A 143331-nucleotide genomic window follows, 5' to 3' on the forward strand; every position below is an offset into this window, starting at 1 on the left:
GGGGCGGCCAGCGCGGGAGGGAGGCAGGCGGAGAGGTGGCACGCCGGGGGGCGCCGAGGGATCGTTGCGCCATGGCGGCCGATCCCTTTAAGACTCCCCTGTTTGGAGTAAACCCACACTCCCAAATATAGTGGGACTTATGGCGGGATCCCATAGGCACATAACCTAGGAGTGCATCCCATCAAACTCCATGGCATTCCCTTCTGAGCAGACATGTATAGGAGTAGTTCACTGCTCGTGAGTAAGCCTGCATAAACGCAGACTGTATATATAATAAAAGGACTCTGATTACAAGTACTTATAAGGGAGTAATGGCTTTCCCAACCGATTCTTTCGTATGAGTCAAAGCCATCGAGCCAGCCCCCGCTGTTCTTGTCAATTTGAACGGCATCTAGCCAGAAAATTTCTTTCCAAGGATTAAGTTAAAACCATCTGTTTTGAAGCTTGGAAAGGCGCTGTCTTTTTGCAGGAAGGTTGAGCAGTGAATCGGGCAGCCCCCCCCCCCAATAAAACGCTGCCTTTATTGCCACAAGCGCATAGTGGGGGCCTTAGGTAAGACATTAAACTTTCCACCTTCTGCTCTAACCCTCACATATCTGCCATCAACGAACAATCTTCCTGGCTTCTTGCAAGGATCCTGAATCTTTGCACACCCTGGATTTGTATAAATGCTAAATATTAAAGAAACTGTCTTGTAACTTTTCTTTTTTTTTTTTTACTTTTGACGCTACATTTATTTTTTAAAGTTGCTTAAGAAGACACTGCGTGCCGCTTGCCACCTCCAGCCCTGTAGGAGCTGAGTGCAGATCACTGCACAGATTCTTGGAGAGGGGTAATTCCCACCTCCCCTCCCTCTTCCCGTCACCCAATTAACACCCATCTCTGCAAATTATTGCATAGACTCTCCGGGGCCCTGTCTCCTCTGACATCACTGGGGGCTGCCCCTGGGTTTCAGGTTTGGGCCCTGAAATCTCAGGGGCTGGGATGCTCCTGACCTGGCAACCCTACTGTGTGTGTGCATGCGCAGATTGATCCTGCCTGCAGGGCGCATGCTGCAGAGACACTTGTGTGCCTGGCTGTGGAATTGATCTGTTTCCGTTGCATCTCCTCTCAGTAAAGAGCCTATCTGGATCATAAACGAACCAGAGTAAATTTCCCTTTTTAAGAATGTTTGATGGCATGTTTCTTCACTCTTGCTTTTGTTCCGGCCGTACTTTCTATAGAACACTTTCTATAAGCATTCGGCGATGTTTATGAACCTGCTTCAGAAGCCAGCATGCAGCAGAAAGAAAAGAGCATTTCATAATGTGGGTGTCTCTCCGTGGATCTGTTTGAGGGCCAAAGCTGATGGGAGATCAGTGGGGTGGTCTCGGGACACCTCAGTCAGATGCCCCGGATGAGTTGAACGGGCAAAGTGGTGGTGGGGAGCCCCTTCGCAGTTCGCAGTGCCTCTGTGTGTGTGACATAGCTGTCAAGTTTCGGATTTGAAAATAAGGGATCAGCACCCTCACCTGTCCTGGGGACAGTCTACAGTTCTCAGGGACAGTCCACGCCGTGGTAATCCCACCCCCCAAGGCAACAAATTAATTTACACCAGGAAAGAGCTCCCAGGAAAGAGAAATCAGGGCAGAGAAAAGAAAGCACTTATTCACGCAGCACACGGTTAACCTCTGGAACTCCCTGCCACAGGGAGCAGCGATGGCCACCAACTTGGATGGCTTTAGAAAAGGATTAGGCAAATTCGTGCAGGAGGGGAGGACCACTGATGGCTTCTGGCCAGGTTGGCTCTGCCCTGCCTCCAGTTAGGGGCAGCAATGCTTAATCTGAGAACCTGTTGCCGAGAAACATTCGTCTATTTTATCTTCTTTATATATCTGTCTGTCTGTTTGTTATTAGGTATTTATATTCCACCTTTTTCTCCAAGGAGCTCCCTGGTCCTAGTCCTCATTTAATCCCCACAACAGTCCTGTGAGGTAGGTAGGCAGGCAGGCAGGGCTGAGAAAGGCAGGGACCCAAGGAGTCCCCGGACTCCAACTCTCTTTCCCGGAAATAAGGGAAATTTAAGGGTTATCAACAATAAGGAATAGCTGCGGGAAACGGCTTGGAATAAGGGAGTTTCCCGCAAAAAAAGGGAGACTTGACAGCTATGGTGTGTGAAACTTGGTGCGGCAGGGTTTAACCCTCTCCCCATATCCTTTTCCCAATTTAAATCGCTCCTACCATTAGAACTGGTTTCCACATCACAGCTTGCTGGGCATGTTGCACAGGGCCGGATTTAGGTTTGATGATGCCCAAAGGTACTGAAGGTAATGGGGCCCTTTATATGTCCAGCTGTCCTTTGTCAACAACAAATTCCTGCTGTTTTTGTGTTGAATATATGCTATATGGTAATTTATGGACCTAATAGGTATATTGCGGGACGTGGGTGGTGCTGTGGTCTAAACCACAGAGCCTAGGGCTTGCCGATCAGTAGGTTGGCGGTTCAAATCCCCGCGTCGGGGTGAGCTTCCGTTGTTTGGTCCCAGCTCCAGCCCACCTAGCAGTTCAAAAGCACATCAAGTGCAAGTAGATAAATAGGTACTGCTCTGGCGGGAAGGTAAACGGCGTTTCCGTGCGCTGCTCTGGTTCTCCAGAAGCGGCTTAGTCATGCTGGCCACATGACCCAGAAGCTGTACACCGGCTCCCTCGGCCAGTAAAGTGAGATGAGTGCCGCAACCCCAGAGCCGTCTGCGGCTGGGCCTAATGGTCAGGGGTACCTTTACTTTTACCTTTTAATAGGTATCTCAAGCTACTTCCACATGCTGCCATGTAACTAGTCCATGCAGAATGTAGGCACCCTATATATAGAAAGGAGCAAACCAGTGATATTTGAGGGAGCAGGCTAGCAGGCAGGGCCCATGACTTACATCATAGGAGCCTACACAACACAAAACACTGCTGCTGTATGTAGGTTTGTTTTCTTTGTTTTTTTATCTTATATTTTGGAAATGTACATCGATGTTTTTTCCCCTTTAATTTTTTTGGGGGGCCTAAGCTATAGCTTGTTTAGCTTATACGTAAATCCAGCACTGAAGTTGCATCTCCCATGATCTATATTGGGCTCTAGGAGGCTTATTTGGTCAGAATCGAGTATACACTTCCAGAGTTAACACTAAATGACACTAAATGAAAAGCAATGACAGACCTAGACAGCATCTTAAAAAGCAAAGACATCACCTTGCCGACAAAGGTCCGTATAGTTAAAGCTATGGTTTTCCCAGTAGTAATGTACGGAAGTGAGAGCTGGACCATCAAGAAGGCTGATCGCCGAAGAATTGATGCTTTTGAATTATGGTGCTGGAGGAGACTCTTGAGAGTCCCATGGACTGCAAAAAGATCAAACCTATCCATTCTCAAAGAAATCAGCCCTGGGTGCTCACTAGAAGGACAGATCCTGAAGTTGAGGCTCCAGTACTTTGGCCACCTCATGAGAAGAGAAGACTCCCTGGAAAAGACCCTGATGTTGGGAAAGATGGAGGGCACAAGGAGAAGGGGACGACAGAGGATGAGATGGTTGGACAGTGTTCTCGAAGCTACTAACATGAGTTTGGCCAAACTGCGAGAGGCAGTGAAGGATAGGCGTGCCTGGCGTGCTCTGGTCCATGGGGTCACGAAGAGTCGGACACGACTGAACGACTGAACAACAACAACAACAAACATCAGTTCTGGTAAATGAGCCACCATAGCTGCAAGGGGGCCTTGAAAATTTGTGTCCCGGGCTTTTGGGACTAGTCTACCCCTGTACCATCCATCTGAAGCTGCTGTGAGAACAGGATGCTGGGCTAGATATCCCATTGGCCTGATCCAGCAGCTCTTCAGGTGTTCTTATTAGTGGTGAGTAAAATGTCTTGAAGCAGAAGGTTAACGGGATCTTAATCTGGACGCAATAGCAGGGAGGAGGAGGAGGAGGAGGGGGAGTTTAAAGTTTGGAGCTGTATCTGCAAGATTCCCGTGACTTTAACTTCCAATGCTATTCCATTAAAGCAGAGCTAAAAAGGGCTTGGTGGTGCAGCGTGCAGCTGGAAGCATACACCAAATGTTACAATCTCTACTCCAAACAGGAGTCTAAATGCACTGTCCGAAAGGAGCTGAAACAGACTGTGCTTATGGTTTAGCTCAAGCCAGGGCCCGATCCTCACAACTTGCATTGGTGCCAAGGCTGAAACATGTCAAAGAAGCAGGCGCGTCAATGGCGCTATGTAAACAGTAACTGCAGAGTGTTTGAAGTTGGATCTTGGTGCACATTCTTCCTCCTTTGGACTGGGGGCTGTTACTCGTCATCCAGCAGTTGCCAGCATGCCTGCGGATTAAACCTCTTCCTCCTCCCACCCCCCATGGGCATTTAAAGCAGCATCACACCATCCTGCAAATTGTGGGGCCAGATTAAGCTGACCTTGGGGTGCCTCTGAGCCAGTGGATTCAGCTGCCTTTTAGAAGACATCTGAAGGCAGCCCTGTATCAGGAAGTTTTTAATGTATGATATTTTACTCTGTTTTATATATGCTGTAAACTGCCCAGAGTGGCAGTTTAATAATAATAATAATAATAATAATAATAATAATAATAATAATAATAATAGACATTTATTATTATTACATTTATTATCTAAAGAATCATTGTAAACAATTAAACACATTAGCAGGATTAATATAAAATCAAGCAGTTAAAATGTGACTTAAAAAAACCTCTTATCTACTTTTTTTCCAAGTTCAAGGGGCAGGTGCAGTTTAATTAAACGATGAGTCCCGCAACCCCAGAGTCATCAGCGACTGGACCTAATGGCCAGGGGTCCCTTTACCCTTTACCTTTACCTATTGATATCAGGCACCTACCTACCCAGATTTTTAGAAAGCGGATGGGAGTTTGGATCTGGTTTTAGTCTATTCTTCTATCTTTCTGAAAGTTTCATATTATTGCTATTTTATCTTATTGATACTTTTATTGTTTTATCTTTTTTTGTAAACTGCTTTGAGGGTTCTTTTTTTACAATTGAGCGGTGTATAAATTTTGTGATATAAACTAAAATAAAAACAGATGTGCAGATTATTTGAAAGAGCACCTTCAGGGGCAGAAAGCACATGTGTGTATGGATTTCTGGCAGAAAATGGGCAGAATCCCAACTCAGATTGGGAATTTGCTCCAGATGAATAGTCTCGAAGACAGCTATGGTGCTAGCTGGCATTGCTAATAGCCATCTTCAGCCCCATCCTTCCGTTAACTAAACAGAATTCCTGTGTTGGTGGCTACAGAGTTGTACCATTTCAAAAAGACAAATGGAGTATGGCATTGTGGCTTGTCGGACAATGGTACCCATTGAGACTGGTAGGGACCGGGGAAGATGGAGACCAACAGAAGGTGAAGCCAGAGTCAACAGCAGGCCACTCCATCTATTAAAAATGGAAGCAGGCAAGTGAGGGCAGGCTGTTAGTAGGAACAGTGTCCTATTTGCCCTAATGGAACAGCCTCCACCCTCATCAGATGATTATCTCTGTATGTTTCTTGCTGCTGGCCGTTGGGCATCTGAATAGTTTGAGCAGCACTATCTTCTGAAAAGGGACCCAGGTGGCGCTGTGGGTTAAACCACAGAGTCTAGGGCTTGCTGATCAGAAGGTCGGCAGTTCAAATCCCTGCCACGGGGTGAGCTCCCGTTGCTCGGTCCCAGCTCCTGCCCACCTAGCAGTTCGAAAGCACATTAAAGTGCAAGTAGATAAATAGGGACCGCTCCAGCGGGAAGGTAAACGGCATTTCCGTGCGCTGCTCTGGTTCGCCAGAAGCGGCTTTGTCATGCTGGCCACATGACCCAGAAGCTGTCTGCGGACAAACGCCGGCTCCCTTGGCCTATAGAGCGAGATGAGCGCCGCAACCCCAGAGTCGGACACGACTGGACCTGATGGTCAGGGGTCCCTTTACCTTTACCTTTACCTTCTGAAAGCATCTTATGAAAACAGCTTTAAAATAATAATAATAATAATAATAATAATAATAATAATAATAATAATAATAATAATTTTATTTATACCCCGCCCTTCCCAGCCAAGAACCGGGCTCAGGGCGGCTAAAACACAAGCCCTGCCTGTCACCCGAGATTTTAAAATGTTACAAATTTCTAAGCTGCCCCGCATCCATCCTCTAAAGTTCTCCGCAAGAGCTTTAAGTGGCAAAAGAACTTGTCTTCCAGCACAAAAGAAGTGGAGGGAAGAACGCTAACCGACTTGATCCAAAGAGCAAAATCATACAATCGTAGAGTTGGAAGGGACCACAAGGGTCATCAAGTCCAACCCCCTGCAATGAACTAAAGCATCCATGACAGGTGGCCATCCAACTGCTGCTTGAAAACATCCAAGGAAGGAGAGTCCATCACCTCCCAAGGGACTGGGAGACCGTCCCACTGTTGAACAGCTCTTACAGTCAGAAAGTTCTTTCTGATATTTACCAGTCAACAGTGTTCCAGATTCATGCCCTCCACATGATCACAAATCTCCAGCGCTCTGAAGGAAAATGATTCTGCAAACTCCCAGCTATTTCTGAAGGGTTGAGTGAGATTAAATTACTTGCAGTCGGTCTTCACTAATATTTGAAAGGAGTTATGGATTGGGCTAATAAGGTAATACTAATAATAATATTTATTATTTGTACCCCGCCCATCTGGCTGGATTTCCCCAGCCACTCTGGGCGGCTTCCAACAAAAATCAAAAATATCACACATTAAAAGCTTCCCTAAACAGGCCTGCCTTCAGATGTCCTCTAAATGTCTGGTAGTTGTCTATCTCTTTGACATCTGAAGGGAGGGAGTTCCACAGGGCGGGTGCCACTACCAAGAAGGCCCTCTGCCTGGTTCCCTGGTATGAGCCAGTGCCTTGGTAGAGAGATGAAAGGAAAGGAACATGGATGTCTCAGATTAGGAGAAATTGTTCCTTAAGGACCTAAGACGAACCATGTTAGATCAAGAGGAGGACTGTAGCTCAGTTTGCATGCAGACACACTCAGGTTCAATTCTTGGCCTCTCCAGGAAGGGCTGGGAGAGTTGTCTGTCCTGACACCCTGGGAAGCTGGCTCAGTATTTGTCTGTTTCCTACTTCTTGTACACACCCAGTAATACCTTCAACGGTAGAGACAAATATGAGCTACAGACAGCACTTTGGGGGCTCCTTGAGGCTGCATATGCAAATGTTTACAGTGGGGAAATGGGAAATATTAGCTGGTAAGAGGGTTAAGTCAGCCAAACATGTCAACCCAGTACAAGATTGCAACGGAGCTTCTTTGCAGAAATGTGTTATGAGAAGTTAGAATGGCCCTGTGTGCATGCCAAGCAATAAACAAAACTCATTAGCATTGGTACAGAGATTCTAAACTGTACACTTTGGCTTAAAATAACTGAACCAGTCAAAACTGCTTTGCACCAGATGACATTCATTTACTGCTTCCCCCCTCCACTCCTTGCCCTTTTGTGGAGAAATGAAACCAGAGTCAGGTGGTTCTTTTCCAAGGCTGCTCACTCCAGCAAGAGAGATTTGCTCCAGTACCTGAAAGGAGCCTTCAGACTTTGGCCAGACATGTAACACATGGGGGGTGGAGTAGGTGAAAAATGCAGAAACTGAGCATGAGGCAGTTCTAAAGACCACCTTACCAGCCCTCCTCCAAAGAAAGGGGTATTCTGTACCAACTGCAGACCTGACACAGGCCTGGCTCACAGGTGATGGGGGTGGGTGGGGGGCAGACCATAGCTCCATAGTGAGAGAGGGTTGTGGGAGAAACTTGATTCACAGCCATCCTCCAAAATTCACACTTTTTGGCAGTTCTCCAGCCAAGTCATGTGTACTAAGATGCACACAGCAGGGTAAAGTGTGAGTACAAATGCATATGTTAGGGGAAATTGCTTGGCAAAAAAAAAAAAAAATGTTAGGCAAAATTGGATTTTGGGACTTAAAAAACAAATAAATCGTCAACCGGTGTGCAGATGTGGAGAACCGAATCTAAGCAGCGCCAGTTCTGCAGATCCCAAGTGGTCAAGAAGGCATATTATGGGCTAAAGCGAACTTTCAGGTAAACTGGTCCCAAGTTATCAAGAGCTGTATGTTAAGTTGTGGGTAAACACAGCAGAGGACACAGTGATTTCCAAGCAGCTCTTGTTTATTCTCAGGCTGGAACAGAAGTGAGCTGAAGGGTTCAGCAGCCTGCTTATATAGAACTCAGCTACAATGCAACAGTAACAACTTTCTGTAGTTAACCAATCCCTGAATGTCACTTTTCAATCCTTCATTTGCATGTGCGGACCTGAGTGAAAACTGCAGCAGAATGAACTATATACACACACCCCTAGTGGCCTAGGGTGAGAACTTCAATGCATAACACCGTATATGCTAATAGTAACACCTTGAACACTGCAGATCTCCGAGCACTGCTTATATGCTGACAATAGATGCAATATATAATATTGCATGCAACAGGAGAACTATGTACACCACCTTGAACTCATTGGAGTAGAGGTGAAATATAAATGCATTAATTAACTAACAAAATAAACTTGTCAGCAAGTTTATCCTAGCAAAAATTTCCCCGGACCAGCATTCATTTCTTGTTGTTGTTGTTCAGTCGTTCAGTCGTGTCCGACTCTTCGTGACCCCATGGACCAGAGTACGCCAGGCACGCCTATCCTTCACTGCCTCTCGCAGTTTGGCCAAACTCATGTTAGTAGCTTCAAGAACACTGTCCAACCATCTCATCCTCTGTCGTCCCCTTCTCCTTGTGCCCTCCATCTTTCCCAACATCAGGGTCTTTTCTAGGGATTCTTCTCTTCTCATGAGGTGGCCAAAGTACTGGAGCCTCAACTTCAGGATCTGTCCTTCTAGTGAGTACTCAGGGCTGATTTCTTTGAGAATGGATAGGTTTGATCTTCTTGCAGTCCACGGGACTCTCAAGAGTCTCCTCCAGCACCATAATTCAAAAGCATCAATTCTATGGCGATCAGCCTTCTTTATGGTCCAGCTCTCACTTCCGTACATTACTACTGGGAAAACCATAGCTTTAACTATACGGACCTTTGTCGGCAAGGTGATGTCTTTGCTTTTTAAGATGCTGTCTAGGTTTGTCATTGCTTTTCTTCCAAGAAGCAGGCGTCTTCTGATTTCGTGACTGCTGTCACCATCTGCAGTGATCATGGAACCCAAGAAAGTGAAATCTCTCACTGCCTCCATTTCTTCCCCTTCTATTTGCCAGGAGGTGATGGGACCAGTGGCCATGATCTTAGTTTTTTTGATGTTGAGCTTCAGACCATATTTTGCGCTCTCTTCTTTCACCCTCATTAAAAGGTTCTTCAATTCTTCCTCACTTTCTGCCATCAAGGTAGTATCATCAGCATATCTGAGGTTGTTGATATTTTTTCCGGCAATCTTAATTCCGGTTGGGGATTCATCCAGTCCAGCCTTTCACATGATGTATTCTGCATATAAGTTAAATAAGCAGGGAGACAATATACAGCCTTGTCGTACTCCTTTCCCAATTTTGAACCAATCAGTTGTTCCATATCCAGTTCTAACTGTAGCTTCTTGTCCCACATAGAGATTTCTCAGGAGGCAAATGAGGTGATCCGGCACTCCCATTTCTTTAAGAGCTTGCCATAGTTTGCTGTGGTCGACACAGTCAAATGCTTTTGCATAATCAATGAAGCAGAAGTAGATGTTTTTCTGGAACTCTCTGGCTTTCTCCATAATCCAGCGCATGTTTGCAATTTGGTCTCTGGTTCCTCTGCCCCTTCGAAATCCAGCTTGCACTTCTGGGAGTTCTCGGTCCACATACTGCTTAAGCCTGCCTTGTAGAATTTTAAGCATAACCTTGCTAGCATGTGAAATGAGTGCAATTGTGCGGTAGTTGGAGCATTCTTTGGCACTGCCCTTCTTTGGGATTGGGATGTAGACTGATCTTCTCCAATCCTCTGGCCACTGCTGAGTTTTCCAAACTTGCTGGCATATTGAGTGCAGCACCTTAACAGCATCCTCTTTTAAAATTTTAAATAGTTCAGCTGGAATATCATCACTTCCACTGGCCTTGTTGTTAGCAAGGCTTTCTAAGGCCCATTTGACTTCACTCTCCAGGATGTCTGGCTCAAGGTCAGCAACCACATTACCTGGGGTGTATGAGACCTCCATATCTTTCTGATTCATTTCTTAGCTTTGAGTAATTCTATATCTTTTAGAGACACCTGAAGGAAGCTGCCTGGAGTGGCTGGGGTAACGCAGCCAGATGGGTGGGGTACAAACAAATTATAATTATAATTATAATTATTATTACCAGTATTATTAGAGTAAACTGGACGCTAGTGGAGATCGAAACCATGGATGCTGCCATAATGGGAGCTGAAATTTCAAATGTTATTTTATGAAATATAGAAATATAGTCTTTTTCATGTTTTTAGCTGTGTTCTGGTCTTTTATCTGTAAGCCGCCTTGAGTCCCTGCCAGGCTTGCACAAGTAACTACATAATACAGTCCATGGGTGGCCAACTCCCAAGAGACTGCGATCTACTCACAGAGTTAAAAACTGGCAGTGATCTACCCCCTTTTGGGGGGGGGTTCAGGTCAAAGTTGTTGAACTTTTTTTTAGGAAGGAGGAAGGCACATTTTTGGGGTGTTCGGGTCAAAGTTATTGAGTTTTTTCAGGGAGGAGGTAAAATGCTGAGCTTTTTTAAAGGGAGCCACAGTTGTTCACCTTCTTTGGGGGGAGCCAGTGATCTACCAGTGATCTACTGCAGACGTCCAGTGATCTACCGGTAGATCACGATCTACCTGTTGGACATGCCTGTAATACACCATTTTGTTGTTGTTGTTCAGTCGTTCAGTCGTGTCCAACTCTTCGTGACCCCATGGACCAGAGCACGCCAGGCACGCCTATCCTTCACTGCCTCTCGCAGTTTGGCCAAACTCATGTTAGTAGCTTCGAGAACACTGTCCAACCATCTCATCCTCTGTCGTCCCCTTCTCCTTGTGCCCTCCATCTTTCCCAACATCAGGGTCTTTTCTAGGGAGTCTTCTCTTCTCATGAGGTGGCCAAAGTCTTGGAGCCTCAGCTTCAGGATCTGTCCTTCCAGTGAGCACTCAGGGCTGATTTCTTCTTCATGGTCCAGCTCTCACTTCCATCCATCACTACTGGGAAAACCATAGCTTTAACTATACAGACCTTTGTTGGCAAGGTGATGTCTTTGCTTTTTAAGATGCTGTCTAGGTTTGTCATTGCTTTTCTCCCAAGAAGCAGGCGTCTTCTAATTTCGTGACTGCTGTCACCATCTGCAGTGATCATGGAACCCAAGAAAGTGAAATCTCTCACTGCCTCCATTTCTTCCCCTTCTATTTGCCAGGAGGTGATGGGACCAGTGGCCATGATCTTAGTTTTTTGATGTTGAGCTTCAGACCATATTTTGCGCTCTCCTCTTTCATCCTCATTAACAGGTTCTTTAATTCCTCCTCACTTTCTGCCATCAAGGTAGTATCATCAGCATATCTGAGTAATACAGCATACTCAGGAGCAGACCCACTGAAACCCGTAGGAAGCCGCGACTTTAACTCAGCTCCCTTCATTTCTCGAGCCCTAATCCTACTCCTTTCACGTTCCCGGAGACGAGGCGATACGAGGAAGTGTGTGTGTGTGGGGGGGGGGGAGAACCACCCTCATTCTTTTGAAAAAATAAATAACCCCCAAAACGAAGAAGGCCTCAGGACTGACAGCTAGGCCTCTTCCCCACTCGCACCCCGCGCCGTCTCCTAGCAACCGGCCGTCGGCGGCGCTGATTGGCCGGCGCGGCTCCCGCCGCCATTTTCAAACGGCTTTTTCTGCCGAGGCGGCCGGGCGGCCCTCCTCCCTCAGCCGCCGCCATTAACCATTCTTGTCCCGGGCTTAAGCGGAGGCGAGTCTGGTCTCGCCCGGCATGGAGAGCGGCCCCTTGGCTGAGAAGCCCCCTCTGAGGAGGAAGGGGAGGCGGCGGCAGCAGCAGCAGCAAGCGGCGAGGCCCGCCGCCGCCTCGGGGGGAGCGCCTGTGAGGCGCAGCGACGGAGGCGCGCTTCTCTTCGAGACCCCCGGAGAGGCCCGGCAGGCCTCCTCCTCCTCCACCGCCTCCTCCTGCGGGCGGTAAGTGCCCCCTCCCACCCCCGCCATGGGTCCTTAGGGTGAGGGGCGGGTGACGAATAAATTCATGGTAGTAATAGGAATAATAGTAATCGACGATGGGCGGGCGGTATGAGGTGCTGGGGGTGTTGACCCCCTCCCCAATATTATTCGTAAGAGCCTTTAGCCCCCTTCACGTCACAGGGACGATCCGATTGTATCACCACCACCACCATTATTGATTATTGAACCCCAGGCCCAGATTTCCACATGAAAAGGGGATGGAGGGGGTCTGAGAGAAAGCTGAGAACCTGCAGAGTGGCCCCCCTCCCCCACGGCACACCTGTTAAAGGGATGAGTCCAGTACAATCTGTTCACATTGCTGTATGCCATTATTATTATTATTATTATTATTGATAGTAGTAGTAGTAGTAATGTTATTGATGCCCAGCCCCAGCTTTCCACCTGAAAGGGGGATGGAGGGGGGTCTGAGCGTGAGAACCTGCAGCCCCCCCACCTGTTAAAGGGATGAGCCCCTATTTGTATTATATCCTTGTATCATCATGAGTCGAGTGCAAACTATTCGTGTTGTATTGTTATTATCACCCTCCCCTCCGCCCTCATCTAAATGGATTTCGAGCCACCTCTGCATTCAAATAAAAGAAAATGAACGGCGGGTGAAGAAGCAGAGCAAATACGACAGTCCCCTATTGCACCACCCGTAGCAGTATGGGAAAAATCCTAAAATCAGAGTGACGCAGCCAGCCAGCTCTTTTGTATATTTCATACGGATTTTTGAAGTGGGCACTTGATGTGTGATGTGTGTGGTTTAAAAATAATAATGACACAGCAAGCATCCACAAGAACACAAGAGCGCTACTGGATTACAGCAGAAATCCATCTCATTCTGCATCCTGTCACCCACAAAAGCCAGCCAGATTTGTCCCACCCCACCCCTGGGAAGGTCAGAAAGAGGGCATAAACACAATAGTATTGCTCCCCAGCAACTGGCAAAACTGCATGTTTTAGATTAATGCCCAGTGGACCTTTCTTGATGACACAGAAGCTGTCTAGACCTTATGGAGTGTGTTCAAGGTGCAAGTCTTTTCCCTGCCGCTCAAGATGTGTGCCCAGTGAGGGATAGCTAATGCTGCAGAAGACAGAACTGGGATTCAAGATGACCTTAGCAGATTGCAGAACTGGGCCCAAGCTAACAAAATGAATTTCAATAGGGACAAATGTAAGGCTCTACACTTAAGCCAGTGTGGTGTAGTGGTTAAGAGCGGTAGACTCGTAATCTGGGGGACGGGGTTCGCGCCTCTGCTCCTCCACATGCAGCTGCTGGGTGACCTTGGGCTAGTCACACTTCTTTGAAGTCTCTCAGCCCCACTCACCTCACAACAGTGTGTGTTGTGGGGGAGGAAGGGAAAGGAGCCACTTTGAGACTCCTTTGGGTAGTGATAAAGCGGGATATCAAATCCAAACTCCTCCTCCTCTTAAGCAGGAAGAGCCAGCTGCACAAATATAAGATAGGGGACATCTGGATTACCAGTACTATTGTTTTTATTACTATTAATTCAATTTATATACCCCCCTTTATCAAAAGATCAGGGTGGTGTACAACATTAGAAACATATTACACAATATCAATGATAAAATCATAATAAAAAGTAAAATAATAATCATGACGAGTCCTATCCCCAACACTTTTGCAGGCCATAGATTATTTAATAACCACAGGCCTGGGTAAAGAAGAATGCTTTTGCCTGGTGTCTAAAGACATGTAATGATGCACCAGGCAAGCCTCTCTGGGGAGAGCATTCCACAGATGGTGAGCCATCACAGAAAAGGCCTGTTTTCTTGTTGCCACCCTCTGAACCTCTCTGGGAGAGGGGACATAGAGAAGGGCCTCAGATGATGATTGCAGGGTATGGGTTGGTTTGTATGGGTAGAGGTGGTCCTTACGGTATTGAGGTCCTGAGCTGTGTAAGTACATTTATATGTGAAAAGGATATGGGGATCTTAGTGGACCATAAGCTTAATGTGAGTCAACAGAGTCATGCAGCATCACAAAAAGTGAATGCTATTCTAGGCTGCATCAACAGAAGTACACTGTCTAGATCAAGGGAAGTTATAGTACCACTCTATTCTGCCTTGGTCAGACCACACTTGGAATACTGTATCCAGTTCTGGGTGCCACAATTTAAGAAGGATATTGACAAGCTGGAATGTGTGCAGCGGAGGGCGATCAAGATGATCAAGGGTCTGGAAACCGAGCCTTATGAGGAAGAGTTGGGAGTATTTAGCCTGAAAAAGAAGAGACAGAGGTGACATGAGAGCCAAGGGCTGTCACATGGAAGATGGAGTGAAGTTGTTTTCAGTTGCTCCAGAGAGTCGAACTCAAACAAATGACTTCAGATGACAAGAAAGGAGAGTCTGACAACCATCAGGAATAACATTCTGACAGTAAGAGCTGTTTGACAGTGGAACGGACTACCTTGGAAGGCTGTGGACTCTGCTTCCTTGGAGGTTTTTAAACGGAGGTTGGTTAGCCTTCTGTCAGGGATTCCTTAGCTGTGATTCCTGCATTGCAGGGGGTTGGACTAGATGACCCTTGGGGGTCTCTAATAATAATAATAATAATAATAATAATAATAATAATAATAATTTATTATTTGTACCCCGCCCATCTGGCTGGGTCTCCCCAGCCACTCTGGGCGGCTTCCACCAAACATTAAAATACATTTAAAATATCATAGTTTAAAAACTTCCCTAAACAGGGCTGCCTTCAGGTGTTTTCTGAATGTCAGGTAGTTGTTTATTCCCTTGACTTCTGATGGGAGGGCGTTCCACAGGGCGGGCGCCACTACCGAGAAGGTCCTCTGCCTGGTTCCCTGTAGTTTTGCTTCTCGCAGTGAGGGAACCGACAGAAGGCCCTCGGCACTGGATCTCAGTGTCCGGGCTGATTGATGGGGGTGGAGACGCTCCTTCAGGTATACAGGACCGAGGCCGTTTAGGGCTTTAAAGGTCAGCACCAACACTTTGAATTGTGCTCGGAAACGTACTGGGAGCCAATGTAGATCTCTCAGGACTGGTGTTATGTGGTCCCAGCGGCCACTCCCAGTCACCAGTCTAGCTGCCGCATTCTGGATTAATTGCAGCTTCCGGGTCACCTTCAAAGGTAGCCCCACATAGAGCGCCTCTTCCATCTCTGCAGTTCTGTGATTCTATCAATGACCCAGGCAAGCGTCACTCACATTCCATTCAAAACAGTTCATTTTTCATTTTTTGGATTTATATACTGCTTTTCTGCCCAGGCACGTCAGGCAGTTTTCAGGTTTAGCACTAAAATGGCTGCATTATATAAAACAAAGTTTGACATATTCCTCTCATGCTAACTGGGAGCTGATAGAATTTGTGCTTGCTGCCCTGGGCTCCTTCTCTTCTCAGTTTAGGGAAGCTAGTTGTGTGGAATGATGCACGGGATAAGTTTTTCTTGTAAACCTGATATTATGTCTAAATCCGACCTTAGGTCTGGTCTACCTATGCAGCAGAATGAGGTGGCAGAATCATGATAGGATAAAATAGACTGTGTAACTGCAGATGAGGGAGAAATCAAATAACAAGCAAACACACTAGCACACTAAGGAGAAAAGTTCTAACCCAGCCTTCTCCCTGCTGTTGTGCTAGTTGTCTGCTAGTGGGGTGGAGTTTTTTAATTTTTAAAACCAGGTCACATTCAAAATCTAAACACAAAGTCTTGTAAGTGGGAACGGTCGCATGAAAGGATTCTTCACATAGCTATATGTGGGTCATACGTGAGTAGTGGTTGCAGATGAGCACCTCCTCACCGTCCCTCAGCGAAAGTAGTACAATCAAGAATATAAGATCTTCACAGGCACATGACTTTGCGCTTCCAGTAGAGAACTATCTGCAGAACGATTTGCTTGTTTCACTGTGCTATGACACTATTATTATATACGTTATTGGCAGAGTTGTGCCACTAGTTGACTGTTTGTCTATAAGTATCTCCAGGCTTTGACATGCACGTTGCACTTTAGTGTGTTTAACTAAGTAAAATTGTCCTTTATATTTGCAAGCCGGTTTGGTGTTTTGGTTTTGTTGTATTATAATCGTTATAACACCTGATACTTTGTACACATTCAAAATCTGACAACCACCCCCTCCCCGCAGCCTAAAGTTGTGCAGTACATTCTACCACTGCTAACCTTGACCTCATAATGCTGCAACATCTGCAGATGAAGCCTTCAACATGCAACATTTCCTTTATTGCTAGATGGCCTTCTAGCCTTTTATTGTAACTCCAATTAAAATTCAGCATCCAGCAACAAACTTTTACTTATTTCAAGTAGGTCAAGTTTTCTTGAGGCATACAAGGACAAACAGGGTTGTTTTAAAGCATTTCTGCCCTGTCCAAGATTGCTCCCATTGCACAGTACTTTATACCAATAGCTGGCTTAATGGAGGGTAAAAATTGAATTGGTAGAGTTGGTCTCCATTATTGGAGCCAGTGATGGCTATGGCATCCTTTGTCTTGAATTCTTATGTACCTTTTCAGAGGTCCTGGGAAATTTCAGGTGCTGCCTCTAAGGTGAAGGAAGGTGCCCTCATTCCTGCCATTCCTATTGAATGATTCCATGATGTAATAATAAAGGTTAGCTGCCACTTATGCAAGGATATTCTCAACTTCACATAATATTTGGCCCCAATCAAGTAGGCAGCCAGTTGACTCTGTGGATGGAGTGCCAACTGGCAATGTTGAAATGGGATGAAACATTTGTCATTACTAAAAGGTAGGTCAAAGCTGGTATAAAGTTATTTTACACAAATTCTGTATTAGCATTTATGGGTCGCAGTGCTTGTGTCCTCTTTGTGTAAGCTAGGAGAACATTAAAACCACTCATCCATTTTATAGCAAAACTATTCTAGGGTGAGAGAAAGTGACAAAACAGGTTTACCATTCTGCCAGCCACTTTTGGAGCAATCCTGTACAAGTTTACTAATGGCAGAATGTTTAAAAGTGGCTCAGATATGTGTACCACATGTGCTTTACTTTCCAAATACGCAGTATTGGGATTTTGAGTATCAGTCTGTGGAACCCTCAAAAATATGCATGCTTGAGTCTGCATCTTACCCATTTTTCTGAATCCCAGGTTTAAAGCAAGTCAATATTAAGTTTAAAATGAGGCTGGTTAGTTGGTTATTGAAACATTGTAAGATGAAGCACTGTTCCAATGTCATATGGAAGAGAGTTGCCAGTGTCCAACCACTGCCCAGAACTCCACAATACAAATTCTATAATAATATTTTGGAGAGATTCAAACCAGTTGTAGACCTCTTTGTAAATACACTTTGGGTATATGTTAAGAAATCAGCCCATCCCTTCAATTGCATTTTGAAATATTCAACTTGCTTCTTCTTTTGTTTATTCCAACTGAATGAATGTCTGTTGTAATGATGCAGAGAGGGTTTTTTTTTAATACACTCAGGCTCTCACATTGGGGCACTTCTTACAACCTCAAGCTCAAGGGCACAAAACTCCTTACAGAAATTAGCAGGTGATTGGGTGCAATCATTCCCTTAAGGACATTTCATGCAACACAATATGAGGCATGCTTAGTTGGAAGTATATGTCCCACAGTATTCATTGGGGATTAGTCCCAGGAGCCTTAATTAGGGTGTAAAATTACAAAATACAGCTCTATTTAGCCCCTAAGTGCTCTGGATGATTGTTTCAGCATAACCAATTTTGTTCTTATAGTCTGGACTTCCTTAGCTATTCAGTCTCTCCTACCTAATGTAAGGTGTATGGTGTCAAAATGTCTTCCAACAGGAAAGCATGGGGTGCAAGTTGTTCTTTTTAGACCTAGGAAATGAGGCCTGACAAGCAGACCTATGCTTCATAGGCTTAGATTTAACTAATCCTTGTGAGACACGTAACAGTGCCAGCCTATCTGTAGAGTGTTGACTGTAAGTCAGCTCCTGTCCACTAGATGCCAGTAGATGATAGTGATAATTATAGAGACTAAAAATTAGCTGTTACATTAGCAGCCCCTGCCTGCAGTTTGCAGTGTAAACTAGGTAAGGCAGACATGGTTTAGGAAGGCTGGATGCAGAACAAAGCAAAATTGGGTACTGAACTCCTAAAGGATTGGGAACTTGGGCCTTTTAAAAGGCTGTAGGATTCCCAAATCTGTCACCCCTTACCATTCACCATGCTGCCTAGGAATGAGGGAGCCCAACAACACCTTGAGGGCCACAGGTTTCCCACCTCTTGGCTAGTAAAAGCAAAGGAGAGAAAATATACTAAAAAACAAAAATTATTACAAGGAAAATACCACGGTGTATGTCTTCTGATATTAAGACTCCTGGGTACCTGTGGCCCGAACCACCAAGAACTATGATTCTTCCTTTAAAGTGTTGACAGCATTTCCCAGAAATGCAAGCTGTAATTTGAGTGTCAAAGATTAGATGAGGGAAATACACTCAGATCACTCACAGAAAATATCATCAAACAGGTGTTCACACATGTTTGTGGGTTTCAAAGGGAAATTCTGCTCTTTCCCCCAGCTAGCAATAATAGTTTTGGGTGACCATCTGTCCTAGGTTCTTTAGCTGAGATTCTTCCATGCTGTGGGTTGGACTGGATGACCCTCAGGATCCCTTCCAAGTCTACAATTCTATGATTCTAACTGTGAGAACAACATAACTATATATTGGGTTTGGTGTTTCTTGGTATTCTTGAGGTTGAATGCTTCCCCCTTGGTACACAATAAAAAACGATCCCTTCACTTTGGTTTTGGCCTGTAGTGAGATAGTGTCCTACCTCCTTTCTTGGGAGAGAAGAATAAACAGATAATTGGGAAAAGGCTTCAACTCAGAGGCAAAGTACATACTTTGCTTATAAAATGGCTATGGCTATGACTGATGATGCAAGTGGGGAACGAAGAGCAAGCTCTATGCTTTCCAGGAAGCCATGTGGACTTCATGAATACAAATGATGATTCCAAACAGTGCATCAGATTTTACCATTGATGCCTGATTTTGTAATATTCCCCACCCCTTGTCCCAAAAGCTTGTCATTGCTTGAAAAGCCAACCATCCATTGCTTGGGGGCAAACTATATTTGGTTCTATCTTAGTCTGAAAGGATGTGTTTTGTTGTTGCTGTTTCTTTCCCCTTCTTATCAGAAAAGGCCCCATCTTTTTAGTTACTGGCATCAGAATTAATTGCTTAAACACGTCATTTTATATTGCACATCTTTTTCCAGTTCTTAAAGAGAATGCTACTAAAGCAGATTATGGCATGTATCTTAACATGCTGCATATGCATGAGCACAAGGTGGCGCAAATGATGCTGCTTTTGTATTTTGACCAACTTGGTTCTTGTATGGAGCTGCTTTTGGACAGTGTTGTGGAAAACAGCATATTTTGTTCTGTATGGAAAGTCTTTCAGTTTTCAGTAGCTAGAACAATGTGAGTGTTTGCAAAGGTTGTTCTGTGTCTGGCTGTACAATATTTTTTCTTCCTGACCACAGGCCATTTCCCTCTTGAATAGAAAAAATGTGCATTCTTCCCTTCCCAGCTTCTCCCCTATAGTAAAAGTTGCTTGGCATGTTATTCGGAAGCATTCTTGAAGCTTCAACCTAAGCTACACCAAACAGGTTGTGCTGCAGCAATATTTCTGCATCTGTTTCAGAACAGAAAAGTTTTTATAGTGCAATCTTATGTATGGTTACCTGGAAATGAATCCCACTGTGTTAAGTGGTGATTATTCTCTGATAGTGTGCTTGGGTTGCAGCCACAGAATACTTGAATTGTTCACTCTCACAACAATCTATTGTTGAGGACTGTTATTTTAGTAGACTTACAAGTAACATGAAAACAGTGAATTATGCAGATGGTTATGCTGTGGTTGTGTTTAACTGGATTGTGGTGGCTTAATAAACCTGGGGGTATGGTGGTGGGTGGGAAGCACCCTGCACTCTTAATGTATTGGAAAACTGCAAGCCATTTTCTGTAATGTGTTCAGATGGAAATAAATGCCCTTCTTCATTCTCTTCTAATCTCAAAGTGTTTGGAAGACACTTTGCACATCAACAGAATTCAGGATACCTCAATCAGTAGAATTCATCTAAGGGTCATGGGTTTGAGCCCCACGTTGGGCAAAAGATTCCTATATTTCAGGGGGCTGGACTAGATGTCCATTGCAGTCCCTTCCGATTCTACAATTCTGTGGTTCCAAGTGCATGGAAAACAGCTCCTTCACAACTGACTTAATAAGCAGTGTTCTTGCGCACTACAGATGGTAGGTTCATCTTGTCCTTGATCTGAACACAGTGTAGAAACAGGGATTACTATTCCTTGGGAAGACCACAATACCAGCAGCTTGGTGTTTACATGAAAATGCAATCTGGCTGCTTGGTCAGAGAATAACACATCTCTGTGTAGATTAACTCAAAACCGGAGGTCTGCTTTTCCCATTTGTGTTGTCTTTAATTAATAAAATGCACACACAAACTTTTTTGCTTATGGCCATACCAAAAGGCCACCACAAATGGATAGAATGTGACACCCAATGTATATGTGAATATGAAAGGGAATATGCTACAACGTTGACTTGAAACAGTGTTGACCTGCAGGTTCTCTCACTTCCCCCCCCTAAGAACAACATAACTTCTTGGATATACACATCTAATATACTACATATCAAATAGTAAAACAAACCTTTCTGAATGTGCACAATTACACCTGTGCATCTATCCTTTCACCAGAGATTTTGATGTGGTATGAAAAAGGGAATGAAGGAAGAGACAGAAATAGCTAGGCTTATGCAAGTTCAGAAACTACCCTTTTCTCTCACAGAAGGAAATTAGGAAGCTGGCTATGGCGAAAGGGTGGCTATGCCTCACACCAGCTCTTAAAATGTTAAAGGGGAGGGGCTGTGGTAATGAAGCAGGATGGGTGGGGAAATGGGATGTGGTTGCTAGCTTTTCAGTCATCTCATGTAGCTATGTGTTTTACAAGCAAGGTGATATGCAGGAATTAGAAGGAGGAGCTATGCATGGCAAAGAGACCTACTGGTACATTATCACTTGCTAGGTGCTCCACAGTAAACTGCATCTAAAGACTTGCTTATTTATTTAGCAGAGAATTGACGCCCTGCATTTCCTCATTTGGGTCCCAAAGTGGCCTGCAGTTGAGACAGGAACTGGAATAAGGGAAGACTATTACCAGCTCTTCATGCTATTCAGTTTCAAAATGAGCTACTGGAGATGAGGCACAGAACTTCCTCATCTTTGGCTTTGGCTGCCCCCTTTCAAACTTTTATCTTCAAACAGACAAATTTTGTGTCTCATGCCACACTTAACTCTTGATCTTACAGCTCTGTTGTCCCAGGCATTTTAATTTTCCATTGTCTCTTGTTACCATAAGCTGCAGTTTAACATTAAAGTTTCTTCATGGTCCTAATACGGTTGTTTGGTAAAAAGGAAAAAAAATATTTCTGACTCAACCTGTCAGTGGCTGAGGAGGGTATCTGCACAAAGGTCAGTGGCAAAATGCCAGATATGAGAAAAGACTGTTGGGCAAGGGGATAAATTAGGTGCTGAACATTTGGCTTTTTTACTGCTCCATTTAAAAAGATAGCTTGTTTGAAATTTGATAGCCAATTCAGCACACCTGTTTACTTGACCACAAATCCTTGTGCAGACCAAAAGTTGCGGGCTTTGTGTCTCTAGCAATTTGCAAACTACTTGGTTGTTGGTTAAGAAGAGAGGGTGGAGACATAACAGTAGACCTTTCTGACTATCGGTTGAATAAAGCAGTGTTTTTCAACCTTTTTTGGGCAAAGGCACACTTGTTTCATGAAAAAAATCACGAGGCACACCACCATTAGAAAATGTTAAAAATTTTAACTCTGTGCCTATATTGACTATATATAAAGTAATTCTCTTAAATTAAGATAAATTCAACCGTGCAAATAAGTTTTTACTGATGTAATAATGGAAAGCTGAATGGTTTAGTAAGTTTATATAAAATATGCAGGGATTTATGTTGTGCAAAATGAACCACAGAAAGAGAGGAGGTGAAGTCACTGACATTTTAAGGTGAATATTCTAAAATGTAAAACAGAAATTTAATTTTAAAAAATTCATTCTTGCATCGTGATCACAACTTGCGTCGTACTTCTCCGTGCTTCGGGTTGCAATACCGCAGCAGGTTAACTCAACCAGAGGCTGACTTCTAAGTATGCCATGCTTGGGAGCGCGCTGTTAAAGCGAGAGCTTTGGGCATTTCCCTCCCGGGTAGGCAAGACAGAAGCCGTTCCAACTCCAACTAAAGCCGTTCCAGCTCCCAACTAAATCACTGCATCTCCGAGCAGGCAGAGGGCAACAGCACAGCAGAAGCCATCCGATTTCGCGGGCTCACACCTTCCACCTCTTACAGCAGGCAGAAATCCAACAGGTGCATGCCATCCCTTCTCCCGCTGTGCTGGCGGAGGGGGAAGCTGTCCCGGCTGAATCTCTGCCCGTCCCAAGGAAATCGGCATATACAAACAGACAGACAGATAGACAAACAAACAAACAAACAAACAAACAAAGGGACAAGGAGCAACCAGGTCGTGTCCGGCGGCTCTCCAAGGAGTTCGGATCCTTGGAGTGGCCACCCTCCCGCTAGAAGCAGGGCTTGGAGGAGGCCGGAGAGCCCGCGGCCCCCTCTGGGGAAGGCGGGCCTGCAACCCCGGACCCATCGGGATGCACCACTCAGCGCCCTCACAGGCACGGCTGGGCAGGAGGCGGTGGCAAACACCGCCAAAGGACTACGATGTGCCCTCAGCACCTTCTTCATCCCCTCGGCCGCCGGCGGCGGGGACGGCGGCCCGTGATGGAGCCCCGGAGCCGGGCTTGTTGTGTCGGCTGAGAGGCCGGCTTGCGCGCTGTGCGCCCTGGCCGTGCCACGGCTTCTCCTACCCGGGGGTGCCGGGGCTGAAGCGGCGTCTGCTGGCGGTCGGGCTGTCCTGCTGCACCGTGCTGGCCTTCTACGCTGCCAGCAGCCTACAGGAGCTGCCGCCCGCGTGGGGCCGCGGCAACGATGAGGGCGACGAGCCGGTGACCGTCCTCATGCGGTGGGAGCCCTTTGGGCGCAGCCGGCCTTTGGGCGGCTGCGAGCGCCGCTTCGGCATCCGCGCCTGCAACCTTTTCAATTTTCCCCACGGCACACCAGGCAACATCTCGCGGCACACTAGTGTGCCGCGGAACAGTGGTTGAAAAACACTGGAATAAAGGATTTGTATGTATGTACATAACAGTAGACATAGATATGGCTGTTCTTTTATAAGCACTGTGGACCTTTAAAATGAAGGATCCATGAACATAGCTTGGCCACCCCCACACAATGATTTTTTTGTTTTGTTTTGTTTTCTTTAAGGTTTTCTAAATGATATAGGCATTACTCCTAGCAGACCCAGCCCAGTTGTGTTCATCCTCCAAGCTGCCTGTCTCTGCTGCCTCAGCCTTTTCCCGGAAGACTCCTTTTGCTCTTGTAGTTCCCACTTATCTCTTCTAAATGTCTTGCTACTGCTTTTCTCCTCTGTCCCACTCAGATCTGAATTACATGTGAAATTATTTCTCTTCTCTGACCTGAAAGTTTATTTCTTGGCTATTCCAATATGCCAGTAAATGGTAAAAAAAAAGGTAAAGGACCCCTGGATGGTTAAGACCAGTCCAAGGCGACTATGGGGTGCTTTAAAGGCTTGAGCAGCTTCTATTTGCCCTCTTTCTTTCAGGCCTGTACATTCTGCATCCAAGATATATTTTAGGCTCATGTGCTTGAACTCATTGTCTACAGATCATCATATGAGGCTTTTCTACCAGACTTTTAGAAGACACCTGAAGGCAGCCCTGTTTAGGGAAGCTTTTAATGTTTGATGGATTACTCTATTTTAATATTTTGTTGGAAGCAAGCCGCCCAGAGTGGCTGGGGAAGCGCAGCCAGATGGGCGGGGTATAATAAATAAATAAATAAATAAATGAATAAATAAGAATTATTATTATTATATTCTTCATGTGCCTCCCTCCTCAAGAGGTCTGGACAGTGGAAACATGAGAAAATGCTTTTTCTGCGGTGGCTCCCTGTTTATGGACTGCTCTCCCCATGGAGGCTCGCCTGGTGCCTTCATTACATATCTTTAGCTGTTAGATGAAAGTGTTTCTCTATAACTAGGCCCTTTAGCTGATTAAAAGTTCTAGTTTGGGGGGCTGCTATGGTGTTCTCATTCTGCATTTTTATGTTGTAAACCACCCTGTGATCTTCAGGGTGGTATACTACTACTACTACTACTACTAATTCATTAATTTGCTCTTTGTTTCTAACCTCTCAGTCTTCCCCTCTCTCCCACCTGCTTGCCCTGAGCACAAGCTCTTTCTATTTCTCTGTGGGGCTTTTCCCAGTCAAACACAACTGCTTCCCCCAACTGCCTCCTTTTAAGTATGCAAACTGGTTGTGACTATCCTTTTGATGGTCAGCTTCCATCTCATCACTCCATATGAGTGAACACTCGATAACTTTCCAGTGTCTAGAAAGGATTAGCAATATGTTCCTACCAACAGTGGACAAAGTTCAGCCTATTATGTATGGATTTATTTCCCAAAGATAAAAATATGGAAACTTGTTTACTGTACAGAATACAGTTGACCTCTGTGCATCCATCCGCTATATATTCCAGTAACTAAACGTATAGCCGAAATCTTGCTGCTATTCATTGAAAATACTGCTTGAAACTAAAGGAATACTTGTCTCATAAACAAGGTGATCATCTAAAATAAGTAGCTAATGGAAAACAGTGTCTTAATCATGGGAAATGTGTTTTGTGACAAATCTCATGCCATGACTTCTGTTGATCCTAGTTGGGCATAATTTACCACAAGAACTTAAAATGTCTCTTGAACTTCACCCTCACACCACAACTGGTAATTCTTTTGAGCCGGCATGATCTGCGAGTGGGGTTTTTGCTCATGGATTTGGCACGGTGCCTTTATTTGATCGTTGCTGTTCGTCTGTGGGAGCACTTGAAATAGGTAGGAAAAAATGTGCATCAAGTTCAGCTAGCCTTAGAATTGGCCTCTTGCCTGCTAACTGGAAACATGCTATTAGTCTGGAATTCTATTCTAGTCTATTAAGTAAGCTGGAAAGCTTACTTAAAAAGGAGGTAGAGCAAATCCCAAGGGGCCGGTGGATGGCAGCAAGGAATCGTGGGCTGTGCCACGGTCCACGTGGAAACAACCTGGTGTGCGTCTTTCTACAGGAATGAGTACAGCACAATCTGCCCTTTCCCATCAACGCTGCTGTTTGCTGTTCTGCTTTGGAATTAGAGTTCACTTTTTTCCTTGAGCATTGGCCATATATTAATCCTATTTATTGCTGAGGCTGTAACAGCTGCTTAGTGCTAGGTCTTGGGTTTTGTTGGTCCTAACTGTCTACCTTCATTTTTCAGTTGTGTGCCCAGGCTTGCTTGCTTGCTTTTTATTTTTTTTAAGAGTAGGAGGCAAGAGATAACATGTCCTAACTGATAAGCTAGCACCAACAGAGTGGGTTGGACTTGGACCTGTGAAGTATTGTGGTGTGTTCTGCTGTTGACTCACTAGATGCCTTTGATTCCGTTGCAGTTTCTCTGCTTGCTTCCCTGTTTGTAAAATGGGGATAACTGGGAGCAGAGCCAGGAATGTTTTTGGACTCTTGGAGATTTAATGCAGGCTACAATAAAGCGAGATGAGCGCTGCAACCCCAGAGTCATCCACAACTGGACCTAATGGTCAGGGGTCCCTTTACCTTTTACCTTTACAAAGTATCTGAGGATGCGGGTGGTGCTGTGGTCTAAACCACAGAGCCTAGGGCTTGCTGATCAGAAGGTCGGCGGTTCGAATCCTATTGCTTGGTCCCTGCTCCTGCCAGCCTAGCAGTTAGAAAGCACGTCAAAGTGCAAATAGATAAATAGGTACACTCTGGCGGGAAGGTAAACGGCATTTCCGTGCGCTGCTGTGGTTCACCAGAAGTGGCTTAGTCATTCTGGCCACATGACCCGGAATCTGTCTGGACAAATGCCGGCTCCCTCTGCCAGTAAAGTGAGATGAGCGCCGCAACCCCAGAGTCGTCTGTGACTGGACTTAATGGTCAGGGGTCCTTTTACCTTTACCTTCACAAAGTATCTGATATTTCTCCCAAACTTGGTTTGTTTTCCTATCTGGTTTAGAGGTATCACTGTGAGAGGTATTCAGCACAATACTACTCAGAGTAATCCTACTGAGGTTAATGGGCATGGCTAACTTTGGGGGGAGTGGCGCCTGTGGGCACTGCCCTCATGCCACAATATATGCATGGTAGGCATGTGCATATACCACACATCTACTCATGTGCTCCATTTACTACTCATACCCATGTGCCACAATTAGGTTTGAATAAAGCTGCCTTTGACTCAGATAGAAAGGTCCTTTGAAGTCTAATTTCAGTGCATGGGGTGGGTGCAGCTGGGAGACAGGATGGGACCCTGAAGGACCAGGGAAATCTTTTGTGTGTACTCAGAATTAAGTCTTGCAGAGGTCACACCATCATAACACTTTGCTCAGAATATCTTTTGAGTACATTTTGTGGTTTGAAATAGTATGCTGGACTCTGGCACTGTGAGAACCTTAAGCCACGGAAGCAGACATCCCCAAGCAAGTGCCTGCTTACAGTTGTCTGAGCAGGACTGTAACATTGCTGCTCTGCAAATAAAGCCATAAGGTGCAGGCTTTCCTACCTGTAGGTGGCTCATATTCTACCCAGAGATCCAAATGAGTGACTCTTTGCAAGCTTGGAATTCTGTCCAGAATTAATTTCCTTTGCAGAGTAGCTTGGCCTGAACCTATTACAGGTTGCTAGGCATTTGACTTGGACCAGAAGTCCCATGGGAGGAAAATCCGGAGAGAACATGAAAGGAAGGTCCTTTGCCAATATAGGAAGTCTGCTGTTGGGAGATAGTGGAGGAGTTAAATGGTGAGTTCGGGGTTGATGCATGCATGCTGCCATGATGATGTGGGAAGCATGCCAGATCACCACTGCCCATCATATAAATTACTCGTGGATAATGACACTTTGTTAATATTCTCTGATTAGCTCAACTCTGTTGCTTCACCTTTTCAAGCTGGACAAAGAAGTTGAGGGCAAATGTTCTTGGAAGTCTGTCCCGCTGTGCCATGGGACTTGTTCAAAAGCTGGTGTGTTTATGATTACAGCTATTGTTTTTGCTATTTAAAAGGAGGTGGGGGAGCACAGGCACAGTATTGCTGAAACCTGTCTGAGGTGCCTAAAGCCCCTTCCCCCAGAAACCCCAAAGGATATAAAAAGATCAAAGTAGTGGCTGCTGTAGACTGTATGAAAAGTACAAGAAGTCCTGAAATCAACAGTAGCAGTCTGTGTCCTGTCTACTTTGTTTCGGTGGTCAGATTTTGTTTTGCACACGGACCCACCCACCAATTGCTATTTAACCTTTTCCACCCAGTTGTGCCACTTTCATAGTTTTGCTGTATTAGAAGCAGCCACTAGAATTGCTAATTGATTCAGAGTTGCAAATTGCCAAATAGTGGCTCAGCCAGTGTTTGAGCAGTTGCTTCTCTGGGAGGGTAGAATTCCCCCTTAGATTTGAGATTTCTACCTTTCCCACTCCTAACAATTTAAGAATTTTAACATTATGTTTTATGGTGTGTGTGTGTGTGTGTGTGTGTGTGTGTGTGTGTGTTAAGAAACAACAAAAGTAGGGTAAAAGTATAAGCTGTGTGCAGTGGGGCTTACATTTTAGTAAACATGTAGAATTGTGGTCTTAAAAGTTGCAAACTAGATACAAATACATTGGGCTGAAATAACTCCCTTTCCAACCTGGGAGTAAAAACTGCTTACTCAATTTCTGCCTTGTTTACAACTGTTAGTTAGAGGGTGCTGAAGGTTATTTCCTTGTTGTAATTGTAAATTGTCATTAGCATAATCTAGCTGCCTGAAAATGCATTAATCAATATGCATTTAATATCATTGAATAGAGCTGTGCGCCAGTGTTTTAAAACTGGAAAAACAAAGCTGGTTAGAAGCCAAAGAGGAAGGAAATAGAGAATTGCTACCCAATTTATTTTGGACATTGAAGGGTGTTTTAAGGTTAACAGGGCTACCAGGTTAAACTCTCTGGACAAACCCTCAAGCAGAACAGCTACCAAAGTTTGGTTGAATATGCTGATGGAAGCTTTTGAGACTTGCAGTAATTTAGGTGACTTGGAGGAGAAGCTGGACTGGAAGATAGACTGCTACCTAAGGGGAGTATCCATCTCTCTCATCTAATAGTGTTAGGTACCCAGGCTGTAATGTTCAGGTTGAATGGACCAATGTGTGTTGCTCAAGTAGGGAATGAAGAAGAAAACTTTGTTCTGTTGAATTATAAGGCATTCATATTTAGTTTTTAGTAATATGCAGATTTATTAAAGTTGATCCATCTGTTTCAAAGGCAGATGACTGATTAACTAAAAATGTTTTGAATACCTGACAGCTCTGCTATTTTTTTTTACATCTGCGGCTTTTGTGACCTTCAAAGGGTCCTCTTATCTATATTTTGGGAAGAATCCAAGCTTATTGTTCTGTTTGATGTTCCCAGCATGCTTCCTCCACAACAATAGATTGACAAGATATGCATATAGTGGGGATGGGTAGCAGGCTTTCCTTTGAGTTAAGCAGGCAGAACAGGAAACCTACCACAAGGGTCCAGTATATTTGGCTGAAGGGAAACACTCTTGTTTTTCCTTCTTCAGTTTACCTCCCTTGGTGCAGATTAATTCTGGAAGGGGAGAGGGTGGGGAAGGTTAAACAAACAAGCTGAGCTTCCAGCCAGGCAGCCAAAAGGAACTTGCTGTCAAAGCATCTTTGGAGAGGCAAAGCAGAAATTAGAAAAAGAACCAGATGGCATAAACATTGAGATATGCTGGCCAGACTCCTGGCTGCTTGCAAAGCAAAGGCACCATCCAACCTCAACAGGAGAATATCCTGTTCTGTTCTATCCAAGTGGATGGTGTGCACTGCTGCTCCATGATGGATCTGCCAATGACAGGATTCAGTTCGCTGTCTTACCCTACTTACCCATGGTCTGCTGCATAGGGAGGCCTCATACCACTGCACTTGTGCAAGTTGTGATTATGGAGCAAGACACCCACAGTTTATTAATATATTTATATTTATTTCAACAGCTTGTCTACCGCTTGATCACAGTTGTCTCTAAGTGATGTACAGGAGGCTAAAGATAAGTTGAAACAATAAAATCAGATCCCAAATAAAAGTTTGCTGGATTAAAGAAGTCTTCAGTAAGTGCCAGAAGTTCAACAGGGAAGGGGGCCTGTCTTACCTCAACTGGAAGTGAGTTCCATAAAATTGGGCCCACAATGGCTCTTGCTTGGATATAAACTGTACATCTGAGCCATTGGGGACCACTAGCAGTGACTCCCCTGAAGACAGCTGGGATTGAGCAAGGACTGTAAGGAATCAGGTGTTCCATGAGGTGTCCTAGACCCAAGTTGGTTAAGAACCTTGGAAAGACACTTGGAAAGTACTAGGGCTTCCTAGGGATGACCTAAACTTGGTAGAGAGTATGTGTTTTGTATGCAAAATGTCCCAGCTGGTAGAGATCTTTGTGGAACCCTGGAGAGCTGCTACCAATCAGTGTAAGCAGTATTGAGCTAGGCGGAGCAATAACTCGGGAAGCTGCCTTGTATTATGTTCCTAGGGATCAAAACCTGTCTCACCTCCAAATTGGAGGAGAGGCTGGGATGATGGTAACTGCAAATTATGGCTGTATTCCAGGACGGACTTAAGAACAACTCGTCTGTGAAATTGAGAGATGTAAAAGTTATCCAGTCCCTCCACACCAATTTGGAGGTCGGTGGTTCCGACTCTGGGGAAAGTGAGCAACTGACTAATTAGCATATTGATATAGACAAATGGAATGGCTCAGAAGCTTCCTGTCAAATCCCAGAGTGATTGCAGCTATTTGCTGGAGGAAGTCATGCCATTGTTCAGTCTTCCGCAAGTAAATATTTAAGAGTTTCTAGTATGCTCAAATGGCTTGTCCTTTAACACCAAAGAGCTCTGAGCATCAGTAAATACAAAGGAACAGAACTATGCCCTGGCCCTCTGAATTCTACCCAGCAGAAGTAGCAAGAGGGGAGCCATGTTCAGTAACTATCATCTTACTGGCGATGGTGAACAAATATTTTCTTCTGCATTGTAGCAGCAACATCAGTGTACATGCTAAATGGTAGATGTTTTTGTCGTCTCAGAATCGTCTCCACATCCCCCACAGATCACCCATCTATGACTTCTCTTCCCAGTTTTTAAAGATTGTACCTGCACAGGTTCCTGTATGTCTCCTGTGTAAATGATGTAGAACAGGCATGTGTTCAGATTGATTCAGCAGAGCACTGAATGAAGTTATACAGTTTATAGCATTCATAGGACTTCCTCCCACCCAGATACTATGATGTAAACTGAAGCACAGAGTGGAAACAGCCTGCTAGTTGTTGGAGCTTTATGTAAAAAAAAAAAAAAATCCATTATTTGATCAAATTAGGTGTTGTCATTGGCCAATTATATAAAACTACTCTTCTGAGATATTAAAAATCTGAGTTTTGGAGAAAAGCTGCGGTGTCCAAAATAAATGAAAAGGTCTGTGCCTCAAGCTTATTAGACAGTGAAACTTGGAAGTGAACGTATTTGCTTAAGTCTGTTCTAGTCCTGGAGAATGACTTAAGGCAGTGGATGTAACACCCTTAAAAGGTGTATGTCACACAACTGTGATATTGTGAGAAGTACTCCCTGGCAATGTTCCATCCTTGGCCTCTGAAATACTGAGACAACATTGCAGTTGGAATATTTGTCAGAAACTTGCAATTTCCATGGAACTCACTGACGTATGGCAGATGTTCAGAAGCACAGAAAGAATAACAATATTTATTTATTTTACTTTGTACCTTTATGAAAATTCAGGTAGTGATCATGCAGAGAAATAAGAGATTTTCCATCCCTTGCACTGGAAAGCCAGAAACAGCTGTTCTGTTCTGATGAGAGCAAGCATGCAGAGACCTGAGCAGAGTCAGATCTAATTTTGGAAACAAAGCACTGGTGCCGAGATGGAAGATGTTAGGAATGGAGTGTTCCCTTCTCAGTTCTTGGCCTGGAATTACTTGTGATGGCATTTTAGTAGGGTGCAGTTTCATGATATTATTATTATTATTATTATTATTATTATTATTATTACAGTCATACCTCTGGTTGCGTTCGCTGCGGGTTGTGTTCATCACGGGATACGAACACGCTGAACCCGGAAGTACCGGAACGGGTTACTTCCTGGTTCGGCACTTCGCACATGCGCAGAAGCGCTAAATTGCATTGCGCACATACACAGATTTGGCGCTTCAGGTTGCACTCTTTTCATGTTGTGAATGGGCCTCCGGAACGGATCCCGTTCGCAACCAGAGGTACCACTGTATTAAAATTTGTATACCATCCTTTATCTGAAGATCACAGGGCAGTTCACAACATAAAAATTCAAAATGAGAACACAGAATACATAATGCTGTAAAACAAAAACAAACCAGTAACCCCCTTCCCACAAAATGCCATAGAATGTTAATCAGCCAAAGGCTTGGATCTAGAGAAACATTTGTGTAACTTACCGGTCAGTTACCTATCTCCCCTTCTTGAGTAAGGTTCTTGAGTGGTGGTCAAGGACTAGATCCAGGTGTACTTGGAGGGAACTCACTTTATAGATTCATTTCAACTAGGGTTTAGGTCCGGTTTTGGAACAGAAACTGCTTTGGTCACCCTGTATGATGACCTCTGTTGGGAAAGAGACAGAGAAAATGTGTCCCTGTTAATTCTCTTCAACCCCTCACTGGCTTTCGATACCTTCAGTCATGGTATCCTTCTAGACTGGCTGTGCGAGTTAGGGGTGGGTGGCCCCACTTTGCAGTGGTTCCAGTCCTACTTGGATGGTCTTTTCCAGAGGGTGATGCTTGGGGAGTGCTCTTTGGCCCTGTGGAGCCATCAGTGTGGAGTTCCCCAGGCTTCAGTTTTATTCCCTATGCTGTTTAACATCTACATGAAACTGCTGAGTGGAATCATTTAGTTTTGGAGTAGGTTGTCAGCAATATGCTGATGACACATAACTGCTTAAAAGCTCTCTGCCTTGCATGGGGGCAAGGCTCACTTGGCACACTGGCACATGCACACATGTGTATGTATATCTTGTGCTAAATGTTCTTGATGGCAAAGTAGCCTGGAACTCTGTAGGAGCTTCAGGGTTTTCCTTGTAACCGCTGTCATAAACAAGAAAACATTTTCTGTCCACAGGTACCCTCTGCGGCGAGGAAGCTCATTCACATTTCTAACTCCTGGGCCACATTGGGATTTTACTCTGGTGAGTAAAGCAAACAGCGTATTAATTCACAATTGGAATAATGAACAAAGAAACAGTTCATGTTCTTCCTCTCTCAACTAAAAGTTTGTTCTGTGCCCAGACAGACAGCTACACTTTTTTTCCTTTTTGCATGCTGCTGCTGGTTAAACCAGCTATGCTAGCTCTCAAATGGTAGTCAGTGCACCTGATCTGCTTTGCGAGACTTACATGATGTGTAGCAGTGTATTTCCATGTGCTAGAACAACATCTGCCATTAGTTTATTCTTTCTGCATACTGTAACAGAATAATTTGACCAGCTGTGGATCGAGTAGGATTTAAACAAGACCTGCCGAAGTCAATGTGACATATACAGCACCTACAGTCAGGAACTGATTTCCCAAAAAAATCATCCAGTAAAAAGATACAGTGGTACCTCAGGTTACATACGCTTCAGGTTACATACTCTGCTAACCCAAAAATAACGCTTCAGGTTAAGAACTTTGCTTCAGGATAAGAACAGAAATCGTGCTGTGGTGGTGCAGCAGCAGTGGGAGGTCCCGTTAGCTAAAGTGGTGCTTCAGGTTAAGAACAGTTTCAGGTTAAGAATATACCTCCAGAACAAATTAAGTTCTTAACCCGAGGTACCACTGTATTTCCCATTGTGTCTTGATTTCCTTACATGTAGTAGCTACCTCCACTCCTGCGGCTCAGAAAAGCATATTGCTTTTAGCAGGAACACTGTGTAGCTAGACAGCTAAAGTAATTTTATCTTCCAATGGCACTTTCTGCTTACACATTTGTTTCTTGCCTGGGACTATTGGCATCATTGGAGAAAATAGTATATTTACCCCCATCCTGCTTATTGGAGATGGTGCATTTCAAACTTGGAACACAGAAGGTATGTTTAGGCATTTGCCTGAACATGTGAATGCTGTATCTGTGGTGGGAGGCAGGGGCGTACAAGTCTTGCCCCTAATGTCTCCATACATGTTACCCTTTATCAGGGTCCCCAGTCACATGGAAATCTATATTCATGTTCAAGCAATCACAACAAGTCCTTGCAGACGTACCCGGCTCATTAAGTAGAAGTTCATGCTGTTTATCTAGGGGGAAATGTGTTCCTCAAGGGTGACTGACTATTGTGATCTTAACTGTTGTCTCAGTTTTGATCCTGCGGTGACTAGCTAAGACTGGTCCTTCCTTCAAGGCAACAACCAAAAAAGTGATTACAAAGCTATGCTCCCTCTCTGCCTACTTGAACCTTATCTTCCCACCACTTCCATTTCTTCATGAATTGCAGAAACTAGATAGGGATGCTAAGGGTTATATCCAGCCATGCCCTACTCAGAGTATACCCACTGAACTTAAGTCAAACTAAGTTAGCCACACCCATTGAGTTCAGTGCGTCTGCTCTGAGTATGAGTAACTTTGGATGCAATTCAAATTATTTTGGATCTTGTGGAATAGAGGCCTATATACAGAGCATTGACCGGATACCAAGCTGGATCACACTCAAGTTCTTCTATTTGCTTTGAGGCATGGGGCACTTGTCCACTGGGGTTTTCATAGCTCTGCGGGAAGCAGTGGAAGACAGGAGTGCCTGGTGTGCTCTGGTCCATGGGGTCACGAACAGTCGGACACAACTAAACAACAACAACAATTCACTTTTCTCAACCAGAGCAAATACTAGGAAAGAGCTGTAGTGGTAGGACACATGGTATGCATGGATAAGGTTCCAGATTCAATCCCTGACATCTTCACCCAAAAGGTCATGAGGTACCAAGGCTAGACAGGACTGGAGAACCGCTGCCAATTAATAGAGTACTTGGTTGGACGGACTAGCGATCTGGCTGCCCCTGTACAATGAAGCCACATAAGTTCAGTTTTAAGGTTGATTGCGGTACAAGAAAATGATGATAGTACAATAAGGCCATTATTTTTTATTATTGTCCTAAAAGCAAAGGAGTGAAAGTAGATAGGAATATGGGCAGCAATATTTATTTTAATCTGTGTTTTCCCTATTTACCTATAAACTGTATATGCTTTTTTATCTTTTTATGTGAAAACATGGTTGAGGCAGGAGCAATATTTATTTTAATAAATATTGCAGGCCTTACCCTAACTTATGTAAGTTAAGATGTGCCTCCAACTCCCATCAGCTCCAGCCTGGGATATCTAATAGTCAAGGGTAATGATTGTAATTCAGCAGCTTCTGGAGTTCCATAGGTTAGCCACCGATAGTCTAAGTTTTCTCTTGCTTCATGGTACTGGTCCCGACCTTGTGCCGTGTTTCAAATGCAGCATGAGGTCATGGAAGAACTTGATTTCCCCCCTGTTTTGAGCTGGTGAGGAATTGTAAGCAAGATTTTTGAAACTTGATGAATGCACATCTGCATATGCACCCATGCAGAACACATAAAAAAGAAGTGCCAAGTCTCCCTTAAGTATGAAATCGAGAAGCAAAAGTTGGTGCCTGTCTGGTCTATTAAATTTTGCTGCTCAGTTTGCTTGTATGGGATTAGTGGAAGTGACTGAAATTAGCCATAAGGTAAATGGAGTACACTGGCTCATCCCACACTTCTGTGTATCAGAAAATCCACCTTGCCTTCAGGCTACCGATGCTGAATAATAGCTGTAACAAGTGCTATTTGACAGAAGTCTGTGCGCTATAAACCTAGAAATACTCCTTTGCTTTTAATTCCAGCCCCTTGGTAATAACTTCTCAAAATGAGACTATTTCTACACTCCTAATCTCTTGAGGAGCTGCTTTTGTATACTTTTTGCTCTGTTCATTATGTTATTAAGGCTTAGGGTAAGTAAATGTTTTTTTAATAGAGGCTAGTTCCAGTAGAAGAGGGTAACAAGATTAGATGCTATATATTACAAACCTGAAACTGTATTTATACAAGTTTAACAGACATGAATTGTCCCCAATGACATGAGGCTGCCAAGAATCCTGACCTCACCTGGGTAGTACAACTCCTAGGGTTTCCTGATTTGGGAGATTATGACAAGGTGATTTTAAGCTTGTAGCAAGATGAGCCTGTAAATCATAAAAGGGAATGATTAACCTGACCTCAGAATCTCCTGGTTCCTGGATTTATCAATGTGAGGGACTGTCAGACTTGGACCTGGGTTCAAATCCCTTCTCAACCGTGAAGCTCATTGGATGACCTTGGGCTAGACACCATTTTTCAGCCTATCTACCTCCAAATTGTGAGGACAAAATGTGGCATGTGTGTGATATGTGCACACATTTGAGTTCCAGAGAGGAGAGGCATGTTATAAAGGCTATTTTAAAATAAGATATGGTGTAGAAATAAAAAGAAGCCAACCTCACTCAAAGGAACTTTCCTTACAAATAAGAAGTCTCTTATTATCTGATACAATCTTTGAATCACCCATTTTAGAAAGATGGGTTTACTTTCTAATTAGGGTTTTTTTTTGTTTTATAAAAAGGCGATGAACACTTTTTGCTGAGTCTTTAGATGTCCTGCTTTTTTCAGTCTGGTGCACTCTCAGAAATACTTTTCCACATGAGCTGATCTCAGGAGGGTTTTGAAGTGTCATCTAGTCTGAGAAGAACGTATCAATCCGGCTAGCCCTTTGTTTCTCTGAGCCATTCAAGTGCAGTTTTTTTTAAGAGTCTGCATCTGATTTAGCAGATGTAAAACAGCTGGCTTTGCTGTCAAATGTCTGCTGTCTGTATGAATCGCAACTGGGCTGAGAAAAATGAAGGGCCCAGCCAAGGCAAGACCTATTAAAACTAGTCTAGCCAGTCTTAAAAACAAACCTCTGGACTTCCTTTAGAGTCTGGAGTTGGATGAGACTAAAGCCTATAGGTTGGCTATAAGCAGGGAGTAAAGCTAAATTGCAGAAACTAGGGTTTCTGAGTAAAAAGCACAATCTGAAATTCTTGGTAGCGTTGCAAGATTAATAAAAAGAAAACAATGTCTATTTTTATTGATATTCTGACCAAGTCTGTAAAGTTAATTTGCAAATCATTCCTTTGAATAATTTGCAGATATGTAATAGATATGGTTAGAAATACTTTAAGGTGCAAAAACACTCATTTCTATGTTCATAATATCATGGCATTATAATTTTTTTTGAACAATGTTTTAGAAAGTCATTTGGTGGAGAAAGGGGTATCTTTCAGGTTGTTCTCCTTTGCTTCTCCTGCATGCTTCACTCCGTCCACCCCCTGCCCCAACCCACAATGCATGCATGAACTGGAGACTCACACCAAAGCATTAATCTGTCAGGGAGAGAAACAGGGCCACATGCAGCCTCTGTAAGAAGAAGAAGAGTTTGGATTTGATATCCCGCTTTTCACTACCCGAAGGAGTCTCAAAGCGGCTAACATTCTCCTTTCCCTTCCTCCCCCACAACAAACACTCTGTGAGGTGAGTGGGGCTGAGAGACTTCAGAGAAGTGTGACTAGCCCAAGGTCACCCAGAAGCTGCATGTGGAGGAGCGGAGACACGAACCCGGTTCCCCAGATTACGAGACTACCGCTCTTAACCACTACACCACACAGTCCTGTGTTGTGATAGAACTGTGGGCGCAACCACAATAACACTGCCTTGTGTTAAAGAGGGCTGTGCTACAGGGATCCCACATGAGGCTAAAATATTTTTAAGTTCGGAAGGGGGAATGAGAGCCATATGTGTTGTTCTCAGAGAATGGTCCTTCATGAACACAAGACCATGCTCTGGTGGTGGGACACTTGCCTGTATTCCTCTGACAAAGGGGACTTGCCTGGTCATTGGGAGGAAATTTTACTTGCCACTACTAGAGGTGAACTGGTAAGGACATTATTATGGGATAGTTGTGGTGTATAGAACTTAGAAGTGGGAGATAGCACACATTGGCTCTTATATAATGGTAAGCATAACTGAGAAGTGTGGCATCCGAACAGGTTTCTTGTTTCATTAAGTAAATTCTTGAAAGAATTCCAGGTGTCAATAGCGACATTCATGCATGTTGCTCTCCTTCCTTTTGGAGTTTCATTGTTCTCTTTTTAATCTGTTTCTCGTAGGAGCACAAAGGAGGCAATAACTTCTAGGCGAATTGCTTGTATGTCAAGTCAAATGACGTTAATTGCCAGAATGAAATTCCTCCGGCTTGTTTACATCATAGTTGTAAAAATGAGGGCAGCTTTGGGGCACGTAACACTTGGGGAAGCTGGTTCCTTTCAAGGGTATCAAAGCCAGGCACGTAACTCATATAACCAGTGTTTTCTTTCCTTATAGAAGAGGAAGCGGAGAGAGAGAGATGATGATGTTGTCAGTATTTGTAGCCTCGATCTTAAGGTAATTAAAACATTTTTCACATGATTGTACTGATAAGCAAAGGTGCTGCATTCATTGAGATTTCTGGTCTACCTTATATTGAAGGCTTGTGGTGGGTTTGATTGTTTTCCTTCTTCTGTTGACCAACCATCCAAGGTAGTTGAGAGCATATTGCTGTTTCCATTTAACTGATGGGAAATGGCAACTGAGAGATTGCAACTTTCCAAAGGCTCCACCCACCAAGTCTCCAGCTAAGCTGGCATTTGAACTTCAGTTGCCCAGCTTCGGGCTCAGCACACCTACCTACTTGGCAGTGCTGACAAATCCCAACACTTGAAAGAACCCAAAATTATCGTCTCTGAGACCTCCAGACCTGGAGGGTGGTATCCTACTCTGTCCTCATAGTTGAAAGCGATGGATTTAGGTCCAGTGATTTCATTGAGTCTGCCCTTCGTATGGTGAGCATTGGATATCACCAGAGGCTTTACTACCTGGAGATTTTTGGTTTATTTCCAAACCTATCTCTGTGACCGTGAAGCCTAGAATGTTGCTACTTCACTTTTTTATTACAGAATTCTAACTTTATTGAGCAATTACAAGAGGCAAGAATAAACTTTGCTATAAAAATTGTTTCCCTTCAAGATATACAGTAAGATGGAAGATTCTCAATACCTGCTTTTGTGCATTCTTCTAGCAAAATGTCATAAAAGGGGGCAATTTTTTTGAATAATTATTTCTGTACCTTCCACAACTAATATAATTTATCAACAGACATCCAACTGTTCTCCCTTCAAGCTTTCCCCGACCCACCTCCAACCAATTTCTCACTGCCTGACATTAGGGAATAATATTAAACCAGGTTTTGCTTGGTCTAGACGCATAGAAATTTCTAGACCTAACCTAGTCATGTCCATCAATTTCAGTGGGTGTACTCTGAGTAAACTTAGTTGAAGACCACCTTCTGCTCCCTATTTTTCTAGCAGGGACTGTAAAATGCCAACTGTTTTCCTAGGATGGGCTTCATTTCTCTGGGCTTTTTAATGACATCCATGCTGTAGATAAGGGGTAGCCAACAGAGTGCCCTCCAGATGTTGTTGAACTACAACTTCCATCAGCCCTGACCATTAGTTCTGCTGGTGAAGCTGACGGGAGTTGTAGTACCACATTGGCTATTCCTGCTGCAGAATAATGTTTCCCTGTGAAAACCCACCAGGCTCTTCCACTGTATGTTTTTCCAGAAGATGAAGAGAATATTTTAAGACTGTTCTGCTCAAAATTGCTTCCTTTTGTTGGTTTTGTAATCTTAATTCTAATGTGTGTTACAATATTTAAAAATATATACTGGCAATTTGAAATGTATGCTGCATAGCATCCTGAGCACAAAATGGAAAGGTAACTTAGACATTTTATAAATGAAAGAACACCTCCCACTGCCAAAAGCAAGAACTTAGCAATGGTGAAATGTTTGTAATGGTGAAACTTTGCAGTGTGCTGCCCCTTGAGTGCAACTGGCATTAAGAGTATATGCAGTACTTTTCCTGTATATGGCTTTATCTTTACCTGAGCAACGTAACTGAAGTAAACACTATGAGACTGAGGCATGCTAATTCTGATTTATGGGAGGTTGATCCCCAATCATTGCCTCCTTTGTTAATTAATGATTCTATTGTTTGGTCTTTTTATCAGCCTCAGTTTTATTATTTCTCAAAAATGGATTTACTGACCTGTGGATGGCTGTAACTGTTTTTTTTATCTAAGGTTCACGTGTAGGTTCCTTCAGCTCAGAACAAGTGATTATCAAAGCAGGCTCAGACAGCACAATTGTTGCTCTCTTCAGCGATTGTCTGCTTCATATCGGATTGCACAAATCTCCCTGTTCATCGGGCTCCCCAAAACCTTGGAAGAAATGAGGCTTAGTATCAGCTCAGTAAATATACAAGTATCCAGAGATAACCACTGAAAGAAATACGTGCCTCTTCTCAGGTGGATAATAATCTACCACTTTTACCGCCTTCACCCACTGCTGCTGCTGTTGTTGTTGTACGTAGCACTCCAGCTAAAGTGTAGACACTTCAGCTAAAACTTCTCCACTGCCTGCCCTTACACTCCTAGGCTAGGTTCAAGGTTCTTGAATTGTTATGCAAAACTTTGCACAACCTGAGTCCAGGATGCCTTAAGGACCACCTGAGCACTTACATCCTAGCTTGGTCACTGAGATAGTCCTGGGGAGCATTGTTAATTGCCCCTGTCTTTCAGAAGCCTGACTGGCTTCAGCTAGAAGTTGGCTGTTTAGTGTCATGGGTCCCATGCTATATGTAGAATATTCTTCAGTGGGGATTCAGCAGGCAGCCTTGCAACTAATTTTCAGATATCTCTTAAAACCCTTTTATGCCAACAGGCCTTATTCAGTGTGAGCCAGTCATTTATTATTAGTTTGTATTTCATTTTTATGATTATTTTACATTGTTTTAATTGCATTTTATATTTTATTGCACTTATAAATGTTGTTGTCTGCCACCCTGATATATGTGGAGGGGTGGTCTATAATAATTTTTGTCAATAAAGAAATAAATTTCCCCACTCTCCTCCTCAAAACTATCCTCCTGTCACTCTGAAGGTGTGATGAATCAGGTTATAGTTAGGGGCTGTTTAGAGACCCATGGAGTTTTAAGGGTTAATGGAAGCCCCTAGTTAGAGTGACAGACACCCTTAGGAGGCGGGACATTCCGCTATTTAAAAGGAGGGAGCAGCCGTTAGGGTTGGTTGGTTGATGGTTGAGTGGGTGTGAGAGGGTTGGAGAGTGGTGACTGAAGAAGGAGGGTGTGGGGCGAGGTTAGGTTTAGGTTAGGTTAGGAACGTTAAAGATGTGCTTATGTTTATGTTGATGAAACGAAGAATATATACTGATAACAAACTAAGCTTATGAACCTATACTGAAACCGCTATGCTCTGTACTAAATAAAGATCTCTTGTTTTTGAGCCAAGTCGTCATTCTTTTGGTCCAGCAGGTTATCTAAGCTCTTGAGGAGGGGAATTCAGGTAAAGGGCAAAACTAATCTGAAAGGAGATAGTTTGTGTCTTAAGTTCCCTCAGGAGGGGCTAGTGGGCGAAAAACCTGGGATTGCCACAGAGTTGCTAAGAGGGCTTAGTCAACTGGTATAGTGAGGGGATCTAACAAAGAGAGGCCCCGAACTATAGGCAAAAGAGAGGTTAAACCCCAAAGCCCAGAGCAGTGAAAATAACCGGCCACGACCGCTGGACAGTAAAAACCCCTGTTACTAAGAAATTCCCAGTTTATTAAATAAAGGGAAAGACAGTAACAGATGGACCTCAAAGGGACAGGTGGGGTGAGTGTTAATTTAACCCAGAATACCTGAGTAAAAACGTAACTTAGTAACAAGGGGAGAGTCTGAGGTGGAGGTTCGTCGCAGAAAGCAACAAAGCCTTTGCTGAATCAGCATATTCTTACTGTACCTGTTTGCTAATTGATACTTCTCTGGCTTGTCCTCCTGCTGCTAGTCTCTGTCTTTTCACCTCTCCTGGCTTGTCCAACTGATTCAAGGATGGGGAACCCGAGGCCCTGCATATGCTGTGGTACTACAGCTCACATCATCCATAATAATTGGTCGTGCTGGCTGGGTCTGATGGGAGATGAGAGTCCAACAATATCTAAAGGACCCCCAGGTCTCCAGCCTTGGTCTAAGTGAACCATTTGTATGTTCTGCATAAGGCTTAGTGTAGTCTTAATACCAAAAGGGTAGACATCAGTATTAATTGGCTTGATAGAATCCAACAGAGTGTGCTTTTAATTCATTGAAGTGGCTTTCTGTTCTGTTGTACACAGTTAAGTGCAGTGGTACTACCAAACCAAATATATATGCTTAGTGGTTATAATTCAAAATTTGTTTTGAAAAGGTGTGGCTGTCTACATTAAGATGGCATTGTTTCATTTTGACTCGATTTAAGCAAAAATGCTGCTATTTTCAGTAGTACATATCTCATACACCCCACAGTAACTGGGTTCCATCTCTCTTGCAGCTGGTACGAATTAATGCAAAGGTCCTGTCTGAATGACATTTGCTTCTGAACATGCACAACTGTTAACATTCAAAGCCAACAAGGTGGAAGGTTAGGTCTTAGTTTTCAGCAGTTCAAGTTTGTCTTGCTGACGTCACTGTAGGATTGTAAAAATCCCTGACCTTCCTCCAGCATTCAAGCTGACACATTTGGAGAAAAAGAGAGAAACAAAGAGAGAGAAACTATTTTTATTAGAGCATGAGGTTGGTGAAGGTCTGTGCCTTGATGGCAAAATATCTTGTCTATTTTAAGCTGATGACAGTAACTTTCAAGTGTTTGCTCCCTTTGCCTTTAAGGTTAATGGGTGAAGGTTGCTTGGTGACCCATGATGGCCCTGTTGGTCCCACTACGTTTCCAGAAGTCTCATCCTGATTGGGGCTAGTATCCAGATGTGTTCTTCATTAATGCTGGTTATTAACTGGTGAATGGCCAAACAGTGAAGATCGAGAGCCTAGAATTCAATAAATGAGCGGCTGTTCTGAGCGGTGAAGAGTGAGGCTGTGGAGATAGCTGCAGCACTGCAGGTGGATTGAAGAGACAAGAATGCATGGCCATTTTAGATTCCATTGACTTCAGTTGACTTGGGAAGTTTTGAACTTCTTGTGGCGTTGTGAATTCTCCCTCAGATTGATAAAGGTGGCAAAGCATATTTGATGCAGACCCTGGTCTTGAATCTCTGAAAGGTTGGGGTACCTTCTTAGTGTCACACTTCACTCAGGGGTTCTCTCTTTATTACTAAAACTGAGAAATACAGGCTGTCTGCTTCCTAATTCTCCCCGGCTTATATGAGACAACTTTCTAGTCCTTGGTGAACTCCTCCCCAACTCATGGGCATCCCAGTCCACACTGTTTTACAAGCTTCAGTAGTCTGCCAAATTTGTAAGCATAGCTATGGTTACAGCTGCACTGTGAAAGATAAAATATATGGTTTAGAGGCTTAGCTTTCTCTTAGGAAATGTAGTTATGTGAAGCTGGCAGGAATCTTTGAAAAATTATGTACTTGAACCCATGCACGTGTATCTTTCCACGGCATTCTCATTTCACTCCTTGTTGAAGCCGGAGTTCTACTATACTTGCAGTAAAACTGCCTCTGACGTGCCATAGCCTGTCTTGCTAACATTATGGTGATAGCCACCAACTTGGATGGCTTTAAAGGAGGATTACCCAGATTCATGGAGGGCAAGGCTATCAGTGGCTACTACCCGTGATGGCTCTGTTCTGCTTCCATTTTTGGAGGCGTTGTCCCTCTAGGTGCCAGTTGCTGGGACTCCCTAATGGGCAGGGTGCTGTTGTTCTCATGTCCAGCTTGCTGGCTTCCCACAGACATCTGACCGGCCATTGCGAGAACAGGATACAGTGGAACCCTGGGTTACGCACACCCCAGGTTGCAGACGTTCGAGTTAAGAACGCCCGCAACCCGGAAGCGTTTCAGGAGCGTGCACGACCCCCGGATGCGCACTTCGCACATGCGCAGAAGCACTCAAATCGTGCTACTTCTGGTTTTCCGGGGTTTTTTGTACGTTCGGGATATGCACGCCCGCGTTACGCATAGCAACCCGGAATGGATTGCGTGCGTAACCCAGGGTTCCACTGTACTGGATTAGATGGGCCATTGGCCTGATCCAGCAAGCTTGCCTTATGTTCTTATTGTGCACTGTCATAAAACTAGGCTTCCTCTGGTTCTTTGAGGGATCTCATGAGCTAAGTGGACTGGCACTTATTAGCAACCCTATGACTTGGCATTAGATAAAGTCTTCATTGTGCATACTGTGTTACAATGCTAAGCTCTTCTATTATGTAAGTTGCAAACTAATGATTCATGCCAGGTGAAGCCTAAGGTGTATGTATGTTCAGAAGGTGTGGGCCCAATGTTTATTAGCAACAAGATTGCAGGGGCCTCGGTATCCAGCGCTGAGTCGAAGAGAAGTACAGTGCAGCTTGCAAAGGGCATGATGAAGCTATCGTTAGTAATCCCCAGTCTAGTCTGTGTTCTAGATCCTCAAAAGCCTGGTAAGGAGTACTGTAAGAATTTCTTATGTAAAAGACATAGGAATTCTGTGCCAAGAAAATTTGAGTGTGTGTGTGTGTTTGTTTTTTTATAAAAAAAAGTTTAGTACACTAAATGTAGCAAACGACATAAAAAAACGGCACTTGGAATTGAGATCACTATTATAGGAAGATACTGCCTTTTACCATGAAAGGTCAGTTAGATAGCATGAGTAATAACTGATTGACATCCTCTGTGAATTTGTTTAATCCTGCTTTAGAGCAACCTGAACCAGTAGCCCTTACCATAAACTATCCACTGTGTGAAGCACACGAAGGGCTGGAGCACCTTTATTTATTACAAGAGAAAGATAAAGCATTTTGGCTTTTTGCATTAGAACCGGGGTGGGGAACTGGATCTGGCCAATGGGCCAGATTCCTAATGCCCCCACCTTTTGTGGGCCTACTTTGATAGGTGGGTGGGATCACCTTCCTGTCAATCACTTGATGTCAAAATGATTCAGTGGGAATCACTAATCAGCTACTGTAATTGGTGCTGGAAGTGCATCTTCCAAGGGGCATGCTCCATTTGCTTGAAGCACTATTTTAGCCAAGTGATTTGAATGCAAACTACTTCAAGAAAACAGAGCAAATCTATATAAAAGTGAGCTCCCAGTATCAAAAGCTCTTTCTCAGCTTCTAAGAAAGTCCCCTTGGCCGCTCTAGGGGAACTCCTTAGTGCATCTGGTCTCAGTGAGGATTCCTGTCAGCACCTGTCAGCTGATGGGCACTGACAGGGACCCTCACTTGTAAAGGAACAATTGAGAGCACCAGGCATGGGGCATATGGGCATAATTTGTGGGGAACAGTCTCACAGGCCAAATTGGGCCTGTGCCATACCTAAATAGGTTTGCATACTAGAGACTCCCCACCACTGCTTTAGAAAAAAGGCAACATGAGAGGAGACATGAGAAATGTACTAAAGTTAGACATTGTGTGGAGAAAGTGGGCTATGATTTCCTCCCCCCCCCTTGCCCACAGTTCTAGAACTTGGGGCCATTCAAATTGATGGGCTGTAGACCTAAGGATGACAGTATTTAATGCAGCACATAATCCATTATGGAATTTGCTGATCCAAGATGTGACTACCGCAAACGTAGGCGGTTGTTTAAACCATCTGAAAGGAGTTTAGACAAATTTATGGGCAGCATCTCTTATCTATGGCTGTTAATCGTGATGGCCAAACGGGACTACAGTAGAGGGGCATTACCATCAAGCCCTGTGCCTAAACTTTCTGCAGACTTCTGTAGAAAATGAGGTGCTGGAGTAGGTGGACTTTTTTCTCTAATTGCCCCTCCCCCCTTTTTATTAAGATGACTAGATTTGTCCAGATTAAGTTATATTGCATGGTAAACTAGCATCTCGGCTGTTGCTGCTTTATGAAACTTGCAGTAGTCAAGCAAAATACAGGTGGCAACCATTTTGCACGGGAGTTCCATTCCTGACTCCTGTGTGCATCAGTGGAGCACACATTAAGTCCACCCCATTCTGCCCCCCCTTTCAGACCACTTCTAGGTTGGCAGAGACCAGCGTGTGCATGATTGTGCATCAATTGGATGAGTGTAAAATGGTCGCTGTTAGTAGTAACATAAACCAGTCCTTGGGGAGACTAAATGAACCTTTCATGGAGTTAGAGCAGTGGTTCTCAAAGGGTGTGGCAGGAAAGGATGGCAAGTGTGGCAGGAAGATTCAAAGACAATCAATGAAACTTTTAAACAATTCAGTGTAGTATAATATAGTATAGTATCAAAGTATTTTTTTGATATACAACCAGAAACAGTATCCACACCTCTCTTCAAGAGCATTGGCTATTTTTCTGCTATTCTCCTCTACATATAGTAGAAAACAGGGATTTGTCATATTTGTCAGAGTCGGAAATCCCTGCTCGCTGCATATAGCGAACAGGGAATTTTGACTCTGACAAATATGAAAGATAATAAAAGAGAAAGGTTTGTTTGTGTCAATGAGATGAGAGTTTGTCTCAAATTAGACCTAATATAAATGAGATTACCCGGCAAAAAAGCAAGCTCACACCTCTCACTGAGTTTGTATATATACTTAAAGGTAAGAGGCTCATTTATAATTATATTTTGGGAATGATTCATGTTCTTATGTAGCTGCCTTCTTTTATACTGTATGGGTGTCCCATGATCATATTATAAAGTAGTTGTGTTCTGTGTTGCAAATCAAGCACTGCTAGGAGTTGTTTCTTTTTGTTTTACAATGTATTTCTTATCGATAAAACTACCGTATTTTTCACTCCATAAGACACACTTTTTTCCTCCTGAAAAGTAAGGGGAAATATCTGTGCGTCTTATGGAGCGAATGGTGGTACCTGGAGCTGAATTGCCAAGGGGCCAAAAGCAGATTGTGCTTTTTATTTTACAAAGAGAAAAGGGGGTGTTGAAATGACCCCGCCCAGCAGCTGATCAGCAAGACATTGGGAGAGAGATAAGAGTCCCAGCTCCCTTTCGGCCTGCCCCCTTGCCTAGGCCTCCATTGTTGAATGTGCTGCAGAGGGAGGTTGTTTGTTTCCCCACCGACATGTGACTGGCTGATTAGATTATCTGTCTGGAAACAGTAGAAACGCTCCCTTTCCTTAAGATTTTTCAGAAATGTGAGTTGAACCCCATAAAAACGGGGCTTTTCCTCTTTGCTTTTCCCCCTTTGCAAAAGGAGCTTTGCTTTTCCCACTTTGCAAAAAAAGCTGCACAACTTTTAGCTGATCCTCAAAAAACAGGGATTTTCCCTTTGCAAAAAAAGCTGCAAAACTTTTAGCTGATCCTCAAAAAAACAGGGCTTTTCCCTTTGCAAAAAAGCTGCATTTTTTTGCTGATCCTCAAAAAAACAGGGCTTTTAGAGGAGGAAAACCAGAAAAATATTTTTTTTTCTTGTTTCCTCCTCTAAAAATGAGGTGTGCCCTATGGTCTGGTGCACCCTATGGAGCGAAAAATACAGTATTGGTGTGGCCATGAGCAGATTTTTTTTCTGAAAGTGTAGCCAAGAGAAAAACAGTTTTAGAACCAGTGGGTTTAGAGTATATGACTTTCTTAAAAGCATGGCCATTACTCTTATACCAGATAGATGCTGCTGTAAAAAATAGCATCCTTTCCTTTGTTGGGTACCACTTTCAGGGCCCACAATTATAGTAACCCTAGTCAGACATGGCAGCTCAAACTCACTCATTTGTCTTGGCCAGCCCTGAAAGATAAATGATTAGTTGGAAATCAGCATTTAGGATGAACGGCCAACTGGACCACCCAAGTCATGAGGAGAAAATAACTATGAGTGTATGGTTAGCATATAAGTTTAAATAAAGAATATAAAGTAGTTTCAAACTTGTAGTGTGGTGGCTGCTTTTCTCCCTTCCTTTCATGTAAATCTCAGCTTGTTTTTACATCAGGAGCTTATTGCAAAGCTCTTGTATTAACACAGGCAGAATGTGAAAGAATAAAGAGAAGGCTTTATTTGATTTTCTGTGCTTTCATCCATCTTGAATGTTGATATTTGAATGGTACTAGTGATGGTCTATACTGCTGAATTTCAGTGGGGGAATGAATTGTAGAAAAAACACATCTGTGCTGCTCCACTGTAGTTGAGCTTTTTATTTATATAGCCCATCTTAACTGCAGAGACATCCCATCAGCCTAATAAAATGCTGTGTTCCAGACTGCATGTATACATTATAGGAGCCAAGCAACCCCTTTGTCTGCTTACAAGAACACAGCTTTACATTTTTGACAGGGACATAAATATCTATTGCTGGAATGTTAAAAGCAGGTTATAGCCAAGAAGTAATGTGGTCAAGCAGGTCATATGGGCTGACTTCCTATAAGTACTCATTCAAACAAAGCTGTGTATTTTCCCGAAGAGCTAAAGCAAGCAGTAATTTTCTCAGTATATGTGCATTCTGGTCATAGCATTTGATAGATGACACCTTTGAACAAGGCAGCAGCTTAAACTAGCTGTGGTCCCCCAAACCCTACTACAAGGAAATGTAAATTCTTAAAAGTTCTACCTAGAATAAGTAGATAATGAATAAAATTGCATTTTTTTAAAGGACAGAAAGCAGAATAAAGTGGTAGAATCATGAGATGTTTGACTAGGACCTGGGAGAGCCGTGTTCAAATCCCCATTCAGCCATGAAGCTCACTGGGTGACCTTGGGCCAGTCACCATCTCTTAGCCTAACCTACCTCACAGGATTGTTGTAAGAATGAAATGGGGAGGAAGAGAACCATGTACACTACCTTGAGATCCTTAGAAGGTGGTATAACTTTAATAACCTTTAGAGTCAATCCACAAATTGCAAAATAATAATTAGGAATAAAAAGTAATAATTGGGGAGAACCTTCTAAAACTTGGTCACGACATGGACGTTTTATTTCAGCAAGCCACCAGGTTTGTTTGCCAATGCTCCCCATGCAATTTGGATGCTGTTGTGCACAAACACTATACAGTAATGTGAAGTTGTGGGTCCACCCTTAAGAGTTAACATTGTTTCTGTAGTCCCAGGCATTTGGGTCACGGAATGGTGAGAAGCAAAGAGAAGTTTAGCATATGCTGTACGCCCAAAATGCATATTCTCCAACGATTCTCTGATGAAAATATGGATGTCCCATTCCTTAATGATACTTTTACTATTTATACCCCACACACTGCCCCAGCACTCTGGGCAGCTTCCAACATATATAAAAACATAATAAAACATTAAAAAACTTCCCTATACAGGATTGCCTCAGCCTGCTCGGGGGTTAGAAGACACCATACCCTCCAACATTTCTTAGATGAAAATAGGAACATTTGCTGACTTGCTGTGTTCCATTTGATTGTTCGTCCTCTGTTTCTGAGTAAACAGGGGTCAGTGTGTGTAGTGGTTAAACTAGTGTTGGGAAATGTAGAGCCCAAAACCTACTTAAGTGATCTTGGGCTACTCAGCCCAACCTACCTACTCCATAAGTGGGGGTTGAGAGAACATGCATGCCATGCTGAACTCCTTGGGGGAATAGTCAATCAAAATGTAATAACTGCACATTGGAGCCACAGCTAGGGAGGAACAATGTATTCCCCACCCCCATGCTTGCAAGAGCCTCTTATTGCTCATGCCTGGAGATTGTTCACATGTGCTTAGTTCCATAAATGCCTTTGCAGAGAATCATCACATCCACTTACTTATACCTGCCTGTGTGTACCTTGCAGCATCAAATCATCACCTGCTGTCCCCTCCCAAGGCACTTCACAGGCTGCAAATGATTCTTCAGCGCCTCTTATACCTCCCAGGGGCAAAAGATTGTGTCACAATAGATTAGGGCTCTTTTGCAGTTCAACTAACATTGATCACGTGCTAGTTTAATTTAAGTATGAGCTTGGAGCATTTGGGTAGGTGAAAGTTGGCAGGCATTGGCGAATCCCAGGTCAGCAAAGATAGCAGGAACAGTTCTTCCCTACCAAGGCCCTTGGTAACAAGAAAACACTTCACATCCACAAAATATGCCCAAGCTTACATAATCCATTGCCAAGCATGTTTAAGAGGCAGAACATCAGTTCATTGTATTAGGTAATTAACACTAATTACTTAATGACAAGTTCCTGTGTGACTCCATGGAGCTGCTCTTCTGCTAGTAGCTCTGTCCTTTTCTTCACCACATTTACATTGCTGTGCTAGCCTTTCTGTTGGCTAGATGTTTGTGCTGCGGATATCTTTGGGACTCTCTTTAGACACTAGCTGTACAAATCTTGTGATGTGATGATCTCCTGCCCACCAGAGGATGTTTTGGCTGATGGGAAAATGTGGTAACTTCCTGAGCATCTGAAGAACCAGTACAATTAGAAAAGCTCCTTGGTGATGTCTACTTGGTCCTCTGAAGTGAGTTTTTAAAGTAATGTGCTCTTTTTAAAAACAGCTAATATTTTGAGATGGGGTAAGGAAAATACATCATATTTTATATCATAGAAAAAGGCTCCAATACAAGATATTCTACTGGTTTCCTCTACAACTGGGCCTGTTATGTGGGGCCGGGTTGGGGGGCAAGGATCTAGCAATAGGAGAACAGGCTCAATTTAGACACCATGCTAATTTGTTAAAAATGAACAGATAAGAACCTTTGTTTCATACACTCTTCACTCCCCTCCTTTTTGATGTGATGGGAAGATGCCAGACTTGAACCATAGCTTATCATTTCGTCTTCATGTGGCAAGCTTTTTGATTGATTTTGTGTCAAAGCTATGGTTTGACACAAACTTAGAAGTACAAGAGTTTAACCTCCTACCCTCATATAGAAGAAAGGAAGAAAGAAGTATGAGAGTCTAAGGCTCAGTTGTCTCATTCTCTCATCCCTATCACTAGATTGAAGTAGGTAACTTGGAACAGGGATTTATGTGGGTGTGAGGGAAGCCTAGCAAAGAAGTGTAGTGAGAGTGATGCTGGAATGAATGCTGGGGCGGTAATTGTGTTTCAGAACTGGGAACCAAGTTTGATATGGTTCCTTTCAAAAATGGTTGCATTTACAAATCCACCTTAAACAATTTTCCTTTGAAAACAAAAGCAACACCAGCACATATAGTCAATACAAGTGCACTGCACCCAAAACCTATTTACTTAGCTTTTATATTGCATTTCTTGTGATTGTTTAGAGAATATACATTACTGATAATATTTATGACTGCTCTGTGAGGTCGTTTGATATTATCCCCTTATTATATGTTCCTCCTAATTGTTACCAAAGTGTAACCCTTAAGACGGGGGAAATAACCTTACTCTTTAGGTAATGCCTTTTCTGAAGGATGTTGTTGTTGTTGTTGTTGTTGTTGTTGTTGTTGATTTTAAGCTGTTACCTTCTCTAAGCCAGAATGGCACAGATGAAAAGCTGAAATAAATGAAATTGAAATAACTCAAGAGAATGGGTTTGTTTTCTCTCATACATGTTGTCAAGCTTTCATAGTAGAAGCTGGAATTTTCATACCTAGCTTCCCAAGAGCAAGACAAATCACATGCCACACCCCTGGAGAAAGAGAAATGGCACCTGTGAGACCCTGTGTCACTTGTGAAAGCTGTGCCATTCATCTGCCCCTTGATCTCCTTGAAATATTTGAGAATATGATTGAAATGGGTTTATAGCCCCTAACACTTTGCAGCTATACAAACAATCTCAAGTTGCCCATTCCCTTTCTCAAAGCAATAGAGTCTGAGGGGTTGGCAAAGCCGAAAATGAAAAAGAAACTTAACTAAACTGGGTGCAAAATTGTGTATTGACTGCATGCTCCTACACAAATAAATAATGGGATCTGTACTGCTGGTGTGCCAATAGGATAGCATGTGATGCTGGTATAAGTATTTCCCACTATTCTTTGGTTTGAAGGTGTTCCCTTGCCTCGTTTGCTGTGGTGAAGCTGGAACAGCACAAGAAGACCCAGCTTAAGGCTCCAATCCTGTCCCTATTTAAGATGCAAGCCCTACTTTGTGGCCCCTGCCATCTTACTGCAGCGGACCACTGTCCTCTAGCCCAGTACTGTCTACTCTGACTGGCAGTGGCTCTCCCAAGGCTCCAGCACAGTTCTTTCCCATCCATGGTAGCTGAGATCCTTTTGGCTAGAAGGACCTCTACATCGGGGAAGGGCTATGGCCTCGTGGGAGAACATCTGCCTTACATGCAGGTTCAATCCATGGCATCTTCCATAGAGGCTGGGAGAGAGCCTTGTCTGAAATGTTGGGGAGCTGCTGCCAATGTAGATACAGTAATACTGAGCTAGATTGACTAAAGGTCTAACTTGGTAGTGTGCAGCTTGCTATGTTCTTTCCTGTGTCCTTATATTCTCTACAGTCCCTTCACATATACAGGTGAAACTCGAAAAATTAGAATATCGTTGAAAGGTTCATTTCTTTCAGTAATTCAACTTAAAAGGTGAAACTAATATATGAGATAGACTCATGACATGCAAAGCGAGATATGTCAAGCCTATATTTGTTATAATTGTGATGATTATGGCGTACAGCTGATGAGAACCCCAAATTAACAATTTCAACTTTGGGGTTTTCATCAGCTGTGCGCCATAATCATCACAATTATAACAAACAACGGCTTGACATAGCTCGTTTTGCATGTCGTGAGTCTATCTCATATATTAAACTCCAGTAGCTAATGAAAACAATTGTTTACATAAATGGACTTTTCCACAATATTCTAATTTTTTTGAGTTTCACCTGTAAATTCAGTGAAATTTACTTCTGGGCAAGTATGCATAGGGGTGGGCTGCAAAGTCTAATCAAGCTTCTGTCTAAATAATCCCCAAGAAAGCAATGGAGGTTTGCTTTTCTGTGATTGCATCATGTCCTCCTTATTTTAACTATAATCTAAACCCTTGCTGTCCACCACCTTTTAATTAAGCTTTAATGTGGTTTTATTTACACCTTGAAAGGGCTTGGCCTACATCTCATTACTTTGGGGAAGGCCAAAAATTGAGAACATTCATTAATTAAAAAGAGCCCAGCTGAATGCCTAGGGTGTTTCCCCTGCCTCACCCCTCTCAGTTTCACGAGAACTTCCTTCATCCTTTTAAAATACCTAAATATAGGACCAGTTCTTTGGCCCTGTTTGACACAGATTTATTAGGAACTGAATGCACTGAAGATGGGATGGGGGGTGGGAGAATTACTGGAAAACAGATGAGCTGTTATTACAGCGATGCTTGTGTGACCTTGAGATGCAAAATGAGAAAAATAATACATTCTTGAGCAGCCTTCCCCAGCCTGTGCCTTCTGGCTGTTTTTGCTGTGCTGTCTGGAGTTGATGTAGTCCAAAAACATCTGGAGGTACCCGGTTGGGGGAGCCTGTTCTAGAGCGTAGAGAGGAGGCGGAGGAGGAAGTTAGCATGTCTCATTAAACAGAATGAAGAGATATGCTTAATTCAAAAACCAAAGAAGTGCAAATGCAGTCATGTTGACTTCTAGAAGAAGAGCAGTTCCATATAAGTGGTGTCCACCCGAAAGTTCAGGAAGTGTCCCCTAAGTGTAGAAACATTCTCCCCTCTGATGCGCCCATGCTTGCCAGAGGGAGCCACTAAGATATGTTCCTTCAGTCCAGGATCAATCTAACTTCACAAGCCATGTGAAATATTTTAGGTACCTCTGGGTGTTGCCAAGAGGGTTCAGGGGGGCAGCTGCCCCTCCCAAATCAATAAAAACACTTAACTGAGGTTCTGCCCCCCAACAAAATCCTTGCTATGACCATGGGTACCATTGAAGCAGCTGCTTCATCTGAACTTTGCCCCCCTGCCTTGGGTTCCCTTTTAATGTTGCAGAGGGTGCTGAGGACCCGCCATGGGTCACTCAGCCCTAAACAATCTGAACGATGTACATTGCCACACTCTTTAAAGCAAGCAAAATGTTTGGCATTGACTCTTATTTTCAAGTAAGGGAGCAATGTGGGGGAAAGTGCTTGAAATGTGGGCATCTGCACAGAATGGCTGTAATGTTTAGCACATATCCACAATAACTGAATTTATTTCCTGCCTTGGACCATCCTAAGGTTTGGATTTTTGTAGGGTTTTTTTAATCCCTACAGCAGGCACAGTTGTTTACAGCAGAAAATAAAACAGAGGATGTTAACATATCCAGTTTGATGGCTGGCTGGGGCTGCTTTGAGAACAAAGAAGGTGGAATGCAGGATATATTAATCAGGGGTTCCAGTTTCATTAAGAAATACTGTAGCACATAATTGCTTTGCTGCAAGAGAAAATGTCTCAACATCTTAGTTGGTTTTGCCCTCTTATTCCATGTGGGTTTTGCAAATCTTGAATATTTGAACACCTAAGGAAGCTGTCTAATCTAAAACAAATAATTGTTATCTAGTTTTGAGAGAAAAGCTGAAGGTTCTAGCAGCAGAGGACAATGTCCATACAAGAAAAATCATGTTGCAAGGCTGCAGTCTAATGCACACTCATGTGTGAATAAATCCCATAGAACTTGGTGGGGTTTCCCCCTTGAATAATCATGCACAGATGTGAGCTACAGGTTGGTTGAATATTGTGAGCCCTGAGCATCTTTACTGGGCTACAAGTCCTGTTGAGATGTGAAGGGGGTTGCTTCACGTCTTTCGTTTTAAGACCTGGGTGCATAATTACTCTGGCACTGTAGAAATGGGCCAAGGCATGAGATTGGGGCCAAAACCTGTTTAATCCAACAAATTGAGGATTGGGATATGATACTACTGTATATGTATTATGCCAAGGAAAGCTTTGACTACTGCCCTTCACTTCATGGGCAGTAAAACCAAAGCCTCTGGTGCCTTTGAAATCTGGGCACTCAGGAGTCCTCAAGTTCAATTGCCTGATGTCAGGTGATCCATGCATATGTGGCTCCACAGTCTGATAAAGGTGTGGCCTGGAGCCAAAAAGGTTCTCTGCACCTGCTCTAGACACACACAGCTTGAAATCCTCACTTTCTCAGGAGTAAGCTCCGTTAACTCAGGTCATTAGAGTTGTGCTATTTAACTCAGTTTTAGCCATCACATCTGCACCTCACCTTCCTCTAAGGTGGTTGGAGCATCACCACCCACATGATTCCCCCCAGTCCGTCCCCCCAGTTTAATCCTCATATCCTGTTTAATCCTGTTAGGTTAAGTTGGGCAATTGGCCGTAGATCACATAGTGAACTTGGCGACTTTAGCAGGGATTTGAACCCATGCCTTCTTGCTTGTCAAAGTCTAGCAATATCATACTGGCTCATAAACATACCGGTATTTAGGGGCTGCTTTACCTGGGGCTGCCACATGAAAAGGAAGGCAGGGCTTGTCCCAAGGGTCAGGGTGCTGCAGAAGAGGCAATTGGTGCAGGTGCAGCTGCCCCCCCCCCCCGTGAGAAAAAAATATCAATCACCTGCTAAAATTCACACTTGGCCTTCACTATTAAAGATACAGGAAGAAGCCTTGTTGTCTTTAGCATCTGATTATCTTTCAGCCCAGCCCTATACACCAGGGGTGGGCCACCTCAGACCTGGGAAACAAATGGCCTCTTTGCCTGGTCCTTAAAACTCTCCCCAGGCCACATCCCTCTTTTCCCAGGCTGGAATGCATCCTAAACTCTGATAACGCCTCTCGCCTGCCTGGGTAGAGGACAGAGAGAGGGGTGTGTGTGTAGAAATCAGTCGTCTGGACAAAGGTAAAATTTACATTAGTTGCCTTGCCCACTTTTGCTTCTGGTCCCGCCCACCATTGGTATATGCCACACACCCCTAGTTTGCCCCCAACCTTGGTCTGAGCAGAAGCAGATCTGACATAGAGTTGTTCCCCAGTAAGTGTTCCCAAAACTGCAGCCTTAAATTTCCCCTAAGCTGCACAAGTGCTGTGCTTGAAGTTCAGTTGCTTTGGAATTAGCACTACTTGCGGAGCTCGTTGCTGCACTCTTAAAAATATTTGCACATACAGTAAATTAAAGCTCATTTTTATAGAGACGCTCTGGATTTCCAGCGATTCCCCCCCCCCCCGCAACAGTTCCGATAAAGCTGCATCAAATGTGCCACGCAAGAAAAATAGGAATAACCCAGGTGTTAAGGATGCAAAAAAGGTGGTGTTAAAAGCAAGCATTTTAGCAGGTGTCACTTGTCGCGCAGAGGTGAGAAACCTGACGCCTCCACAAATTCCTCCTGCAAAGAGCAATTTGCGAAGCTAGTTCCGCCTCCCGCAAAGTGCCACGACTCTTGTTTACTTACTTGCGAAGTCTCATTGTTTAAGCAATAAATCTTTGGCCTGAGCCTGTGCTTGTTTGCTCAGAAGCAAATCCCACAGCCACCGGTAGGGTTTACTTCCAGATACGTGCATCCTTTTGCTGCTGTGTAACTTGACTTTTGCTGGGGGTTCAGCGTGGTTTACTCTGAAGTAAACGTGTATAGGATTGCCGTCGTGCAACCCGATCGTATGCATGTTAACTCGGAAATTAACCCTCAAGTATGTGTGCAGTACATCCCGTGAAACCTACTTTGGGAGTAAAGTGCGACGGATCTTGGCGGAGCTTACTTCTGCGAAAGCATGCACTGGATCGGGTTACTCGGCCGCGATCCCGTGCATTTATTTTGCCCGTTAGGTTGCAAACCTAATTCCGTTTTCCTGGAAGTAAGCCTCACTGGATTCAATAATTTACTTATGAGTAGACACGGTTAGGCTCGCAGCCTTTGTTTTTGCGATTCACAACCCGCTGTTAAGCTCGTTTACTTGCAAGTGAGCCCCAGCGTGAGTCACTTGCTGCTCGGTAGAACATGCATGCGGTTTGCAAGCTTATTCCTCGGGATCGCGTCGACCAGTTTTAGCGAGGGGCGTTTTTGCAAAGGCTGTTACATTCGGTTCTGATCTCAGCATTTCGAGTCAGTTTCTTCCTACGTTTCCAGGGTGCGTGGATGTTATACTGACAGTTTGTTACAAGTTAGGAGAACACGCTAGCCTCCCCTTGGCGTCCTCCTGTGCAAGGCAAACGTCTGAAGAGAAGGGGAGGGGCTGTACACGCGAAGCCAGTCTCCCTTCGGACGTTTGCAGAGTACGACCGGGCGCCAAGGGGACGCGCTACTTGGTGCCGCGACGGTTCAGGATACCTCCTACAGGGGGCTCCAGCCCAGTGGTCCAGCGCCGGTTCTCCCCTGCCGTGGGGAACCTGAGACGGCTGGGCGTGCCACTTAGCCGCGGGCTAGCCAATGGCTCCCGGGCGCCAGGAAGCCCCGCCCACCATCCAGCTCGGGCGCCCCGCCCACTGCCTCTTGGACGGCTCTCCTCGGAGCTGCCGGCTCAGAGCGAGTCTGCGTGAGTCACCTGGAAGCGGGATGGAGCTGTTGCAGCCCCAGCAGAGCTCAGACCTCGGCGAAGGGCAGGTCGTGCCTGAGTAACCGCCTCGTTCGCAGTATTAGGGGTGGGGAGGGCGGATTACCGTCAGCGCAAACCACGAGGAAGCCTTGGAAAAGAAGAGGGGCTATGGTGGCGCACGATGACGCCGGGGGGCTGCTCCCCATTAAGAGGACTATTCGGGTGATAGATGCGCAGAACCAGTCTTTCAGGGAGCAAGAGGTAAGGCGTGCGTTAAAAGCGTTAAGCAATCAGAAGAACGATAAAGGGTTTTCTTAAGTGGCACGGTTCTGCATAGTTGCCCGAAGCGTTAACTAAGAAGTCCGCTCTTTTCAACGTAAGGAGGTTTACTTCAGAGTAAGCCTTCAGGGGATTACACTGCTCGTGTAAGTGGTGGAAGCGCTGGTTTGTTTGGCACCTTGCTCCTAAACGCGTCTGTTTAAAAATGACTGAAATGAAGTCACCTGTAGCAGGCGAACGTGGAAGTCCTGTATAAATGCCGTCAGCTTACTGGGAGAGATGCAAAAGAGAGTGAAAACGGTCGGAGTTTCTGGGTTGCTCTCCGTAGGCTAAGGTGTGAGTCAGTGAGTAGAGACGGATAAGTCAGTAGTACTATTTGTCCTTTTGTGTCCTGTATACTTTATTTGAAGCTGCTAGCTAAGCATGACTTAACACAGCCCTTTCAGGAAAAGCTTCTCTTACAACTAGGCGCTGTTAAGGAAAGGTATAATTGCGGCAGGCAGTCCTGAACTCCTTAATAGGGAGCCAAGTTTGTGTCTCATGCCTTTCCTGTTAAAAGGAAGCTGCTGGGGAGTGTTGAACCCCTTTGGGTATTTGTTGAGGTCTAGACATTGACCCTGCTTTATTTATTAAGAGGGAGGGACTGCTTATAGCAATGGCGTTGAGGAGCCAGGAATGTATAGTCCTAAAATACTATGCATGTTATCTAAAGTTGCACGCTGACAAAGACATGAACCATGGAAGGAGAAGGGGGGAAGTCTTTGGATATTCTAAAGTTTGTAAAATGTTTGTTTTGAAATGTAAAATTGGAAACTTAATAAAAATGATTACAAAAAAGAGAAATATGTCCCGTCCCCCCCATTAGTTTACCATTTAAGGAACCTGAAGCAACTGAGCCATTTGTCAGTGGAATTTGGTAGCTCATTCTCTCCCCTCCTCCCCCACCTTCATGGCTCGTTCCTCTTTTACATTAATTCCGTCCACCTCCCAATCTTGTGATATTGTGTGTATGTATCCTGCAACGGAGTAAGCAGACACAAATGAGTTATTTCATTGACTGCCAGTAGGGTTACTTGTTTGGGTATGCGTTTTTCAGGGGATCAAGCTCCACTGTGGGTGCTTAGTTGTACACTTTAATGGCATTTCCCTTATTGTTGAGTAAATTGGTCTCCAAGACATTCCTAAAGGATTATTGCTTGTATGGACGGTGATATGAGGCATAACGAAAGTACTTTAATCCTGCTGAAATGCATACCTCAAGGTGTCTTCTGGTAGGATGGTGGGAATTATGAGAACTCAAAAGTCAAGACAACTACAGTATAAGTGATGCCTTGTGACATACGACATCCTGTCCGGAAGCATTGTTGGTTTCTTTATGATTCAACAGTTCAGCTTTAATAAGGCAGAACTTGGAAGTTTAGAGTCTAAACATTCTGGTACGATACACGCAAGGATTTTTGGCAGCTGTGGAGGTGAAATATACCAACTGAAAGCAAACTTCAGGATATTTCTCAGTAAGCTTGCCTTAATTTGTCTGTCTGGATGTTTGTGATGTACAGGAGACTTTATTAAGTTAAGAGGACAGGGAAAGAGACGGTTTTTATGTTATCTGTCAACCTAAAGGCTCAGTATTGTGAGTCCTGACAGGTTATATACGGTAGGTCTTGAACACAGCTTGGATGTCCAACCTGAGATGGCTGAATTGAAGACAATAGGGTGTGTCTCTTTGCCATTTGTTAACCTGTCTTAATTTGGGATATTGCCATAACTTTCCTAAAGTGGATATTAATAGATGTAGTGAGCTGCTTCTGTTCTTTCTTGCTGAACAGATAATGGCCATTAGAAATGGACACAGAGGCACTTAGGATTAACATCTTGACTTGGTGAAAGAGGCTCCATAAATTAGATGTCAGTGATGTTTTGAGGAGTGGAGATTAAGTCAGATTCTTCATTGATTCACCAGTATGTATAGGGTTTGTGGCTAAGTCATACATAAATTTGTGACAGAGAAGAGTTTCTGCTTCCAGAAAAACCTTGTCGTTTCTCTATTGGGTTCAGAGATGAACAGCTTCATTATCCCAAATCCTTTGTTACCCTGGATATGGCAAAATGGTGGAGAGAAACTACTGTCACATGAGCACCTTTGGATGAGTGCTGAGGAACCACCTACATGGTTTATTCCAATGGATATCTAACTACAAACAGAAGCATATTGTGGGATCAGACTTAGAAGTGAATTTCCAGATGTGGCTATCAAGTGGCAGCTTCTTCTCCCAGGCAGCTGATATAAAACCTGTGCCTCTGAGCTCTTCAGCTCACATCTCATTTGGCATTAACTGAAAGCCTATGTTTCCCAGGTGTTCTCAGCATTTGTACTTGCTTGCCTGGGAGGCATTCAGGTTCAGTTCAAAGGCCTCATTTGAACGCGACTGATTTGTTTTCTGAAGCAAAAGAAGCCTCTGGAAGAATATTTTATATTCTCTTCTTTGCTTGCTTCTCTGCTGAAATGTGAAGGCTATTTTCTACATGAGAGCAGGCAAGGGTGTCAGATAATGCTCTCTCTTTAAAATTCACAACTTGAAAAACTGGTTCAGTCATGCTCTGCATTGATGCAACTCCGAAACTCAAAGCTTGCCTCCCGATCTCCCATCAGGAACAATGAACAAATTGGCTCAAAACACAATTAAAAAATACTTGGTGAACTATTTTGGTGTGAGAACAGTGAACTCAAAATGTATGCAGTCTGCTATTCATACAGAGGTTTCCAGAAGAGCAATAATTGTCTAAAAGAGGTGTTGTTCCTTTTTTAAGCCTAAAGAAAATAAGAAAGGGGGGGAGAGATCCTTTCCCCCCAATCTGAAGAAAACCAGTTTTGTTTCTGCCCAGTGTCTGTCTGATTTGGAATAAATTTGCCAAGATGTTGAGTGGCAACTTAAGCCTATTGGGGAGTGTGTGTGTGGAATCCTTTGTGCTCTGTAAAAAAGGGATTTTTTTTTTGCCAGCCTTGCCACATGTGTGTGCTTCATATTGGCAGTGCTGTGCTACACAGGCATCTGTGAAAACTTAATGTACACACCAACAGCATGGTGCTGTGATACATGCCTGCAACAGGCCCTTGAGAAAAGGAGCTGCCCTGCCAGTTCTTAGTTTTTCCTCTGCAGAGCTCTAGTTTCTGGTTGCTCCTCTTTTACCTTATTTTACAGTGCTGAATTCAGCATATACCCCTGTAAACCTTTTCCTTACTCTCCACTTGAAATATCATGTTGCAGCACAGCTGTGGAATGCATTGTAGTGCCTAAAGAATGTAGAAGCCACCATGAAAAACTCATTCATCACTTTTTGCTTATTTTTTTTAAAGAATTGGTGTCTAGTCCACCTTTTCAGGCCCACAAACTAAAGCACCCACTGTAATACATTCCACATTGAGCAAATGTGGGGGAATATCTGCACCTCCTCTTTTTTAGTAGTGCAAACTTAAGTTTGCTTCACCCACCTAAGCCATTAATATAGGACTTTTTGATTTACAGAGGGCTTTATATCAGCAGTACCCCCTGTCAGACAGTGGTTGCACACAACATTTACATGAGGGAGAGTGACTTGCCCAAGGCTATACAGTGAGACAAATGGGGCACTCCCAGACCCAACCCCAACCTGCTGTTCTCTGGGCTAGACATGGTGGGAGGATCTGTTCTTTAGGCTGTAGCTGAAATCTTGCATCTTGAGAAAATTAAATAGGTTAAATTCACTGTCTCCCAAGCCTCTGTTCAACATATGTGAACTGGAAATAACAGCACCCTGCTTCACATCTTTAACCACAAGAACAAATAAAACAGGAAACATGGTTATCTATCCTGAGTTTTGGTGACCTAGCAGGTCTGTATGAAAGGAGATCTGCATACACCCAGGGACATTAAAATGACATACTTTTATTTATTTCATTTGTTTATGCATTGCTTCCTATGAAACATCTCAAAGCGTTTTAAAAATAAAACCTATATATAAAACAATTTCATATACTGTAGATTTTTTTTGGTCCATTCCCCCCTCCCCCAATGAGATACTTTATGAAACTGCAAGCAAGCAACAATGGGACTTTCCTCTGTCAGAAGGGCTGTTGATGTGCATGTTCCTTCCTTCACCTTGAAAGTGGATCCTGCACTCTGCCACCACCACCACCCCTTCTGTGGAATTCATGACATCATTCCTCTGTGTTCATTGGTATCTTAATGGGAGAGCAAAGCATTGTTGCTCTCTGGGGCTGTGCTTTACTGACTCCAGCAGAGCTATTTCTGAATCGTCACTCCTGGACATGACAGTAAAGCCCGACCGACACAGTCTTTCTCCTTTTTTAGTCCTACCACTTCCTCTGGGCGGCATGTGTAAACTCCCAACCCCCAACAGCCATTACTATCTGTGCACCTAGGAATGAAGTTGGTCCCACTTTTAATCCCCATGGCAATAGCTTCCACCTTTCTGGTTTCTCTTGGGAGAAATCTCCTGGACTGAAAACATCAAACGAACTTGACCCTTTACTAGTGTGAAGCAGAGCCAGCTGACACACAGTCTTGTGATGGGGTTGCCTTCTGTTCTGGCTTCCTGTAAAATTACGGCATCCTGTCAATTCCCCATCGAAAATAAAAGTGTATAAGGCCACAGCATTTGTGGGCAACCTTTCAATGTGTCCTCTGTGCTGTACCAAAACAAAAATTATTATTATCATTATTATTATTGTTATTATTATTATTATTAATACCCTGCCCATCTGGCTTGGCTTCCCCAGCCACTCTGGGCGGCTTCCAACAAAATATTAAAATACAATAATCCATCAAACATTAAAAGCAACAGGATCCTGCCTCAAGGGCTTAAAATCCATTGGGGAAGGGAAACGGTTGGAATTGATAGACTAAATCAAAAGTACAGAAAAAAGGGAGGGAAGTTAGATGAGATCACAATTGCATTTCCAAGGGAGGGGAAATCCCTGTGTTGCAACTTCAAAGTGCAGATACTGTTTTGGGACAGACTTTTACAATAGCTTAAAGCATTATCTCTTGAAAGTCAGCCCTAGCAATGACACAGACCTCAGCTATGCAGCCCTAAGGTATTTGAGCAGCCTATTTCTCTTTAGTTCAGGCTTTTGAACATCTCCCTCTCTCCCTCTCTGCACAGTTGTGCCTTGTTTTTGCTTTGGGAATCTGAGTGTCTTTCTGAGAGAGGCATAGGAACACAAGGATGTATCCCTGCTCTCTGCCTCCAGCACATTGCCTGGCAGAGGTAGCAACACATCTGTAGTGATACACAGGAGTTAACATGCCAGTGACTGCCTAATCACACAAACCTTTCTATGTGAGCTTCTAGCAAAGTGGAGTCATCTTCCAGGGCAGAGACACTCTACCTTCTTCCACACCTCTCAGTAGATAGCTAGTCTCTTCCTTTATTCATGTACTTTGCTGTGGTGGCCTGTCTTATTAAGACACTTAAAACTGTCGTGCTAGATTTTGTTTTAGCACCCAGCATAGATTTAGGGGCAGAGTCAGAGAAAAACTCACACCTCATTGCCCCTGGGACACAGGCCAAAAAAAAAGTGGGCCCTGAAAACAACATTGTTTGTTCCAGCTATAGTGGACTTTGTTATTCTTGCTTCTTGCTAACCTGAGCAATTGGTTTGTACTATGGTTATATCTTTAGTGTTTAAACAAAATATATTTGTCTTTAGATGGGGCTTGTGTGCTTTGGGATTGGGTGCCTTGATGCTCTGTGCAGTCCTTATCCCCTTCCTCCAAGAGAGTCTGGATACTGTCAATGCGCTAAGTCTTGAGTAAACAGTCAGTACAACTTGTTCTCTCATCTATTTGCAGGAGCCTAGCAATAAGCGCGTCCGACCTCTGGCTCGGGTCACCTCCTTGGCAAACCTGATTTCTCCTGTGAGAAATGGTGCAGTGCGAAGATTTGGACAGACAATACAGGTAAGAGAGTGGATAAGCATGTGGGTTTGATGTTGCAATTTTTATTTTTATTTTTTGGTGGGGGCGACTATGGGGTAAGTATTAACCACAGTTCTGCTGTAGAAAAGATTTCTACAGCCTGCAGAACTGAGCCTCATATTCCTCTTTTTACTTTTAAAAAGGAACAAGTTTATAGTCCTCAGAGGGGGGAAATTGAAGTGGATGTTTGAGGGTATGGATGGCTTCTTTGTCTTCCTTCTCTTCTCCAGTCTTCAAGCACCTCTAGTGAAGCCACAGGGTGAGGGGGACATAGAAACTTGCTCAGTTCTTACAGTTGCAGAACTTGGACTTAGAATTTTTCCTCCCCACAAATACTTTAACTCAGGTTTTCCACATACCAACTGGCATTTTGTGTCCCAACTGCCTTATAGTCCACATTTCTGCACAAACCTATAAGCAAGTCATTGGAACAAATGAGATTTGCAAGCTTTGGGTGCAGAATTCTTTTCCCCCTGGTTACTTTTGCAGATAATTGTGTAGAGTCAAGACCTTGGTGCAGTTTTACAAGGAGCAGCCTATAAACTGAGGCCAATGTGCTGGAGGGGGGAGCATTAGATTGCCGCCTGTGCCAACACTTGATGGCTGCATGTGACATACTGCAGCATGTGCTGAAGTCTTGAGTTTACCCGGCTGTTCATAATAGAAACGTGACATCAGCAAAGCCTGTCATGGAAGATATACCATCCACCCCAACTGTGTAAATACTGCTCGCTCTGGATGCTAGTGCTGTTTCAAGCCACAAAGAGCACAGCACACATGGCTTGTTAATGTTACCAGAGCTGGGAGAGGTAGAATTACACTATTTATGTACTTGAAACCAGATTCTCAGCCAGCTTAACCCCAACCCTCTCCAGCTATCCCAAAATCTGTAGTATGGGAAGGGGAAGGTTAAGCAAAAGAGGGCATTTGCAAATTAGATCTCTCAAGGCTACACACACCCTGGTTACTGAAGCCACTAAGGGTGAAGTTTCTTAAGGCAGGCCTGCACAATTTGGAATCCACCTCCAGGGCATTGTCTCCTGCTAGGTACTTGACAACTCACCTATTTGTCACTTCCCTAACATGCAGCAAAGCCAGGTGACTTGTTGCATCCCAGTGGGCTGCCTTTGGCTCGCATGAATGGGTTTGTGACAGATTATGTGGGCCTGATCTCAAGAATATTCCCACAGGCATTCTTCGAGAGGCTGTTGCATCAACCGGGACTTGTGTTGTGTGTTTGTGCCTACCGGTATGCACACAGTTTGCTGGGCTGTGCAACATCCCTGGTTAGCATGAAATGCCTCGCAGCTGTTTTTCTGTACTGCAGTGTCTGTTAAAGTACATCTGAGTTCCTAAGGTTCATGACTGAATGCAAACCATCTCCTTCCTCTCCCTGGTGTCCTGCAGTCATTCTCTCTTCGCGGCGAGAGCAAATCTCCTGGTAGCGCGCAGAAACTCTGCAGTCGGTCAGCTGCCCCCACGCCACCAAAAAGAAGAAACAGTGTGCTTTGGTCCGAGACGTTGGATGTCAACATGAAAGAGACGCTGAGCACCAAAGAAATCAAGCGCCAAGAGGTATGCCTCCATTGGGGCAACCCCAACAGCCAGCCCCAGACAGATGGGGCTGCTAGAATTCAGCACTGAATTGGGATTTCTGAGCATCTTGGCTGTTGTTTGAGAGGGAAAACAGCAATATGTTTCTAGTCCTCATGGTCTCCGGAGGCATGTTTTGACGACCTGTCGGCAGTGTAAGGAGAAGCACCCGGTGTTCAAGAGGCAGCAATCATGTTTCCAGTCCCCCATTTATGACAGCTAGCCTCCTGCCACCACCATATCCCCAGATCTGCAGAAGGCATTACTTTTCTGCCTAGAATAAGGCAAGGAAACCGGGCAAGTGGAGACATGAAAAGAAGATTGCATAAATGGTGTGCTCTCTGGTTTTGCGTTTCTATGATGCAGCTTTTGGGGGGTTGGAGAGGACAGGAGGGGGAAGAGGCATCAGTTCAGTGTGTAAAAGATAGTGGCAGGAGTGTTTGAAGAACTGCTCTGTTCTCCAGAAAGAAGGTGCTTCTGTCCTGCCACATTCCTTAAAAAACAGATAATAAATTTCCCCTCTGAATCTTGACTGATAATATATTATCCCCCCTCCCCCCAACATGGGAGACAATATATTTCATATCGGGCGTAAAAAATGATTAATTCTGAAACTCCAGCTTTATGACTCATGCTAGCTGGTGATCCAGACCAAAGTTATGCATTAATACAAATGGCTTAAGCAGCAAATGAGAAAAAGAGGGCCAAAGTTCAGCCCTCTGGGTGAGTTCAGCACTTCACACTGAAGTCTAACGTGTCCCAATATTTGATTTGGCATGATGTCGCAGCTTCAAAGCCTCCTTTCATGACAAGGGAGTTTACTTTTCACAGCAATGATTCAAGCCATTCCCTTCCGTTTTGGCCCTTAAGCCCAGGTGGGCGGATGCAGCTCAACGGTTGAGCTTCCCCCCCTTTGGGGCTGTAGAATGGCTGGCTTCTTGATCAGAACGGTTTGGGCTATACTGGTGGGGCTTGATTGGCTGCTACTTTGCTGCTGCTTCAACATAACTGGCTGGTCGAATAGTCTGTGGTCAGCAAAAGCTCAGAAACCCGGAAGTGGTACATTTTTTGCTTCAGCTGTTATTTCTAGGGCAATAAAATGGAGACAGTTCTGATATTCCCCCCACTTTTTGTTCACAGGCGATATACGAAATGTCTCGGGGTGAGCAGGATTTGATTGAGGACCTGAAGCTTGCCAGAAAGGTCAGTATCTTTCTCTGCTTTCTTTATATTGATGACACTGCAAATCGATATATTATGTTAGCTCCCCACCCCCACTTTGCAACGGTTAAATGCACTGGATATACTGGATTAGGCCTCAGACTTTCTGGAGAGGAAAGGACTTTGCTCGTTCCATGAAAGGTCCCTGGATAAATGTATTCCCTGTGGACGTAATTGTGCTGGTTGCTCCTCTGGCAATTTCATTTTTTTCAGTGAAATAAGTCACATGGTGGCGATAATATTAATAATAATTTCATTTCTATGCCACTTAATATTTTTAAGAAAAAATCTCAAAGCAGCACCTTTGTTGGAAGGATATACCATTAATGTGTGGAAAGCTGCTTTGAGATTTTTTCTTAGAAACATAAAGTTGCATAGAAATGGTCATCTAGTCCAACCCCCTGCAATGCAGGAATTGCAGCTACAGCCTTTGGAAGGGGAGGAGATGTAAGAGGAGAGAACTCAGATATAGGCTCATCTGCCATTCCCAGCCTGACAGTCAGCAAGTGCACCAGCTTTTCTCATGGGCAGTGAATCCCGCAGACACAAAGTGCTCTGGGAGCTCTTGCTTCAACTGCCTTGAGGTCGCAATCCTGTTGCATGGAAAGTCCCATAGGAGGCTGCCCATATAACGAGTCAGGACTTCAGCCTTGTCTCCGCTTACTGGCAGTGGCTGTCTGGTGTTTGAGTCTTTCCCAGATCTCCTTGGAGACCAGTGCTGGGGACTGATCCTGGAAGCATCTGCGTTTGACGCATGTGCCTCTACCATTGAGATACGGCTTTGTCACCACCCTTTCCAAACCATGCAGCTGCACTGCAATGCCATGACAAGCTGTTATTTATTTATTTATTTTGTAATTTCCCATCCTTTCTTGTTGACAGGCTTACCATGACCCCATGCTGAAGCTGTCTATCATGTCTGAAGAAGAGCTCACTCACATCTTTGGGGACTTGGATTCCTATATCCCTTTGCATGAAGGTGAGCTTCTCCACCCCCTACTTCCAAAAACAAAACAGAAACCTCCAGCACTCTTGAATTCATCTAAACGTGCCACATTCTCTGCCCACCACATCAAAGTAGCTCAAAAAACCCGACCTATAAAATGTTAAAACCATAACGCATCTGCCACAAAATACTCACGTAAAGTTCCATGTGCAGACAGCACAGGGTTGCCTATGGCAAAAGCTTTCTGAAAGCGTTGGGTTTTTACCCGACTGTAAATTTTCCGTGGCAAGGGTTGTTTCATACACCCACCAGCAAAGGGCATGAGCGCTACTGCAGAGAGAGGGGCCGGCCAGCTTCTCCCGCAGACCTCTTCTGCGATGTGGAGCAGGGTTTCTCTGCAGATCTAAAGCCACACAAGAAGCATTCTCTATGGTACATAGGTGGAAGGCTTTGAACATCATCCCCAGCACTCTGCACTTGTGTTGATTACTGTTGTAAATGTGATTTTTTTAAAAAAAAAAAATATGTGTACAATATGTTGAGAAGAGTGTCCTGGTACCAATCTCCTTTTGTGTTTATCTTGCAGACTTTCTGGCAAGGCTGGGGGAAGCAACAAGGCCAGATGGGACAGTGGAGCAAATTGGACCCATTCTTGTGAAATGGGTGAGTAACCCTCGGATCTCTCTCCCTCTGCTCCTTACGGGAGATCAACCATCCAAAATTCATGGGAACATTTGCTTTGGAAAGTCATGAGATCCTATAATTAAGCTGATGTGTGTTGCTCTGCATTTCATTTGCATAAAGAACTTTTCAAGCCGAATTGACTTGCATTTCTGTCTGGTTGCTTGCCAGTTTATTTGAGATGAGCAGCAATAACTAACATCTGAGGCCTGCTTCTCACGTTATTCGCCTCCTCCCAGCCTCAGTTACTCATCTACAACATGAGAATGATAGTAACCTAACTTACAGGGCTGTTGTGTAAGGGTTACTGGAATAATCTATATGAAGTAACCTGGACACTTGAAATGAATGGTGCTAAAATGTGACATGTATATTAGCACTCCAGGCTGAAAAAGTGATGGCGTTCATAAGTCCTCTCATAAAGCGTTGCACTTTTGAAGATCTTCACATGAGCTTAGACGGGCTTCACTTAACCAAAAGGCAGCTATGAACTCCAGAGGAATTGGATATGGAATGTGCCCCTTGCTTTCTTCTCCCCCTGCTATATTCTTCACAGTGGGAGCTGCATAATTGGAATTCCTCACATTCATACATAACACTGTGGAGCACCTAGCAGATTGCCTGACTCATTCATAAGTGGGGAGGGGGCAGCAGTTCTGATGCAGCAGTTTACAAATGCCGTCCCATCGTCTTTCTAGCTACCAGGACTGAATGCATACAAGGCCTATTGCAGCAACCAGTTGGCAGCTAAAGCCCTCCTGGACCAGAAGAAGCAAGACCGCCGAGTCCAGGACTTCCTCCAGCGTTGCCTTGAATCTCCTTTCAGCCGCAAGCTGGACCTCTGGAGCTTTCTGGATATCCCTCGGAGCCGGTTGGTCAAGTACCCTCTCCTCCTGAAGGAAATCCTGAGGCATACACCCAACGATCACCCCGACGTTCAGATTCTGGAAGAAGCAGTAAGTGCCTGTGGATTCTCTGCACGGAGCTTCTAAAATATTATGATTGTAGAGTTGAAAGGGACCCCGAGGGTCATCTAGTCCAACCCCCTGCAATGCAGGAATCTCAGCGAAAGCATCCATGACATATGGCCATCCAATCTTTACTTAAAAACCTCCTGTGAAGGAGAGTCCACCACCTCCGTTCCACTGTCAAACAGCTCTTGCTGTCAGAAAGATAATCGGAATCTTCTTTCTTTAGTAAAGTAGCTTTTTAAAACCAAGTCCCACCCTACAAGCTGTTATCTTTCTTGCAATAAGAAGTAGCAAACGTAAATGCAGTTTGTTGAATGATGGGTCAGATTAGGTGGAAATGGCTCCTCTGAATTAGTACTAGTTGACGTTCTTTTAAATACGTTGTTAAATGTGTCAGGCCCAACACCAGGCACGAAACCAAAGGAAGAAGGAGGGAGGTCTGGCCCTTTGGGGTCCAGCTGCCAGGAAGTTCTCCTGCACAATTGAATTGTGCTGGGAGCATTGCAAGCACAAAGCAGTGCTCTTGCAAGGGCTTCTGCTCACCTCAGTGCAGTTATAGGAAACTGCTTTGTGTGTTGTACTCCACTGTGTGTTTGTGGAAGAGGTTCTGTGCTGGTTGGAGTTTCCACCCCAGCCCCAAAACGTCTTGATCAGTCCTGCTTGGCTCAAGCAATTGAACATTCTGTTTCTGTTTTGTGTTGTGGTCCTTGGTTGAATAAGGCCCTGTCCTATGTATCTTCTCGATCCATTGCCTGTATTGAGGCCTGCCTGTGCTCTCACCACCCGACTTCAGTTATCAAGCAGTATTAATTGGTGGACATTTTGCTTGTAGATCTCCATAATCCAAGGAGTCCTCTCTGACATCAACTTGAAGAAAGGGGAATCTGAATGTCAGTATTACATTGACAAGCTGGAGTACCTCGACGAGAAGCAGAGAGACCCACGAATCGAAGCGAGCAAAGTGCTGCTTTGCCACGGGGAGCTGAAGAACAAGAACGGCCATGTAAGTATCTGATTTTATAGAGGTGATGCTGCAAATGCTTCCATCTTGCAGCCACAACACCTGCCAAGGGATTGCAGAGTGAAACGGCACCACCTTAAAGCAAAGGGTGGAATGGTCCAGAACTTGGCCAGTCTCAAATTCTTGATGGCGGTGCATCTTTTAACCCTCTAGAAATAAGTGTCCAGGACCTGCCACTTTAATCTCTTTATTGGTTCTCTCTTTTTTAAAAGAGAAGACTATCTTGCTGTGACAGAATTGGCACCCCTTTCCCCCACTTTCTTTCCAGACCTTGACTTTAGTGCTGGGTCATTAAAGAACCCATTAAGAGGCATCAGGCAACACTTAGGCACCCGAAAGCAGGGCTGGCACCTGCCCACATTGCAGATGGTTGTAAAATAATTAGCATAAAGTTACTATAGAAAGCGCAGCATGCATTTTGCTGGGGGGTCAAGAGGTATTTCCTGCGTGCTCCCGGTGATGTAATGCATCCCTTAGATTCTTCCAAGTATGTAATCTTTTGGGCTTGAAGAAAACTGATGACAACTTGGAGTCTAAAGCGGCTCTCTACAAGCTTGGCCGGTGCTGCTTCTCAGAAATAGAAGCTGGAACCTGAAGGGGTTGCTTGGCCTTCCTCCCAGCTATGAGCAAAACGTCTTGTCATAGGTCAGCTCAACCTATTTTGTAGTCAAAACTATCTTGCGTCTCCCTGGCTGGCAACCCTGCATCATTAGTTGCTCTGGCAATGCTAGTCCTGTAGCATTCTCGTGGTTGTCTACCTATGGAGAGGAGATCTGGTGCTTATTTTGAGTCATGCCACTGACCCAGTTTGCTCGAGCATTTTCTCTGACTGCCAGCCCAGTCTCCTGTGCCTTGGGCAGGTCTTTCAAGCAAGGGCCCCTTGGATCCTTTCAACTGGAGAAGTGCCTAATAATTCTGCACGTAGCATGTGTGTGTGTGTTCCAATTTAAGATCTTGACCAAAGCTCTTCCTCCCCCCCCAGAAGCTCTACGTCTTCCTTTTCCAAGATATCTTGGTTCTAACTCGGCCTGTGACACGCAACGAGCGTCATTCTTACCAAGTGTACCGGCAGCCGATACCCGCTCAGGACCTGGTGCTTGAGGACTTGCAGGATGGCGACGTGAAAATGGGAGGCTCCTTTCGAGGTGCCTTTGGCAATTCCGATAAAGGTATGAAGCAAATAGGCCCGCAGTCTGTCCGAAGGCTGGCTTGTATGCAAGCTGTCTTTCCTTTAATGGGAATTTGTGAGGGTTAGTCCCCTTTCCCCTGGATTTTGGCATAAAGTTCAACACAAATCCAGATGGGGAATTGCCAGGCCCTGAAAAAATATCAGCATCGGTCCTGAATGTGACTCATGATTTGGATGTAGGTGAAACATTTGTGAAACCCTTTCAGCAAATGAAAACCGCTGGGAGGGAGACTTTGGCTGACCCAGGAATGTGTGTCAAAGTAGTCAGGCAAGCGGACTTCGATGACCATTGCTCAGTTAGCTCATGTCAATCAGCAATCTTGAAGCTGCATTCTGATGACATCTCTCCTCCCCTTGGTTTCCCCCCTCTGCAGCTAAGAACATCTTCCGGGTCCGCTTCCGAGACCCTGCCCCCGGCCAGTCCCACACACTGCAGGCCAACGACATCTTCCACAAGCAGCAGTGGTTCAACTGCATCCGGGCGGCCATTGGGCCCTACCAGCTGAGCGCTGCGCCTTGCGAGCTCAAAGAGCTGCCGGAGCTCAGCGAGGAGGCGGAGGAGAACAATCCCTCTGTGCCCAGTGCCAAAATCAAGAGGAGGCCGTCCACCCTCTCCGGCAGTCTCCACATGGAGCTGGACGAGAACAGCGTGGAGTGCAGCTCAGTCACGGACATGGCGGCAGATGAGGCCAAGAACCCCAAGCCGTACCGGATGCACTCTGGGCTCCGGAGGACGAGGGAGAGAGCCCAGCTCAGTGGCAAGCGGAAAGAGACACTCGTTTGAAGGGTTCGGAAGCCCTTCACCCCACTGTTTATTTATAAATAAAAAAGTGTACATTTTCTTTCCTGTAATGTGAGGATGGTTACTCCTTCTGAATCTAAATGTCTGTGGTCTTTTTGTTTGTGTTTTTGTTCTCCTTTTATGGCAGCTACTGGTTTTCAGCAAACACTGTTGAACTGGAGTCTGATTCTGAAAAGTAAGGACTCTGGATTTTTGGGGTTACAAAGTGGGTTTTGAAAACATTGCGTCTGTGAGGAACGTTTTGGAGCAAGCTTCAGCTGTTGCAGGATTTGTCACCAAGGAACTGTGAATTTTTGAGGCTTGATTCCCAAAGAATATAGAGCAGACCCATCTTTAAAAGTGTGTTGTTTTTTTCTCTCCACATGGAAAAATGCTCATTATTTTTTAAAATTTGAGTTTTCTTTGGCTTGCGGAGTGATTCTGATTGATGCAGTTCCCCCTAGGTTGTTAAATCTGGTTTATTCCAACCCTTACTGTAGGTGGTCTGAGACCTGCAACCCACATTTCTCAGAGGAACAGACGCCCAAGTTCAACAGGTTTCCATTTTACTGACTGGAATTCTGTACTTAATTTTTGTTTGTTTGTTGTACATTCCTCGTGTGAATTGACATGACCTGCCAAGTATTTAATCTTGTTTTGTTATTATTATTACCTGAATACATTTGTAGAGAACTTTTGTACTTTGATTTCATTGTATTTCTCAACATCCGAATTGGCGTTTTTCTTTCCTTTTTTTTTTAAGTACTTGATGGGGTGTGTGTGTGAGAGAGAGAGCATGTGTTGGTATGTTATGTATATTTAAAAGCCAGTTCAGGACTTTTCAAGGTGAAACAAAGCCATATGTTCTTGAGCCATTGGGAAAATGGGAGAACAGAGTTCCTACCCCCATCCCCAAAACTGACCTGGGGTGCCTGTGCCTTTAAAAACAGCTCTACTTAAGACGAGAGAAGGTGCTGAGTAAGCAGAATTCTGTATTTCCTTTTAAAGGTACAGGAGAACTTAGGTGGTCCGCAAATTTGGCAATCTTGGGGGGAGGGAAGATTTGAGGTCCGTTTTGATGTAGCATTTTGGGTTGGCCACACAGAGTGCCTTGTGTGCTCTGAACTACTGAAAGCAGATTGCAGTGGGCGCAGAAGGCTTAGGGAATGTCGCAGAAGGTTTAGGTAAAGAGGAGATTATACTACAGTGAGCACAGAAGGGATGAGGTCTTTAGAAGGGAGCATCAGAAAGATGCATTTGGAAGCAAAGAGGAGGTACAGTGTATGTTGTGAGATTTGGTAGGAGGTCGTGTTAGCGAGGAGAAGGAAGGAAACAGGTGAAGTCTTCACTTGCGGTTTTGAGGTCGTCCCCCCTGCTTAATTTCAAGGAAGGAGGGCAGTTTACCTTAGCGTAATGCAAATTAGCAGGAAGAAACTTTGAGCGCTTCTGGCAATGCGTCTGAAGCACTTCCATAAGTTAGCCGACTTCTGCAAGTTTTCTTTTTGAGGGGGAATTTCTGGTGCAGAAGAACCATCTGGCCAGAATGGGGATGAAATTCTGGAAACAAATGTAAATAATAAAACAACCAAAGCACAACGACTCTGTAAAAATGTGTTGTTTTTGTGTACAGTGTTAAGTGTGGTGTACAATTAAAACTTCCTGCATATTTCCTTGTCTTTCATCTTCGATGTCAGGGGTGGGTGAGAGTGGTTTATCAGGCACATCAGTCGCCAGCTCTCCAGAGAAATATCACTGTTGTTGTTGTTCAGTCGTTCAGTCGTGTCCGACTCTTCGTGACCCCATGGACCAGAACACGCCAGGCACGCCTATCCTTCATTGCCTCCCGCAGTTTGGCCAAACTCATGTTAATAGCTTCGAGAACACTATCCAACCATCTCATCCTCTGTCGTCCCCTTCTCCTTGTGCCCTCCATCTTTCCCAACATCAGGGTCTTTTCCAGGGAGTCTTCCCTTCTCATGAGGTGGCCAAAGTACTGGAGCCTCAACTTCAGGATCTGTCCTTCCAGTGAGCACTCAGGGCTGATTTCTTTAAGAATGGATAGGTTTGATCTTCTTGCAGTCCATGGGACTCTCAAGAGTCTCCTCCAGCACCATAATTCAAAAGCATCAATTCTTCGGCGATCAGCCTTCTTTATGGTCCAGCTCTCACTTCCGTACATTACTACTGGGAAAACCATAGCTTTAACTATACGGACCTTTGTCGGCAAGGTGATGTCTTTGCTTTTTAAGATGCTGTCTAGGTTTATCACTGGCATCTTTTAACTCCAGATACAGCTGTGGTTCAGATACCTGGGTTCCTATCCCAATGGGAACATCTAACCCAAACCTGTTTAATCGCCCATTCCCACCACCCTTCTGAGTAATACCCCTCCCCACCCTCTCACTATATATAAGGGTCTGGTGACTTCGGTTTCAGTGTATCTGAAGAAGTGTGCATGCACACGAAAGCTCATACCAAGAACAAACTTAGTTGGACTCAAAGGTGCTACTGGAAGAATTTTTATTTTTATTTTTTATTTTGTTTCGACTACGGCAGACCAACACGGCTACCTACCTGTAACCAAACCTGTTGGTGTGTATTGTACTATCCTTATTACTTTGATTTTTCTGAGAGGGTTCCTTTTCTGTAAGCACAGAAAGTAAAGCAAAATGGCACTTGATGTGAGCTCTGTTACACAGCTTTGAGGCTGCGTCACCTGAAAACAACACACATATTTATCTTGTGAAACGTATTCCCTTACAGTAGGCTGGATTATCGGTCTCTTTACTGAGCCCATTGGCCTCTTGTGGGCCCATAGTAGTAAAGTTCAGCAAGCTGATGGTTTTAGTTCAAAAAATATCTCCATCCATAATTAAAAGTCGAGATGAGCTTGTTACAAACTATATGGGCTTTGCTGCTGGGAAACGAACCATAGAGTTGGGAAGGGATCACAAGGGTTATTTAGCCCAAGCCCCTTGCAAGGCAGGAATCTTTTGCCCAACGTGGGTCTCGAACCCAGAGTCCTGAGATTAAGAGTCTCATGCTCTAGCCAACTGAGTGATCTGGATGTGGCAGCAATGCTTGTTGACAGTAAGGGAATGTAGGAAGCTGGCTTATGTGGAGTCAAACCAATAGTCCACCTTCCCAGTCCTACCTGCGGCTTCTGGGAATTGACCCTGGGACCTTATGCGTGCAAAGCATGATTTCTACCATTGAACTACCACCCTTCCCCAATTCCCAGCATGTTAAGAAGCTAGCATTGCATACGCAAACAGTCCGAGGGAACCTGGCTGTAAATATTTGCATTTTTAAAAATCCCTCTTGCTTGAAACTGATGGCATGATGCCTACATAATAACATAGGGATGCGCTTAATAGCCAGCACTGCATTACAGAGATGTCTGCATCAACCCCGCCGTGTGGGAATCCCTTGTAGACGACTGCGGTTGCCTGGAGACAGGCAGAAAGGTTGTGCGTCCACAGCAGTGACCAGAGGAGGAATGACCGCTGGGAGGAGCGCAGAGAGAAGAAACGCCACGGTGCATCTGCAGCAGCACAACTGGACGCCTTACTCTGCCCCAGCTGCAACAAAACATGTCTCTCCTGTATCAGTCTGCCCTGCTCCCTGACATCCCTAGAACACTCCAGGTGGCTCAACCTATCTCGGGGTGATCTGGAGCTGTCACCAGCATCCTTGGCTGAAGCATGGTTTTCCCAAACAGGCCCGATTCAGTCTGGCTTCAGCTGAATCTGGTACACAGTTCTCCCAACCACCTTTCAAAGAGAAAGCTGCCCACTGGAAAGCTGGAAATGCAGTCCCACTCCTTGACTCCATGCTGGTCTGGGCTGCCTGCACCAAGGGGAAGAGTGGGTCTCCCGGAGCAAGAGAAAGCCTCCAGACTTCTCCACCCCCAACCTTTTACGTTCAGCCGAAATGAAAGCACACGAGGCTTTGCTTCTGTTCGAAAGTGCCCTCTGAACCCGAAAGGCTCACGCAGTTATTCCCTCTGCCCAAGTTGTAATCGGCACGCTCTGTTCAAAACAGCGTCTGGCTTTTGTGTCTCGCTGTGCGTGATGTGCTTTTGGAAAACATCTGGTCCAGAAACGTTTTATTTTTTAAAAAGGGGGGGACGACACAATTGAAGCCTAATTGTTTTCAGCTGCTGAGCCGCAAGTCAGACGCCGAGCTGGTTTGTAATGAGGCTGCGGGTACCACTAGCGGCTCGTGCGCCATTCCTTCTTGAAGCTGTGCAACAGCTTTACCGACCTCCCTTTGCATCTCCCAGCTGCATCCCACCCTACCCCAGTATGGTAAAGGTGAAGGGACCCCTGACCATTAGGTCCAGTCGCAGACGACTCAGGGGTTGCGGTGCTCATCTCGCTTTACTGGCCGAGGGAGCCGGCGTCCATCTTCCGGGTCATGTGGCCAGCATGACTAAGCCGCTTCTGGCGAACTAGAGCGCACAAGGAAACACTGTTTACCTTCCCGCCGGAGCGGTACCTATTTATCTACTTGCACTTTAGACGTGCTTTCGAACTGCTAGGTTGGCAGGAGCAGGGACCGAGCAACGGGAGCTCACCCCGTTGCGGGGATTCAAACCGCCGACCTTCTGATCGACAAGCCCTAGGCTCTGTGGTTTAACACACAGCGCCACCTGCGTCCCACCCCAGTCTGGTAGCAGAGGGAAAATCCAGCACGGAACCACAGGTAGCCCAACTAGCAATGATGGCTATGTTCTCCCTCTCTCACAACGCTGGGGGGCTTGTGGACATGCCATGAAGCTGAATGCTGGAAGATTTGGGACAGATACAAGAAAAGTCCTTCACACAGCATGTAGTTCAACTATGGAACTCTCTGCCACAGGAGGTCGGAATGGCCACAATTTTGGATAGCTTCTAAAGAGGATTTGACAAATCCACAAAGGAGGAGAAGGTTATCGAGGGCTACTAACCCTGATGGCCATGTTCTCCCTCCAATTGCTGAGTCAGTAGTGTTTCTGGTTGGCCACTGTGAGAAGGGGATGCTAGGCTAGATCTCTTCTGCCTGATGCAGCAGCCAGCCTCTTCTGGTCTTCTTGTGTTCTTAACTGCAGGTGTAACCAAAGCACATTGTTTGGGCAGCTGTTTTGGCCTTTGCTGGGTGGCATCAATCACACCCCATCCCCTCCATCCATTGGCGAGGGCCTCCTTGGTGGGTCGCAGGTGGGGCTGGCTGCAACACACAAGGAGATTTGATTTGTTTATTTATTTGTTTTTTAAAAAACACAACAATCCCCTGTTTTGTGCAAGTCTGACACATCAGAAAACTTGTATCTAAAAGAAATAATAATTTAAAAAATTGGCCATGCATGTAGGTTAAAAAATACATGTTCAGACTGCGTTTCATGTTTTCAGAAATCGGAGAGGGTGGGGAAGTCCTAATCCCCCCCCCGGGGGGGGGGAGGCAGGGACAACAGCACATGAAATGCGAATACACCACCAGCAGCCACTAGTGTGGTTGGAAACACTGAGTCAGAGTTTAAGTTGAAAGCTCTTGTGTGCAAACAAACACACTGAAGTGCTCGAGGAAAAAAAATAAGTGTGCGTGTTACCAGCCTGGTGTGCGCACCACCTAATGTTGGATACCACCCTGCGTTTGTTTTGTTTTTTTAATTCTTCATTAACATAGTTTTAACATGTGCTTGGATGTGACTTGATTGCATATTTATGTCGCTTTGCAAACCGCCCAGAGAGCTTTGTTGAGTGGGCAGTGCTAAAACGCAGCATGCAAATAAACGTATCGATTTAATTTTAAAAATGCCTATGAGCACTGCAGTAGTTCCTAAGCTGCAGTCACTAAGAGGTTCCTCGCTCCATGCCCTGGATCGTGAAAACTGCAAACAGCCAACAGCTTATTGGTAAATAATTTGGGTTCCTTGGATGGAAGTCCCTGAGGCGGCATTTGAACTCAGTTCTTCTTGTCATGAGGGCGATGGCCCTGAGTTCTAATCCCAACCCAGTGACTTCCACTCCAAACCCCCCAAATATCCAAGAATGGAATCGTTCCTCTATCATTATCGCAATTATATCATGTGCCAATGTATAAGCGACATACCTGCTTGATGCTATTGTTTTTAAGCATACCAGCTGCATGAGGTCCTAGGTATAATTGAACTATATCCTAATTAATCACATGGCTAATTAAAGCAATTCGTTGACTAACCCACAATTATTTACAACGTCTGCCTGTTTTCCTCACCTATCTTTGCCCTGCTCCAAGTTCTCAATTATCACCTAGCCCAGAAACTCAACAGCAAACCCTCTCTCTCTCTCTTAGAGGCCATCTGGGATGTTGGGTTAAACTCATGACCTACCCTGCAGGGATAGAATTGATGATTTTGAATTATGGTGCTGGAGGAGACTCTTGAGAGTCCCATGGACTGCAAGAAGATCAAACCTATCCATTCTGAAGGAAATCAGCCCTGAGTGCTCACTGGAAGGACAGATCCTGAAGCTGAGGCTCCAGTACTTTGGCCACCTCCTGAGAAGAGAAGACTCCCTGGAAAAGACCCTGATGTTGGGAAAGATGGAGGGCACAAGGAGAAGGGGACGACAGAGGACGAGATGGTTGGACAGTGTTCTCGAAGTAACCAACATGAGTCTGACCAAACTGCGGGAGGCAGTGGACGACAGGAGTGCCTGGCGTGCTCTGGTCCACGGGGTCACAAAGAGTCGGACACGACTAAACCACTAAACAACACCCTGCAGGGATATAAGATGATTCACTCTCATGATACAATGGTATCTTCATTGAGAACATCCCATGAAACTGAACCCTGGAAGCTTCAGGACAGACAAAAGCCAAGTCTTATTCACACAGCCATTTCCCGTTTTAAACCTTCATTAATACACATACATTTTCCATTTCCATGTCAATTAAATCTACTATGCTTAACATGGCTTCCCTTCCAACTCTGCCATTCTAGGATTCTTTGAAATGGCAAAGCCAGTCTTTGTCATAAATCCAGGGCACAAGGGAAGAAAGGTAGTGTGAGTTTCCCCAAACAACATGTAGTAGACAACTCAGAGTTGTTGCTCTTGGCGTCTGTCTGTCTTGAGAGACAATGGAGTGCGCCTCTGGGGGTAAAGTCAAACCGCTGCGTCAGCAGCACCGAAGTGACTTCCCCGGGACACAAGCCTGGGTTGTGTGTCTGGAGGTTCTGGGCTGGCCGGACGACAAGACCTCCCTCTCGGTCTCGCTGATGTGGTCCATGGGAAAACAGACCAAGACGTTTGGCACCAGCTTGGCTGCAAGAGTTGCTGGAAGGAGGCATACAAGGCACAATCCAACTGTCTTAGGGACTCCACTCCAGATTTGTGTAGGGTTTACTTTATCTTGAGAGGCAGTGGTTGGTGCGAGGTCACCCAGTGAAGTAAAGGTAAAGGACCCCTGGGCAGTTAAGTCCAGACAAAGAGCCAGTGTGGTGTAGTGGTTAAGAGTGGTAGACTCGTAATCTGGGGAACCGGGTTCGCGTCTCCTCTCCTCCACATACAGCTGCTGGGTGACCTTGGGCTAGTCACACTTCTCTGAAGTCTCTCAGCCCCACTCACCTCACAGAGTGTTTGTTGTGGGGGAGGAAGGGAAAAGAGAATGTGAGCCGCTTTGAGACTCCTTCAGGTAGTGAAAAGCGGGATATCAAATCCAAACTCCTCCTCCTCCTCTTCTTCTTCTTCTTCTTCTTCTTCTTCTTCTTCTTCTTCTTCTTCTTCTTCTTCTTCTTCTTCTGGGTTGTGGCTCTCACCACAAAACGCCGTTTACCTTCCCGCCAGAGCGGTACCTATTTATCTACTTGCACTTTGACGTGCTTTCGAACTGCTAGGTGGGCAGGAGCAGGACTGAGCAACAGGAGCTCACCCTGTCGCAGGGATTCGAACTGCCGACCTTCTGATCGGCAAGCCCTAGGCTCTGCGATTTAACCCACAGCGCCATTCGTGTGCCAATACTTTGTTGCCTACCCATGACTTTTAACATTCTGTTTTCCCAAAGCAAGAGAGCTGCTCCATCAAGAGGGAAAGAGGGAAGGAGGGACATCCGAAGGAAAACAAAGCAGCTTTGCTCCACCCCTCTGTTACATGGGAAGAAACACTTTGGGCTGTGTGGAAATTTCCAGGGGCCAAGACCCCCCCCCCCCGTGATGCCGTGTTTTGTTTGTTTGTCTGTTTGTTTTCCCAACCCCTCCACCTAGGAGCAAGCTGCAAAGGGTTTCAGGTCAGGCGGCTCCTGAGAATCACCCGGGTTCAGGCTAAGGTTGCCAACTTTTAAATCAGCTTGGGTAGCTGCGCCTTTCACAGCAGTTTGAGCAGCAGGGATTTTACAGCACAGGTGTTAACTGTTATGGCTCTTGCCCCTGGAAAGTTGCCTGGGAGGGAACACAGCCCTCTGATAAAGTTCCTCCACCCAGCTTAAGCAACAGTGATGGATCTCTTCCTGATAAACACCATTGTGCACTCCTTCCCCCTCCTTCCCCCTCATGGCAAGCTGGGCCTGTAACTCCCTGCTTCAACAGGGCTTCACATGTTCCTGGAACAGATCCTGGCACCGGACCAGATTCCGTGGCTCAAGAACAAGCAGGGTTTCCCCTGTCTCTATGCTATTGTTTCCCATTATTACTCAGTTCTACAGTATTTCTCTCCGTAGTTCTAGTTACAGGTAGGTAGCCGTGTTGGTCTGCCATAGCCGAAACAAAATAAAAAAATTCCTTCCAGTAGCACCTTAGAGACCTACTAAGTTTGTTCTTGGTATGAGCTTTCGTGTGCATGCACACTTCTTCAGATACACTGAAACAGAAGTCACCAGACCCTTATATATAGTGAGAGAGTGAGGAGGGGTATTACTCAGAAGGGTGGTGGGAATGGGGGATTGGCTGATGGGTGTGGAAAACCTGTTGATGACTGTTAACGACTGCAATTGGTCTTACAGGAAAAGGCAAGGGATGAGATGGCTAAAAATAGGCATATGATGTCTAATGAAATAAGAATCCAATGTCTCTATTCAGACCAGGTCTCTCCATGGTTTTAAATTTGGTAAGGTAAAAGTAAAGGGACCCCTGACCATTAGGTCCAGTTGCGCACGACTCTGGGGTTGCGGCGCTCATCTCGCTTTATTGGCCGAGGGAGCCGATGTACAGCTTCCGGGTCATGTGGCCAGCATGACTAAGCCGCTTTTGGCGAACCAGAGCAGCGCACGGAAACGCCGTTTACCTTCCCGCCGGAGCGGTACCTATTTATCTACTTGCACTTTGACGTGCTTTCGAACTGCTAGGTTGGTAATAAGTTGCAATTCAGCAACTTCTCTTTCCAGTCTATTTCTGAAACTGTTTTGTAATAAGACAGCTATTTTGAGATCTTGTATAGAATGTCCTGGGAGACTGAAGTGTTCTCCTACTGGTTTCTCTGTCTTGTGATTCCTGATGTCAGATTTGTGTTCATTTAACCTATGGCGTAGGGCTTGGCCTGTTTGCCCAATATAGAGAGCTGAAGGCCACTGTTGGCATTTGATGGCATATTAGAAAATTAGAAGTGTATTTTGATCCTGAGCTGTGCTTGCAATTCCCCAGAGGGCTCTTTTTCATGAAACAAAACCAAGGTGTTGTCAGTGTCGCTGACAACCCAGGCAGAATCCAACTTTATTTCCCCGTGAAGCTGGTGCAGAAATATCACGCAAGCAGCGACTGGGTTGTTCAGTTTCACTTCTTTTCCTGCTGTTCCGAGGCACACGGAGGACGAAGATGACTCACTTCTAAACAGGATGTGACCCTTGCCAACCCACTATGCCTTCGGTTTCGAGTTCAGGCTCTCCGTTTCGTTTTGGCGCCGTGTCCAGTAAGTAGCTGGAGACGAGGACGCCGAGGTCTCCGTCGAGCTCATGCAAGCGAGGAAATGAAACCCAGAAACTGCAGCCTGGAACCCCCTCATCCTGCAGGGCTTGAGACAGGAAGTAACATACCTGCTGTCACTCAGGGCAGCGCTAGGAAGACCTCGAGCTTGCAGGATCCGCCATGCTTCTTATTTGAGCGCTAACTGGAGTCAGTTGTAAAGGCAGAAGATGTCAGGGTTGAGCCAGATGAGGAGGAGTGGTGGCAAGCCCCCCCTGGTGAGGCTGCACCCATGGAAGAACCTGGGGAAATGGAGGAGTTCATACCTGGAGAAGACTGGTGGCGGCACTCCTCGGAAGAGGAAGAGTCAGATGGAGAGGGGGAAAGACCAGAACAGGAGGAGGAGGAAGTCGAGCCAGAATCAGGCCCTTGTGAGGAGAGAAACAGGCAGGGCCCTTCCCCTCCTCCCTTCTCAGCTGTAGAGCGTATAGCTGAGAGACGCAGGGAACAATTAGAGGCAGCTGCAACTTGTAAGAGACGTGGTTGCAGGCCAGCTACTTAAGAAAGGCTGGATGCTCCCTTCACTAGCACCTGCAACTGCTATGCTGAGTGCGTGGTTGCTCTTGCTCGTTCTGTTCCTGACTCCTGGCTTGTTCCTGACCCTGGGCTTGTTCCTGACCCTGGGCTTGTTCCTGACCTTTGGCTTGTTCCTGACTCTGGGCTTGTTCCTGACTCCTGGCTTGTTCCTGACCCTGGGCTTGTTCCTGGCTCCTGGCTTTTCCCTGATTGACTTGGCTGGTTCCTGACTTGGACTGTTCTGACTTCGGCTTCTCCTGACCCCATACTGATACCTGACTTCAGCTGGCTTCTGACCCAGACTGTTCGACCTTGGCTTATCTGACTGACTGCTGCACTTCAGCACGCCAACTTGTTGGCGCCCTAACAGAAGAGGCCACACATCTTCCTAAACAGATGACCTATTTATTCACAATTCAACCTGGTTTTCTCACACAAATATCATAGCCACCAACATCTTTGGGACACACGTCTTCCTGCCCTTGCTCCTGCGTGAGTCATGGTACCTGTGCAAGATCATGGAGTCCAAAAGACATGGTTCCCCCCCCCCCAAGACCAGGCTCACATGGTGCCCAAAAACATTGACAAGCTGGAAGGTGTGCAGAAGAAAGCAACCAAGGTAATCCAGGGTCTGGAAACCAAGCCTGATGAGGAGCGGTTGAAGGAGCTGGGTATGTTTAGCCTGGAAAAGAGGAGACTGAGAGGAGATAGGACAGCCATCTTCAAATATCTCAAGGGCTGTTGTATGGAAGAGGGAACAAGCTTGTTTTCTCCTGCTCTGGAGGGTAAGACTTGAACCAACGACTTCAAATTACAAGAAAGGAGATTCTGAGAAAACATCAGGAAGAACTTTCCGACAGGAAGAGCTGTTCGTTGTTGTTTTTTAAATAATATTTATTAAGAAATTTTTAACATAACAAAATAACAAAAAACAACACAACAACTACAATAACAACAACAAAAAACACACTACAATAATTACAACTTATCATCTTAAAAAAAATGTATTTTCCTCACATCTTGGTTGGACTTCCTCCTATCTCCTCCTTCTGCGTCCCTTATGAATACCTTTTTTGTAACTTCCAAAATCTGATAATTCTATCTATTTTCTAATAACAACTTATCATTTAACATCTCTTAACCTATATTGTATCGGTATCGAAATAATTGAATCTATCTCTTATCCTAATCCTAACAGTTAAACTCAAACTTATCGAAATAATTGAATCTCTTATCCTAATCCTAACAGTTAAACTCAAACTTATCTAACTTCAACTCTACAGCCTATCCTATCCTCAGAATATATCTAATTTTCAATCTTACAATGCTCTTTTAAATACAATTTAAATTTTCCCCATTCTTTCTCCACTGCGTCGTCTCTCTGGTCACGGATTTTCCCGGTCATTTCTGCAAGCTCCATATAGTCCATCATTTTCATCTGCCAGACAGGAAGAGCTGTTCGAGGGGGGAGTGGTCTCCCTTGTGAGATTGTGGCCTCTCCTTCCTTGGAGGTTTTTAAGAAGAGGTTGGAAGGCTCTCTGTCATGGATACTTCAGCTGAGATTCCTGCATTGCAGGGGCTTGGAATAGATGGCCCCCGGGGGCCGTTCCAACTCTCCAATTCTATGATCCTAGGAACTACGGCCAGTCACAGTAACAAACTGGTGCTTTTAGCTCAAAGGAGTCCCTCTCAGCCCTTCCTGGAGATGTCAGTGGGAATTGAACCTGAGACCTTCTGCTTGCTGGGCAGATGCTTTTCTCACTGAGCTACAGCCCCTCCCTGAGGAGCACCCTCCATCTCTGGCATCAGACCACGCCTGATGAGTCTTCTATCCACCCAGCAGGTTTCTCCAGAAAGGAGCACGATCCAATGCCAGGCCTTAGGCCACGAATGAGGGTGTGGGCTGACGTCACTCTACGCCCCTACACCACGCTAGATTTTCCTGTTTTGGCAGGGATCGCGACCGAACGCTTCTCTTGCTGAGAAAGAGAGGGAGAGAGGCTGCTTGCTGCGAGATTGGAGGCAACAACATGGCTCAGCGGCTCACGGAGGAACAACTCACTGAGTACAAAGAGGCCTTCTCGCTCTTTGACAAAGATGGCCACGGGGCCATCACCACCAAGGAGCTGGGCACCGTCATACGCTCCCTGGGCCACAACCCGACCGAAGCCGAGCTGCAGGGCATGATCAACAAGGTGGACGCCAACGGCAGCGGCACGGTGGACTTTGCCGAGTTCCTCTCGCTGATGGCAAAGCAGTCGAGGGGTTCCGACAGCGAGGAGGAGATCCGGGAAGCTTTCCGGGTCTTCGACAAGGACGGGAACGGATACATCAGCACGGCAGAGCTGCGTCACGTTATGACCAACCTGGGGGAGAAGCTGACGGACGAAGAAGTGGACGAGATGATCAAGGAGGCCGACGTGGACGGAGACGGCAGAGTCAACTACGAAGAGTTCGTGCGGGTGATGATGGAGAAGTGAAGGCCCTAGGTAACAAACCGTTACAATTTTCACGACGGTACATTGCCTTGCGGTGGGGTGCAGGAGGGAGTTCCCTGCCCCAAGGTGCCTACAGTCCCAAAACTCGACTGGAGAGAGAATGAAGGGAAAGGAGGAATGGGAGAGGCCAGGGTGATACAGGGATGGGCAGGAGCAGGCCTGTGGACTTTGCTGTGGTCAACGATGACCACTAATTCGTGGAGCTCCTTGTTTAATTCACAGGGAGCTCGGCGGAGCTCTGCAAATTTCACTTTCCCTTAGTAGTCATTCACTTCTGTTCTCTGCTCTCACTTCTTCTTTCGCCTGGCCAGAAGCCTTTCTTCCTGGGAAGGTGGTGGTATTGTGGGCAGGAGAAATTTGACAAATCAAACTAGGACAAAGTACAACCTGCGCTCCGTTTCTCTGCAACCCAGCGAATTTGAGAGGCTTCACAAACGGCTGGAACCAGCAAACAATCCTTCTAAATGACATTTCCTGGAAACCACAGGAGGGGAGAGGGCTCTTTTTTATTTTATTTTTGAATCGGTTTTATTAAGATTTAGGGGGGGGGAAAGAATACAAAGTTTATGACCAAGTAATAATAATAATAATAATAATAATATTTATTATTTGTACCCCGCCCATCTGGCTGGATTTCCCCAGCCACTCTGGGCGGCTTCCAACAGAAATCAAATACAAAAATATCAAACATTAAAAACTTCCCTAAAAAGGGCTGCCTTCAGGTTTTTTCTGAATGTCAGGTAGCTGTTTATTTCCCTGACCTGTGATGGGAGGGCGTTCCACAGGGCGGGCGCCACTACCGAGAAGGCCCTCTGCCTGGTTCCCTGTAGTTTTGCTTCTCGCAGTGAGGGAACCGATAGAAGGCCCTCGGCGCTGGATCTCAGTGTCCGGGCTGAACGATGGGGGTGGAGACGCTCCTTCAGGTATACAGGACCGTAAAAACGTAAAAACACAAACCAAAGAGAGAGAGAGAGAAAATAGGGAAATAGGGGAAGGAGAAAAGGAAAAAAGAAAAAAAGAAAAAAGGGAAAGCAAGAGGAAAAGAGGGGGGAAAAGAGAACTTCCGAGAGCCAGTGTGGTGTAGTGGTTAAGAGTGGTAGACTCGTAATCTGGTGAACCGGGTTCGCTTCCCTGCTCCTCCACATGCAGCTGCTGGGTGACCTTGGGCTAGTCACATTTCTCTGAAGTCTCTCAGCCTCACTCAGCCTCACTTGTTGGGGAGGAAAGGAAAGGAGAATGTGAGCCGCTTTGAGACTCCTTCGGGTAGTGAGAAAGCAGGATATCAAATCCAAACTCTTCTTCTTCTTCTTCTTCTTCTTCTTCTTCTTCTTCTTCTTCTTCTTCTTCTTCTTCTTCTTCTTCTGTCAGTTGTATATAAAAACTATTCAACACATCCAAACAGCCAGCAAAACTACTTTCTATATGCCCACATTATCTTCAATCCTCAACCTGAAATATCACAAGTTCTTTTTCTTTTTTGTGCAAAAAAACAAACAAACGAAGATTTCCCCCCTATCTTTAGTAAATGCTGACGACGACTTTTCTCTGATTAGGCATGTCAGCTTTGCCATCTCAGATCAATCTAGTAATTTAAACAAGCATTGAAGAGGGCTCTTGTGTTCGAATCCTGCTTGCCGGTTTCCCACAGGCATCTGGTTGGCTGCTGCGTGAACAGGATGCTGCAGCAGATGGGCCACTGGCCTGATCCAGCAGGCCACTCCTCTCCTCTGGGGTGCCAGTCTTCCGCAGAGCTTTGACAGGGAGCATTGGGGAAAGTCCATAGTGGCAGAGCATCTGCTTTGAGTGCAGAAGATCACAGGTCCAATCTCCAGCATCTCCAGGCAAGGGTGGGGAGGACTGTGGCCTGAAACCCTGGAGAGCTGCTGCCAGTCAGTGTGGGCAATATCAAGCAAGATGGGCCAATGGCCGGACTCAGTTGCCTTTCTTCCTGTGGATGTTGTTGTTGTTGTTCAGTCGTTCAGTCGTGTCCGACTCTTGGTGACCCCATGGACCAGAGCACGCCAGGCACGCCTATCCTTCACTGCCTCTCGCAGTTTGGCCAAACTCATGTTAGTAGCTTCAAGAACACTGTCCAACCATCTCATCCTCTGTCGTCCCCTTCTCCTTGTGCCCTCCATCTTTCCCAACATCAGGGTCTTTTCTAGGGAGTCTTCTCTTCTCATGAGGTGGCCAAAGTACTGGAGCCTCAACTTCAGGATCTGTCCTTCTAGTGAGCATTCAGGGCTGATTTCTTTGAGAATGGATAGGTTTGATCTTCTTGCAGGCCATGGGACTCTCAAGAGTCTCCTCCAACACCAGAATTCAAAAGCATCAATTCTTCGGCGATCAGCCTTCTTGATGGTCCAGCTCTCACTTCCGTACATTACTACTGGGAAAACCATAGCTTTAACTATACGGATCTTTGTCGGCAAGGTGATGTCTTTGCTTTTTAAGATGCTGTCTATCCTGTGGATAGTATCCATCTAAGTTGCTAGCCATGGGAAACATGGAATTGTAGAGTTGGATGGGACCCCAAGCGCCGTTCTAGTCTAGCCCCCTGCAATGCAGGAATCAAATAATTTCAACAGGGCAAATCTGAGCAGGGCAAGCTCAGGATGCCACCCTATGTCCTTGTTGCTCATTCACTTACTTCCAGAGAGCTGTTGCACGCAGGTGCCACTTGTGAGCTTCCCATAAACATCTGGCTGGCCACTGGAAGAACAGGATGCTGGATGAAGGGCCACAGGCCTGATCCTGCTACAGGCATCCTCTGATGCTCTCATCTTCTGAAATCAGGGCAAAGCCCAGTGTAGTGAAATATGGAAACAAGCAGGGTGGCAACTTAAGTTGACAGAATCTGCGCTAATAATAATAATAATAATAATAATAATAATAATATATTTATACCCCGCCCATCTGGCTGGGTTTCCCCAGCCACTCTGGGCGGCTTCCAACAGAACATTAAAATGCCATAATCTATTAAACATTCAAAGCTTCCCTAAAGCTTTGTCGAGTCCATCGCAAAACTGTGAGTGAAGGATCAGCAATAGCAATGGACTAGCTGGAGAGGGAACTGCATTTTCCCTGAGAGTTGAGAAAATGTGTTGCACCTGCAGCAGAAACACTGTGTGGAGGATTCATATTTGGCCTACCTATGTAGCTCAGTGACAGACCGCATTCTTTCCACACAAGGAAAGAATGCAATTCTGCGATTCTCTGAGACGAATACCGTCGGTTGGACTCCTAAGTTCCTATGCATTTATCACACCGACACACACACACACACACACATGTGCAAAATCAACTAGGGGCATCTCAGGGCTTTGTCCTGGTGTCACGAAACCGGATGGATAATGCGATGAAAGTTGCAATGTGCGACAGTTCCACCCGATTTGCATTCCTGAACTGCTTCTGCCAACCCTATAAGAGCCCAACCTACACTGGGGCAAAGATGTTCCTCTGACTGGTTTCGCCACAAACAAGTAGATCCCTCTCCAGGCCAGGGTGTGGACCGAAGCAATCCGTCCCTTCATCTCCTCCTTCCGGCAGACGCTAGATTTTCCCATTTCAGCAGGGATAATGAGAGAGTGATTTCCTGGAGACGAGAGACAGAGAGAGAGAGAGAGAAGAGGCTGTGCTGGGCAGAGGACGGACACGCCATGGCTTACCGATTCACAGAAGCAGAACTCGACGTGGTCAAAGAGGCCTTCGCACATTTCGACACGGACGGCGATGGGGTGATCACTTCGTCGGAGATGGGAGAGGTAATGCGCTCCCTCGAGCACGTGCTGGTCAACCTGAGGGAGAGGTTCACGGACGAGAAGGTGGAGGAGATGATGAAACAGGTGGACGCCAACTCGGATGGGAAAGTCACCTACGAGGAGTTTGAGAAGCTGATGGTGGCCAGAGACCCCCGAGGCCCTCCATTCTAGGTACAGGTTAACAATCTCACATTAAATGCACAGCTGCAGGAGAGTTCTCTGCCCCGAGGAGCTTCCAGTTCAAGAGTTTGGCAGTGACGCGTGGATGAAGGAGGAGGGGAGATGTGACCAAGGGCAGGGAGCCATCTCTTAGGGACGGGGCAGGAATTCGATTCAATTCGTACCTATTTTTGAAATTTGCGCTTCTCTGAATTTTGCATTCTGCTTGTTCCCCAAATAATGTGATCTTGTGAAAATGACAAGATGCAAAGATGCATTATATTAAGAGAATTTGCTTAGCAAAACATGTATATATTAGGCATATATCTGTCAGAACTTTAGCATGGGTTTCTCTCAGAAAAAATGTGGAAATACAGAGGATGGAAAACAAAGAGAAAAGAATGTGGATGTTTTTGCCCGTTCCATATCTCCCATTCTGAGATGAAGATTGGGCAGAATCAGAAATGTGCTTCTTCCAGGCCTTCTCTCTTGCTTCTTTCCTCTGCTTTTTCTTTAATCCTCAGCTCTCAAACTACCTTTCGTTTCAAGATATCTGAGATGCACAGAATAGCTTTCAAAGAACAACCAAAACTGAGGGTGATATCATGCTCAGAGGCAGCCCTGAAATGTATGGATGTGACTAACTTTGACCTGTGAATTTTGATGCATCTACTTTGAGAAATGCTTGGCTGGCGACAATCCGAAACACGCAGTTTTTGAGGGCTCTGAGTTTGACCAGAGCAGGAGGTTTGGGGAGAGGGGAGAGGCTTAACCCCTCCCATGCCATTTTCCTGATGTAAATATCAGAGGTACAGACACAAATATCAAAGGTTGACTCGAAAAATCTTAACAAAATAATAATAAAAATTCCTTCCAGTAGCACCTTAGAGACCAACTAAGTTTGTTCTTGGTCTGAGCTTTCGTGTGCATGCACACTTCTTCAGATACACTGAAACGGAAGTCACCAGACCCTTAAATATAGTGAGGGAGTGGGGAGGGGTATTACTCAGAAGGGTGGTGGGAATGGGTGGGAATGGTGGGAATCAGCTGATCGGTGTGGAAAACCTGTAGACGACTGTTAACGACTGCAATTGGTCTTACAGGGAAAGGCAAGGGGTGAGATGGCTAAAGATAGCTTTGTCATGTATAATTTGATAAGAATCCAATGTCTTTGTTCAGACCAGGTTTCTCCATGGTTTTAAGTTTGGTGTTTAGTTGCAATTCAGCCACTTCTCTTTCCAGTCGATTTCCGAAATTCCTTTGTATTAAGACAGCTACTTTGAGATCTTTTATACACGCCTGCTCTGCTTCCCTTTCCCCCCCTCCCAGCGCTGGCATGACGCCTCCTCCTCGCTGGCCCACCCCTCGTGCCGAAAGAAGCGGCTGAAAGGGAAAAGGGGGGTAGCAAAGCGGGTGTGTTAACGGACCCGCTTTGCTTCCTTTCCACCCCCCTGTGGAGGCAGGAGCCGCCACCCAGCATCCCCAGGGGCGGGGTGTCGCACTGTGCATGTGCGTCATGACGTCATGACACATGCACACGCCGCGATGCCCAACCCCAGGGGTGCCTCTTGGCTTCCTGCCCTGGGCAGCCAAGGGGCCAGGAACGCCCCTGGCCGGTCCACTGTCCCTCAGACCATGTGGTGGGCTGGACTATATTTTTTTGGGGGGGGGGAATGAATGAATTCCTATGCCCCACAAATAAACCAGAGGTGCATTTTAAATAAAAGCACACATTCTACTCATGTAGAAAGACCAGGCAGACCCCACAAATAACCCAGAGGTGCACCTACAATAATAAAGTGCAAGTGTCTCTGCATCCAGTCCCTGTGTCCGTGGGATTGCGCTATTGCGCATGTGCCCCACGGACAGCCGTTGGGACTTGGAACGCAGAGACACTTCGGGAAAGGTCGGCGCGAGGAGAAGGTGGGAGGGAGGGAGGGAGGGAGGAAGGGCGGGCCGGCTGGCTGTCAGTAAGCGAGGAGGCGGCAAGCCAGCCAGGGAATGCCTGGACGTGAGAGCGGGAAGGGGCGGGGACGAGAGCGAGGGGGCGTGTCTGCGAGGCTGGGCGGGCGCGCGGAAGAGACCAGGCTGAGAGCGTTGACATTGCCTCCCCCTTCCAGCAACAGCGCCGCTCGCTTCTTGCAGCCCTGCCGGCGGCTCGAGATCGTGCAGCCGAGCTTGACGCGGTGTCCTAGTGCCCGTTAATTTAACGGGCATAATACCCACTAGTTTTAAATAAAAGGACACATTCTACTCATGTAAAAACACGCTGATTCCCGGACCGTCCGCAGGCTGGATTGAGAAGGCGATTGGGCCACATCTGGCCCACGGGTCTTAGGTTGCCTACCCCTGGTATAGATGCTGCCATGCTGAATTATCGAGTTATTACAAATGTGGAGGCAGGTATTTTGTGGCACCTGTGAATGGGCTAATGTGGGGCAAGGTGATCTCCTAGAATCATAGAGCTTTAAGGGACCCCAAGGGTCCTCTAGTCCAACCCCCCACAATGCAGGAATCTCAGCTAATGTATCTTGTAGCTGAGATTGAAGTTGTTAATAGGCAGCCTTACCCTAGTTGGGGTTGATGGGAGTTGGAGTCCTTAGGATTTGCGTGAGCAACGCTCTTCGGTAGAGCCTCCGGACGAGAGGATGGGGAGTCACGCTGCCTTCCTGTCTTGCTTGTGGGTTTACCTGGAAACCCCTGGTTGGCCGGCCACTTCTGGAAAAGGGATGCAGGCTGAGAGACATACTCTGCTTCGGCCCCGCAGAGCTCTCCTCACAGCCCCAGCCTTACAAACGGCTTCACCTGGACGAATCCGGGCATGAGACGGAACGTGTCTTCTTCGCATTGGCACCCGATTGTGTGCCTGCCCTTCCCGTGCAAACAGCAGCTTCAGAGGAGTCCTTTTCATCAGAATGGCAGTGGCGGTGAGGGAGGGAAAGGGTTAAACTCCTCCACTCCCCCTGCTGTGATTAAAATCATTATCGGCCTGTCCAGCAGTTGCTAGTTACACATCTCTAAAGTGCATGTTAAAGGACGTTTTTAATACAATGTCCGATTCAGTAGTATCCTTCTCATAGGATGGGAACAACAGAACAGGTGAGGGATAATGGTACAGTGTGGCCATCGGACATGGATGCTTCAGTTGAGATTCTTGCATTGCAGGGGGTTGGACTAGAGGACCCTTGGGAGTCCCTTCCAACTCCATGAGTCCTTAAACAGCTCAGGGCCGCAGTATGTCCATATGAACCTACCTGGACCCTGAGATCATCTCCTGAGGCCCTTCTTTGTGTGCCTCCTCTTCGAGAGGTCCGGAGGGTGTCAACACGAGAACAGGGCCTTCTCTGCAGTGGCTCCCCATCTGTGGAATGCTCTGCCCAGGGAAGTTCGCCTGGCACCTTCATTATACCCCTTTAGGCACCAGGCAAAAACATTCCATTTTAACTAGGCCTTTGGCTGATCCAATTTACATCCTATGTGTTTTTTGGGGGGATGGGGGGCTATTGGGTCATTGTTTGTATTTTTATTAGGTATTTTGTGGTTTTATATCTTGATTTTATTCTGTGATAATAATAATAATAATAATTTATTATTTGTACCCCGCCCATCTGGCTGAGCTTCCCCAGCAACTCTGGGCGGCTCCCAAACGAATGTTAAAACAATACAGCATTAAATATTAAAAACAGGGCTGCCTTCAGATGTCTCTTAAAAACAGGATAGCTGCTTATTTCCTTGACATCTGATGGAAGGGCCCTGAAACCCCTAGGTATAGGGCTGTATATAAATTCTATTAAATAATAACAATAATAATAATGACCCCAAGCGGGTTGACGAATGGGCCTCGCCATATTCTCTATTTTACCATTTCTTTCTTCCCTGCTTTTCTCTCTGCAGCGGAGCTGAGACTTCGGTTTACCCGCTGGCTGAAATTTGCAGAGAAATGCTATGCGTCTCGCCACCATCCCCGTCGACACTTAAGACCCCGAACTGCAACCTGAGAACTGGAGGAGCTTGCAGAGGAACATTCCCGAGCGGCTTCCTCTTCGCGGCCAGGTTGAAGGAGGCACGCCTGAGAGAAAGATCTGGGGCAGATGCTCCTTGTTGACAGTGCTGTCTCTGGCCCCAGGGGAAAATAAATTCATGGTACTCTTTTCAGTTGTGGAGTCTATTATTTGGCAGAGCTGGCTCCCCGGGAGAATACCTGGCCGTTCCATCTCTCAGCACAATCCCCAGGGAGGTTCTCCCATTCAGTTCAGCGGAGCTTGTGCAGTAGACCTCCCCAGGTTTGGGTCACATGCCTTTGTAATCCGGGGAGAGCAGGTTTTGAGAGCTTTGATCCTCCCTTGCTATTGGGTTGACCCTTTTGCCGGAAGGTCTTCCCATTCCGGTCCAAACTTTAGTCATAGGCAATTCATAGGCAATTTCATTTCCAGTGAAACTTAGGACATGGACCCATCTCAACCAGGGAGAATCATCATTATGATTTATTATATTTTTTATACTGCCCTTCATCCGAAGATCAGAGGGTGGTTTACAATATAAAAACACAAAAATACATACCATATAGTAACAAACGAAAACAACAACCCTCCCACAGGTCAGAAGGCCATGTTTAATTAGCCAAAGGCCTGGGAGAAGAGGGGTGTTTTAGCCTGGCAACTAAAGATCTGTAGTGATGGTGCCAGGTGAATCTCCCTGAGGAGAGCATTCCACAAACGGGGAGCCACCACAGAAAAGGTCCTGTTCTCAGGTTGCTGCTCTCCTGATCTCTTGTGGAAGAGGCACTTGAAGAAAGGCGGTCCAATCGCCTTCTCAGTCCAGCCAACGGATGGTCCAGGAATCAGCATGTTTTTACATGAGTAGAATGTGTGCTTTTATTTAAAGTGCATCTCTGTGTTATTTGTGTGGCATAGGAGTTTGTTCATCCCCCCCCAAAAAAATATAGTCCGTCCCCCCCCCCAAGGTCTGAGGGAAGGTGAAAAAGGTTGCTGACCCCTGCCCCAGATGATGATCACAGGGTCTGGGATATATGTGGAGAGGCAGTCCTTGAGGTATTTAGCTTCAAGGCTCCACCTCTGAGTCTTGAGATGGTGGTTTCAGAGCATCGGACAACCCCAAAGAACTTGATTCCCCGACGCATGTGAAAAATAACCCTCTCAGAGTAGTTCTGAGCCAAACACGTGTTCCCTGAGAAGGGAGGAGAAAAAGCAAATGACTCAGGTTCTGTCTGTTGTAGCGTGGGGTTAGTGATTTCAGCTTTCTGACCTAGCAGGCAGGAGACAGCTTCTTCATGTAACACTCTTTGTTCACGCAAACAAGACTGGAGACTGAGGAGAGGGAAGCTACATTTATAGGGACAGAAGACTGGCTAGAAAGGATACATTTTGGAGGGAACAAACTCAAGCAATCACAAAGCTGCCTTTTGGTGGGAACCAATAAGAGTGAGGATCCAAATACAGCAGCTTAATTGAACCAATAGTAGCTGTTCCTTCTGGAACAGAAAGGCAGTTACTTTGCCCTAATGCGAATACAGACAATAGTAATACAGATACAAAAACCACTGAATCAATACACAACACCGTCGGAGGCCTTTGGGTTCCTACGAAAAATGTCGGAGGGTGACAGATGATCCCATCTGGGGGCCAGAAACGAAAAGGACAAATGGTGGTCAGATCAGAAGGACCACGCCGAGCTACCAGATCTTTTCTCCAGACAGCCTGCTGGGAAGTGAAGCAGGGAGGGAGGAAAGGGAGGACATTAGATTCAGAGAACAGGCAGGCCGTCTTGATATACTCATGTGGATGAGGGCCCGAGGGCCGCATTCCCTGTTGGGCAGCCATCTGGGGGCCGCATGCTGGCGATGCATGGGCCAAAGACAAAAGTGCATGGAGCAATGAATGCAAATTTATCCTTGATATACTTGGTTATGTTTTCAGCGGCAGCAGCTCATCAGCTGAAGAGGAAGTACTAGGAAACTGGTCTAGGTTTGACATCATCCCGGTGGTCAGTGGCATAGCGTGGGTTGCCAGTGCCCGGGGCTTTGTGGAAGGGATGGTGGGAGGAAAGGAAATGGAGGGAGCACTGCCTCAGGGTGCCCGTGTCACCCAGGAGTCCGAAACCACAGAGATCATAAAAGAAGAGTCATTCCATTGTCTGGAGAGGTTGCTTCCTGGTTTGCAATGGAGTCAGAAGTTTGCACCTGTATTGAGGCAGCACCGGGTGTGGAAATTTTGCACCCCTAACAATTTTGTGCCTCTAGGGAAACCTCCAAGCAGGATCTGAGTGCAAGAGCAACTCTCCGTCTCCTGAAGTTTCCAGCAGCTGGTATTCAGAAGCATCACTACTTTCATCTGTGGAGGCTGAGCAAATGTCATCACGGCAATTAGCCACCCATAAATTTGCCCAATCCTTTTTTTTTTTACAGTCATCCATGTTGGTGGCCATGACAGCTTCCTGTGGGAGGGAGTTCCACAGTTTAACTCTGTGCTGTGTGGAGAAGGACTTTCTTCTGTCTGTCCCAAATCTTCCAACATTCATGTTATAAACTCCTATCATGTCATCTATTGGCGGGAAGGTGAACGGTGTTTCTGTGCGCATTGGTTTCCGTCACGGTGTCGCGTTGCGCCAGAAGCAGTTTAGTCCTGCTGGCCACATGACCTGGAAAGCTGTCTGTGGACAAATGCAGGCTCCCTTGGCCTGAAAAGCAAGATGAATGAGGCACCCCATAGTCAAATTCAACCATCCAGGGGGTCCTTAACCTTTTACCCTTTTACCTCTAGCAACCCAAGATTCTGCAAACTGCTTTTGCCCACAAATGAAGGCCTTATAAAACCACACTTTTAACTTCATGATTCCCTTTCCTCCAATTACATGAAATCTGAATAATAATAATAATAATGATGATGATGATGTTCACTACCTTCTTGCCTCTTTCATTTGCTACCCAAACGGGACTGGCAGGTTGTGTAACTTAAAAGGGTGTGGATCTTGTACCTCCCCGTGATTCAGTTGGCTCCAACAGAAGCTCAACCTGGGTGTTGCCTAACCTCTCCCCAAATTGTGGATCATCCCTGGGCAGAGGGCCAGAGAAGACACCCACAGTTCTTGGCAACTCCCAAAAAAACGGAAGAGAAGAAGTTCTTCATTGCGCCAGAGAACGCCAAGGCAGTCACAGGGCGACCGTGGAAGTTGTTGGGAGCAACGAGGAAGCCATGGCTGAACATCTCTCGGAAGAGCAGATCGCTGAGTTCAAGGAGGCCTTCCTGATCTTCGACAAAGATGGAGATGGTGCCATCACCACCAAAGAGCTGGGCACCGTCATGAGGTCTCTTGGGCAGAATCCGACCGAAGCCGAGCTCAAGGAAATGATCGATAAGCTGGACGCTGACGGGAATGGCACTGTGGACTTCCCAGAGTTCCTGTCCTTGATGGCAAGGAAGATCCAGAACTCCGATGGGGAGGAAGAAATCCGGAACGCCTTCCGGGTCTTCGACAAGGATGGGAACGGCTACGTCAGCGCCGCGGAGCTGCGCCACATCATGACCAACCTTGGCGAGAAGTTGACGGACGAAGAGGTGGAGGACATGATCAAGGAGGCTGACGTGGACGGAGATGGGCAGGTCAACTACGAGGAATTCCTGAAGATCATGTCCTGCAAGTGAAGACCGCACCTGAGGGACTTGGGTCTGTGTACCCGAGGACAGTCGGACTTCTGGCTATTTCACTGGACATGTCTTCTTCTCCTTTGCATGGCCTGGGTGAGGTGGTTTGGCTTAGCGGCTGATCAAATATGATTAAACGGATAACGAGCGGTGGGGAACAGCACTAATTTGATGGGAGAATCCGGAGTTCCAATGCACTTTTTCCTTTCGCTTTCTCTGTGGCCCAGAGGGATTTGTGGCCCGGCAAATGGGATCACGTTGCATTCTTGCTACAAAACGAATTGAGAGGAGGCTGCCAGCCACAGTCCAGAACGGAGCCAACAGATGGAAGGCAGATTATGATCTACTGGGTGGACTGTAGAAGATTGGCGAGGGGGCAACCCAGCCAGGTGGGACGGGTACAAATAATAAATTGAATATTTCTGATGCCTGGTAGTGTAACATCAGCAAGTGAAAATAAATTTTGCCGTGGCTGGTCTTGTACTAATCGCTCAACCTCATCTGCGGAATACAAGTATTATTAATTGGTTTCCTATCTGTTCTCTCCCCCCACCCCACCCCTTCCAGCACTGCTAACCAATATTAAGAGTTTGGGGCCAGATTAACCGATGAGTCGTATGTCAAATGTAGGTTTGCACTTGTAGAATGCAGGTCATTCCGGTGCACGAGTCATGGGGGCAGGTGGTAACTGGCTCCGCCCCCCCAAACCACCATTTTGCACCTGGCTCTGATAGGTGCACCTTGGAGATTTTGTTAAAAAAAACAACCCCGAAAGAATCCCGATGCCTTTGCTTCCTGTTTCTGTGAAATGGGCATAGCAGTGACTTGGAAAGTTTCGTGGGGAAGTGTTCTTACAAATGGGGAGTACCAGTGTAAGGGGCTGAGGGTTTCGCAAAACTCTTTTACCCCCCCCTCCCTCCCTAAGCAGAGTAATGTAATGAGTTAAATTTTTATTGTTTAAATGAATGAATAAATAAATCTCCCTGCGTGGGAAGGGATGGAAGGTTGGCGGCTGGCTTCTGAGTTCAGCTCCCAACTTTTCTGTCACGCTCTCAAGTGACCAAGAAACAGAGCTCAAAGTAGGTCTTTGTGGACAGATGGGATTCCTCGAGAAGAAAGAGAGGAGCTGCCTTTATGGCCGCCGTCCCTCTGGCTTCTCTGGTCCGCAGGGTTTGAACAGCCAACCAAAACATCAGGTTCGGCGAGGCTATAAAAAGAGAGCGCTGAGATATATTCAGATGAAATACAATGGAAGGGCTGTGCTATTTTAAGTGGCCTCCAAGCCTGTCGGGTTTTGTCTTTTGCGGTCTGCCCCTGAACTCTGACGGCATCAGATATTAAACACCCGTTTGCTTGCTCAAGGAAGAATAAAAGGGAAAGGAGAGAAGGAGTGCGTCACACGGACATGTTTTCCAAGTGTACATTGAAAATGCTGATGATAAAGATCGCCGACTCTGGCTCCCGACCCACAAGTGACGGGTGGGAAGTGAGTAAGCCAGAATGGCTGAAATCTGGTTCCTTTTCTGGCCGTGTTTCCGGGGCCCCCCAAATTCCTTGGAAGCTTAGCAGGCAGAGAGTCATCATCACTCAGAAGACGTCCCTTGTGATACATAGTTGTAGGAGAATCACAGAATTGTAGGGTCGGGAGGGACCCTGAGGGTCATCTAGTCCAGGGGTGGCCAACTCCCAAGATACTGCGATCTACTCACAGCAGAGTTAAAAACTGGCAGTGATCTACTCCCTTCTTTTTGGGGGGTTCAGGTCAAAGTTGTTGAGTTTTTTCAGGGAGGAGGTAAAATGTTGAGCTTTTTTTAGGGGAGCCACAGTTGTTCAGCTTCTTTGGGGGGAGCCAATGATCTACCAGTGATCTACCGCAGAGGTCCAGTGATCTACCGGTAGCTCACGATCTGCCTGTTGGCTGTGACTGATCTAGTCCAAACCTCTGCAGGAATAGGGAGCTGTCCGAAATGGGGATCGAACCTGCAACCTTGGCGTTATCAGCACCATGCTCTAACCAGCCCGGGTAGCCCAGCTGGTTTGAGTGCGGTGCTGATAAAGCCAAGGTTGCAGGTTGTAGGACAACTGCGTATTCCTGCATTGTAGGGGGTTGGACTAGATGACTCTCAGGACCCCTTCCAATTCTGTTTCTATGAACTGAGCTACCCAAGGCTAAGCCCTGGGGGTGTTCAAAGGCATTTCCAGGGGTTGCACCCTACCAAAGGGACCCATTGCCAACACACCCACCCAAAAGCCCTGACTTTGCTGTTCATTCATGTAATCCATGCTGACCATTCATGGAATCCGTGCAGATTTGTTGGCTGCAATAAGACAATCAGCACCAGAGGCTCCTCTGCCACTAGCACCATACAATGTGGATGCCAGCTCACTCAATGTCAGGGACTGGACTGAGGAGGAATGGTGGGAACCCCCCCCTCCCCAAAAAAAATCTTCCTGCACCTTCCCGAGAAGTGGAGGGCAGTATAGATTTAGAACAGCGGTTTGCAGAAGGGCATAGTTCAGAGGCTGCAGAGCGGAGAAGCTGGGAAATATTGGGAGAGAAGCAGGAAGAAGCAGAAGCAGGAGAGAGACAGCTGACCGACTCAGTGTCCTTGGGAAGCATTCCTGACCCCCCCCCCCGTCTCCCAGGACAAGGCGAGCATTAAGAGTAGTAGAACAGAAAGCTCAGAGGCAGAAAGCACAGATCAGTCATCGCAGGGATGACGTAGAATAGGAGAGATGGAGGGGGTAGGATTTTACTCGGAGCAACGGTCATTTTCTAAGAGAGACCGCATTCCTTCGTCTCTCTCTGTGAATATTGAATAAACTACTTCGGTAAGAACTCCTTCTTGTTTTGCTGCTTCCTGGCTGCCACTGTGGGAGGGATAGGATTCCCTGAGGTCTGACACTCAAGCACATTGATGCTGCCAGATTGATGTGCCACAACGCACACGTCTCAGAAGCTGCAGCTTTGACAAGTCCCAGCATCGCCTTGTGTTTTGAGCCAGGCAGGGGGCATTTATTCATGGTGTCTCCCTGAGTGGGTCCGAGAGACACGTCCGAGGCCCAAAGTCATGTGATGAAGATGGCGATATTTCTTAATATCCTGCCTTTCCTCCAGACAGGCGAAACAACACAGATAAAAGACAAAAAGCTAAAAACATATAAAATCATAGTAATAATAGATGCATAGAGTTGGAAGGGACCCCGAGGATCATTTAGTCCAACCCGCAACAATCTTTTTGCCCAATGTGGGACTCGAACCCACAACCCTGAGATTTAGAGTCTTATACTCTACCGACTGAGCTATTATCATTAACTAATGATAACAGTGTAATTAAACTCTAATAGAATTAAAACAACAATAATAGAATTAAAACAAATCCACTACTGTCATTGTGGCGGTTATGGTGGTCTCACTTCATAAGGCCCGTGGCTCTTCTGGTCAGCATCCAGTGGCCAATCAGATACTGATCAGAAGCCCATCAACGATGGCCTTATCCTCCCGGAATTGGCCTAATCCTCTTCCAAAGCCATTCAACTTGGTGGCCATCACTACTTCTTGTGGGAGTGAGTTCCACAGTTCAGCTCTGCACTGGGTGAAGAAGTACTTTCCTTTGGCTGGATCCTGCAACGTTCATCTTTGCTGGACGTCGCCAAGTTCCGCTGTTCTGCAACAGTGCGCCGGAGCCATAGGAACACAGGAAGCTGCCTTATCCCGAGTCAGACCATTGCTCCATGGAGGCGCAGGTTGCAGCCACAGCAAAGGTGGCATTTTTCCATCTCCGCCATGTTAAGCAGTTGGCCCCCTACCTCTCTCGCCCTGATCTGGCCACAGTGATCCATGCGACGGTCACCTCCAGACTTGACTATTGTAACTCGCTCTACGCGGGGCTGCCCCTAAGGCTGACCCAGAAACTCCAGCGGGTGCAGGATGCCGCGGCGAGGCTCCTTACCGGGTCTTTGCCGCGGGACCACATTCATCCAGTGCTTTACCAGCTGCACTGGCTCCTGGTGGAGTACAGGGTCAGGTTTAAGGTGCTGGTTTTGACCTTTAAAGTCCTATGCGGCTTAGGACCCTCGTACCTAAGGGACCGCCTCTCCTGGTATGTCCCGTGTAGGACCTTAAGGTGCTCAAATAATAATCTTTTGGAGGTCCCGAGCAACAAAGATGCTAGGTTGGCCTCAACTAGGGCCAGGGCCTTCTCAGTATTGGCCCCGACTTGGTGGAACAGTCTATCACAAGAGACCAGGGCCCTGCGGGATTTGGTATCTTTCCGCAGGGCCTGTAAGACGGAGCTGTTCCACCTGGCCTTTGGGTTGGCTTCTGTTTGATATTTATGCTTCATTCTTTTATTGGTGGGTTATTTGAAAATGAGACTGCAGTTTTAATATTGAATTTTTAAATTTGTATTTTAATCTGTTATTTTAAATTGATTGGGTTTATGTTTTCCTGTGATTTTAATTAGTGTTAGCCGCCCTGAGCCCGGTTTTTAGCTGGGAAGGGCAGGGTACAAATAAAAAATTATTATTATTATTATTATTATTACTAGCTCAGTATGGCCTACACTGACTGGCAGCAGCTCTCCAGGGTTTCAGGCAGGGTTCCCTGCTACCTGGAGATACCTGCAGGGTTTGAACCTGGGACCTTTATCTTGCAAGGCAGATAATCTACAAGTGAGCTACAGCCTTTCTGGGCTCTGGATCCAGGTAAATCTCCAGGCATGAAGGCGAACCACCCCCATTCCTTCCTAGAATGGCCCCCTCCCCCTGACCCCCTCCCAGCCAAACACAATGTCTTGGGAACGAGAGCCAGAAGATTCTATCCTTTTCTGGCTTCGCTTCTCCCTTTCCTTTCCCTTAAACCCTCGGAGATCCCCTCGGAATGCGTGGCCTTTGCCATCCCTCTGCGTTTGTGTTTTCGGAGCTAAACAAATAACGCCGGCCCTCCTGTTTTCTATCTGGATGCCACTGGCCTAAAAAGTTGGGCTCCTCCGGAGAGCCTCTCTTGCCCCGGGACTGGAAAAACAACAACCCCAAAACAGAAACAGATGCAGAGAAGGGGGAAAGGAAAATTGGAGACGGTTCTTCAGAGAGCAGCTCGTTGCGCCGGGATCATCTGGAGCGATTCTTGCCGTGCAAGGATGTCGGTGCAACGGCTCCTTAACCCCCGTGATCTGCGCCTGCCGGGCCTAGTTAATTGCTGCCTGGCATTCGGAGAGTCCGCCTTCGCCGCCAGTATTGTGTCCTGACAGATGGAGAGCTTCAGAGCTCTTTCTCCGCATTGCGGAGGGGGGAATCCGCAGCTCTCCTGATGTTGAAGGACTCCAGTTCTTGTCCGTCCTAGACAGCATGGCCCAGGGTCAAAGGGGTGAAAGGAGTTGTGGTCCAACAACCTTACAGGGGGGAGCACAGGTTCCTCACCCCTCCCCCCAGCTGCACATCATGCCTGGGAGACCCAACGGGATAGCTCAGTCGGTGGAGCAGGAGACTCTTAATCTCAGGGTCGTGGGTTCGAACCCCATGTTGGGCAAAAGATTCCTGCACTGCAGGGGGTTGGACTAGAGGACCCTTGGGGTCCCTTGCAACTCTACAGTTCTATGACTCTATGATTTTCCTTCATCCTTGGGCAGGGGTAGGAAACCTAAGGCCCGTGGGCCAAATGCGGCCCAATCGCCTTCTCAATCCGGCCCGCGGATAGTCCGGGAATCAGCATGTTTTTACATGAGTAGAATGTGTCCTTTTATTTAAAATGCATCTCTGGGTTATTTGTGAGGCCTGCCTGGTGTTTTTACATGAGTAGAATGTGTGCTTTTATTTAAAATGCATAGGAATCCGTTCATTCCCCCCCCCAAATATAGTCCATCCCCCCACATGGTCTGAGGGACGGTGGACTGGCCCACGGCTGAAAAAGATTGCTGACCCCTGTCCTTGGCCATGCAGGCTGGGGGGTGATGGGAGTTGGAGTCCAACAACATCTGGAGAACACCAGCCTGGATCTAGGTTGTTATAATTTCCCCTTCTTCTCCCTCTTCTTCTTCTTCTTCCTCCTCCTCCTCTTCTTCTTCTTCTTCTTCTTCTTCTTCTTCTTCTTCTTCCTCTTCCTCTTCTTCTTCCTCTTCTTCTTCTTCTTCTTCTTCTTCTTCTTCCTCCTCCTCCTCCTCCTCCTCCTCCTCCTCCTCCTCCTCCTCCTCTCTCTCCTCCTCCTTCTTCTTCTTCTCTTCTTCCTCCTTCTTCTTCTTCTTCTTCTTCTTCTTCTTCTTCTTCTTCTTCTCTTCTTCTTCTTCTTCCTCCTCCTCACTCTTTTCCCTAGCAGGGACTCAAGCCAGCATACAGATAAAAAGGGAACAGCTAAAAACATAGAAAACAACAACAGCAATATTTTTAAAACTATGTAAGTAGCTTTCTAATTATTGTCATTATTTTCTGCGTTTCTAGCTGTTCCTGTTTCATATACAGCATGTAAGATCTATTATCCATTCATCCATTTCATTTTTCCATTCGTTCATTACATTTCTCGTCTTTTTATGCTGCTTTCCACCGTGTTTCATTCGTGAATCACGAAGCGGCTCACAAGCAACAATAACATAATAGAACATCGCAAATGCAACGTAAATCATATGTAATGATTAACAAGTTCCCATTAAAACAATTACAAATCATCAGTAGAACAATGACGTTCTGAAAAACAACTAAAAGAACAAGCTAAACAGCACAATTACAATACAAACAACAACAACATTTATTAGGTTTGTGAGGTCCATGCCTTTACACAAAACACCATACAACACCATTAAAAAGTAAACAATAAAATTATTAAAATAGGTTTAAGATTTTAAAAGCCTGTGCCGCGTTGCCGCAGCAAAGGGGACAAATCCAGACCAAACAAAAAAACAAAGAGGCAAAAAATGAAACCCAACACCCCCCATACAGGAAAAAGGATTCAACAGGTTAGGAGAGCGATGGGAGGGCCTTCTCAATAAAAGTCATATTGCAAGGGTCACAAAGTACAACAGCATTCATAATCTATATTAAAAACATACAGATAATTACAATAAAAACAGAGCCAGCACTTTCATCAGTTCCCACAAGCCTGTTGGAAAAAGCAGGTCTTCTTCACCTGCCAGCAGAAAGATAGCATAGCAAGGAGGGAGCCAGTCTGGATTCTCTAGGGAGGGAATTCCAGAGTTTTCTGGGAGGAGCCATCACCGAGAAGGCCCTCCCTTGCATCCCCACCAAGCGTACCTGTGAAGGTGGCAGGACCAAGAGAAGGGCATCCCCCAAAAATCTCAGAACCCAGGCAGGTATATGGGGGGGGGGAACAGTCTTTCAGATTGTTGTTGTTGTTCAGTCGTTCAGTCGTGTCCGACTCTTCATGACCCCATGGACCAGAGCATGCCAGGCACGCCTATCCTTCACTGCCTCCTGCAGTTTGACGAAACTCATGCTAGTCGCTTCAAGAACACTGTCCAACCATCTCATCCTCTGTCATCCCCTTCTCCTTGTGCCCTCCATCTTTCCCAACATCAGGGTCTTTTCCAGGGAGTCTTCTCTTCTCATGAGGTGGCCAAAGTACTGGAGCCTCAGCTTCAGGATCTGTCCTTCCCATGAGCACTCAGGGCTGATTTCTTTAAGGATGGATAGGTTTGATCTTCTTGCACTCCATGGGACTCTCAAGAGTCTCCTCCAGCACCATAATTCAAAAGCATCAATTCTTCGGCGATCAGCCTTCTTTATGGTCCAGCTCTCACTTCCGTACATTACTACTGGGAAAACCATAGCTTTAACTATGCCTTGGATCACTGCCTTGTTGTGGCGAAGGGGCTTGAATTACTCAGGGAAGCTATGGACAGGTCAAGATGGACAGGTCATAGTGGAGAGTTTGGACCAAACGTGATCCACCTGGAGAAGGAACTGGCATGCCACTCCAGTATCCCTGCCAAGAAAACTCCATGGACAAAGACAACAGGTCTTTCAGATAGCTTGGACCTAAGTCATATTAGTATTGCTGGTTCTGACTAGCAGTGGTTCAATCAAGCAGCAGGATTGAACCTAGAACCCAGAAACCCGCTGTAGATTGAGTGAGACTCCTGGCTCATCTAGCATAGTACTACCCTGACCGGCAGCGTCTCTCCAGGGCACCTGTCATAGTGGCCTCCAGATGTTGGACTCCAATTTCCACCATCCCTGACTATTGGCTAAATGGGCAGGAACTGATGGGAGTTGGAGTCCAGCATCTCGCACCACATTAGCTAACCCTGGCATTGTGAAGAAGAAGTATTTCGATTTGATATCCCGCTTTTTCACTACCTGAAGGAGTCTCAAAGCAGCTAACATTCTCCTTCCTCCCCCACAACAAACACCCTATGAGGTGAGTGGGGCTGAGAGACTTCAGAGAAGTGTGACAAGCGCAAGGTCACCCAGCAGCTGCATATGGAGGAGCGGGGAAGCGAACCCGGTTCACCAGATTACAAGTCTGCCGTTCTTAACCACTACACCACGCTGGCTCTCAGCAATGTGAGTGAAGCCTGGACTCTACAACTTCAGACCAGGGTTGAGTAGTATTCAGTGCTAGTCCTACTCAGAGTAGACCAATTGAAATCAATGAACCTAAGGTAACCCTGTCTGCTATCTATGGTGGGTATGCTCTGAACAGGACTAGTGTTCAACAGCACCCCTATATTTTAGTTGTCCCCTAAACCACAGAGCCTAGGGCTTGCCAGTCAGAAGGTCGGCGGTTCCAATCCCAGCAACGGGGTGAGCTCTCATTGTTCGGTCCCTGCTCCTGCCCACCTAGCAGTTCGAAAGCACATCAAAGTACAAGTAGATAAATAGATACCACTCCAGCGGGAAGGTAAACGGCATTTCCGTGTGCTGCTCTGGTTCGCCAGAAGCGGCTTAGTCATGCTGGCCACATGACCCGGAAACGGTCTGCAGACAAACGTCAGCTCCCTCGGCCTATAGAGCGAGATGAGCGCCGCAACCGCAGAGTCGTCCACGACTGGACTTAACTATCAGGGGTCCCTTTACCCTTTACCTTTTTACCCATGTGAAAAAAATTCCCTGTTCACAGTAAGCTAGCACATCAGCCAGAAGCCTTTGCAAAACCTTGCACTCTCTGGTACTAGATTTCTATATGCAAAGAGGAGGATTTGTGGTTTGTTTTTTTTAAGAACAAACAAACCTGGGAGGGCATTCAGAAATGCAACCACTACCTGCAGCCTGATGCGGTGTGCGAAACTTGCATAACAAGTCTCTGACTAGCTTGCGTAACATGTCTAAGAAGTAAGAGATCAAAGACGCTGGAAGATTTAGTCCTCGACCTCCCACTTGGAGATGTTTGCAAGTCCCTTTGCTGATAGGATCTCTCACATCTTCTTGTTCCCAGAATCTGGGAACAAAGGCACACTCAACCTTTGTTGAAGTTGCTTGGAGGAGTTGCATTTTATTGCGGCTTGATGGCATTGGCAGAATTATTTTTTTTTGTGCAGTTTATTTGGAGAGAGAGAGAGAGTGAGAGAGAGATAAGGTTGCGGAGGCTTGGCAGGGGGCAGCTGGTAGCCCCCCTACCTGTACCTTCCGATTCTGCCAGCTGACCCATGTAGGACCAGCATGGATAGCTGGCTTGGGTAAATATCTGATATTTCCTCCCTTTATGGTCTTGATTTATGAGCTACTGCTAAAATGAGGATGTATTTTAAGCTGTATTTTATTTATTTATTTTTCCCAATAAATGTTATTAAGTTTTCAAAACATAAAACACCGACAATCCACATAAACATCACAATAACAAAAATTGTACAAAAATACAAAAAATAGAAAAAGAAACTAAAAAAGAAATACAAAAATACAAAAAGATTAAACACAAAAATACCTATAATAAGTAAAGTCATTCTATTCCTTAACATATTTAGTTGACTCCCTCACATCCTCTCCTTCTGCGTTCACTGTATAACATCTTTAGTAAATTCTTAACATTATACAATCATCGATAATATCTAATCTTATTCTGAATCTATTTTCCTTATCAAACTTTTAAGCTGTATTTTAAGCCGTATTTTAATTAACTGTTTGTTTGTTTGTTTGTTGTTCTTGTTTCCTATTACGTTTATTGTAATTCATATTTGGTGTTAGCCACTCTGAGCCCGGCCCCGGCCTTAGGAAGGGAGGGGTATAAATACATTATTATTATTATTATTATTATTATTATTATTATTATTATTATTATGGCCCCTGAGGTGAATGACAAAATGATGCTCTTCCTCCCCACCAGGGGGAAAGAAGCGGCGAGTGCAGATCTATATCAGGAGCAATTGGGGAATAGCGATCTGAATCAGGATCTGTTGCCTCTGCAGATCCTGCCACCCGGGGCAATTGCCTCAGCTCGCCTCATGGGTGGGCCAGCCCTGGCCGATCCCCTCTCTGGGTGCCCCTGCCTCCAAAACAGCCTGTTCCCTCAGACATGGTCCGATTGCCAGTGCTAAAATGTGGCACACCTACGATGGAGGGGGTTCGGTATGTTTAGCCGGGAGTAGAGAAGACAGTAAGAGCGGGAAGGGTCTCCCTTGTGGGGGTGTGGTCTCTCCTTCCTTGGAGGTTTTTAAGCAGAGGTTGGATGGCCACGTGTCCTGGATGCTTTAGCTGAGATTCCTGCATTACAGGGGGTTGGACTAGATGATGCTTGGGGTCCCCTTCCAACTCTATGAAGCGATGGTTCTACGATTCCAGTCCGGTTGGCTTCTGTACATGGAACCAAGGCGTTGGGGGGCTCTTGTCCTCTGCCTCAGGCAGCCACGTTTTGTAGGAACACCGCAACCAGCATGCCGATTCAAGTCGATGAGAATGAAAGGGGGCCTTCCCTTTTGCCTTCTCTTCCCTTTGCCTTCAGCCCTCCCTGAATTTCATGGAGAAAAAGAGAGCCAGCGTGGTGTAGTGGTTAAGAGCGGTAGACTCATAATCTGGTGAACCGGGTTCGCTTCCCCCTCCTCCACATGCAGCTGCTGGGTGACCTTGGGCTAGTCACACTTCTCTGAAGTCTCTCAGCCCCATTCACCTCACAGAGTGTTTGTTGTGGGGAAGGAAGGGAAAGGGAGAATGTTAGCTGCTTTGAGACTCCACCGGGTAGTGATAAAGTGGGATATCAAATCTAAACTCCTCCTCCTCCTCCTCCTCCTCCTCCTCCTCCTCCTCCTTCTTCTTCTTCTTCTTCTTCTTCTTCTTCTTCTTCTTCTTCTTCTTCTTCTTCTTCTCTTTCCTCTCCTAGCTTTCCTTCAGAGACCTTGGGCTAAAGTTTCTCTACGCTTAACCTTAATTCAGGGGAGCCGGTTAACAGCTGTTTGACTTCTTAATCGAAACCAGGTCCGAGGCCTGGTCTGTCGGGGCACATTTCTAGATCTCAGATGTGCCGGCGGGGAGACGATTGCGTAGCTGGGAATGTTCTGGCTCCACATCAAAGGGGCTTTCAGAAAACAGAGCAGAGCAGCAAACTCTGAGCTGGCTTGATCCGATCTCGCTTCCGCCTGCTCAGGTTGACTTCAAATGATCCCTGCTGCGTGCGATGGAGGAGGACGGCTGTGATCTGTTCCCACCCAGCCCGCCCCAGGCTCCTAACTGCTTCTCCCAGATCAACCTTGAGCTTGAAACATCTGCTTGAAAGGTCTTGCACCCCCTGAAGCTACAAGACTTAGAGCCTGAGGAGCAGATTCTCCCTGAAACCAGCCGGAGTTTCAAGACTCTGGTGTCAGGTGTGACAACACAAACCTTGCAGGTGAGGACAATTTGGGGGAAGGGCCATGGGTTCAATCCCTGGCATTGTCTCCAGGTAACGATAGGAGAGACCCCTGCCTGAAACCTCGAAGTGCTACTGCATTCCTTTCTTTTTTATACTTTTTATTAAATTTTCTGGGTTTTTTTTTTATTAAAGCTTTAAAAAGGTAAAGGGAATCCCTGACCATTAGGTCCAGTCGTGTCCGACTCTGGGGTTGCGGCACTCATCTTGCTTTACTGGCTAAGGGAGCCGGCGTACAGCTTCCGGGTCATGTGGCCAGCATGACAACGCCGCTTCTGGCGAACCAGAGCAGCTCACGGAAACGCCGTTTACCTTCCCACCATAGTGGTACCTATTTATCTACTTGCATTTTGATGTGCTTTCAAACCGCTAGGTGGGTAGGAGCTGGGACCGAGCAACGGGAGCTCACCCCGTCGCGGGGATTCGAACCGCCGACCTTCTGATCAGCAACACCATACCCTTATAAGAACTAAACACTAACTAACAATATATCATTTGACTTCACACACACTTTTGACTTCCGATTCACCTCATTGTACTTTTTTACACATTATTGGTCTATTCGCACTTCCTTATTTTTTAACTATTACATGTCAAAAGGAGATTTTTGCTTTTGGAATTTGCTTAGTATTCAAGGTTCAGTCTAGACCTGTCGGGAGATTTGCATTATCACAATACTTTTTAAGATATTCTTTGAATATTCCTCTTAATCTCCCAGTCATTTTCACAAGTTCTAAATATTCTATCATCTTCACCTGCCAGTCAGTTTTTTGTGGGGGCTGAGTCACCTTTCCAATTTTTAAAATTCCCGCCTTGATGCGTGCATAAAAAAGGTTCTAAAGTTTTTTTTTTTTGTATTTTGGTGGTCATAACACCTAACAGAAAGGCTTCTGGGTTTTTTTGAAGGAGAATTTTAAAATATTTTTGAGTTTGTTATATATTATGTCCCAGAATTCTCATATCTTCACGCACTCTCACCATTTTGAATTTGCTTCAGATGTTATTGAATGGTTTAGTGCAAGGTCTCCAGCTATTGTTGAAGTACAGCTGCTATTATCCCTGACCACTGGGTTCTGCTACCTAGGGAAGATGGGATATACAGGTGAAACTCGAAAAATTAGAATATCGTGGAAAGGTTCATTTCTTTCAGTAATTCAACTTAAAAGGTGAAACTAATATGTGAGATAGACTCATGACATGCAAAGCGAAATATGTCAAGCCTGTATTTGCTATAATTGTGGTGATTACGGCATACAGCTGGTGAGAACCCCAACTTAACAATTTCAACTTTGGGGTTTTCATCAGCTGGATGCCATAATCATCACAATTATAACAAACAAAGGCTTGACATATCTCGCTTTCAATGTCATGAGTCTATCTTATATATTAAACTCCAGTAGCTAATGAAAACAATTGCTTACATAAATGGACTTTTCCACGATATTCTAATTTTTCAAGTTTCACCTGTATATATATATATATATATATATATATATATATATATATATATATATGTTTTGCAATTTAGTTTACTCATTTAAACATCCTTAAAATATCAAAGACTCCCCTTCTTCTCTTTCCATGGTTCATTTTACATATCATAAATCCCTGCTTATTTTACTTAAACTAAACCATTCAGTATTCCATTATTACATCCATCCAAACTTATTTACACTGTTGAATTTATCTTTATTCTGCCAACATTTTCAAGTGTACACAATTCCCCCCCCCCCATGTATTCAATAAACGTTTTCCAAACTTCTCTAAACGTATGTTCTTCTTGTTCTCTTATTCTATATGTTACGTCTGCAAGCTGCGCATATTCCATCAGTTTAAGTTGCCATTTTTCTTTAGTTGGGACCTCGTTTGTTTTCCATTTTTGGGCTAACAGAACACAGGCCTCAGTAGTGGCATACATAAATAACCTTTTTTGACACCTGGCAATTTCTATCTGAATTATCCCCAACAAAAAGGACTCTGTTTTTTTAAAACAAGTACTGTTATGTACTGAGTTGAATAGGATCCAAAATGCAGCAGTCTGATTGGTCCCAGAACAATAGGATTGAGATTGCAGCAGTCTGATTGGTCCCAGAACAATAGGATTGAGATTCCTGCAGTCCGATTGGTCCACAGGAGCCACCCAATCCAGCTCCAGGTGGAAGTGAATCCGCACTCCGATTGGCACAGGAGTATCCCGGAATTAGCCAATCACGTGGGGCCCATTGTGTAAATAGTGTATATAAAGCAAATGTTTTGGGGGAACTGCATTCCTCACTACTATGAGCTGAATAAAGAGCATGAAATTCACACTTGGCTCCGAGTATATTTCAAGTACTTTTAAATATTTCCCCCCCTCAATTCATTATGGATTATTTCCCAATACGCTTTTACCCTTTCACAGGTCCACCACATATGAAATAATGTTCCCATTTCTTGTAACTTGAAACCATGGGTTCGGGTCCTACCTTTCGGAGCAGGAGAAAACAAGCTTGTTCCATCCTCCGTGTGACAGACCTTGAGATATTGGAAGATGGCGGCCATATCTCCTCTCAGTCTCTTCTTCCCCAGGCTAATCATGCCCAGCTCCTTCAACCGTTCCTCATCAGGCTTGGTTTCCAAACCCTTGATCATCTTGGTCGCCCTCCTCTGCACACCTTCCAGCTTGTCAACATCCTTCTTAAATTGTGGTGCCTAGAATTGGACACAGGACACAAATGGACTCCGAAAGATCTAAAATGTTCCCTGCTGGGTTTGCATACAAATAATGTGCTTGATAGCTATACCATCACTGCCATAGTGCTTTAGAAACATAGTGAATTCAGTAAAGGTAAAGGGTAAAGAGACCCCTGACCGTTAGATCCAGTTGCGGACGACTCTGGGGTTGTGCCACTCATCTCATTTACTGGCCGAGGGAGCCAGCGTCCAGCTTCCGGGTCATGTGGCCAGCATGACTAAGCCACTTCTGGCGAACCAGAGCAGCGCACAGAAACACCGTTTACCTTCCCGCCGGAGCGGTACCTATTTATCTACTTGCACTTTGACGTGCTTTCAAACAGCTAGGTTGGCAGGAGCTGGGACCGAGCAATGGGAGCTCACCCCGTCGCGGGGATTCGAACTGCCGGCCTTCTGATCGGCAAGCCCTAGGCTCTGTGGTTTAGACCACAGCGCCACCCGCGTCTCTAGTGAATTCAGTAGATTTGCCTAAATGCAAATTCAACTCACATTCCCCCCCCAACCTTTCAATTCATATGGGGAGGGGGGGACGACCACAAATTTCAGCCTCGGTGATGAGAAATATTCCAAAATCAATATGGAAAACAAAACAAACCAACAACCTTGTTTTCAGGAGTGACAAATACCTAAATTTAGAGTTTCCAAAAATATGGCATTTTTGCAGAAATTCTCCGGAGGGGAAAAGGAGAGAAAAACAAGCTCCCTTTTATTTTTAGACCTCGTTTTCCAAGCTCCTGTTCTTTCTAATTTTGGGATGTTTTATTAGCGAAGCCTTTTTGACGTGGGTTTGAGCTGGATTCTTCCAAATACATCACCATGAATGGTTCCCAGTAAACGGTTTGCTGCTTTCAATGTGGATAGCGGAAAGGGGTGGGGGGTGGGGGGTGGCCGGCGGTGGTAAGTATTATGGACTGCATCCAGAAATGACAACGTTGTTCCAAGGAATTGTTTCGTTTATTTTTTGTGGCATCAGTCCTCGTGAGTTTTGTTTGTCTGGCTGTCCTGGACAGATTAATCCCATGAGAAGCGGAGGAGCGGGAAAGAGATTTAAGGGCCACCCAGAGGGATTTTTAATTTTTTTGCATCGTCCTCCTTGGGACTGCAATTCTGGTGCCAAAGAGCATTGTGGGAAGGAAATGTATTAGATCATGGGTAGGCAACCTAAAGCCCGGGGGCTGGATGCAGCCCAATCGCCTTCTCAATCCGGCCCACAGACGGTCCAGGAATCATGGAATCATAGTATCATAGAGTTGGAAGAGACCACAAGAGCCATCCAGTCGAACCCCCTGCCAAGCAGGAAACACCATCAAAGCATTCCTGACAGATGGCTGTCAAGCCTCCGCTTAAAGACCTCCAAAGAAGGAGACTCCACCACACTCCTTGGCAGCAAATTCCACTGTCCAACAGCTCTCACTGTCAGGAAGTTCTTCCTAATGTTTAGGTGGAATCTTCTTTCTTGTAGTTTGAATCCATTGCCCCGTGTCCGCTTCTCTGGTGGAGCAGAAAACAACCTTTCACCCTCCTCTATATGACATCCTTTGATATATTTGAACATGGCTATCAGATCACCCCTTAACCTTCTCTTCTCCAGGCTAAACATACCCAGCTCCCTAAGCCGTTCCTCATAAGGCATCGTTTCCAGGCCTTTGACCATTTTGGTTGCCCTCCTCTGGACACCTTCCAGCTTGTCAGTATCCTTCTTGAACTGTGGTGCCCAGAACTGGACACAGTACTATCAGCGTGTTTTTACATGAGTAGAATGTGCCCTTTTATTTAAAATGCACCTCTGGCTTATTTGTGAGGCATAAGAATTGGTTCATTCCCCCCCCCCCAATATAGTCTGGCCCACCACATGGTCTGAGGGACGGTGGACCGGCCCACGGCTGAAAAAGGTTGCTGACCCCTGGATTAGATAGTTGCCGACTACAGCATCAGAAAGGCAAAATTACGGCACAGTGATGTCCAGGACCTGGTTAGAGCTCAAGGAGGACACAGGGATGCTGCGAGTTTGTGGTTTACAAGGGAATATTGGAAGCTGCCCTGTATCAAATCAGACCATTGGCACATCCGGCCCAGTATTTCCCACACTGATTGGCAGCAGCTCTTCAGAGTTCAGGCAGAGGACATTCCCAGCCCTACCTGCAGATACCGGGGATTGAATACGAAAGTTTCCATTTCTGGATAGCTTGGTCGGTAGAGCATGAGACTCTTAATCCCAGGGTCGTGGGTTCGAGCACCACGTTGGGTGAATGATTCCTGCACTGCAGTGGGTTGGACTAGATGACCCTCATGGCTCCTTCCAACTCTACAGTTTTTTTGATTTTGCATTTCAAGACAAATGCTCCAAGCTGCTTGGCTGGAGAATGGCGCCGAAGAATTTGGAGAAGCGTGGATTTTGACGCATGGCTGTTTGCATATCATTTCAGAAACGGCAAACCCGTTAGATTCCCCTATTTTATTTATTGGAGTTAAATCTTGCCCTTCTTCATAAGACAGGGGTGCCATATTTCAAAAAGTGAAAATTCAGATGTAAAAGTTTTTGAGCTCCTCCCCAAAACCCCCCACAAATCTCCAAAATTGAAGTTTTTGAGCTATTTGAAAAGAACCCCCCTCCCAACCCCCCCCCCCCACTTCCAACATGGGTTGCCATATGCCTGGTTTTCCCTGGACATTATTATCGATTTTCAGAAATTCTGCCCAGGCACAATTTCTGACAGACAAATCCCGGATACTTCTGGGAAATCCCAAATGTATGGCAGCCATACCATAATATCTTCGGGAGGTTCACAAGATAAAAACCTGAAGCAACAAAACAATAACCCCGTCCCCCGACACATTTAAAAGGCTGTAGAATATCAATCCACCAAATGGCTGGTTGGAGAGGAACATTTTCACCTGTCGCCAAAAGATATATAATGATGGCACCAGGCAAACCTCCCTGGGGAGACCATTCCAAACATTATCCTTATTGCCATTGTGTATTTAAATTAAATCAAATTGGTTTAATTAACCAAAGGTCTGGGAGGAGAGCATAGGAGCCAACTCCTAAGGGTCAAGGGGTGTTTGCCCCCCCAAAAAATATTGGAGGGTGCAGGGCCCCCCAAAAAGTTGATGGGCATTGCCATTCAAATGGGTGTGTGTGCTGCGTCGTGTGACTGATTATGCCGGATGGGGTTTACCTGCTCCCCCTATTTTATTCAAGTTGGCACTCCTAGAGAAGAGGGATATTTTTGCCTGGCGCCTAAAGTTACGCAATGAAGGCGCCAGGTGAGCCTCCCTGGGGAGAGCATTCCTCAAACAGGGTGCCACTGCAGAAAAGGCCCCGTTCTTGCGTGGCCACCCTCTGGACTTCTTGTGGAGGAGGCACAAGAAGAAGAAGAAGAAGAGTTTGGATTAGATATCCCGCTTTATCACTACCCGAAGGAGTCTCAAAGCGGCTAACATTCTCCTTTCCCTTCCTCCCCCCACAACAAACACTCTGTGAGGTGAGTGGGGCTGAGAGACTTCAGAGAAGTGTGACTGGCCCAAGGTCACCCAGCAGCTGCATGTGGAGGAGAGGAGACGCGAACCCGGTTCCCCAGATTACGAGTCCACCACTCTTAACCACTACACCACACTGGCTCTCAGGTGATGAACAAAAGCTAATCGTGTATCTAGATCCTATAAAGGTGCCTTGAATTTTGTGTTCTGGGGCCCAGTTCCTTTTGGAGTTGTCCAATGGGGGTTCAGTTTATTTACACAGCTGCATGCAATAAATCTGAATTCTTTCCGCATGCTGCTGTTTTCTTTGGGCCTGAAGAACTGGTGAAATTAGAAAAACCCATTGTAGGGTGACAGTTCAATTAGGAATTGAACTGAATTCGATGCATGGACAAAATTGTGGAATGAGAATATGAAATTCACGGCATGTGTAACCCTGAAAGAGAATGTATATAAAATGATGTATAGATGGTATTTGACTCCAGTTAAGTTGTTCAAAGATGTACAGGATGCATGACAAATTGTGTTGGAAATGTAGACAAAAGGATGGAGAATTTTATCACATGTGGTGGACATGCGATGAGGTTAAGGTATGTTGGGAATCAATTTATAATGAATTGAAGAAGATGTTTAAATACACCTTCCCCCAAAAGCCAGAGGCTTTTCTGCTGGGCTTGATGGGAGAAGAGATAGCCAAGAGGGATCAAAGATTGTTCATGTATGCAACAACTGCTGCGAGGATACTTCTTGCCCAAAAGTGGAAACTACAGTAGTTACCAACGATTGATGAGTGGCTGATGAAGATGGTGCAATATGCGGAACTTGCAAAACTGACCGGCAAGGTCAGAAACCAGGACGATTCAAGGTTTCAAAGAGATTGGAGTAAATTTGTGGATTATTTAAGATTGAACCGAGGAAGTTTGAAAACACTAGTAGGGTTGGAATAAACCTTTGACAAAAGTTCAATAGATTTAAACTGTAAAAACTGCGCGATAGGATTGGACTAGAAAACCTGCTGACGAGAGGGAGGGGAGTCGTAGCTCGGCAGAGCAAAGATTTAAGTGTGTATGTTTATAATTGTTTTATTCGATGTAATTTGATTTAATTGGAAAATAATAAAAATGTTTATAAAAAAAAGGAATTGAATTGAATTTGTTGTTGTTGTTGTTGTTCAGTCGTTCAGTCGTGTCCGACTCCTCGTGACCCCATGGACCAGAGCACGCCAGGCACGCCTATCCTTCACTGCCTCCTGCAGTTTGGCCAAACTCATGCCAGTCGCTTCGAGAACACTGTCCAACCATCTCATCCTCTGTCGTCCCCTTCTGCTTGTGCCCTCCATCTTTCCCAACATCAGTGTCTTTCCCAGGGAGTCTTCTCTTCTCATGAGGTGGCCAAAGTCTTGGAGCCTCAGCTTCAGGATCTGTCCTTCCAGTGAGCACTCAGGGCTGATTTCTTTGAGAATGGATAGGTTTGATCTTCTTGCAGTCCATGGGACTCTCAAGAGTCTCCTCCAGCACCATAATTCAAAAGCATCAATTCTTCGGCCTTCTTTATGGTCCAGCTCTCACTTCCGTACATTACTACTGGGAAAACCATAGCTTTAACTATACGGACCTTTGTCGGACATTCCAGGTTCCTATGCAATATTTTTCTTTACAGCATTGGACTTTCCTTTCGCTTCCAGGCATATCCGCAACTGAGCGTCCTTTCGGCTTTGGCCCAGCTGCTTCATCAGCTCTGAATCTACTTGTACTTGTCCTCCGCTCTTCCCCAGTAGCATGTTGGACGCCTTCCGTATCCCCCCCCCCCAATCCATCCTGCCTGATCAGCCTGGGCTGTAACAGTGAATGAGCAAGCTCTGTTCTTTATCTAAGAGATAAGCCCTCAGGGATTCCTCCAGCTCTCCATCTTTAAAATGTACTTGGACTGACATACCCTCTTGTACAGAGGAAAGGCCAGAGATAAGCGGCAAAGAGTACAAATTTTGCACTTACATGGTCCCAGGTTCAATTCCAAGCATCTCCAGGAAAGGCGGGGAGACACCCTGTCCTGAAAACCTGGACAGCAGCTGCCGGCCAGTGTAGGTAACACTGAGCTAGATGGACCAATGGCCTGACCTGGTATAAGTCAGGCTCGGAGCAGGTGATCCTGAAAGTGCTTCAGACAGAGGACAGCTCTGTAAAGTAGGACTTGAAAGCCACCCCATAGCAGAGACATGGATGGGGGAGATGACCCCCTAGAAGCTGGTCCACAAAATATCCAACCCTGCCTAGCTGCTGGTGTTGTTCAGTGTGGTGTAGTGGTTAAGAGTGGTAGACTCGTAATCTGGTGAACCGGGTTCGCGCCTCCGCTCTTCCACATGCAGCTGCTGGGTGACCTTGGGCTAGTCACACTTCTCTGAAGTTTCTCAGCCCCACTCACCTCACAGAGAGTTAGTTGTGGGGGAGGAAGGGAAAGGGGAATGTGAGCCGCTTTGAGACTCCTTCGGGTAGTGATAAAGTGGGATATCAAATCCAAATTCTTCTTCTTTATGTGGAAAAGATCTAGGGGTCTTAGTGGACCACAAGCTGAACATGAGCCAACAGTGTGATGCAGCAGCAAAAAAGGCTAATGCTATCCTAGATTGCATCAGCAGAAGTCTAGTGCCCAAGGAACAAGGGAAGTAACAGACCCACTCTATTCTGCCTCGGCTGGACCACACCGGGAATACTGTGTCCAACTTTAAGAAGGATCTTGGCAATTTAAGAAGGATCTTGGCAAGCTGGAAGGTGTGCAGAGGAGGGCGACCAAGATGACGGAGGGTCTGGAAACCAAGCCTGATGAGGAACGGTTGAAGGAGCTGGGCATGATTAGCCTGGGGAAGAGGAGACTCAGAGGAGATATGGGAGCCATCTTCCAATATCTCAAGGGCTGTCACATGCAACATGCTTGTTTTCTCCTGCTCTGGAGGGTAGGACTCGAACCAAAGGCTCCAAGTGCCAAGAAAGGAGATTCCGATTAAGACCAGGAAGAATTTTTTGACAGTAAGAGCTGTTCAAGAGTGGAATGGACTCCCTTGGGAGATAGTGTACTCTCTTTCCTTGGGGGTTTTTAAGCAGAGGTTGGGTAGCCATCTGCCATGGATGCTTTATCTGAGATTCCTGCATTGCAGGGGGTTGGACTAGATGACCCCTGGGAGCCCTTCCAACTCTATGATTCTATAAGAGAAGCAGGCAGGTGGATTTAGGCCCCATCTGCACTATACATTTAAAACACCATTATACCCCTTTAAACAGCCATAGATTCTCCCAGAGAATTATGGGAGCTGTAGCATGTTAAGCATGCTGAGAGTTGTTAGGGGAGACGCCCATTCCTCGCAGAAAGCTCCAGTTCCCAGAGTTTCATGCGAAGATTGTTAAACCGCTTTGGGAGTCAGCATGGCGCAGTGGTTAGGGTGTCGGACTGGGACCTGGGAGGCCAGGGTTCGAATCCCAGCTCGTCCACAAAGCTCACTGGATGACCTGGGGCCAGTCGCTGCATCGCAACCTGACCTACCTCACAGGGTTGTTGTGGGGATTTAATGAGAGGTAGAATCAGTTGTGCCACTTTGAGCTCCTGGGGGAAAATGGGGGGGGGCTATGTATGCAAGAAATAAATCATAAATAAAAACGGTATCTCTGTTAGAGGAATAGGGGTCTCCTAAACAAGTCTCTGGGACGAGAGTGGCGCTGTGGGTTAAACCACAGAGCCTAGGGCTTGCCGATCAGAAGGTTGGTGGTTCGAATCCCCGTGGTGGGGTGAGCTCCCGTTGCTCATTCCCTGCTCCTGCCCACCTAGCAGTTTGAAAGCACATCAAAGTGCAAGTAGATAAATAGGTACCACTCCGGCGGGAAGGTAAACGGCATTTCCATGTGCTGCTCTTGTTCGCCAGAAGCGGCTTAGTCATGCTGGCCACATGACCCGGAAGCTGTACGCCGGCTCCCTTGGCCTATAGAGCGAGATGAGCGCCGCAACCCCAGAGTCGTCCGAGACTGGACCTAATGGTCAGGGGTCCCTTTACCCAAACAAGTCTCTTAGCCCCCTTAACTTACCCGCAGTTCCCAGGATGCTTTGGGGAATGCCATGACTGCTTAAAGTGGTATAATACTGCTTCAAAAGAGTAGTAGTGCAGATGGGGTCTTTATATTAAACCAGTCCTCTTTGCTGCCAAAGAGATTTTATGCTGATTTGCTGTTGGAGAGCAACTCACAGCACTTTTAAAACCGCCCGCTACAACCCAAACAGGAGTGGGTAGGAACTTAGAAACTGGTTTTGCTGGGTTTGTTTGTCTCACAACGTCTCACATTGTCTCGCAGTGGCTAATGTTAAGCTGAGATCTGTTTATCTTCGCCCTTAACATGTTGCCTGAAGTGAATATCACTTCCCTTCCTTTTGCAAAATGTGTGGTGGGTTTTGCTGGGCTCCACAATGCATTTTTAAAAATCCCTTTGAATGAGCCCATTATTTTGTACCCTCTTACAAATTTGTTGCTTCCCGCCCCCCTGCCCCCAGGTACCGAAACACTTTGCGTTGTTTGGGGGGGTCTGAGAGCCCTCGTATTTATATCTCTCCGATCCAGATCTCTGCGGCGCCCAGTCCCAGCCTAGCTAATTGCCAGATGTCATGCAATCTCCTGCGCCGCGTAATCCTAACAACAGCTGAGTCGAATCTTCATTGTGTACTTCCATTCACTTTGGGGAGTGTGCGAGACGGGGGGGGGGGAGAGAATGTTCAGTCCTGTTTTGTGTTAGGAGAGGGAGGGAGGAACCGAGAAGGGGACAGATCCAACAGGAGGATTTCCTTAACTTCTCTTGTGTGAGCCAGAGGCAATGATCACAGGCTAAGGGCACGTTCCAGCCAGGCAAAAGCAGTCCAGGAGGGTGCGGAACAGGGCCGGCGAAGGGTGTGGCCTTTGGGGAGGGGTGTGGCCTGAGAAGGGGTGTGGCCAAAGGCCAGCTAGAGAGACCTGGGGGGCGGCAGTCAGCCATCAGCACCCTTACCGAACTACGGTTCCCAGGAGCCTTTGAGAAGGTGGCAGAATAATAATAATAATAATAATAATAATAATAATAATAATATACATTTATATAACCAACTTAATCTTCCAAGGATCCCAGGATGGTGTACATGGTTCTTCCCCACCTTGTCTTGCATTGAATCTTAGGTTAGACTTAGAGATGGTGGCTGGCTCAAGGTCACCCAGTGAGCTTCATGGCTGAGTGGGGATTCGAACCCTGCTCTCCCCAGTCCTAGTCCAACACTTTAACCACTGCACCACACAGAATATTAAAAACACGATAAAACATCAAGCATTAAAAACTTCCCTAAACAGGGCTGCCTTCAGATGCCTTCTAAAAGTCAGTTGTTTATTTCCTTGACATCTGATGGGAGGGCATTCCACAGGGTGGGCGCCACCACCGAGAAGGCCCTGTGCCATTGCAAGGGTTGTGGGAGGGGCTTGCGCCTATTGGATTCTGTGTGCCCCAATCTCATTTTTCATTGCAGCAATTCTCCTCCTGGGTTGTCCCCCCCAGCTAACCACCAGAAGCTTATTGCTTCTGCAGCTCGTCTTGGGACCAGCTCCACCCAGCGTGGGAGCGTGCGAAAGATAACAGCAGAGACAAAACCATCTGGTCTTCCGTGCAAAGGCTAAACAAACTTCGGAGCCTTGTCATCACTTTCCCTTTCCGGCTAGTTGTGCTGGGTGCAAGGAATTGAGGGAGGGTGGTGGTGAGGATTGATAGAGAAAGCCCCGCTGAGTCACCGCACTTCCGGCCTCTTCGCCAAAGCTCATCAAAACAAGCCTTTATCAGCCACACCTAAATCCACTTTGCTCACAAGGCCAATATAAGGCAATAAAGATAAAAACAAACAATTTTCCCTTCTGTCGAGAGGGTTGCGAGTGGGGATGTCTCTGAAAACTGACCGGAAACTCCTGAATTTGGAAACTACGGAACTTGCTAAGTGGGGCTGGGAGGTAGAATCAAATTGTTCCGTTTACACGGGCTCCCAGTTTGTTCCGGGGCTCAGTTCAAATCCCTTTAAATTCCTTAACGGCTTGGAACCAGACTGCTTGCATGATTCAAACGACAATAAAGGAGATCCCGACTAAACTTTTTGATGGTAAAAGCTCTTCGACAGTAGAACAGACTCCCTCAGAAGTTGGTTGAGTTTCCTTCATTGGAGATTTTCAAGCAGAGGTTGGATGGGCACCTGTCAAGGGTTCTGTAGTTGTGATTCCTGCATTGCAGGGGTTGGACTAGAGGACCCTTGGGGTTCCCTTCCACTGTGGCTGCCATGCCTTCCTTCCCTTCCAGGGCTCCTTTGCTCCTGCCATCTCACTGGTGACATAGAGAGGAAAATTTGTACACATCACTTGGGAGGATAGGTGAACTAATATCAGCGTACTGGAAGAAGCAAAGATCACCCGTGTTGAAGCAATGATTCTTCAACATCAACTTCGTTGGACTGGTCATGTTGTGCAGATGCCTACTCTATTCTGAACTTAAAAATGAGAAGTGTAGTGCTGGTTGCCAACAAAAGAGTTTTAGAGACTCTCTCAAGGCAAATCTTAAAAAATGTAGTATAAACACCGACAACTGGGAAACACTGGCCTGCGAGCGCTCCAGTTGGAGAACAGCCTTTACCAAAGGTGTCCTGTATACCTGAAGGAGCGTCTCCACCCCCATCGTTCTGCCCGGACACTGAGATCCAGCGCCGAGGGCCTTCTGTCGGTTCCCTCACTGCGAGAAGCAAAACTACAGGGAACCAGGCAGAGGGCCTTCTCGGTAGTGGCGCCCGCCCTGTGGAACGCCCTCCCATCACAGGTCAGGGAAATAAACAACTACCTGACATTCAGAAAAAACCTGAAGGCAGCCCTTTTTAGGGAAGTTTTTAATGTTTGATATTTTTGTATTTGATTTCTGTTGGAAGCCGCCCAGAGTGGCTGGGGAAATCCAGCCAGATGGGCGGGGTACAAATAATAATAATAATAATAATAATAATAATAATAATAATAATAATTATTATTATTATTATTATTATTATTATTATTGAAGACAGCCCAGTCTTATTCAACATCTTCATCAATGACTTGGATGATGGGCTTAAGGGCATCCTGATAAAGTTTGCAGATGACACCAAATTGGGAGGGGTAGCTAATACCCCAGAGGACAGGATCATACTTCAAAATGACCTTAACAGATTAGACAACTGGGCCAAAGCAAACAAGATGAATTTTAACAAGGAGAAATGTAAAGTACTACACTTGGGCAAAAAAAATTGAAAGGCACAAATACAGGATGGGTGACACCTGGCTTGAGAGCAGTACATGTGAAAAGGATCTAGGAGTCTTGGTAGACCACAAACTTGACATGAGTCAACAGTGTGATGCAGCAGCTAAAAAAGCCAATGCAATTCTGGGCTGCATCAATAGGAGTATAGCGTCTAGATCAAGGGAAGTAATAGTACCACTGTATTCTGCTCTGGTCAGACCTCACCTGGAATACTGTGTCCAGTTCTGGGCACCACAGTTCAAGAAGGATACTGACAAGCTGGAAGGTGTCCAGAAGAGGGCAACCAAAATGGTCAAAGGCCTGGAAACAATGCCTTATGAGGAACGGCTAAGGGAGCTGGGTATGTTTAGCCTGGAGAAGAGAAGGTTAAGGGGTGATATGATAGCCATGTTCAAATATATCAAAGGATGTCATCTAGAGGAGGGAGAAAGATTGTTTTCTGCTGCTCCAGAGAAGCGGACACGGAGCAATGGATTCAAACTACAAGAAAGAAGATTCCACCTGAAAATTAGGAAGAACTTCCTGACAGTGAGAGCTGTTCAGCAGTGGAATTTGCTACCAAGGAGTGTGGTGGAGTCTCCTTCTTTGGAGGTCTTTAAGCGGAGGCTTGACAGCCATCTGTCAGGAATGCTTGGATGGTGTTTCCTGCTTGGCAGGGGGTTGGACTGGATGGCCCTTGTGGTCTCTTCCAACTCTAGGATTCTATGATTCTATGACACTCGAACTCAGGACGCAAGGGAGAAACGTGCTAAGAGGAAGGCATGCTTGGCAAATCCACACAGTGATAAACTCCCGCCCAGAAACCAATGTCTCCACTGTGGAAGGATGTGTGGGTCCAGAATTGGCCTCCACAGTTCCTTACGGACTCACTATTAAAACTGTGTTTATGGAAGACAATCTTACTCTGCTAAGAGTGATTGCCAAAGAAGGAGGAGGAGGAGGAGGAGGAGGAGGACGACGACACATGCCTCACTCTGAAACAAAAGGGGTCCTTCCTCAGATTGAGGCACCATCGGTGATCACCCAACCCCCCTGCCGCTTTGCCCTGACTGAAACCCATTACTGTGCAACATTAGCTAAGAGGTTTACACTGGCGGTGGAGAACCTCTGCTTTGACAGCACAAATAGCCATGTCTGCCTTTCTTGATGTCACCTGGGGAGTCAAGGTGTAGGGCAGGTGAAAACCTGGCCGAAGGTGGCTGCACTCCAGAGTTCCCATTTGGGCTGCTCTTAGCACCGTAATGTACGGAAGTGAGAGCTGGACCATCAAGAAGGCTGATCACCGAAGAATTGATGCTTTTGAATTATGGTGCTGGAGGAGACTCTTGAGAGTCCCATGGACTGCAAGAAGATCAAACCTATCCATTCTTAAAGAAATCAGCCCTGAGTGCTCACTAGAAGGACAGATCCTGAAGTTGAGGCTCCAGTACTTTGGCCACCTCATGAGAAGAGAAGACTCCCTGGAAAAGACCCTGATGTTGGGAAAGATGGAGGGCACAAGGAGAAGGGGACGACAGAGGATGAGATGGTTGGACAGTGTTCTCGAAGCTACTAACATGAGTTTGGCCAAACTGCGGGAGGCAATGGAGGATAGGGGTGCCTGGCATGCTCTGGTCCATAGGGTCACAAAGAGTCGGACATGACTGAACGACTGAACAACAATAGCATAGCACCCATCAGCTGATGGGTGCTGGGTTCTGTGAGCAGTCGTTGAAGGTGAGCTGTCAAGTGCACTTTCAAAGGATCTCCCTTTTACTGCATGACTTTCTATGGCAAAGCGCGCCTCGGTTTTGGAACGCTTTGGTTTTGGAACGGACTTCCGGAACGGATTAAGTTTGAGAACCACTGTACAGCTATATGAGGGCATCGCTTTGGCCATCAGCTGCATGTTTACGACCGCAGTGGAGTTTGGCTCCGAAAAAGGCCTCCCTTTTCGGTCCCGGGGTGATCTGTCACCACCCAGTCTCATGTAAGAGCAGGTGAAGCAAGGCGGGAAGAGAAACGTCTCAGGTGTTGGGTTCGCGGTTGAACTTTTGCACCCAGAGCTCCAGGTAAGCCCTTCATTATTACCGAAATCCAGGGCGTGACGGTGCCGGGCGAGCTCTGCAAGAAAGGAGACGCCGTCCGTTTCTGCGGTTTTTGTCCCAGCCGTGTCCAATAACTGTCTTCTTCTCTCTCTCTCTCCCTCTGTTTGCCACGGTGGCTCCTGGTGAGCCTTATGAAATGTTCTTGCAAATGACAAGCTCTGCGGGGGGGGGGGGGTGAGGGAGCAAGTCCTCGCTTGTCCGGAAGGAAAATAAACAAGCCAAGGAGGTTTCCTCATAACAGGGAGGGGATGGAGGCCCCAGTGGGTGTGTATCTCAATGTTTGGCTTGACAACGGCCTTTCTGCTTTAATAATCCAAAGCCTGCGCAGGTAAAAACATGCCGGTTGAGAGGAGAGATTGCTCCAGGAAGGGTCGCTGAAGAAGTGGCTTTTTAAAAAATTTATATACAGAGAGAGAGAGAGAGAGAGAGAGGAAAGGTGAAGGTAAATGGACCCCTGACCATTAGGTCCAGTCGTGTCCAACTCTGGGGTTGCAGCGCTCATCTCACTTTACTGGCCGAGGGATCTGGCGTACAGCTTCTGGGTCATGTGGCCAGCATGACTAAGCCGCTCCTGGCAAACCAGAGCAGCGCACGGAAATGCCGTTTACCTTCCCGCCAGAGCGGTACCTATTTATCTACTTGCACTTTGACGTGCTTTCGAACTGCTAGGTTGGCAGGAGCTGGGACCGAGCAACGGGAGCTCACCCCAACATTGCGGGGATTCGAACCGCCGACCTTCTGATCAGCAAGCCCCAGGCTCTGTGGTTTAACCCACAGCGCCACCTATGTTTGGGAGGAAGAGCCTCCCAAAATGAGATGCAGGACAGCAGAACAAAAGCAGACCTTCAAACATTATTATTATTATTATTAATTTTCAATTTTATACATTTCAATAATTTTAACATTTCAAAACTCAACTTCCTTCCCCCCCTTTCTGCGTTCCTTAAATTTTTTATTTTTTTATTTTCCGCATACTCCAAATTAACTTTGCTCATTTATTCGTCTACTTTAAATATATACTCTTATAAAACTGCAGGTTATTACAATAATCCTGCCAATGTTCTTATGTTCTAACCGCCCAGAAAAAAAGCCTCGCTCCGCGGCTTGCCGGCACTGCCGCCAGCAACCCCCCACGTAGCGCGCATGCACAGCATAACTGTAGCAGCGCATGCGTCGTACGTAGTGACACTGCAAATGCGTGCTACGTAGCGACGCCCCGCCCCAGGTGCTCGTTGTGTTTGCCGCTCCGGGTGCCCAAACGGCTTGCTACGCCTCTGGGGGCAGCATTAGCAGCGAGGGGGCTCTCAGGTGCCAAGCCCTGGCGCCAGACCTTGCGCTCAAGAGGTGTGGGCAATGGGATCCTGGCTAGAAACAGGCATGCCATTTTTTAAATGGAGAGTTTATCGCCCTTTGTCCAGTGTAACGCAGAACAAACATTACACACTCCCCGAGAAATGCAGATATCCCACCGAGTTGGAAGGCCGGTCCTCCTCAGTCTGGGACGTTTAACAGCAACACCTTTGGAGAGTGAGAAAGACGACTTGCATGGGAACCCCAGGAACAAAGGCCCCTACTAGCCAAAAAACTAGATTTGGCTCCTCGCAGACTGTTTGAAAACAAGTCGCTGTAGGGCATGGAAAAGTCATCAGGAAGGAATCTGTCCAAGTCTGCCTGCTTTTCTTTTTCTTTTTGTTCCTTTGGAGGGCGGGGGGGGGGAATGGATTCGAATGCCTCGCAGCCCCTCTCCGCATCACTTTCTCTAATTAAAAAAACAACAATTTTCCATGTCTCGTTTCTTTATTGTACTGTTCGGCACAGGCAAGAGGAGGGGGAGGGAGGTGGACTTTTCTGCCGTCTGCGTCCCGGAATGACTATAAAAACTCCCGCTGCGTAGGAGAAATGGGCTTTCGGAAGAAAGGAACAAAATCTACCTAAAAGAAACTAAGGATCTTGTGCAGCCCGAGAAGGGAAATGTTTGAATTAGGAACCTAGGAAGGTGCCAAGTGACAAGAGTGGTTCTTCTAACTCGTAAGAAGAAGCTGCTGGATCAGGCCAATGGCCCATCAAGTACAGCATCCTGCTCTCACCGTGGGCAATGGGAAAACCGCAAGCGGGATTCGAACCCAAGAGCAACTCTCCCTTCCTGCGGTTTACAGCAACTGGCATTCAGAAGCATTGCTTCCTCTTCCTCCATGAATTTGTCGAATCCTCTTTTAAAATTGTTCAGTTTTGTGGCCATTTCTGCCTCCAGTGGGAGGGAGTTCCACAGTTTAACATCCAGGTTTTTCTTCCTTTAAAGGAATCTTTTTTGGGGGGCACCAAGAGAGTGGGGCTCTAACCTATAGCTTGTTTAAAAAAGGTAAAGGTAAAGGACCCCTGACAGTTAAGTCCAGTCGCAGACGACTCTGGGGTTGCGGCGCTCATCTCGCTTTACTGGCCAAGGGAGCTGACGTTTTTCTGCAGACAGTTTTTCCGGGTCATGTGGCCAGCATGACTAAGCCGCTTCTGGCGAAACCAGAGCAGCGCACAGAAACGCCGTTTACCTTACCGCCAGAGTGGTACCTATTTATCTACTTGCACTGGTGTGCTTTCGAACTGCTAGGTTGGCAGGAGCAGGGACCGAGCAACGGGAGCTCACCCCATCGCGGGGATTCGAACTGCCGACCTTCTGATCAACAAGCCCTAGGACCTTGGCCTGGTGTCTTCTCAGGCTAATGCCTATTCCTTACCCAGGCTTTTTCCTTTTTCTACCAATGGACTTCCTGCCCTCCTTCTCCTCCTGTAGGACCAGAGAACCTCTGCCAATGGCAGTCCAAGCCCCTCCTACCTGCCTCTGTGACACGAGAGCAATTCAACCAATCAGATGTTCTGTAACACTCACCACTGCCTAACCTCTTGGTGTAAATCAACAGAGGTTGCTCTGTTCTCTGTCCGGCATGCTGCTTGGACGTTGGACCCTACAGTCCTTTCTGAAAAGATTTACGTATGCGACCACAGCTGCGAGGATGATATATGCCCAGAGATGGAAGGAAGAAGCAATCCCAACCAAGGAAGATTGGCAGCAGAAATTACTGGAGCATGCAAAAATGGCAAAACTTACCGGAAGAATAAGAAAAAGATTTAAATTGAGACTGGGAGACTTCCGGCGAGGACGCCATTGCGGGCAGTCGTGGGTCGTTTCGGCAGCGAAGCGACCCAGGCCAGCCCGGGGGTAGGAGCCCCGCTACCGCACAGCGGGGCTCCGCTAAACCGCGGGTCGAGCGTCCCACGGCATGGGCTCTCCGGCGGGCCCACTATGGCGCTGAACCCTTCCCCCGTTCCCCTTGTAAAAGGGGCGCGGGGGTGAAGGGACAACGGCGCCGGGCTATGGAGGCATGCCCCAACCGGGCTGGTGAAGCGCCGGCCGCCGCCTGCACTGTGCGAGTTCGTTCTACCTGATTCTGAAGAAAAAAAGAAGAAACCCGCAGGCCGTGAGTACGGGAACAATTGGAACTAAATTTTTTGACATTTGGCGCTCCGGGAGGTACGTTAAACAGGAAGCCCGTTCCTCCCTTTGTTTAAAGAAGAAAATAACTGTTTCTGTTTGCGACTGCTGCTGCAGTAGTGGATACAAAGTTTCGATGGTATGTTTTTTTTTGACATGTCAGACTGGCTGAATCCCTTTTAGGGGTGTTAAAGTTGTGGAAATATCTCTTTTTGAAGTAGCTGGAATGCAATCTTTTCACCCTGACTCCGGGGAAAATGGCTGCTGAAACTTATTGTTAAAGATGGAAAAATACTGAAACTTGATACCCTATGCCTACTTCTACCATGCTTGGTTTCGTTTTTAAACTGGCTCTAGACTCAGGACTGACCCACGAACAAAGGACTATCCTTTTGAACTTAGAACTGCTAAATCAGAAATTAAATCTGTTGAACCAGGATGTCAAGGAAAAGTCATATCCTACAGGAAAGACTTTTGAGAATCTTGTTAATCTGGAAGGAAACCTTGGAAGAGAACTTAAGGGAATTTTTGAGAAGCAAAGTACAGCGTCCATGCAACTCCGAGAAGATGGAAAATCCTGTTGGGGTGAGAGACCCAGGATTAGAAAACTATTTATATCCAATTTCTGGGGTGAGAGCCCAGAAATGATGGGAAGAAGATTTATGAATTTACAGTCAGAAGATGATCGGAACTTTGAAATGGAGAGGCTGGAAGGCGATGATTTGTACACCCTTGAGATCCCTGCAAGGACATTTGTGGACTGCGTCTGGACTGATGGACTTATAGAAAAAGGTGACATTCTGGACAATGGTGTTGGAGGGAGATGGAGAACTGTCTGGGGGGGAAACCCCGAGATGGCGAAGGAAAATGGTTAGAAAAGGGATAGGGTGAAATATCTTAAATATAATTAGGATGGCTTATAATGGTAACCTGAAGTCAGTGCGTTAAGATTTTAAGATTTTGAATTAGTGAAGAGATATGCAATTTTTTATTTATCAGCAGCAGTTTAAGTGAAATAAGATGTATGATGTGAGATAAGAAGTAACAGGTTAGTTTGAAGTAATAAGTATGCTTAGATTTTTTTTCATGTTCTTTTTTGAATGTTTTGAATTTTGGAGATGAGAAGTTATTAAAGTAAATTAGAAATGGAACCAAAGGAGAGAAAACGGGGGAAGTCACCCCAGTAAAGATTCGAACAAGAAATTTTTTGTTTGTTTGTTTTAAACAAGAAAAAGAATTATTGGTGTTCTAGTGGTGGTTTGTATTTGTTTTTCATTATGTTTTGATTGTTGTGTTTGTGTTGTTGTATGTGTTTTATTGTTCTTTGTTTTGAAAAACCAATAAAATTCTTATATAAAAAAAAATTAAATTGAGACTGGAGATCATTTATTGAATATTTTAAAAAAGTAAATGAATTAAATCAATAGCAGAATTGACATAAAAAATGACCAGTGAAATATTTTAAATATGATTGTTTTGGACGAAAAATAATTAGGTTTAACTTGGATATGCAGAGGAAAAGATATAACTTAAGAAACTGCAGAAAGAGGGGGGGGGTCAATATTAATAATTGGCATGTGAAATTTGTTGCATAAAAAGATGTTTAAATTAGAAAATGGAAAGAATTAAGTATTAAGCATAACAAATAATAACACCGTCCTTTCTGAAAAGAGTAAGAAGAGAGAGGCGCTGTTATGTCACCACCCCATCCGAGTTTGCAAGCCGTCGTATTTTCGCAGACCCGCCTCGCGTCTTCCCAGCTGCATCTGCTACCAGCAGCCAAAAAGGATTAAGGAACATCTGGAAATGTACAAGACAACCGTCTCGGTGTGTTTGATCGAACTGTACAACTGGAGGCTTGTGAATGGAAACGGGACAGAAAACAACCACATCAAAGAGTGGTTCTTAGGGAGCAGTTTGTCCTCTAGTCCCAGAATATTTCTGGGTAACAATTTTGGAAAGAGGAGCTGGGGGGGGGGTTGGAGAAGGGAAGAGTTAAAACAACCCAGATGTTTCTGGGGCTACCTCTGCCCCTCTTGAAACCTTCTTCTTTGGCGATCCCTCGTAGCCGAATAAGATTTTCCTCGATTTTATCGCTCTATCTTTTTGTAAACCGCTTTGAGATTCTTTTTACAAACAAATTTTTACGAAATATAGCCGATGGAGCCTAGGTGAGGATGGTATTCCAGGCTTGAGGCCGATTCCAGAACAAATGCCCACCCGGGTCAATCCCTCGTCGTGTGGAATTCCTGGAATTGTACATCTTTAAGGGGACTTGGCGTCTCCCAGCAACTCCTACCTCTGCCCCTCTTGAAACCATCACAGAAGAATCAAGGAGAATGGAACATTCAGTCGTGCGAGAAAGGAAGCTGGATTTTGGTTCTCATTTATCTCCAGAAATATGGTTTCATTGCAGTGCACACGAAAGCTCATACCAAGAACAAACTTAGTTGGTCTCTAAGGTGCTACTGGAAGAGAATTTTTTTATTTTGTTTTGTTTTGACTATGGCAGACCAGCACGGCTACCTACCTGTAACTGTTCCTAGGGAGATACATAATGCCTGGATGGTTTGCCAACAGCTATTCCTTTTGGGGAACGAGAACTCCTAACATGGACATGGGTTTAGGGTTAAACCTGATAGAAGCAGCAGCAGCAACAACAACAACCAGATTTCTCATTTCTCTTCCCTGGAAACGTGGCCTCTTCTTGTTTAATTCTGCCGTGTCTGGCTGTCGTTCGAGGCAGATGACGGAAGAAAGGGGCAGCCTCAGATATGACCAAGCTCTCTAAGAAAACTTCTCACGCTTCATCTATCCTAGAAGAAACTTTTCTGCAAAAGAGTGGGGCTAACCACTGTGATGTTAGCAGAGATTCCAGAAAGATTTGGTGACTCAGGCTTGAGCCACAGGAGAGAGACTCTCCCTCAAGGCACAGCTACCCATTCGACCACCAACTATTTGTTTTTTGTTTTTTTCAGGGAAAGCCAAGCAAATCCTCTTGAGGAAACTTGCCCCTGTCTGGTCCAAGAGTTAAGTCAGCGGGGAGTCATAGAGAGCAGCTTCCTGACACCCACAGCCTTTCAAAGTTGCGTTACCTGTTGCGGACTCACACAAACAAGAATAAGCACCACCCATTCCAGATTTACAGATTTATCTGTAATGATACACTGGGCGAAAGATTTTGGGTATAATATGCAATTGATACACCTTAGCTCCTTTTAGGCAGTACACACATCATGCATTTAAAGCACATAGAGTCGCAGAGCTGAAAGGGAACCAAGAGCTCAGTTAGTTCATAGAATCCTAGAGTTGGAAGAGACCACAAGGGCCATCCAGTCCAACCCCCTGCCAAGCAGGAAACACCATCAAAGCATTCCTGACAGATGGCTGTCAAGCCTCCACTTAAAGACCTCCAAAGAAGGAGACTCCACCACACTCCTTGGCAGCAAATTCCACTGTCCAACAGCTCTTACTGTCAGGAAGTTCTTCCTAATGTTTAGGTGGAATCTTCTTTCTTGTAGTTTGAATCCATTGCCCCATGTCCGCTTCTCTGGAGCAGCAGAAAACAACCTAAAGGTAAAAGACCCCTGGACGGTTAAGTCCGGTCAAAGGCGACTATGGGGTTGCGGCGCTCATCTCGCTTTCAGGCCGAGGGAGCCAGCGTTTGTCCACAGACAGCTTTCCAGGTCATGTGGCCAGCTTCCGACGCAACTGAACACCGTGACGGAAACCAGAGTGCACGGAAACACTGTTTACCTTCCCGCCGCAGTGGTACCTATTTATCTACTTGCACTGGTGTGCTTTCAAACTGCTAGGTTGGCAGGAGCTGGGACTGAGCAACGGGATCTCACTCCATTGCGGGGATCCGAACCACCAACCTTCTGATCGGCAAGCCCAAGAGGCTCAGTGGCTGAGACCACAGTGCCACCCATGTCCCTATACCCTACCTGCGAAGTAGATTAGGCTGAGTGGCACAGACCCAGCAAGCTTCACAGCTGAGTGGGGGTTTGAACCCTGCTCTCTCCAGGATCTTACCATTGCACCGCCCTACACCCCCTGTAAACTACAATTCCCATTACCCTGAGCAAACTGCAGTTCCCAGGATCCGTGATGTCAGGGAGGCCATGTGTTTCACATTGGTGTTCAATGCACTTTAAATGTTTGAGGGTGGGTGGGTCAGATGAAAGCCTTGTGAACTGCCCTGTGATCTTCAGCTGAAGGGTGATATACAAATTTAATTAATAATAATAATAATAATAATAATAATAATAATAATAATAATAATAATTCCTGCATTGCAGGGGGTTGGACTAGATGAGCCTTGGGGGTCTCTTCCAAATCAACAATTCAATGACTCTGTGAATGAATGAATGAATGCAGCATACGGACATAAGGCAGTGTAAGCCAAACTGTGTTTGGTTCTGTGGACATTCAAGGCCCCTTTCAGACACGCAGGCCAAGCACTTGACAAACACGCCTGTCGTCCTCCCTTCTTTAGGCCCCAAAGTTACGCCAAACCGGTTATTTGGGCTCTCCGTTTGTTTTTCCCCGAAGTTAAAACCCCACCAGAGATAAGTAGTGTTTTCAACGCAAACTGCAGGCGACCGCTGTCCCCAGCCGCAGGGCCAGCAATGCCCTCATTAAGAGCTAAGCCTCCGGCCCCATCGGATTGATGTGGTCGTAGGGCAGGTCCAGAAATTGCAGCTTTGCAGCCAGAAAAAAAGAGGGGAAAGGAGAGGCGCGTTGTCCCCTCCATCCTTTGCAAGTGTGGCGGCAGTCACAACTCACCTTTCATCCCAGCCGCCCGAGCGCAAGAAGTTACCTCACCTGTTATCGTGCGGCTCACGGCGGCCGCCTGGCCCACCTGCCATTTGCTCCACAGCCCTTGCCCACAAAAACCAAGATAAATCCTTTATTTTCCTTCCCTGCGCAAGATTTCAAACCATAGTTTGCTGGGAGATTGTATTGTTTTTCAGAATGCAACAGGTGTGATGAAGGGACGCGGGTGGAGCTGTGGGTTAAACCACACAGCTAAGGGTTTGCCGATCAGAAGGTTGGCGGTTCGAATCCCCGTGACGGGGTGAGCTCCTGTTGTTCAGTCCCAGCTCCTGCCAACCTAGCAGTTCGAAAGCACGTCAAAGTGCAAGTAGATAAATAGGTACCGCTCTGTTGGGAAGGTAAACAGCGATTCCGTGCGCTGCTCTGGTTTGCCAGAAGCGGCTTAGTCATGCTGGCCACATGGCCCGGAAGCTGTACGCCGGCTCCCTCGGCCAATAAAGCGAGATGAGCGCCGCAACCCCAGAGTTGCATGCAATACACGTGTCCCAGCACTTGAAGAAGAAGAAGAGAAGAAGAGTTTGGATTTGATATCCTGCTTTAGCACAACCAGAAGGAGTCTCAAAGCGGCTCACATTCTCCTTTCCCTTCCTCCCCCACAACAAACACTCTGTGAGGTGAGTGGGGCTGAGAGATTTCAAAGAAGTCTGACTAGCCCAAGGTCACCGAGCAGCTGCATGTGGAGGAGCGGAGACGCGAACTTGGTTCCCCAGATTACGAGTCTACTGCTCTTAACCACTACACCACACTGGCTCTCTTGAGGCACAGCATATTTCCCAAATCCCAGAATCCAAATTCTACACCCGATGGCAAGAAATTCCCTGGCAGACAAGCCCAGCCACCGTGAATCCATCACAGGGTTTCCGGCTCTTGCCGACCCCAATGGAAGGGGAGGCGGGGGGGAGGGGGTCAGATCCTGTTGGCTGAATCACTGAAAGCTCAGCAGCGATGCTGTCCTTTTCAGTGGAGGCATGAGAAGGGTGGGATCATCTGAGCATCGGCTGAGTGAACAGGTGAGCCCATCGTGAGTCACAAGGGATGGGTGAGGGAGATGTCCCAATCGGCCGTTTCCATCCTCCTTTTCTGTGACTGAGACAGCGAGGAATTCAGGGGCACTCTTGTGCTTTCAGATCCGGTTACATAAGGAGATTAGAAAAGTGTCTCGTTGCACTTCGTTACCCAACAATAACGCTGCCCTGGACGGCACAACAATGGCATTGCTAATATTTCGTCCTTCTAGAATGCCTGCGCCACTCTAAAGGTCTCGAGCTGATAATCTGAGGCTAGACACACAAACGGTGGCAGAGAGGAATGGGCAGAGGCCAAAAGGGAAAGGTGAGCTTCATAAAGACCTAAGAAGAGAGTCCTGGATCAGGCCAATGGCCCATCAAGTCCAGCACCCTGTCCTCACGGTGCCTGAACAGATGCTTGTGGGAAATCCGCAATCACAAGTGCACTTTGGGTTGGTGGCGACCATTGCCTCCTGCAGGAAGGAGTTCCAGGGGTATCTGAACAGGATGTCAGAATCTGGAGCCACAGAGACCTGCTTGCTCTGAGATGGATCCAAAGCTGTGGCTAATGGAGAAGTTACATTTGTTGGGGGGTGTTAATGCTGTGAGCCCCTCCATCTTATTCTCAGGTGGTGTATGGGTGCGAAAGACACCACAGTCTCCTGTGACCTTCATTCCAAGTACTTGGAACCCAAACACCGCAAACCTGGAAGTAAGTGTTCTGGTTTGCGAACCTTTTTCGGAAGCTGAAGGTGCTCCATTTTGAGTGTGACGCTTCCATTTTGAGCAGGGGTCAGCAAACTTTTTCAGCAGGGGGCCGGTCCACTGTCCCTCAGACCTTGTGGGGGGCCGGACTATATTTTTTTGGGGGGGGGGAATGAACGAATTCCTATGCCCCACAAATAACCCAGAGATGCTTTTTAAATAAAAGGACACATTCTACTCTTGTAAAAACACGCTGATTCGCGGACCATCTGCAGTCCGGATTTAGGTGGCGATTGGGCCGGATCTGGCCCCTGGGCCTTAGTTTGCCTACCCATGGTTTTGAGTGCCACATTTCCATTTTGAGTGTTACGCTGAGCTCTGCCTGTTTTGGCTATTTATTTCACGTTGTTGTTTTTGTGGCTATTTTTGTTGGGGTTTTGTGACTGTGTGGAACCCAGTTCAGCTTCTGATGGCTTGATTGTGTGACCGCAGTACATCGTTTATTGCTTTCATTTTATGGACCGATGGTCTCGTTGGATGGTAAAATCCATTCAGATTGCTGATTTAGGGGTTGTTTTTAAAGGTGTGGAACGGATTAATCCGTTTTGCATGACTTTCTATGGAAAAGTGCACTTTGGTTTTGGAACGCTTTGGTTTTGGAACGGACTTCCAGAATGGATTAATTTTGAGAACCAAGGTGCCACTGTAAACAGGGCCCCGGGGAAGCACCTGCAAACACGGGAATCTTTTGTCACCTGGAGACTGTGGTGGCAAGTGATAATACGACGTTAAAAACAGTTAAAACAAATTGCTGCCAGGTGAACAGGTTAGGTCCTCAATGAATGAACACTCAGATAGAGAGCTCTGCTCCTGCTTGCTCCATTCGCCAACCCCTCTCCCTTTACCCAAATGGTGCTCATCAATGGCTCCTCTTCATCCTGGAGAGATGTGGGGTGCCACAGGGTTCTGTCTTGGGCCCAGTCTTATTCAACATCTTCATCAATATCTTGGATGATGGGCTTGAGGGCATCCTGATCAAGTTTGCAGATGACACCAAATTAGGAGGGGTGGCTAATACCCCAGAGGACAGGATCACACTTCAAAATGACCTTAACAGATTAGAGAACTGGGCCAGAGCAAACAAGATGAATTTTAACAGGGAGAAATGCAAAGTACTACACTTGGGCAAAAAAAAATGAAAGGCACCAATACAGGATGGGTGACACCTGGCTTGAGAGCAGTACATGTGAAAAGGATCTAGGAGTCTTGGTAGACCACAAACTTGACATGAGTCAACAGTGTGATGCAGCAGCTAAAAAAGCCAATGCAATTCTGGGCTGCATCAATAGGAGTATAGCATCTAGATCAAGGGAAGTAATAGTACCACTATATTCTGCTCTGGTCAGACCTTACCTGGAATACTGTGTCCAGTTCTGGGCACCACAGTTCAAGAAGGATACTGACAAGCTGGAACGTGTCCAGAGGAGGGCAACCAAAATGGTCAAAGGCCTGGAAACGATGCCTTATGAGGAATGGCTTAGGGAGCTGGGTATGTTTAGCCTGGAGAAGAGAAGAGATGGGATTTGATTCCCCTCATTTTTATTTTTAGATTGGGGGGGGGGGTTGAGGGTGGGACAGAGAAGGCTGACCCACAGCCCAGCATCCTGCCATTTCTGTTTGTTATTCTTTCCTAGCTGCATTAATGTGATTATAGAGTCCAGGAAACTGGCTGCTGAGACCTATGAACTGGTGCTATCAATGGGCTGCGCTGGGAGTTTAAGTGCTACTTATAAACCAGTCAAGAAGACTGAGAATGACTCTCCTGATGGGGCAGTTTTTTTATATAAAATGAGCATCCAATCAGAAGGCTGTTCCAACAGCCAATCAGCAACGGGAACCAAATGGGTAATAAGAAATACTTAAAGGATGAGGGAAGAAATGGGTATGTTCCATCTCCCCTTAAAAAAAACCAAGACTCCCGCAAATGGTACAGTCATAGAATTGTAGAATTGGAAGGGACCATGAGGGTCATCTAGTCCAACCCTCTTGCAATGCAGGAATTTTTTGCCCAACATTGGGCTTGAACCCACAGACCAGAGATTAAGAGTCTCACAATTTACTAACGTGAACCTCTGGATCCACATACTCCCTCCTTACCGTTATCAGACTGGAAATGAAGCGAATCAGCTTCACCTGTTGGTTTTCTGCCTGTCCTGCAGCTAGCTGCTCAAGGCGTGGCGCCTCCTGCATTGCAGAGGGTTGGACTAGATGGCCCTTGGGTCCCTTCCAACTCTCTGCTTCTCTGAAAAGAGAGGTCTCCTGGTCTGAGGAGCCTGAACTTCCTGGTTCATTTGGAAGCCACGGTGGAGTTCTCCTTGGCGCAGATGTCTCTCTAGTTGTTATCGCTAGACTCAGACAGTGGATAAGCACGAACGGGCAGATATTCTAAACCACGCAGCACGGAGGGTTTTTTTCCCATGCAACAGTGCATGGTCGCCATCAAAGGGACTTCCTGGCTCGTTGTGAAGCCTGAGCATTTGGCAGCTCACCTGTGCATAATTATATACCTGCCGTTCCGACGTGTCTACCTACAAAGGCAGAAGCAAGAAATGCCCGGAGCTTAAACAAAAGAAAACTGCAGTTTCCAGGAACCTAAAGAGACCCCAATCAGTATTTTGTTGTGCTTTTCTAAAGAGAGCAAGCTGGTTGTTTTTTCGACGCTGCTTCGCTGGGGTGGAGGCCACGTGGCATTCGGCTTCGCAAATTGTGCCTGTTCTGAATCAAGGATGCTGTTCTCCCCCAGCCCCCCCCCCCCAGCACCACCATTTGGAACTCATTACTGGGGCCTGGGATTCCCTCTAAGTACTTTAGGACCGGCAAAGAACGGGCAAACAGCACGTAGCAAGCGCGTAATGATATTAACGAGAGACGGGTCTCGCTTTGAAGAAAGTCTCCATAAGGGTTGGGATGTGGTGGTGGGGATGAACTCAGACACACACACACACACACACACACAAACACACACACACACACCTCCAGACCCTCCAAGTGTCCCAGTTTTCCAGGGACAGTCCCGGATTTACGTATTTCTTGAAAGTCTCTCAAGTAGCTGCCTTTACAGAAGCCGTCCCTGTTTCTGATTTGATCCTGGAAAGGCCCTCTTTTCCTTGTGTTGTTGGTTTAGTCGTTTAGTTGTGTCTGTCTCTTCATGACCCCATGGACCAGAGCACGCCAGGCACTCCTGTCTTTGACTGCCTCCCGAAGTTTGGCCAAACTGATGTTAGTAGCTTTGAGAACACTGTCCAACCATCTTGTCCTCTGTCGTCCCCTTCTCCTTGTGCCCTCCATCTTTCCCAACACCAGGGTCTTTTCCAGGGAGTCTTCTCTTCTCATGAGGCGGCCAAAGTACTGGAGCCTCAGCTTCAGGATCTGTCCTTCCAGGGAGCACTCAGGGCTGATTTCCTTCAGAATGGAGAGGTTTGATCTTCTTGCAGTCCATGGGACTCTCAAGAGTCTCCTCCAGCACAATAATTCAAAAGCATCAATTCTTCGGAGCTCACCCTGTCGTGGGGATTCAAACCGGCGACCTTCTGATCGGCAAGCCCTAGGCTCTGTAGTTTAACCCACAGCGCCACCCGCGTCCCTAACATACTTGAGAGATCCCTGTAAACAGCTGAAATCATTGGCAGGGATATGATTATATAATAGCTAAGTTACAGTAAAAGATGCAGGGATAAAATTTAGATTTGGAACCCCTGGAGGGAAGGAAGGGGGTCTCAAGGTTCAGAAGAACCCTTTTTTCATGTGTGAAAATGTTATGTTTATGGTGTATAACTTTTATGAAAAACTAATAAAAATCTATTAATTTGGAGGGACGCGGTTGGCGCTGTGATCTAAGATAGTCAGATGAATGAAGACTGGTGGTCCTCAGCGCCCATAGAATACCGACTGAAACCTGGGAAGAGGGGAGACTGGAGTGGAATGGAGGAGCATAGTAACCCATAGGTATACTCTCTACTGCAACATTTTACTGCAGTTCCAACTTGCAGTCGTCACAATACCACACTTGCCCCAGGTGCCCTCCTGCCTCGTTGGGACTGTTCTCTCAAGAGACACCTACATTAGTACATTTCCTGCAGTTGTACCACAAAGCCACACCCGGCAATTTTAAAGAACATTTTAGCACTCCGAGCGATTCAACATTCACCATTTCCTCCGAGCCGCGTGCTCAGGAAGGTCCTGTGCGGAAAGTTGGCTTTCGACCGCGGTGGTGACCGGGGAGGGCTGCAGCTCAGTGGGACAGCATTTGTTTTGCATGAAGGAAGTCCCAGGGTCGGAGTCCAGGTAGATATGAGAGAAGCTCCTGTCTGGAATCCTGGAGAGGAGCTGCCGGTCAGAGTAGGCAGTACTGAGCTGGATGGACCAGTGGTCCGATCTGGTATCCTTCAAGTTTCCCAGGTGTTTACCTGACGATACCGAAAAATTAAAAAAACAGCAGCTAGCAAAAGCTACAACCACACCCCACACTTCTGGCGTTCCCAAGAGAAAACACTTTTGGATTAAAAACCACAGGTTCAAAGCCATACTTAACCACAAATTCTGCCTAGCAATCTTCGGCAAATCACTACCTGTCCAAATCAGGTGTTCCCAACCAGCTGCACTGCGGCTCCTGTCACCCCCAGCCTGCCCCCCACCCAGATGGCCACTGATAATTCATTGTGATTCCTGCACTGCAGGGGGTTGGACTAGATGACCCCCGGGGTCCCTGCCAACTCTACAATTGTGTGATTCCATGACACCATAATTCCCCTGTGCCATAACTAGGGCTGCCATACATTTCAAGGGTGCAATTGAATTTCTGGGGGGGGGGGAATCAGAAACCAGGAAGACCAAGTATTTTTAAAATAACTTTCTAACATACTTGAGAGATCACTGTAAACAGCTGAAATCATTGGCAGGAATATGATTATATAACAGCTAAAAGGTAAAGGTAAAGGGACCCCTGACCGTTAGGTCCAGTCGCGGACGACTCTGGGGTTGCGGCGCTCATCTCGCTTTACTGGCTGAGGAAGCCGGCATACAGCTTCCGGGTCATGTGGCCAGCATGACAAAGCCGCTTCTGGTGAACCAGAGCAGCGCACAGAAATGGCATTTACCTTCCTGCCGGAGTGGTACCTATTTATCTACTCGCACTGGCGTACTTTCAAACTGCTAGGTTGGCAGGAGCTGGGACCGAGCAACGGGAGCTCACCCCGTCGCGGGGATTCAAACCGCCGACCTTCTGATCGGCAAGCCCTAGGCTCTGTGGTTTAACCCACAGCGCCACCTGCGTCCCTTTATTCCTTAAAGAAGCCTTAACAATTGATTTCTGCCCTGCGCTTACAGCAGGGGCGAAGGAAGGTTCCGCGTTACCTGGGGTGGCGAAACGATGCTCCCCTGGGGGCGGGGCGTTGTGACGTCACAGCCCCCTTTTAAGCCGCAGAGCGAAAATGCGGCTCGTGGGGCTGCCGAGAGCTCTGCAGCTCAAAAGGGGGCCGCGGAAACGGCGGTCTGACGATGGAGTGCGCCTGCGTGAAATGTCGCGCAGGCGCACTCCGTCGCCGGGCCGTGCGCTGCTGCTCCCGGGGTGACGGAGGGACCGGCGGTTCGTGGGAGTGGTGGGAGGGGTTGCCGCTTGTCACCCCCCTCCCCTGGCACCCGGGTCCTACCGCGCACACCGCCCCCCAGCGACGCCCGTGGCTTGCAGCATCTATTCCAAACTGCGACAAAACCCTGCAAAAGTCAAGGGCCTTCGTTTTATCTCAGCTGGGGGGAGCGTTCCACAACCTTCCCTTGGGACCCAGGTGAGACCCTCTTCCTTGGTTTCCCTGCTGCCCTCTTTGCAGCCAGCCGCATTGCCAGAGGCGTGGGCCCTTGTGATAACAGGATTCCATCCCTGGGCCAACCACATTTTGCTTTCCTTGGCCAGGACCGGAGAACAATGGTCCGGGAGCACGCCAGGAAACTCTAATAAATGGGATGAAAATATCTCAGAAAGGCAGGCATGGGGTCTGCAAATTATTTATAAAAGGCATTTCAGGCCGGCGTAAAGGGCAGGTGAGGAGGTCAGAAACAACACAAAGCCCAGCCCAAGCCTGGCTGGAAAAAAAACACACAGAGAGAAAAATTGGCGTCATTTCAGAGCGAATGATAAAAAAAAAAGGCTGCACTCAGGGGAAAAACGCACAAAGAGAATTTTCCACCCTTCACAGGACATTTTCAACCCTTCCCTTCTGTAATTCGCTTGTCCACTCAGAAGCAAAACAGGATTCAGCGAGGGTTTACTCCTAGGTAGGATTCCAGGCCAAGTCCTGCTCCATGGTCATAGAATCATATACAGTGGTATCTTGGTTCTCAAACTTAACCCATTCCGGAAGTCAGTTCCAAAACCAAGGCCTTCTTCTTTCCCATAGAAAGTCATTCAAAATGGATTAATCCGTTCCAGACTTTTAAAAACAACCCCTGAAACAGCAAATTAACATGAATTTTACTATCTTAACGAGACCGTGAATCCATAAAATGAAAGCTATAAACGAAGTACTGCAGTCACACAATGAATCAATCAGTAGCTGAACTGGGTTCCACGCCGTCACAAAAACAAAACGAAAAGAGCCGCAAAAACAAAAATGCGAAATAAATAGCAAAAACAGACCTCAGCGTCACACTCAAATCGGAAGCGTAACACTTAAAACGGAGCACTTTCGGCTTCCGAATAAAGTTTGCAAACTGGAACACTTACTTCCAGGTTTGCAGTGTTTGGGATCCAAGTTAACAATCTCCTTTCCCTTCCTCCCCCACAACAAACACTCTGTGAGGTGAGTGGGGCTGAGAGACTTCAGAGAAGTGTGACTAGCCCAAGGTCACCCAGCAGCTGCATGTGGAGGAGCGGGGAATCGAACCCGGTTCACCAGATTACAAGTCCACCACTCTTAACCACTATACCACACTGGCTCTCTTTTGCACTGTTGAACAGCTCTTAATGTCAGAGAGTTCTTGCCAATGCTTTGTTAGCATCTCCTTTCTTGTATTTTGAATCCATTGGTTTGGGTCCTGCCCTCCAGAGCAGCAGAAGACAAGCTTTCTCCACCTTCCACAAGAGAGCCCTTCAGATATTTGAAGAGGGCTACCATATCAGTCAACTTAGCCACTTGGAGCAAAATATACATACAGGGGCTTAGTTTGGTCAAAATCGAGTGTACACTTCTAGTGTTAATGCTACATACATTTCTTCCGGTGAATGAGCCACCATAGCTGCTAGAGGGCCATGAAAATGTGCACCCCAGGCTTTTTAGACTCGTCTACCTGTGCACCATCTGAAACCAAAGGGGCACATTGTTTGGCAGATGTGATTTCCCCCCAGGTCTCCTTAGAAGCCAACGCTGGCATTAAGAGATTAATCATTGTTATGTATTTGGTGGTCTGTGTTTGCCTGAGCTTGAGTCTGGACTAAGGATTCTGAGCCCATGTTCTGATTCGATACATGATATCCAATCACAGAACATTTCAGGATTTGGGCCTCTGCCATTGGCCCTTAAACTCTGAGTCGTGATTCGCAGCATGGTAGTTTAGACAGCCAATCACATTGGGAGTGGGAGTGGCCCCGGCCTTCAGAAATATATATAAGCAGTTGCCCCCGTAGTCCAGTTTTGTTAGTTCAATAAAGGTTCTTGCTGTTATCGCTGTGTCTTGCTTCGTGGGAACTCACCTACACTTAAAACATTATGAAAATTGCCCCCTTATAACAACCCAGCCCCCTCTTTCAACAGCCCCAAATAATGTTCTCAACTCCCATATAGGCTTTTTAATTTGAAAAACTTTACTACTAGAAAAGACAGTTATGATGCATCTAAGTTTATGCAAGTAATTATTTTTAACAAGTGCTCAGAAGGCAAATAGGAAGAACCCCAAAGAGCCATTCGTTTCACTTTCTTGGGGCTCGTTTCATTTCCTCCCCCCCCCCAGCTGCAGAAAGGTAGCTCCAAAGGATTATATCCAGTCACTTATTGAGCTTAATGTGCTCCACTGTGTCTAATACAACATTTGTCCCTCTCATTTCCTTTTGGAGAGAAACAGGCATGGCTGGTCCTTGCTAAACTTTGCGGGGTAACATGCAAACTATTACCTGGAACCAGAAGATTGTTCAGCTACCTGCCATTCCCCCCCCCCCCGAAGTCTCCTTGTTCTTTAATAAGGAGAATTACAACCTTGAACCGAGAATATATTCTCACCCTCCATTTTTCTGTGTGGCCGCTGGTTTCTAATAACGCCCCAATAACACCCAATGAAGTTTACTGGAAAACCAACAGGAGAGTCAAATAAATTATTGGGACAAGGTGAGTTGGGGAAATTTGGCACCACCAAAAATCACCGTGGGGAACGTACGTCTTTAGCTGACCCTTCCTGAAGCAGGCCGGCCAGAAATGAGTGAAGTAGAAAGCAAGTTGGTTTATAAACAGAGAGAGGTATCTGGAGGGGCAGAAAAACAGAAATCTCTAGCACAGCTCCGGCGATCGCCAAAGTCCTACGGCAGCCGGCCTTCCCGGTAAGACAAACGTTGCAATAAAGATCTAGAGAAGGCCTCAAATTACATGGATGACAGCTCGATGGGTGTTTCTGCTGTTTCGCGTCTACGAGCTGACGACTCCAGTTGCACCAGTTCTTGGGCTTTCTGCACCCTGTGCTCAATGTATTGGTGGGCCTCCTCGTCTTCCGGTTGCTCCTCGTGAGCCGTTTCACGCGAGTACATCAGGTCATGATCCGATATGCCGAACATGTGCAATGAGTGGAGGTACGCAATGTGCTCGTCCAGCTGCAGGTCCGAATTCCTTTGGTTGGCGTGCAAAGACTGGAGCTGCAGTTGCGTCACCGAGCTCCTGGTATCTTCCAGCGTGAACAGTTCCCGCAGCTCCTGTTTGGTGAAATACCTGTAGGGGTTCTTCTTATCGCCCGTGCCTTGCCGTATGAGCGAGTCCTTGAAGACTTGGCGCCGGTAGATCCTCTCCTCCACCGTCCCGCAGGTGATGAGCCTGTAGATCACAACGTTCTCCTTCTGCCCGATCCTGTAAGCCCGGTCGACGGCTTGGGCATCCGTGGCAGGGTTCCAGCTGGGATCAAATATCACCACGCGGGAAGCGGCAGTTAAGGTGAGCCCAACGCCCCCCACCTGCGTGGTCAGGAGGAAAACCGAATAGTCTTTGTCGTTCTGAAATGCGCCAATCCTCTTCTCCCGCTCCGCTAAACAAGTCACCGTCCCGTCGATACGCATCACCTTGAAATGGCGATGAGTCAAGATGCACTCTATGATATCGAGCATTTTCCTCGACTGGGAGAACACCAGAGTTTGGTGCCTTTCTTCCCGCAGATTCTCCAGCAGCGCCAAGAGGAACCTCAACTTGCCGGACTCCTCGATCAGAACCTGACTGGGCATGTTTTTGATTTCCCGGGTCATGTCAGAAACGGCCTCAGCTTCATCTTCCTCCTGCTCAGAGTAGCCCGAGACCTCCAAGCCGAGCTGGATGCAAGCTTGCGCCGACAGAAGTCTGGGGTGATCGCAGAGTTTCTTCAAGACGGTCAACTCAGCCAACGGGGAACGAGTCGTCATTAACAGCTCCTTGATATGATCCAAGTTGAGGAAGTTCCTATAGATGTCTTCTTGCATGGGCGTTAGGTAAACCCACACAATGAAGTCGTTTTTTCTCGGGAGAGAGGGCATCTCTAGAACAGCAGTGCTGTTCTCCTCTCCGGGCGAGCAGCTTTCTCGTTCTGAGCTCAGCGTCTGTATCGTGCCTTTACTTCGCCGCAAGAAATATGGCTGAATGATGGTCATCAGGTTCTCGGAGATCTTAAGGCCTAGAGCTTTTTCTCCGGGAGTTGAGT

The 143331-nt window shown here is 46.0% G+C and overlaps 4 protein-coding genes across 6 annotated transcripts in view; 3 read left to right on the plus strand and 1 right to left on the minus strand.

Annotated features, from left to right (window-relative positions):
- The first annotated feature begins 11859 nt into the window (after positions 1-11859).
- NET1 (neuroepithelial cell transforming 1) lies at positions 11860-73144 on the plus strand. 3 transcript variants are annotated; one of them, XM_033161436.1, is made up of 12 exons: positions 11860-12156; positions 32568-32634; positions 37870-37929; positions 62947-63054; positions 64480-64647; positions 65806-65868; positions 66769-66865; positions 67419-67495; positions 68212-68469; positions 69317-69487; positions 70488-70674; positions 71069-73144. In XM_033161436.1, the coding sequence occupies exons 1-12, from the start codon at positions 11957-11959 to the stop codon at positions 71476-71478; spliced, it is 1866 nt and encodes a 621-aa protein (XP_033017327.1). In that variant the 5' UTR covers positions 11860-11956; the 3' UTR covers positions 71479-73144. The 3 variants fall into 3 exon arrangements, with proteins under 3 accessions (XP_033017327.1, XP_033017329.1, XP_033017330.1); XM_033161438.1 differs by lacking the exon at positions 11860-12156 and adding an exon at positions 16888-16946; XM_033161439.1 differs by lacking the exons at positions 11860-12156; positions 32568-32634; positions 37870-37929 and adding an exon at positions 56829-57073.
- A 10726-nt stretch (positions 73145-83870) lies between these two features.
- On the plus strand, positions 83871-96483 carry LOC117054078. Its single transcript, XM_033162535.1, has 5 exons — positions 83871-84380; positions 87974-88301; positions 89652-89735; positions 91090-91249; positions 95331-96483. Exons 1-5 carry the CDS (start codon positions 83935-83937, stop codon positions 95981-95983), a joined length of 1671 nt encoding a protein of 556 aa, XP_033018426.1. The 5' UTR covers positions 83871-83934; the 3' UTR covers positions 95984-96483.
- On the plus strand, positions 87848-92473 carry LOC117053982 (calmodulin-like). Its single transcript, XM_033162390.1, has 2 exons — positions 87848-88334; positions 92217-92473. Exon 1 carries the CDS (start codon positions 88062-88064, stop codon positions 88332-88334), a length of 273 nt encoding a protein of 90 aa, XP_033018281.1. The 5' UTR covers positions 87848-88061; the 3' UTR covers positions 92217-92473.
- A 45556-nt stretch (positions 96484-142039) lies between the features above and the next one.
- The window catches only part of LOC117054079 (DNA excision repair protein ERCC-6-like), a 3694-nt gene continuing 2402 nt past the window's right edge, over positions 142040-143331 (minus strand). Inside the window, exon 2 of the mRNA XM_033162536.1 lies at positions 142040-143331. This exon is cut by the window's right edge and continues 836 nt beyond it. Within this exon, the coding sequence (XP_033018427.1) occupies positions 142040-143331 (1292 nt within the window).

The sequence above is a fragment of the Lacerta agilis genome, chromosome 10 (genome assembly GCF_009819535.1).
Source record: "Lacerta agilis isolate rLacAgi1 chromosome 10, rLacAgi1.pri, whole genome shotgun sequence".
Classification (NCBI taxonomy): domain Eukaryota; kingdom Metazoa; phylum Chordata; class Lepidosauria; order Squamata; family Lacertidae; genus Lacerta; species Lacerta agilis.

Bases quoted from the DNA above. Each gene is read 5' to 3' on its own strand.
- NET1 (XM_033161436.1), top strand. From the start codon at position 11,957: ATGGAGAGCGGCCCCTTGGCTGAGAAGCCCCCTCTGAGGAGGAAGGGG. The intron at 69,488-70,487 runs GTAAGTATCTGA...CTCCCCCCCCAG, and splicing joins TGAAGAACAAGAACGGCCAT to AAGCTCTACGTCTTCCTTTT. The intron at 70,675-71,068 runs GTATGAAGCAAA...CCCCCTCTGCAG, and splicing joins CTTTGGCAATTCCGATAAAG to CTAAGAACATCTTCCGGGTC.
- LOC117054078 (XM_033162535.1), top strand. From the start codon at position 83,935: ATGGCTCAGCGGCTCACGGAGGAACAACTCACTGAGTACAAAGAGGCC. The intron at 89,736-91,089 runs GTGTGTTAACGG...TCGGCCCCGCAG, and splicing joins AAAGGGGGGTAGCAAAGCGG to AGCTCTCCTCACAGCCCCAG. The intron at 91,250-95,330 runs GTGAGGGAGGGA...CCCGTGATTCAG, and splicing joins TCATCAGAATGGCAGTGGCG to TTGGCTCCAACAGAAGCTCA.
- LOC117053982 (XM_033162390.1), top strand. From the start codon at position 88,062: ATGGCTTACCGATTCACAGAAGCAGAACTCGACGTGGTCAAAGAGGCC.